The following is a 144,179-nucleotide window of genomic DNA, read 5'->3' as shown; positions in this document are numbered from 1 at the left end:
TAATGTGTGTTAACCTTGCAATATGCTTAGCATGTTTGTTTAATATACGCTTCTGTTAAAAGTCTTATAAAAATAAAAAATGAGGCACTCATATTCCGGAAATGTAAATAGCACTGTTACCACTGTATTAACCCTTATCTCTTGTGGAATACCCTTTCTTTATTCTGTACCCTTCATATATGCCTCAATAAAATACAGATTGACAAAAAAAAGTTTAACAAAGGGAGGCGGGGCCTGATCCTCAAGCTAGCCAGACGTGCTTTCTATCAGCTCCGGACAGCACAAGGCCTAAACGGGCTAAAACTAAACAAAAAGGGACAAAACCAGCAAGAAAACAAGTACAGACGATACCTTCGACAAGCACAACCAAACCTGAAAGTTTTACCCTCCTGAAAACTGGCCTTCTGGGACCGCAAGTCCATCGGCTGGGAGAGGCAGCCGATCTCCCGCCGAGGGCTGCATACCCCGCAGTGAACCTTCTGAAGTCCCGTTAGCCAGCCCCCCCCCCCCCCCCCCCACTGGGAACACCGACCACGCTACTGCGACCACATCGATCCCTCATGATCCTGAGACCGCATAGCGGCATATAGACTCAAATTGGCACCATTAGCACCAGAACCACAACAAGCCCTGCAGCCTCAACAATGTCTTGCATTTTCTGTGAAATTGCTCCCTAAATACATCTCCTGTGGCTGTCACTAAGCATTAGACTCTGAATACACACCTCTACAAAGATATGCTGATTGGCATAGTGCGACTGGGTCTACTGTGCATGTGTTGCAATGCTTCTCTATGGTTAAGTATTATATTTATCTCAGCTATGGGCGTGGGACTAAAAGATATATATAAAAAAAATAATAAAATTTAAAGAAATAAATAAATATATTCTATGAGTTCTATCTTAAAGGAATAGTGTAATCTTGTTAACTTGTGTAGCTTTAGAGATATTAAAGAGAAAAAAAATGACTTGGGTAAACTGGGGATTACAGGCAGGTATCAATTCATTAAAAAAGTTGGCTGTAGTATTTATGGTGCTTATGAGTGCCAGTTTAACCAACATATCACAACAAGCAATTAGTTGAAGAAACAGTTTCCTATTTATAGAAATATTAAATTTGAAATACCTGGTAATGTGCGAGCTTCTGAGACTCAGAAATCAGAGCGGCACAGCATACTTTACATTGCGTGTCAGAGAATATATCGCTATTTTCCTGGATGAGGCGATCAACTACAAGAAAGAAAAAAAGTACAATAAATTACATGACGTTCACTAATTACAAAGTGAATTTTAAGTTTATGGCCAGAGCAGCCAAACGGAAAGCATAGCTGATTTTGTGATTTGTTCCAGTTCGGCTGTTTGAATACTCTATATTGTGAATAATTGTTATTTTAACACCAAAATGCAAATATAATGTATACTAGATCCAAAAACAACTAAAAGAAATGTCTATATATAATGTATTATAATATATGTACACACATTTATTTTGAAGTAACTATGTAGAATATCAATATATGCACAGCACCACTTTGCAAAGGAAATGTTTCTAGCCAGTATTCTCAGAATAACATTCGCTTTTTACAGTTAACATCAGCCATTCACAGAACAGCACAAGGTTATTTACCAATCATAAATCTGTATGAGCAGCTACAAGTTGCACAGTTCAGTAATTGACAGATAACCTCTCCATCTTTCATAGAAGATTGGATATGAGCAAATAAAGGTAACACTTCACTGCCCAAATGGTAAAAAAAAAAATCCCTATTTACTATATACCCCTAACGATTGCACAAATGCATTTTTTATTTATTTTTTTAAATACATGTATTCATCGGGGATGCATCTTAAAAGAGCTTGCACAAGCTACAGTGGCCTTTGCCAACCCCCCACCCCTTTCCTCAGAAGAGACCAACACCAGGAAATTGCCTAAATAAAGCACAAATAAAGAAAATAAAAGGCACATCCCTACATTTAGTATATAACAGGATCACTCAGCCATATACATGCACCTTGGGTCAGACAAAGTTTGAATTTCACAGTTAGTGGGTATGATGATGTCCCTGCATTGTGCAGGGAGTGGAGCAGGGAAGACCATAGAGCAGGGGTCCCCAATTATTTTTTCTTGTGGAACCATCTGACATAGTTATCCAATATCGTGGACTTGATGAAAGGATAATTATATTAAAAAGTAAGTGTTGAGGTGACAGTTGTCCTTTAAATGGACACACATCACTTGGCAATATGAAAAAAAACAAAAAAACAAAAACAGTAAACACCTTTAAACTAATATACTAACCAAAATAAAGCAAGAAAGAAAAATGTTAAAAAGTATGTAATAGAAACATTTATAAACTTGATCAGATTGAATTGTTGTGCATTCCTCTCAGCTAGAAGAGAAAGTGAGGACTTGTATGATGTCTAAACACCACACATGTACCGAGTGGCTGCAGATGAGACAGGATAATGGTGTCGGTAGAATCTAGGTATTTGTCAAAGTGTTTGACAAAACTTGAGAGCTTTTGTTTACTTTTAGAGTGCCCATTAAACCCTTAAGACCGCAGCCAAACGTACAAGTTGTGATCAAAACAAAACATAAACAAAACCTGGCATTTGCGCTATATGTCTGTCCAACCGTAATTCACCTCTTTCATATTAAATGCACCCACACTTACTATATATCATTTTATTCAGGGGAAACGGGGCTTTCGTTTAACATCAAATATATAGGTATGGAACATAATTTAATATGAAAAAAATATTTAAAAAAAATGGGAGAAAATAAGAATTTTTAAAAAATTTTTAGTTCTACGTGACATTTTAACTGTGAATGTCAAAATACTGTTTGCTTTTACTGCAGTAACATACACATTTGTATTCAGCGATGTCTCACGTGTAAAACAGTACCCCCAATGTACAGGTTTTATGGTGTTTTGGGAAGTTACAGGGTCAAATATAGCGTGTTACATATTTCAGTTTTTTCACATTGAAATTTGCCAGATTGGTTACGTTGCCTATGAGACCATATGGTAGCCCAGGAATAAGAATTACCACAATGATGGCATACCATTTGCAAAAGTAGACAACCCAAGGTATTGCAAATGGGGTATGTCCAGTCTTTTTTAGTAGCCACTTAGTCACAAACACTAGCCAAAATTAGTGTTAATATTAGAAAATGCAAAAAACTAATTTGAACGCAAATTTTGGCCAGTGTTTGTGACTAAGTGGCTACTAAAAACAACTGAACATACTCTATTTGCAATACCCTGGGTTGTCTACTATTGCAAATGGTATGCCATCATGGGGGTAATTTTCATTCCTACCGTACGGTCTCAAAGGCAACCTGGCGAATTTTTATGTGAAAAAATGGAAACGCAACCCTTATATTTGACTCTGTAACTTTTGAAAACACCATAAAACCTGTACATGAGGGGTACTGTTATACTCGGGATACTTCACTGAACACAAATATTAGTGTTTCAAAACAGTAAAACGTATCACAAAAATATCGTCAATGTAAGTGCAATTGGTGTGTGAAAAATGCAAAAAATGTCACTGACGATATCGCCGTTGTAATACATTTTACTGTTTTGAAACACTAATATTTGTGTTCAGTGAAGTCTTCAGAGTAGAACAGTACCCTCCATGTACAGGTTTTATGGTGTCTTGTAAAGTTACAGGGTTAAATATTGTGCGAGAAAATTAAATTCCCTGAACTTTCGGCCTGGGTTGTCAGGCAGGACATGCAAATTGTAATTAATAAAATGACCCAATTATGTAAAATTATTACATATATATATAAATATATAATTTTTTTTATTATATATATATATATATATATATATATATATATATATATATATTTATGTATATAGATATATATTATTTTGTTCTACATGTATTTTATATATCAATATATATTAATTTTAAAATACAGTTAGAACAAAATTATGCATGTATATGTATTTTTTATCTATTTATTTTTTATTTGATTTTTAACGTATTTATATATTTATTTTTATTATATATAAATATATATAATGCAAATTATATATATATATTTAATCAATATCACTGTACGTGTATTTTTTACAATATATATATATATATATATAATTATGTATTTATTAATATTAAAATACACGTAGACAGTGTGTGTGTGTGTATATATATATATATATATATATATATATATATATATATATATATATATATATATATATACACACACTTAGATCATATATATAATATATATATAGATGATCTAAGTATATATAATTTAATTTTACACTGTTTTAACAGGTTTTCTTTTTCAGACAGCAGGGGGAGTACCTGTCATTCCAGGCACTCCCCCTGCTGGTAATGCCTTGGACGGCTATGCTGTCCATGTGATCGCGGGGTCCTCGCGATCACATGGCCCAGGGGGGCCGAAGAGGACGGAGGGGGACTCCCTGGGCTACCAGGTAAGTCCCCATACCACGATCGCCGGCGTGGGATCGCCAGCGACCGGGTAAGTAGAAAAGATTGCAGGGCGTTCTATGCCGCCCTGCGGCGTTTACAGCCACCAAAATAGACTGATTCTGCCGAATGTTCCAAAAAAAAAATAAAAAATGACTGGAGTAAGAAAATCTCAGTTAACGAAGATATATCCAAGTTTCTGTCTCAGGACATGAACAGGGTAATACCCATGTTGGTCCTTGGGGGCTAAGCAACCCAGTTCATTCCAGTAGTCTTTAATACCATATGTATCAAAGCACATATAAGCATAGATTAAAAGAACCCATGATTGTGTTGAAAGTAACAAGCTATGGGCGGAATGTTCCCTGAACAGAAAAGGTTTCAACACCTGTATGTAACATAACTTATTATTAGAACCCCTCAAGTTAGCTTTGCCAGTTGATGTAAATATTCTCAGCAAATGGGTCCAAATGTTTAATATTTCTTCCAGGCAATGCAGACCCTGCCTACTCAACAAAGAGCTAGTCATTACCTGATGGATGATGCTGAAGCTAGCTTCTTATTCAAATGCTGAAGATTGCTTCCTATTCACCCAGCTTCTTATTCAGATTGGCTTCATGTTTATCCAGCTCTTTGTTTTCATTAAAGTAATTACTTACTTAAACAGATTCAGTAAACTTCCAAAAAGTTAAATCTTGTTTGAGTTAACTAATATTGATTTTAAAAATATTGTCACCAAAGCTGGCACATTAACATCCATGCACGTCAATAGGAAATTCTGAATATGTAACAAAGCTTTTCACTTATGGGCTGATGTTCCCTTTTTGGAAATACGGTTAGTAAAGATTTGGGCATATGTCACCATTTTCCCCACTTCACAAAGCCCACAAGGCATTCAAATTATACAATCCCAAACTTGCTAGGAAGGCCAGGTAGCAAAGGGTCTTCTATATGTAGGTTTACTAAAGGGAGATCATGCCAAACTAAATCGTATTGATTTTTTGATTGGGTAACTAAAATAATAGATCAGGGTGGAGCAGTAGACATTGCTTACCTAGATTTCAGTAAGGCTTTTGACACTTGCACATAGAAGGCTTATCACTAAACTGCAATCTTTGGATTCCAATATTGTTGAATGGGTAAGGCAGTGGTTGAGTGCCAGGCAACAGAGGGTTGTAGGCAATGGAGTATATTCGAAGCTTGGGCTTGTCACCAGTGGGGTACCTCAGGGATATGAACTTGGCCCTTATTCTCTTATTTTTATTAGTGATATTGCAGAAGGTCTTGATGGTAACCTATGTCTTTTTGCAGATGATACTAAAATATGTAACTGGGTTGATGTACCAGGAGGGATAAGCCAAATGGCAAATTATTTAGGTAAACTAGAAAAATGGTCAGAGTTGTGGCAACTGACATTTAATGTGGATAAGTGCAAGATAATGCATCTTGGATGTAAAAACTCAAGGGCAGAGTACAGAATATTTTATAGAGCCCTAACCTCAACATCTAAGGAAAAGGATTTAGGGGTGATTATTTCTGAGGACTTAAAGGTAGGCCGACAATGTAATAGAGCAGCAGGAAATGCCATTGTACAGAACATTGGTGAGACCTCACTTGGAGTATTGTACGCAGTACTGGAGACGGTATCTCCAGAAGGATATTGATACCTTAGAGAGAATTCAGAGAAGGGCTACTGAACTGGTTCATGGATTGCAGGATAAAAACTTACAAGGAAAGGTTAACCCCTTAAGGACCAAACTTCTGGAATAAAAGGGAATCATGACATGTCACACATGTCATGTGTCCTTAAGGGGTTAAAGGATCTTAACATGTATAGCTTGGAGGAAAGACGAGACGGGGTGATATGATAGAAACATTTAAATACATAAAAAGAATCAACACCGGAAAGGACGAGACTATATTTAAAAGAAGAAAAACTACGACAACAAGAGGACAGTCTTAAATTAGAGGGGCAAAGGTTTAAAAAAAAAAATATCAGAAAGTATTACTTTACAGAGAGGGTAGTGGATGCATGGAATAGCCTTCCAGCTGAAGTGGTAGAGGTTAACACAGTGAAGGGGTTTTAGCATGCGTGGGATAGGCATAAGGCTATCCTAACTATAAGATAATGCCAGGGACTAGATGGGCAGAATGTGAAAAAAATGAAACACAAGCCTTATATTTGACACTGTAATTTTTGAAAACCCCATAAAACCTGTACATGAGGGGTACTGTTGTACTCGGTAGACTTCGCTGAACACAAATATTTGTGTTTCAAAACAGTAAAAAGTATTGCAGCAATAATATCGTCCGTGTAAGTGCTGTTTGTGCGTGAAAAATGCAAAAAACTTACATACTGTTTTGAAACACTAATATTTGTGTTCAGTGAAGTCTCCCGAGTAAAACAGTACCCCCCATGTACAGGTTTTATGGTGTCTTGGAAAGTTATAGGGTTAAATATAGTGCTAGCAAATTAAATTCCCTATACTTTCGGCATGGGTTGCCAGGCAGGTCCCGCTAATTGTAATTAATTAGGATACCTAATTATGTAAAATTATTACATAAATATATGTGTAGAATTAATATATATATATATATATATATATATATATATATATATATATATATATATATATATATACACACACACACACACACACACATACACATGTGTGTGTATATATATTTATATATATATTTTTATTTATATATAGGTATATACAGTGATATATACGTATATAGATATATATATTTCGTTCTACGTGTATTTTGATATAAATACATATATATTAACATTACAATACAGTTAGAACTAAATAAAACACATCTATATATTTTTTTATATTTTATTTTTAATAATTTTTACGTATTTACATATTTTTTTTATATTATATATAAATATATAACAATAATTATATATATATTTAATCAGCATCAGTCTACATGTAATTTGATAATATATATATAATTATATATATGAATATTAAAATACACCTAGACAGTGTATGTGTGTGTATATGTATATATATATATATATATATATATATATATATATATATATATATATATATATATATATATATATATTTTACACTTATTTTAAGTTATTTTAATTAGATTTTCAGCCAGCAGGGGGACTAACTGATTACAGTTAGTCCCCCTGCTGGCAATGCACCAGGCAGCTATCCCGGCCATGTGATTGTGAGATCCTCGCAAGGACCTCACTCTCACATGGCCCGGGGGGGGGCTGAAGAGGACGGAGGTGCCGCGGGGTAAGTAAAAAAACCCAGAGGGTGTACTATTACGTCCTGCGGAGTTTAGAGCCGCTTTAAAAAGGACGTAATAGTACGCCCTGCGGTCTTAAGGGGTTAACAGCTAAGGAGTGGCCAGTGAAGTTATCACTAGGCTGTAAGGTAAACACTGCATTTTCTCTAAAAAGACCGTGTTTACAGCAAAAAGCCTGAAGGTAATGATTCTACTCACAAGAACAAATTAAATAAGCTGTAGTTGTTCTGGTGACTATAGTGTCCCTTTAACCCCTTTTTCAGACAATAAGAAACAGCAATGTTTTCATGTGTCTGAATCCATAACTCTAGTGGCATTTAGACTGAGCCACTAAATGTGTTTTCTCACTGAAGACTTTCAATTTTCAGAAGGTCTTCACTTTGGCGTCATCATGACACCAAACACCACTAATGTTTCTTAAAGAGAAGCATTTGATTCAGTGTTTCTATATTACACATATAGAACTGGTGGAAAGTGGTGACTGTTGCATGTGCACGATTCTGATAACCATATGTGTATACTTGGTTGCTTTTTTTTGGGTGGTTGTTGCCCTAAATCGCCATCCATTAACGGCAGTCAATGTACTGCATTTCAAACACTTCCTGTTGAGGAGCCATTTTCTTTAACCCCTTAAGGACCAAACTTCTGAATAAAAGGGAATAATGACATGTCACACATGTCATGTGTCCTTAAGGGGTTAAGCAAGCCTGCAGATAAGAAATAAGCTCTGTGTTTTCTTGAAAGAATAAGTTTATAAGGAGACCATTCCTGTTTTGAATGTAATAGTATATGTTTTAAATCATTTCAAGAACTGTTACACGTTAGTTTGGTAGTATTTGTATGCCTTAGTATTATATTTGCTAGTCTCCATTCTTTGTTAACGTTTTATTGTGTGTACATTTTCATTTTCTTAAAGTAACAGTTTAGGCACCATAATGAATCATCTTAATGAAGCTATGGTGCTAGGAGGCAGCCTTGTACTACGGATACATTGTGAGGGAGAACAAGCACTGTATGAGAAGCATTGGATAGAACTGAGATCACTAGTATGATCTCGCAGAAAGAAAAGTGGATGTTGCAAAGGGACTGTACTAGCGGTCAGTTTATACAACCTGCAGTTCAGTTTTGTAAATTGGGCTGTCAGCACAGATCAGCATCAAGCACAAATGCTCGGAGTTCAGCTTTATCTTCACGAAGGAGACAAAGATATATCATACTTGAGTGTGGGTCATGCACAAGTAGTTTAAAATTGATACAAGCAGTGTGGAAGGCAGGATCTTGGCTGCCTGACTTCCATCTTAGGTGTAAGCTACTCTCACCAATGAGAAAGGATGAATGGCAAGCTCTGCACCATAACCACTTCATTGTGAATAGAGTGACCCTTTATGCACACAGCTACATTTGTATTTTCTACTATAAAACATTCCAATGGATCGTTAAGACGTTAAGATCTTTTATTAAATTGTAGATATAAAAGACTCCTCTTTGTGTTCTGTATTTCTGCCACCATCTACCGACCTAGGTCAAGCTGTGATTGTAATCCGTAGCAAAGCCAAACACATTTTAATAACATTATGCTATTTTACCATTTATTTGGATCACACCCTTTAACATGACGATCGCCTTAGTGGCAAGCTGCTTAATATGCACCTTCATGTACCATCTCCATTCATAGAAATAGCATTGCTTCCTTATAATGGGGGCCAAGGTAGAATCGATAATAGGAAAAAGCATGTCAAACACAGCTGTACATAGGCCGCATTTCCATTCAAACCACCGATGGCCTCTCTGGCGCACTCACTCCCCCCCCCCCCTCCAGGAAGCAGTGTGCCACTCGGATGAATGGGGGATAGTTACAGGATCCGTGAATTACCGGGTACATTTACACGATGACCTTGGGGCAGTGACTGGTCTAATAAGCTGCATGCAGGGCCACTCAGCAGGCTTCCCGCGGTTTATATCAATGCAGCACAGTATTACTCACTGTATATCACCGCACAACACAGCCCCAGGCCTCCATACACAGCATGCACACCGACACAGCCCCGGGCCTCCATACACAGCATGCACACCGACACAGCCCCGGGCCTCCATACACAGCATGCACACCGACACAGCCCCGGGCCTCCATACACAGCATGCACACCGACACAGCCCCGGGCCTCCATACACAGCATGCACACCGACACAGCCCCGGGCCTCCATACACAGCATGCACACCGACACAGCCCCGGGCCTCCATACACAGCATGCACACCGACACAGCCCCGGGCCTCCATACACAGCATGCACACCGACACAGCCCCGGGCCTCCATACACAGCATGCACACCGACACAGCCCCGGGCCTCCATACACCGACACAGCCCCGGGCCTCCATACACCGACACAGCCCCGGGCCTCCATACACCGACACAGCCCCGGGCCTCCATACACCGACACAGCCCCGGGCCTCCATACACCGACACAGCCCCGGGCCTCCATACACCGACACAGCCCCGGGCCTCCATACACCGACACAGCCCCGGGCCTCCATACACCGACACAGCCCCGGGCCTCCATACACCGACACAGCCCCGGGCCTCCATACACCGACACAGCCCCGGGCCTCCATACACCGACACAGCCCCGGGCCTCCATACACCGACACAGCCCCGGGCCTCCATACACCGACACAGCCCCGGGCCTCCATACACCGACACAGCCCCGGGCCTCCATACACCGACACAGCCCCGGGCCTCCATACACCGACACAGCCCCGGGCCTCCATACACCGACACAGCCCCGGGCCTCCATACACCGACACAGCCCCGGGCCTCCATACACCGACACAGCCCCGGGCCTCCATACACCGACACAGCCCCGGGCCTCCATACACCGACACAGCCCCGGGCCTCCATACACCGACACAGCCCCGGGCCTCCATACACCGACACAGCCCGGGCCTCCATACACAGCATGCACACCGACACAGCCCGGGCCTCCATACACAGCATGCACACCGACACAGCCCCGGGCCTCCATGCACAGCATGCACACCGACACAGCCCGGGCCTCCATACACAGCATGCACACCGACACAGCCCCGGGCCTCCATACACCGACACAGCCCCAGGCCTCCATACACAGCATGCACACCGACACAGCCCCGGGCCTCCATACACAGCATGCACACCGACACAGCCCGGGCCTGGGAGACCGTGTTACAGCGGCCATGCCCCCACAGCCAGCACTCCATTATTATAAATATAACGAGGAACCGAACTCACCGGCTTCCTTGCCGACCGGGAGCACGAGCTCTTCACCGTTTCCAACCTCGTCCGCCATTTTCCTTCACAGCCACAGAGAAAGCGCGGTTCGAGCGAGACGCAGAGCTTCTCACCCACACACAGAGAGAGCGAGACAGACAGGCCGCGCGGGGATCGCGAGAGCAGGGCTTTCAACACAAATCTCGCGATAACCAGAAGGGAGGAGAGGGAGGAGCGCTTCTGGGTGCTAACGTCGCGAAAAATCCGCCGAGAGGGGGCGCGAACTCGAAGGGCTCGCGAGACCTAACTCGAGATCGCTCCGAACGGCTTGAGACCGAACGTAAACTCGAGAGGGGCTCCGAACGGAAATCTCGCGAGACCGAACGCGAACTAGAGATTCTCCGAACGCAAAGCTGGCGAGACGGGAGGCGAGTCCGGGGAGCTGGGATGAGAGGCGAACTGTAAGCACCGAACACAAACTGTGATATGACTGTACGTATCTGGGGGGTCAGGGTGAGCTAATAGCTATTAACTAACAGCGGTATTCACTGTGAGAATTCAGAGGGACTTTTAAAGGGACATTGTAGGCACCAAAACAACTTTAGCTTAATGAAGCAGTTTTGGTGTATAGATCGTGTCCCTTCAGCCTCGCTGCTAAATTCACTGTCATTTAGGAGTTAAATCACTTTGTTTATACAGCCCTAGCCACACCTCCCCTGGCTGTGACGGACACAGCCGGCTTTAAAAAAAAAGGTTTGATTTTTCAATCAGATGTTAACTTGCTTTATAAGTTTTCTTTCTCCTGCTCTGTACATTGAACTTTAAAGGGACACTATAGTTAACCAGACTACTTCAGCTCATTGAAATGGTCTGGGTGCAGTGTCTCCACTGGAGTCGCTTCCTGGCTATTAATGGGCGTCTGGTTCGGTAACTGACACTGGATGTCTTCGTGCTCTGCATGAGGACATCCAGCACCCACTATTTCCCCATAGGAAAGCATTGATTTAATGTGTTCCTATGGGGAGGGCCTAATGTGTGCGCGGGACACTTAGCGCCCTCTTGTCAGTAACGTTGGAGAAGGCAGAGCTACGATCCAGCGCGAAGGGACATTGGAGCTAGGATACATGTCTGTTAGTCTACCCATTGTGCAGCGCTACAGAGCTTGTTGGCACTTTATAAATAATAATAAATAAAGTTTTTTAACCCTTTATTTACCAATGCGGTGGTGGTGGACAGAGGGAGCTATAGTGCCAGGAATACAGCTTTGTATTCTACTATATACTTTATACCAGCGGTTCCCAAAGTGTGGGTCACGACCCACTGGTGGGTCGCAGGGCGATTCCCAGTGGGCCGTGCTGACCCACACATCCAGGGCCGCCAGGTACTCAGTCTGACCAGCAGCTCCAGTCTGTAGCTCAGCCGGGTGCAGAGCTGCAGGCCGTGTGATAAAAGTCTCACAAGCACCCAGAGCGTTACCATGGCAACACTCTGGGAGCTTGCGAGACTTCTATCACACGGTCTGCAGCTCTGCACCCGGCAGAACTGCAGACCGGAGCGGTAACCCACCGGACCACCAGGGAGACACTGGACCACCAGGAAATTTAATAAAGGTAGGACACAGCCACCAGACCCTGCTCCCTCAATGTAACCCCTTCACTCCCTGCCCCCACACTGTGACCCCTTCTCTCCCTGCCCCCCAATGTGACCCCTTCTCTTCCCTCTCCCTGCCCCCCCACACTGTAACCCCTTCTCTCCCTGCCCCCCCCCCCACACTGTAACCCCTTCACTCCCTGTCTCCCTCCCCACGCTGTAACCCCTTTTCTCACTGTAACCATTTTTCTCCCTGCTCTCCACTGTAACATTTTTTTCCCTGCCCCCCCCCCCCACTGTAGACCTCTCTCTCTCTGCCCCACCCCCACACTGTAACCCTTTCTCCACCTGCCCGCCCACTGTAACCCTTTCTCACCTTGCCCTCACACTGCCCCCCCACACTATTATCAGCACACACACTCCCTCTCACACTGTCACTCTCACCTCTCCCACACACTGTCACCCTCACCTCCTGTCTCTGCGTGTATGTGTATCTGTGTGATCTTTTGTGTCCATGTGTGTATTGTGTGTCAGCGTGTATCTGTGTACATGAGTGTCTGTGTGTATCGCTGTATCGCTGTGTCAGTGTGTGTGTCTCTGTATGTGTGTGTGTATGTGTATACTCCATACAAAAAAACATGCTTACATTTAAACACACATTGTGTTTATTTTATATACACAATATACACACACTGCATCCACTACACATGCACTGCAATCAAACGCAAACATTACATACAAACACACCCCTGCATTAAAACACTAAATTTATATACAAACACCCCTTCATTCAAACAACAACACTACACACAAAAAGCACACCTGCATTTAAAGTCCTACACTACATACAAACACCTCTGCATTCAGACGCAAACATTACAAACAAGAGTACACAACTGCATTCCAATGGCAACAGTACATACAAATACACCAAATACACACATACACTGAATAAAAAAACATGCTAACGCTCAAACACTGCTCACAAATATAACCCTGCAATGATGCACAAATGGTAGTTTCCCAGCTGGCATAGTATTGCTGAAGTTCTCCTACAGATGGAGATTTACCTTTTGGCCACACTTGCACTAGAGGGGGGCCCAGAAAACATACTTGCACCAAGGCCCTCTCTACATTAGTTCCACCACTGGGATAATAAACGTGAGGTGTCTGGATGAAAGAGCAGGACACAGCACTTCTGATTCTGACTGAGTCTGTGAGTAAGCAGTTGTATGCCTCTAAAACTGATTGCCATAATGTGCAAAGTTCCTACCTTTAAAACTCCATGATATGTCAAAATAATGCTTCTAAAACTGCCATGACATGCCAATTGTATGCATTTAAAGCTGATTGCCATTTTGTGCCAATTGTATGCATCTAAAGCTGATTGCCATGGTGTGCCAATTGTATGCCTCTGAAGCTGATTGCCATGATGTGCCAAGTTTATGCATCTAAAAGTGCCATTATATGCCAAGTATATGCATCTAAAGCTGACTGCCATGGTGTGCCAAGTTTATGTATTTAAAGCTGCCACGATGTTCCAATTGTATTCCTCTAAAAACTGATTGCCATGGTGTGCCAATGTTATGCATCTAAAGCTGATTGCCATGGTTTGCCAATTGTATGCCTCTAACGCTGATTGCCATTGTAGGTCAATTGTATGCCTCTAAAACTGATTGCCGTGGTGTGCCAATTGTATGCATCTAAAGTGGATTGCACTGGTGGTGTCCCATCAGTAATGCATCACTTCTTAATTTGTATATATGTTAAATTTTTGTAAATACTTTTGTTCTAATTATATATTTCTTTGATTAATAGGGATGTTATATGTCTGTCCCCTTAATAGATGTGAGTCTTGGATGCCGTCACCCTTAAGACTGACAAATTAATACTATTATTATACCCATATCAATACTTTGTCCAAACTTGAATAATGACTTTTTTATTATGGATTCAGACCTATATAACCATACTGCTCTGTGGTAAGATTAGGATGTGTTACATTTACGCTTTATCCGTATGATCAAAAAGGATTTGTTTACTTTATTTAAGTTTTTGCCTTACTTGATATATTTTGCATGTACAAGTGGTTCTTTATTGATATTTCCAATTGAGCGTTTAGGTGATGGGGCACTAGAGACTCATTAGCATGTCCTGCCAATCATCCAGAGACTCACACAGAGAGGCGGTACTGATTTGAACGCCGGTTTTTCGGCGCGAACAGGTCCGCCACTCCTTCTTCACGTTGCCAGCTCGATACGTATAAAAGAGTCGGCAGGGGGACAGAACGTCGCTTTACCTCTGACGAAGGCGCATTTAGAAGCGCTGAAACGCGCGTTAGGTAGTTTAGTCAGGAGTGGCTCCAGACTTCGAGATTTTAGTCTATTTAGATTTAGTTCACTTACCTTGGGATTTTGGTGGTTTATTAGGAGGGAGCATTTGAGTTATGAGTTTAGGTTGGCGTTCTATTTAGCCTAGTTTAGGCTTCAGTAGACATTTTTATCCTGCTCCATGTGGGTGGTCTCCTGTATTCATACTAGTTTTCCTGGCACTAGAGTGCCCTGAGGGTGCCCCCACCCTCAGGGACCCACTCCCACCGGGCTCTGGGGGGAGGAAGGGGTTAAACTTACCTCTTTCTCCAGCGCCGGGCGGGGAGCTTTCCTCCTCTTCTTCCTCGCGACATCATCGGCTGAATGCGCATGCGCGGCAGGAGCCGCGCTCGCATTCAGCCGGTCGCATAGGAAAGCATTCATAATGCTTTCCTATGGACGCTTGCGTGCTCTCACTGTGATTTTCACAGTGAGAAGCACGGAAGCGCCTCTAGCGGCTGTCAATGAGACAGCCACTAGAGGCTCTGGAGGCTGGCTTAACCCTCAGTATAAACATAGCAGTTTCTCTGAAAAAAAAGGGTAAAAGCTAGCTGGACCTAGCACCCAGATCACCTCATTAAGCTGAAGTGGTCTGGGTGCCTAGAGTGGTCTTTTAAGGACGACAATTTTATTATTCTATTATTGTTATTGTCCACAACCACAGTTATTAGGGTGCCACTCCTTATTTTCATTTATGTTTTCATTATTATTTTTTTCTATAGTGTTTACATTGTTTTATTTTATTTCCAATAAAGGTTAAGTTTTAGCATTACAGCTGGGACGGGGTTTCCTATTTTGGTCGATCTGGGGTAGGGATGAGGAGGTTCCCCATCTCTCTGTAGATCTTCCTTTTTTGTTATTTTTTCTGTGCCAACTGTATGCCTCTAAAACTGCCATGGTGTGCCAATTGTATTCATCTAAAGTGGATTGCTATAGTGTGCCAATTGTTTGCCTATAAAGCGGTTTGCCATGGTGTGCCAATTTTATGCCTCTAAAAGTAATTGTCATGGTGTGCCAATTGCGTGCACCTGAAGCTGATTGCCATGGTGTTCACGTTTTTAAAATATGCATTAAAAGCAAATGGGTCTTTAAAAATACAGTTTTGAAAAGAGTGTCTCAGCCCATAAAAGTTTGGGAAGCCCTGCTTTATACTATATATCCCTTTAATTACGCACAAGAGGCTCCTACAGGATGTAGAAGGCTATGAAAAGAGCAGGAGATAAGAAATGGTATATTAAACAGAATTTGCAATAAAGAAAGTGTAAACATTAGATGACTCTTTACAGAAAATGTGTAGGAAGTCTGTGTAAGTCTCACGCAGGAAGGTGTGCCTAGGGCTGCATAAGCAAAAGAGATTTAACTAAATGGCAGAGAATTGAGCAGCGAGACTGCAGGGGCATGATCTATACACCAAAACCATTTAATTAAGTTAGTTGTTTTGATGCGTATAGTGGGAATGTGAATTTTAAATGTAAGGTCAAAATGGCAAACGGAAACACATTGTTTAGGTCAGCTATGTGTTTCAGGCTTACAAATGACGCCACAATGACACTGCTTGGAGATGGAGAGATGGCTCTGGCCGCAAAGGGGTTTAACTCGGTATATGCTGTGTTACAGAGCAAAATGCTGCACATGCAAACTCCAGTTACCATGACCACTTCAAATCACTTGAGTGGGCATGGTGCTTGGAGTAAACCTTTAAGTTTGACATTAATTTTCAATTCCTGACAGTCCTCACTTTATTGAATAGCCTCGACTGATGTGGTAGAGATTTTGTTCTTTCACTTGAAATTCACTTTTTGGGTTATTTTTTTCAGATAAACTATTTTAACTTACATTTTGCCTTTTTGGATTGTCATTTTTAAATCTAGATGTGTATGTGGCCATATTCGGCTTGTGTTATTTATGGGTGCCGCAGTTGATTTGCAGCGTTGTATCTGTGCGTATGTGGGCTGTTGTATTGTATATGTTCATGAGTAATTTGTAGTATTGTATATGGTACCTAATGAATGGGGGATTCTTGTGGAATTGTGTATCGGGCTGATATGTCACATTGTGTGTTTGGTGATGTGTGTGTGTGTTTGGTGATGTGTGATATGTCACATTGTGTGTTTGGTGATGTGTGTGGGGCTGTGTGAGTATATGTGAATTATCAGTGGTGTTGTGTTTGTGTGTGGGCTGTTTGTATGAGGTGAAGGCGTATACTGTAGTGTTGGTGGCTTCCATGGAGTGCAGTTTCTGAGAGAAAAGGCAGTGTTTACATTGCTGCCTAGTGACACCTCCAGTGCCAGTCATTCAGACTGCCACTAAAGTGTGCAGCACCTACATTCAACGTCTCCACGCTCTGCATCGTGGCCCTGAATGTTCCCCATAGATATGTATTGATTCAATACATCTCTATGACGAGATATTGGTTGGCGCATTGCAGCGCATGCGCAATAGGTTTCCAATTCTTTCCTATGGGAAAACATTGGATTGTCTAAGATCATCAAGCTGGCCAGCCTGTGAGACAGTGGCACGGCAAGGGGAAAAAAGGTGAGAAAAAAAAAAAAACATTCCCACGCAATCAAAGGGGGCTGTCACTGACCAACGGACACATAGATTTTACATACACACTGACAGAGTCACACACATTGAGAGACACAGACACAGATAAACTATTATATGGTTTAATTCAGTTTTATTCCACCCTGCCTCCTTACCTTTAGCAGAGCTGTAGTGGATTGGCTTCCCCAGTGGGCTGACGGCTGGGGAAGAAATGAGGTGGGCGGCCGGCTGCGCATACTCTAGGCAGGCAGTGAGGGAGCTGTGATCTTCCTGCTCTGCTTCATTGGGTGCCACATGGTGATGCTGGGGCCGGAGTAACATCATATTTCGGCACCAGCATCACTGAGTGGCGCGCAAGGGAACTATTATAATAGCAGAACTATTTCTTCTGATCACCCAGTACAAACCTCATTGTTTGTGCTGGGCAGTGGCCAGTCAGAAACCGTATAGACACAGGGAGAGTAATATAACATATTATGAACAGGTATCAAATAACTAAATAAATATTTATTTTGTCTTGTGTCTAATTAGAAGTCAATGTACAGAGCTGTGAAGCAAGGAGATAAAAAAAAAAATTTAAAAAAAAATCTTAATGTAATAAATGCCCCTGGTCTAGATTTTCAAAGAGAAATTTACTGTATTTGTTCAGGTGAATTCAGACTGCAAAATCTAGATAACGTTCATATCTGTTTCCTTATTCCAGCTTGTACACATGGTTGACGTTCACAACAGAATGCTCAGACAATATGCAAACCGAATGATGGAATCTGGTTGTTCTGAATTTGTTTGGTCGGTTACCAATCATAACTTTTAAGAACTCCTTAAAAATGCAATAATGATTGACAAATTAAACAATACATCACAATGAGAAAAAAAAACTATTGAGGTGCAGCAAAAGACTGCTAAATTAGCCAATTAATGCCCTTTAAATTGCAACAGCCCGCAGGAGAGGGCAGAAGGCCAGACAGTTCAAGCAAGACAACCAGCTTGACATCTAGCCTGCCACGGTATCAAGCCCAAATTCTTCTGATATGGAACCCATGGAGGGTAGCAGCCAGAATGCATCAAGTTGGACACGCACAAAGAGGCAGAGGCAGCCCAGGACTTTTAAGTCAACAAGGAGTCTGCATACAGGCTCTGAGAGGAAATATGCCCAAAGTTTCTGCCCAGAGGAGAATGCAGCACTAGTCACAAAACTCTGCCAGTACTACAATTATATTTTGGGGGAAGCAGCCAAGAAAACAACATCATCTAAAAGAAATCATCTGTGGATGGAAATAGTTGATGCAGTCAATGCCGCTGGTGGGAATAATCGGACTTTAGATGTGGTAAAGAAACGGTAAGTCCTTGCAAATGCATGCCTACACCTTTGTTGTCTTGCCACGTGTGCAGCTAGGACTTTGTATGCATGTGCAGTCTTGCCATATGTATAGCCCTTGCCATATGTATAGCCCTTATGTATACCACTGTAAGTGGTATCTGAAATTGACTTTGGAATGTTAATGTCAGTTATCAGCTATCAAATTCATTGTCATTCAATTTGATAGCATGTCCGTTTTCAATATTTTTTCAATGTTGACCTACAGTGAAATATAACCATGTTCATGTATATTTACCCACTACCTATGCCACTGCAGATATTCTGATATAAGGCGCATGGTAAAGAAGAAGATGTGTAGAGCTGCAGCTGCCTCCAGGAATACAGGAAGTATTAATGCACAAAAACCTAGCTTGTTTCCATACGAGGAGGAGTTTCTACAATTCATGGGGAGAAATTCCCTGCTTGGCATCGAAGGGATGTTTGAAAATGATAATCAAGATGGTACGTTAGTAAACTGGAAGTGTGTTGTCAATGTACACATGAATATCCATAGTAACACACTCCTTATTGTGTGACAGCCAATCACTCACTAGAAGAAGAAGGTGAAAGAGAAATTATGAGCTCTGCAGAAGATGATCCGCTTGGTCCATATTTTACTGCTAAGGAGACGGCAACTGGTCAAGCTCCCGTCTCCCGGGAGGGAGCTTCTGGCTTCATTCACTTCTCGTAAGTATTTACATAGCATTGTTGTCATATATGAATGTGACAGCAGTGTACAGTAGGTTAAGGTGTTGTGTACAAATTTCATTAGACCATCCATCTTTATAATAATCTCTCCCCCCCCCTCTCCTCTTTGAAAAAAAAAATGCTTCTGTATGAGAAGAAAATCAGGGCATGTGTTGTTTGCTATGCATGCACTCTGCAGAAGCATTGGATTAGTCAATCTCTCAGTGAGTCGAGCTTCAGTGAGAGGCTATCTCATTTGGATTTGAGGCAAGTTCATCTTTCCTCCCACCCCCTAGCTTTTGTGGGGCAAGGTGCTCATCAAACTGCCCAACACTCTAGAGCTATAAATAATAATATTATATATAATTTTATAACAATGGAGTTTTTGTGGGGGAGGGTGGTCATCAGACTGCCCAACACTCCAGAGTTATAATAATAATGGAGTGTTTTTTTTTATTTGACTCACATCCCACTACAACCCATTAACAGCTGACAACTCATGTTGATGAACAGGCATCTGCTGCTGGGTGTAAGTAAATCAAGTCAGGAATATCTCCTTGTCATCTTATAATAATATACAGTTGTACAATGGAATACAATTATAAACATGCACTGTAACATGAGATTTAAACTAATAATTTCACAGTCTTTGCATGCACTTGTAAACAGAATGCCATTTTATGTAGAATTAGCTTCGCCTATTGTGGGCCAAACAAAAATCCTGCATTCATAATGTGAAATATAACCTTCGTGTTGTGGTACATATGCTGCAGTTAATGCTATTGGCGTATAAGTAGTAAGATAGGATTGGCTTTCTATTGCCCTGTGGTGTAGAGGTTAAAGACTCACAACAGGAGTGATCGGATGCCTTCTAATGTAAGTAGTCAAACAGTTTGCCTGGTGCTGGTCATCCCCTGTCCCTGAAGTGCAGGGCTTAGCTAATAAGTATTAACATAAACTCCTATATGGATGCTAACATTTTTTTTTTTTTGTCTACCTTTAGACACCAATGTTCCCATGAGTGAGGAAAATGACGAGGCACAAACCATTGTTCAGATAGCAGTGGATCCCACTTCCGTGAAGCAGGAGTCGACATTCGTGGCCATAGAGACTCCACAGCTTCCTCAGACGTCACCCAACATGGCTGCGCTTTACAACATTCTCCAGACACAACAGTCAGAATTGGAAAATTCTGTACTACAGGATAGGGACAGACAGAAGAAGTCATTAGAGATGGTAATGACACAGCTAACTACTTTTGCCAGTGCTGTTAATATGGACGTTGGGTCAATCAAGTCAACCTTGTCTTCTATTGACAATAGTCTAAAGCACCTAGTGGAGTTATGGGAGGAAGATTGCATTCTTCGGCGTGTTCAACTTGCTCACAGTTTGAGCATAAGCCTTGCTGGCTTGAATGACCTAGTTGAGGAAGAACGTGCGCGGAGGTTGTACAGAAGGGATGATGATTTGCACGTCTGCAAGTAGAATATAAACTAATTTGATGCATTTCCTAGGCCATTATCATTTTCTCTGTTTCATTTGATTGTTACTATTCTTCCTACCAGTTCTAATTGGGCATTCTCCTCTGACAAATCTCCTCTGACAAATCTCCTCTGACAAATCTCCTCTGGGCTTTGTTCCTCCCTGACCTTCCCCCGACAACATGTGCTGCCTTCAATGTCTTGCCTCTTCCTTATGCATATTTATACTTTTTAGATTAAAAAGTTTAAAATCTACACAAAACTCTTCTTTTTATTGTCTCTTAAACTGTCTCTTGTTTTTATTTATTTTTTAACACTTCGTGGTTTAGTGATTCTATTAATGTACTTTTATTAACATTAACTTTTTTTTTTTTTACATTTAATATTGTATCTGTGTGTCAGGATACTCCCATATCTTCCTTCCGATCGGCATTACCCGTATGACTTCTGGGTTTTGCCGATCCGACTCCGCCCATGCGTCTGACGTCACACGCTTCCCTTTCAAAAGGAAGCTGTGGCCGCATCGAAATTGCTCAATCGTTTTGTGCCTCTCACATACATTTTTACTTTGTTGCTGATTGCCGACAGAGATCTTCTTTTTGATTACATGTGTACTGAACCTCTCTTGCTTGATCCTGACTACGTTGACTGCTCCACTCTCAGATTAGGAACAGACTTCACCACAATTTCCTCCATATACTACAGGGAACCATAATCCACACTATTCTGGAAAGCACTTCCATGCTCATCATCCAAAGAAAGCAAGAGAAGTTCTCCAGTTACTGGGACTAATAATTGGCTCAAGCCTTATGTTTATTTGGAAGGATAAAAAGTATAAATACCAAAATTCTATAAATTATAACTTCTTAAAGTGACGGTATCAGATTTATTCTTTCATCTACAGTTGTGTTCCAAATTAAGTTTTTCTAAAAGTATTAAATATTGATTGAGCCTACAAAATGGAACCAGCAGAAATTAATGCTCAAATATTGTCACTGACTCAAAGAGTTGAATTCCTAACACAAGGAATGCAAGATCTACAAACTGCTAATGAAATGCTCCTTAATTATATTAGGGAGATCCAAAATCAAATCGTTACAACCCCACCTTATATCTTTGCTCATCAAGACTCATTTGAAGCTGTAGCTTGCTACCCTGAAATTTTTTGGGGTGATGATTGTTCTAAATACAGAGAATTTTATAATTCATGCAATTTACTATTTGCTCTAAAACCAAGGTCCTATCCTGATGACAAAATAAAGGTTTATGCAGTCATTTCCTTTCTTAGGGCTGAACCAATGGCTTGGACACTTTCCTGGAAAACAACGACCCTATATTTAATTCCATCACTGAATTTTTTTAAGCCATGGCCCTTTTATATGAGGATCCTAATAAGCAAGCCACTGCGGATATGAAAATTAGGAGTCTTACACAAGGTAAACGTCCAGTGGAAGATTATATTGCAGAGTTTAAAAGATGGGCATTAGAAACTCAATGGAACAATATTCCTTTAAAAAGTAAATTCCGTTTAGGTCTCTCAGATACTGCCATGGATGAACTCTCACGTACTGAACTTCCACCATCATTGGACGGATGACCTTTTATTATTATTATTATTGCCATTTATATAGCGCCAACAGATTCCGTAGCGCTTTACAATATTATGAGAGAGGGGACCTCATAAAACTCAATTGACAGGAGAATTGGAGAAAGACTTGCAGAAAAAGCTACCAAGCATTCTATTATGAAAAAACCTACAAGTCCTTCAAGAACCACTGGCAAAACACCCTACTCATCTGAACCTATGGAGTTGGGTGTATTTAGAAATCCTCTCACCCCTGAAGAAAAAGCACAAAGAAGAAACCTTAATCTTTGTATGTACTGTGCTTCAAAGGAACATCTCCTGGAGACCTGTGCTCTCCTAAAAAATGCAAAGAGGGGTAAGAAACATATTCAACATATTGAATGCAACTCCTAAACCAACTCCTCATTGTGTTGTCTTTATCATTTTACAATGGGATCTAGACAGGATTCAAACTGAAGCTATTATTGATTCCGGTGCTGCTGGAACATTTATTGATTCAACTCTAGTTTAAAAAAATAAAATTCCTTACATTTGAAAAACCATTATCTCTATTAGAGAGGTTGATGGTTCAACCATTTAATCTGGTCCTATTAAAGATGAAACCATCCCTCTAAAAATGACTACTGAAATTAATCACAATGAATATTTAAAATCTGACATCGTGAAATTACCTTTATTGCCTGTCATACTTGGCATGGACTGGTTACAACTTCACAACAGTCATATCAGTAGTCTCCTATCTCTGTACTTCATATCCAAATTTTGTAATGAAAATTGTTATCCTCATCTTCCCTTTACTTCAAATTACTGATGAAGTAAAGATACCTGAACACTATAATGAATTTAAGGATGTCTTCAATAAAATTGAAGCTGAATCTTTACCTCCCCATAGGATATATGACTGTCCTATTGATCTTTTTCCTGGAGCTGCTATACCTTTTGGGCCTATATATCCACTTTCTGAACCTGAACTAAAGACTCTTAAATAATACCTAGAAGAAAATCTGCGCAAAGGATTCATTAGACCATCTACTTCTCCCGCTGCATCTGCTATATTCTTTGTCAAAAAAAAGGATAAAACTATTCGTCCCATCATTGATTACCGTACGCTAAATAAAATAACTATAAAAAATAGATATCCTCTTCCATTAATTTCTGAATTGATTGAACGACTGAAAACAGCCACCATTTATACAAAACTTGACCTCTGTGGAGCATACAACTTAATCAGAATAAAAGATGGAGATGAATTGAAAACTGCTTTTTGTACAAGGTATGGCTTATATGAATATCTAGTAATGCCATTTGGACTTTGCAATGCTCCTGACACTTTTCAATACTTTATTAATGATGTATTTTGTGACCTCTTGGACATAGCTACATAGCTGAAGAGAGACTTGCATCCATCAAGTTCAGCCTTCATCACATTTGTTTTTTGCTGTTGATCTAAAAGAAGGCAAAAAAAACAGTTTGAAGCACAATTTTGCAACAAGCTAGGAAAAAAATTCCTTCTTGACCCCAGAATGGCAGTCAGATTTATCCTTGGATCAAGCAGTTATTACCCTACATTGAAAGAGTATATCCTTGAATATTCTGTTTTTGCAAGTATGCATCTAGTAGCTGTTTGAACATCTGTATGGACTCTGATACAAAACCACCTCTTCAGGCAGATCATTCCACATCCTTATTGTTCTTACAGTAAAAAAAACTTTTCTTTGCCTTAGACAAAATCTTCTGTCTTCTAGTCTAAACGCATGACCTCGTGTCCTACCGTGTTTCTCCGAAAATAAGACCGGGTCTTACATTAATTTTAGTCACACAAAACACACTAGGGCTTATTTTCAGGGTAGGGCTTATTTATTTACGGTACCGGTATGTACATTGAACCCCCCCTTTAATCCACACCCCCTTTAATTAATCCACCCCCTCTAATTAATCCACCCCCTCTAATTAATCCACCCCCCTTTAATAAATCCACCCCCTCTAATTAATCCACCCCCCTTTAATTAATCCACCCCCCTCTTTAATAAATCCACCCCTCTAATTAATCCACCCCCTTTAATTAATCCACCCCCTTTAATTAATTCAACCTCCCTCTAATTAATCCACCCCCTCTAATTAATCCACCACCCCTTTAATTAATCCACCCTCCCTTTAATTAATCCACCCTCCCTTTAATCCACCCCCCTTTAATTAATCCACCCCCTCTTTAATTAATCCACCCCATCTAATTAATCCACACCCCCCCTCTAATTAATCCACCCCCCCCTCTAATTAATCCACACACCCCCTCTAATTAATCCACCCCCCTTTAATTAATCCACCCTCCCTTTAATTAATTCACCCCCCTTTAATTAATTCACCCCCCCTTTAATTAATTCACCCCCCCTTTAATTAATTCACCCCCCCCCCTTTAATTAATTAAGTCCCAGACATAAAATACCGGTATCTACTCACAGTTCAAAGAGTCCGACCACTGGGTGCCTCACCGCCCGGAATGGATCCTTCCGCTGAAGATCCGTGAAGGCAGACTGACGGCGCTGCGCACGTCGTCATCACGCTGCGCACGTCGTCATCACGCTGCGCGATGCTGCGGCCCGCAATGCTCCTCCCCCTCCTCATAGAAGAAGGAAGTCCCGCCAAAGGTAAAATGCCTAGGTCTTATTTTCGGGGTAGGGCTTATATTGCAGCCCACCCCGAAAATTCGGCTAGGGCTTATTTTCGGGGTAGGTCCTATTTTCGGGGAAAAACGGTATGTAAAGTCCGGTTTGTGAATAGATTTCCACACAATGGTTTGTATTGGCCCCGAATATATTTGTATAATGTTATCATATCCCCTCTCAGGCGACCTTTTTCTAAACTAAATAGGTTTAAATTTGTTAACCTTTCTTCATAGCTGATATGTTCCATTCCTTTTATTAATTTTGTAGCCCGCCTCTGCACTTTTTCTAGTGCCATAATATCCTTCTTTAGAACAGGTGCCCAAAATTGCACAGCATATTCAATATGCGGTCTTACCAGTGATTTATAAAGAGGCAAAATTATATTCTCGTCCCTAGAATGAATGCCCTTTTTCATGCATTACAATACCTTACTGGCCTTGGCCACTGCTGATTGACATTGCACATTGTTGCATAGTTTGTTGTCTATAACAATTCCAAAGTCCTTTTCGTGTGTTGTTATCCCCAATTCACTTCCATTAAGGGTATATTTTGCTTGTGAGTTCTTCCTGCCGAAGTGCATAACTTTGCATTTTTCAACATTACATTTCATCTGCCATTTGAGTGCCTAGTCCCCAAGTCTATCTAAATCCCTCTGCAGCAAAGTAATATCTTGCTCACATTGTATTATTTTACAGAGTTTTGTGTCATCTGCAAACACTGAAACATGACTTGCAATGCTGTCTTCAGGATCATTTATAAACATGTTAAAGGGACTCTATAGTCAACATATAAAAGCAAGAAAGACAGGTCCCCCAGCCTTCCTTCTTGCTTTTATATGAACTTACATTTAATAAAAAAAAAAATTCGAGGTGTTTTTATATTAAAAACTTACCTCCGTTCCAGCGCCGAGCTCCCAGCCATGCCGCGCCCCCTTTTTCGTCAAAATGCCGAAATCGCGGGGCCCAATAGGACGCTTCTCTGAGAGAAGCGTCAGGGCGATGTGGTGCGCATGCGCGGCTTCGCGCTGCACCAATCGCGTTCTTCATAGAGCGGCATTGACAGCCGCCCAATGAAGAACCTGAGCGCTTTACCGCACATGACTGACAGCTCAGCTCGCTTTCTAAAACTATCAATAAGGGGGGGGACCTACTGTCCCCCCCCGGCCCCCACCCCTGAGCGGCGGGTGGGGGCCCTAAAATTATCAATAAGGGGGGGGGACCTACTGTCCCCCCCCGGCCCCCACACCTGAACGGCGGGTTGGGGCCCTAAAATTATCAATAAGGGGGGGACCTACTGTCCCCCCCCGGCCCCCACCCCTGAGCGGTGGGTGGGGGCCCTAAAATTCACAATAGGGGGGGACCTACTGTCCCCCCCCGGCCCCCACCCCTGAGCGGCGGGTGGGGGCCCTAAAATTCACAATAGGGGGGGACCTACTGTCCCCCCCCTCGGCCCCCACCCCTGTGCGGCGGGTGGGGGCCCTAAAATAAAAAATAAGGGGGGGACCTACTGTCCCCCCCCGCCCCCACCCCTGAGCGGTGGGTGGGGGCCCTAAAATTCACAATAGGGGGGGACCTACTGTCCCCCCCCGGCCCCCACCCCTGAGCGGCGGGTGGGGGCCCTAAAATGATCAATAAGGGGGGGGGACCTACTGTCCCCCCCCCGGCCCCCACACCTGAACGGCGGGTGGGGGCCCTAAAATTATCAATAAGGGGGTGGACCTACTGTCCCCCCCCCGGCCCCCACCCCTGAGCGGCGGGTGGGGGCCCTAAAATTATCAATAAGGGGGGGGACCTACTGTCCCCCCCCGGCCCCCACCCCTGAGCGGTGGGTGGGGGCCCTAAAATTCACAATAGGGGGGGACCTACTGTCCCCCCCCGGCCCCCACCCCTGAGCGGCGGGTGGGGGCCCTAAAATTCACAATAGGGGGGGACCTACTGTCCCCCCCCGGCCCCCACCCCTGTGCGGCGGGTGGGGGCCCTAAAATAAAAAATAAGGGGGGACCTACTGTCCCCCCCCCGGCCCCCACCCCTGTGCGGCGGGTGGGGGCCCTAAAATTCACAATAAGGGGGGGGACCTACTGCCCCCCCCGGCCCCCACCCCTGAGCGGTGGGTGGGGGCCCTAAAATTCACAATAGGGGGGGACCTACTGTCCCCCCCCCTCGGCCCCCACCCCTGTGCGGCGGGTGGGGGCCCTAAAATAAAAAATAAGGGGGGGACCTACTGTCCCCCCCCGGCCCCCACCCCTGAGTGGTGGCCCTAAAATTCATAATAGGGGGGGACCTACTGACCCCCCGGCCCCCACCCCTGAGCGGTGGGTGGGGGCCCTAAATACAAAGGGGGGGGGACCCTAGTCCCCCCCCGGCCCCCACCCCTGAGCGGCGGGTGGGGGCCCTAAAATTATCAATAAGGCGGGGGGACCTACTGTCCCCCCCCCGGCCCCCACACCTGAACGGCGGGTGGGGGCCCTAAAATTATCAATAAGGGGGTGGACCTACTGTCCCCCCCCCGGCCCCCACCCCTGAGCGGCGGGTGGGGGCCCTAAAATTATCAATAAGGGGGGGGACCTACTGTCCCCCCCCGGCCCCCACCCCTGAGCGGTGGGTGGGGGCCCTAAAATTCACAATAGGGGGGGACCTACTGTCCCCCCCCGGCCCCCACCCCTGAGCGGCGGGTGGGGGCCCTAAAATTCACAATAGGGGGGGACCTACTGTCCCCCCCCGGCCCCCACCCCTGTGCGGCGGGTGGGGGCCCTAAAATAAAAAATAAGGGGGGACCTACTGTCCCCCCCCCGGCCCCCACCCCTGTGCGGCGGGTGGGGGCCCTAAAATTCACAATAAGGGGGGGGACCTACTGCCCCCCCCGGCCCCCACCCCTGAGCGGTGGGTGGGGGCCCTAAAATTCACAATAGGGGGGGACCTACTGTCCCCCCCCCTCGGCCCCCACCCCTGTGCGGCGGGTGGGGGCCCTAAAATAAAAAATAAGGGGGGGACCTACTGTCCCCCCCCGGCCCCCACCCCTGAGTGGTGGGTGGGGGCCCTAAAATTCACAATAGGGGGGGACCTACTGACCCCCCGGCCCCCACCCCTGAGCGGTGGGTGGGGGCCCTAAATACAAAGGGGGGGGGACCCTAGTTAACCCTCCCCCCCAAAAAAAAAAATTATCTCCCTACCTACCCCCCTCATCCTAAAAATAATGAGGGGGGACCCTTTAACTAAAAAAAATAAGATAAAAACAACTTACCATTCGATGTTTTCTTTCTTCTAAAATCATCTTTCTTCAGCCCCAAAAAAGGCAAAATAAAAAGCCATAATAACCGACGCAATAAAAAAAAAAAAACCAGAGCGCAAAAAAAATAATCCATCTTCACCCATGGAGGGCTCCGCGCAGACTGAGCTCCGCAGGGCGGGGGAAGGCTTATAAAGCCTTGCCCCGCCCTGCAATTAGGCTAAGAACACTCTGATTGGTGAGGGGGGTAGGTAGGGAGATAAGTTTTTTTTTTGGGGGGGGGAGGGTTAACTAGGGTCCCCCCCCTTTGTATTTAGGGCCCCCACCCAACGCTCAGGGGTGGGGGCCGGGGGGGACAATAGGTCCCCCCTTATTGATAATTTTAGGGCCCCCACCCGTCGCTCAGGGGTGGGGGCCGGGGGGGACAGTAGGTCCCCCCCCCTTATTGATAATTTTAGGGCCCCCACCCGCCGCTCAGGGGTGGGGGCCGGGGGGGACAATAGGTCCCCCCTTATTGATAATTTTAGAGCCCCCACCCGCCGCACAGGGGTGGGGGCCGGGGGGGGCAGTATGTCCCCCCCCCCCATATTTATTATTTTAGGGCCCCCACCCGCCACACAGGGGTGGGGGCCGGGGGGGACAATAGGTCCCCCCCTTATTTTTAAATTTAGGGCCCCCACCCACCGCCCAGGGGTGGGGGCCGGGGGGGCAGTATGTCCCCCCCTTATTTATTATTTTAGGGCCCCCACCTGCCGCACAGGGGTGGAGGCCGGGGGGGACAATAGGTCCCCCCTTATTGATAATTTTAGGGCCCCCACCCGCCGCACAGGGGTGGGGGCCGGGGGGGCAGTATGTGCCCCCCTTATTTTTAATTTTAGGGCCCCCACCCGCCGCACAGGGGTGGGGGCCGGGGTGGACAGTAGGTCCCCCCCTTATTTTTAAATTTAGGGCCCCCACCCACCGCCCAGGGGTGGGGGCTGGGGGGGGGGGAGGAGAGTAGGTCCCCCCCCCCTTCAACCACTATTGTGGCCAGACAGCATTCCTGTGGGTTCGGGCTTCAGCTGTCAGCTGAAGCCACGCCCACAGCAGTGCTGACAGGCTATCAGCACACAAAGCGCGTTCACAGTGCTTTGTGTGCTGATAGCCCGTCTGATGCATTCACCCAGAATGCATCGGACGAGAGGCCTTTTTAGGGCCTCTGAACTCGGAAGTCCCTCTGGTGGCCGTCTGATTGACTGCAACAAGAGGTGTTCCAAGCTTCCAATGTAAACACTGCATTTTCTCAGAAAATACAGTGCTTACAAGAAAAAGGCTCCGGGTAGCTGTAGCACTCACCTAAACAACCTCATTAAGCTGAAGTTGTTCAGGTGACTATAGTGTCCCTTTAAGTAGAAGGGGTCCCAGAACAGACCCCTGAGGGACACCACTTGCCACCTCTGTGTAGCTTGAAAATTTACCATTAATGACAACTCTTTGTACTCTGTTTTTGTTTTTTTTTTCAATTCTTTATTTTTGTGGTGCGAGTAGAATCAGATTGTTACAACGACACGTTATAAACATCAAAATAGTTCAAATGAAAAATCGGTTAACATGGTATAAGAGGCTGCACCGTTTTTTTTTTTTGTAAGGCAAATGAAAAGGAAATTGTGAGCTGACATTGCAGTTATAATATGTGAGACATTAATGCGCTGTTAACATATGAATTATAAAGAGTACATAAGGCCTATGTGAGTTAAAGATGGTCGACTGTTCAGACATGTAAGCAGTGCGGTGCCGATGTTACATGAGTTAAAAAATGAGAGAAGAAACATGGGAATAAAACAGCCTACCAACATAGACAATAATGAAGACAGTTGCTGTTACAGATAAAACGTGAAATATATCATTGGAGGCAGTTATGCGCTGGTATCCTAGGAATTATGAAGACTACAGAAGACCTAAGTGTGTTGAGGATAGTCGACCGTGTAAAGTTGTAAGTAACACGGTGTTGATGTTATCTGAGCGAGAAAATAAATCACAAATAAATAGATATAAGGAGAGACATGGAAATAAATCGGCCTACGAACATAAGCAGTAATAAAAACAGTTGTTGTGTCAGATAATACGTGAGTGATATCATCCGAGACAGTTTGGTGGAGCTATACGCTGTTAACATATGTGTTTCTAGTAATACATATGGCATATGTATAATGAGGGTGGTCGACTGTACGGATATGTAAGTAGCACAGTGCTAATTATACTTGGGCTAAGAAATAAAAGGTGATACGGGGAGTTAAAACAACCTACAAACATAAGCAGTGATGAAAACAGTTGCCGTTTCAGAAAATACATGCCTTATAAGCTTTTAAGGATTATATCTTTGGTAATGTGCCGCTTTAAGAGCGAGTAAGGAATACCTTTGCTGGTGTGGCTTGTCTTTAGTAGCGTATGGAAAGGGTGTTAGTAACGTCTGTTGATAGTGTATAATTATTTGGGCATTATTTGGGTATACTACTTGTATTGTGAAGTATCGCTCATTAACCCCTGAGCGCAGGGGGGGGGATTGGAGCCGGGTGAGATGTTACAGATATCGGCCTGGTACTGTCAGGAGCAAACAAATAAACTTATAAACTAAACGGTTCAACGTCCATTTTAACAAAGCATTTGTGCAACATTACGCTGCGGTTGTCGGCCTGCGACTCTCGTGCCATCAAGTGTCCAATGCTGTTTTAGCCGGTGTCAGTCCCTGCTCGGGGGGTAAACGGGACTATCTTGGAGACGTCCCAAGTGTCTGTGTGTTTCACGATGCTTGTCTCAGGCTGTGCTATGTCCAACTTTTGCAGGAAGGCTGTAGCCTCGTCCGCTGAGGAGATAGTGTAGTTGCGGCCTTCCTTCGTGGCGACCAGGGTTCGTGAGGGTCCCCACTTGTAGGCGATTCCGGTTGATCTCAGCGCTTGCGTGATCCGTTGGAGGGACCTTCTCCAGGTAAGAGTGGAGCGGCATAGGTCCTGTAGGAAGTGAAGCTGCATTTCTTCGAAGGGGTAGGGAGCTTTGTTTCTCGTCTCTCGTTGGACCGCCATTTTGTCTCTGAGCATGAGGAAACGTACCATCACATCTCGAGGTACCCCTGCAGGGGCTCTGGCTGAGGTGGCCAGTCTGTAGCAGCCATCCAATTGTATGTTTTTGGCAGTTCGTTGCTGTAACAATGCTGTGAGTAGGCGGCGTATAAAATGCGGCAGCTCCAGGTCGTCTACCGTTTCTGCAATGCCTCTGATCTTGAGGTTTGTGCGCCTTCTCGCGTCTTCCATCGCCTCTAGTTGGATTTGGGTGGAATGTTGCACGGCCTGAAGCTGCAGCAGTTGCTCTGCTTCGCTTGTTTGGCGTTGGGCTATAGCAGAGATGGACTCCTCTGCACCTTTCACTCTCGCCGTGACCGCGGAGATGTCTTCCCTTATGATGTCTAGGTCTGATGTCTAGGTCTGCGTTAAAGAAAGATCTGATATTGTTCAGCAGGGCTTGAATGTCGCCCTTGGAGGCTGGGGCTTGAGGGTCACCCTGCAGTAAGGATATCTTTGGGCCCACCGATATCGGGATGTCATCGGGAGCATCGAGGATTCCTTCATCGGAGGAGGGGCAGGTCGAGTCCGCCGGCGACGCCATTTTGGGCCTAGGCCGCGGTTGCTGTAGTAGGTCGCTGATACTTCTGGAGCCCTCCCCCGCGAGGGTTCTGAGCTTTTTCGCTTTTTTGCCCATCTTGGGTGTTATGGAGCCCGGTCTGCGGCAGTGTGAGGGTGAGAAAATGCAGTTTATCATGCGTATGCTGTATGTGCCTCGGGAGCTAGTCCGACATGCGTCCGCTCCCTTCAGTGTCCAGGCCACGCCCCTGTACTCTGTTTTTAAACCAATGTTCTACCCAAGAACAAGCATTTTCATCTAGACCGATTTCCTTGAGTTTGAACACTAATCTATTGTGTGGAACTGTATCGAATGCCTTGGCAAAATCCAAATAGATCACATCCACTGCAACACCCTGATCTATACTTCTACTTACTTCTTCATAGAACGCAATCAAGTTAGTTTGACATGACCTTTGCTTCATAAAACCGTGCTGATTTTTGCTGACAACCATGTTCTTCTCAAGGAATTCTTGAATATTATCCCTTAATAACCTTTCAAATATTTTCCCAGCCACAGAAGTTAAGCTCACATGTCTTTAATTTCCAGGGAAAGATTTTGAACCCTTTTTGAATATAGGAACCACATCTGCCTTCCTCCAATCCTCCAGGACACTTCCTGAAAGAAAAGAATCTTGAAAGATTAAAAATAGAGGTTCACTTATTTCTACACTTAGTTCCTTAAGTACACGTGGATGGATACCGTCAGGCCCTGGAGCTTTGTTTATATTAACTTTCTTTAGTTGCTGCTGCACCTTGTCTTGAATTAATCAATTACAATTATTCTGCAAGTTTTTAGTAGCAATCATTTGCACATCTATTGCCATGGATTCTTCCTTAATATAATCAGAGGAGAAATAGTTATTTAAAATTCCTGCCTTTTCCTGGTCTTCATTAACTAACACCCCCGTTTCAGTTTTTAGCGTACCTACACTTTTATATGTGTCATAATCTCGAGGACATACTCATTTATTCCAATAACCTTCATGACCACAAAAAACATGTAAAATGTTTTTTTTGAAGATTACGTGCACACAGTTTATATTCTTAACAAGACAAATGTATTTTTGAAGTATCCAAAATCTAATTTCTTGGATATGTTATTACACCCCAAGGCATAAAGATGGATGATTCCAAAATACAGTGTATCCTCAATCGGCCTATCCCCACTTCAGTAAAAAAAAAAAAAAAGTCTATAGTAACTTCCTTCTGATCGGCATTACCCATATGACTTCCTGGTTTCGCCAATACGCTGCCGCCCATGCGTCTGACGTCACGTGCTTACCTTTCAAAAGGAAGCCGCGGCCGCATCCAAATTGCTCAATCAATTTGTGCCTCTCGCATATCTTGTTACTTTGTTGCTGATCCTGACTACAAAGCCAAACCTTTCTTGCTTGATCCCGACTACGCTGACTTCTCCATTTCCAGACTCAGAACAGCCTTCATCACAAATTCCTGCATTCCTCCATATTCCACAGAGAACCATAATCCATACTATTCTGGAAAGGACTTCCATGCTCATCATCCAAAGAAAGCAAGATAGGTTCTCCAGTTACTGGGATTAATAATTGGTTCAAGCTTTATGTTTATTTGGAAGGATAAAAAGGGAATACACGTATCTGCCCTTTGGGTTCCAAAATTGCACTATTGTTAGTAACCATTCAGCTGATTACTAATTCATTGAATTCAATTTAATTCATTTATTGCCTGAGTCTAAAGGACTATGATATATTTTCAAAAACAGGATCTATTTTATTTTGTCTTGCTATTGAAGTCTAACGGACATTGCTATTTAATCCAAATCAGGATCTACTTTTTTTGAACTGAAGTCTAATTATCTCTGTGAAGCAATCCCAAGTGGGATCTATCTCTACTTTTGCATTATTATTTTCAATTCATATTGCTACAGAGGATTATTAAAGCGGAAATACCAAAATTCAATAAATTATAACTTATTAAAGTGACAGTATCACATTTATTCTTTCATCTGTAGCTGTGTTCGAAATAAAGTTTTTCTAAAAGTATCACACTGTGTGGTTCTATTCTCATGATGATTCCCAAATTTATTGTAGAAAATAATTCTAAAAATAATTAGGGTTAGAGTACAACAAAAGATATACAGGTGATACTCGAAAACTTTGAATATCGTTCAAAAGTAAATATATTTCAGTAATGCAACGTAAAAGGGGAAACTAATATATGAGATAGACACATTACATGCAAAGCAAGATAGTTCAAGCTGTGATTTGTCAAGTGTGACGATTATGGCTTACAGCTCATGAAAACCCCAAATCCCCAATCTTCAGTAAATTAGAACATGCAATCAGTAAAACAAGGAGTGTACATGGAACAATATCGGACCTCCATGCATTTGGACTCGGTACTTGGTTTGGGCCCCTTTTGCAGCAATTACTGCCTCAATGCGGCGTGGCATGGAAGCTATCAGCCTGTGGCACTGCTGAGGTGTTATGGAAGACCAGGATGCTTTAATAGCGGCCTTCAGCTCTTCTGCATTGTTCGGTCTTATGTCTCCCATCTTTCTTTTGGCAATGCCCCATAAATTCTCTATGGGGTTCAGGTCAGGGGAGTTTGCTAGCCAATCAAGCACAGTAATCCCACGGTCATTGAACCAGGCTTTGCTGCTTTTGGCAGTGTGGGCAGGTACCAAGTCCTGCTGGAAAATGAATCCCCATAAAGCTTGTCTGCGGAAGGAAGCATGAAGTGCTCCAAAATCTCCTGGTAGGGGGGGCGGGGCCGGCCGCCGAGCTGCCTGGAAGCAAACTACAGGAGCTCCAGGCCTCAACAAACAAAAAAAGGCTTTATAATGCCCACAGAAGGCACAAAGATCTGATTACCCGCTGAAACAGGGTGGAGGAAACCACCAGCTTTAAGATGCTACCAAACGGAACCCAAAAGCAGGCTGGAAGCACCGCAAACGATCTTCAAGGCCTACCCACGGCCGCAAGCCCAGACTCGGACGACCACGAGTCGGTCAGTACGCATGCCGATCCCCCGCGTCAAGAGATAGACACAAAGCTGAACCCTACCCTGGTGGCAGATGCTGCTGGCTCGGGGCACGGCCCCGCTCCCCCCCCCCGGCCGGTGGGGGTCATCCCGGCCTCATGGAGGGGACACGGGCCGAGACAGAAGTTCCATGCTGGGCCCAGATCAACCTCCTGGACTGGCAAAGGCTGCCGACAAGGAGCCCGCCAGCAAACGGGGCGGAAGAGGTATGAGGAAGCCCCTGGACAGAGACTATGGTGACAGGAGATAAGAACTTAGGTGCAGCTGCACTCTACCGACATCGACCTCACCACAACCGCACAGTTACTCCCGGGTAAAGATGGGGTGCTAACCTGGACAGCGCGGGTGGCCAAAGATGCTGCTGGCACCCAGATGGACTCCCCCGACTGACGGCCCACTGGAGGAGTGGGAGCCCTGACCGGCCGAGTCTGTGGTGGTCCTTGGCTGGACCTGCCCCGGGTGCTGCGAGCCCGGTGGACCGGGGGCGTGTGGGCCTTTCCGGCAGACCGGTGGCCTGGGGAGGCGCGCACCCCCCCCCAAGTATGTGGCCGGCGCCAGAAGGGATGGGGGGGCACACACTCTGCCTCTGAGTGCCCACAGGGCCACGGAAAGCCTTGCCGGTGGGCTGAGTCCGGAACGGGAAGGACGGAAGGAGACCCGGCACACTGGGGTCACACGGTAGCTGTGTCATGGCGGCCCTAATCTGATCACCACAGAGTCCTAGGCTATTGCCATCTTGGTTGTTTAGTTTTTATTTCTTTTCTCTTTTCTTTTCTCTTTCTTGCCACTTATTTTTATTGCTCCATATGTTTTAGCTATAAATACGCAAGAATGGTATGGGAGCGTTATCTGCATCAAAGTACACAGTATTGCATAAGCTCCGCTAGATGGCTGCCACCTATCTCGCAGGCCAACTACAATTACTTTTTATACACAGGCTGCATAAGTGTTGGTTTAATTTCTATGCTACATGTTAACTATGTATAAGACTAGAGATTACTTACAGTTTCTCTACGCTATTAGATTTCTTTAAATAATTATTAAGGCATATATATGTTTAAGCCCACAAAGCGTGGCTACAAGCTACATAACCAGGAAGCCTACTTTTGCATACTAGTTCACCAGATAGCTGCATAATGTATTTCTGCACAGCAGTTTCATTTACAGCATATTAAGCCTGACAAGCAGCATTGCCCTTAGAGGCCAAAGAAAGTGATCAATTACATGTTTAAATGATGGTTCAGCATACTCTGTTGTATAGTACTAGAGAAATATAAAGCATACACTATGCCCTAGAAGGGAAGTATACGAAACACATACTTAGATATATTAAGTCAGGTCGCAGTACATTAATTGACATGATAGACGTGCCTATGCACAGGTAACAACTGGCCTAGGCCGAGTGTCTACGCCGCGCCCATGTTGACATGCTACTAGACATAAAAAGAGCCTTTAAGTCAGGCGCAATGCTATCAGGCGCAATACAGACACGATTTGGGCTTTATCTGTAAAAATAACTGTTATGAAGATTATATACACTTAATTCAATTAATTGCATGTTTAATAGATTACATACATGGCTACCCACGCTGAAAGCGCCATATCACGCACAGTTAGACATGGGTATTGCTAAGAAGACTAATAAGCCTGTAAAATGCGTTACTATATCTGTCAAATGCCTTAGATAAACCAAATGTTGCGAAGTCGATGTACATCTTAATTACTCTATTGCTTGTTTATTCTGATTTATCAGCCTCTGCGCAGGCAACCATATGTTATTCTCAGATTCGTAAAATGTCTGCACACGCTCTTATGTTTGCGACATCAATAAACATATTTAAAACAAAATCTCCTGGTAGACGGCTGCATTGACCCTGGACTTAATGAAGCACAGTGGACCAACACCAGCAGATGACATGGCTCCCCAAATCAACACAGACTGTGGATACTTCACACTGGACTTCAAGCATCTTGCAGTGTGTGCCTCTCCATTCTTCCTCCAGACTCTGGATCCGTGGTTTCAAAATGAGATGTAAAAGTTGCTCTCATCAGAAAAGAGGACTTTGGACCACTGAGCAACAGACCAGGTCTGTTTTTCTTTAGCCCAGGTAAGACGCTTCTGACGTTGTTTGTTGTTCAGGAGCGGCTTGACAAAATGAATATGACATCTGAAGCCCATGTCCAGGATCCGTCTGTGTGTGGTGGCTCTTGATGCACTGACTCCAGCCTCAGTCCACTCCTTGTAAAAGTCCCCAACATTTGAATGGCCTTTTCCTGACAATCTTCTCCAGGCTGCGGTCATCCCTGCTCCTTGTGCACCATTTTCATCCACACTTTTCCCTTCCTCATAACTTTCTATTAATGTGCTTTGATACAGCACTTTGGGAACATCCAACTTCCTTCACAATTGCCTTTTGAGGCTTTCCCTCCTTATGGAGGGTGTCAATGATGGTTTTCTGCACAACTGTCAGGTCAGCAGTCTTCCCCATGATTGTGATTCCTACTGAACCAGACTGAGAGACCATTTAAAGGCTCAGAAACCCTTTGCATGTGTTATGGCTTACTTAGCTGATTAGAGTGGGACACTGTAAGCCTAGAATATTGCACCTTTTCACAATATTCTAATTTACTGAGATTGTAGATTTGGGGTTTTCATGAGCTGTAAGCCATAATCATCGCACATATGACAAATCACGGCTTTAACTATCTTGCTTTGCATGTAATGCGTCTATCTCATATATTAGTTTCCCCTTTTACGTTGCATTACTGAAATAAATGAACTTTTGCACGATATTCTAATTTTTCGAATATCACCAGTAAACCTGGTCATTGCTCTGGTAAAAAAACAAAATAACATCAGGACCAAAAATGATCCTTTCCTACTCTTGGCTGCTTCCCGATGCCTGCTCCTAACACGCCTCTTGGCACACTCAATTAGTTACAGATACACAGACAAGGACGAAATCTTACAGTAAAGTGCATCTCAACAGCAATAAACCAGAGTAAATGTGTGAATTTTCCATGTCAGTATCACAGAATTCCACAGTAATCAATATCACAATTGCTGGCGGTGACTTGTCTTTGGTGTCTTCATAATTGGGATACTACAGGACAAAGTAGGACCGGGACAGTAAATGGTATTGTGAATGCTTACGAAGGCTGCATGTGGGATTGCCAGTGGGTCAAGGTGGTTGTGTGTGGTGTAGTATGTGTGTCATGGTGCTGTACACTGAGAGGGTGGGTGTACATGGGGGATCTAGTGCCGTGTTCCCCAACCCAGTCCTCGTGGACCACCAACAGTCCAGGATTTATGTATTTCACTGTTTTCTGCTGGTGTGTCTACTGGGATGTGTAGGGCGATTTATTATTGGATAAGGCCTGAGCTTGTGTGGATAGGAGGTGAAATCAGTTTTACGTTTAACTATATTTTAAATTTAAAAAAATTAAATACCATGGTGTCAGGAATACAAATGTGTATTTCTGATTCTATAGATTTAAAATAGCTGTTTAGGCTCCCTTCCTCCCTCATCAAATTTGATGATCTCAGTCAATCTAATGCTTTTCCATAGGAAAACATTGGGAGACTATTGTGCATGCTCAGCAAAACACTACAACAATAAGCACCAATTCATCTCTATGTTGAGCGTTCAGAGACACTAAATGTCAGTGCTGCACACCAAGGAAGCACCTCTAGTGGCTGTCTGAGTGAATGCCACTAGAGGTATTCCTAGGCAGTAATGTAAACACTGCCTTTTCTCTTAAAGGCAGTGTTTACATTAAAATGCCTGCAGGGACTGGCAGTAGACAGCAGAACAACTACATTAAGCTGTAGTTGTTCTAGTGACTATAGTGTCCGTTTAAGGACGGAGGCAATTGTACCTAGAATTTGATCAGAACTACCATAATGTACCTCTTTCATAATGAGTGTATCCACATTTATTGTACACAACAAAATGCAGATAATGTCAGCCCCAAAGGGTAAACCACCACTGACCTTTAAAGGTTCCCAGCTCATATTCTTCCAAGAACTTACCAGAGCCACCTTACTCCGTCGCAAGTCCTTTGGACCAGTGACAACCACACTAAGAAAAGCCGCAAACACATAAAGATGGGGGAACACTGGCTCCCTACTTGACCAACGTAACGGGACTGCTCACAACCTCACTACTATTACTGGAGCCTCAGCTTTCATACACGCAATAGGACTACCTCCTTCACAAGCTGACTCAAACTGTTAGGTAAGGGGAAAAAACAAACGCAAAAAATGCCGAACAGGGTATAAAATCCCCAAAGACTTCCCTGAGCCAAATTGAGTACTGGGCCAAGAAGGTCAGAAGGTAACAAGAATATATGTATAAAATATACAAACATATATTAAAACTATATAGCAATGATATATATGTGTCAGGGTACCTGTTGTCTCTACCTCTGTGGAGGTGAGACACTTGGACGTTCTTCCTCGCAAAAGGGTTGAATCACTCGTTCCTCGCGGTTCCCTCGGTCGTTTACACGCCGGCCGCGAGGGATCCACTTCCTTTTATGACGCGGCGTTCAGTAGCCGACGTCATGACGACAACCCAACCCGATCTGTCAATCAAGCCCCAAGCACGAATGAGCATTCGTCGGGGGCGTGATTACCTGTTTGGAACCAGGGTATAAAATAGGGCTTTCTACATTTGTTCATTGCCCTGTCGTGGTTCTAGCTTGTCTAGTCACTCTGTGCTCTTGTATTCTGTTAGTTTCTTTGGTTTTGACCCGGCTTGTCTGTTCTATCTCGTTTACCTCTATTACCCTTTGACTCGGCTTGTCTCTCGCTTACCTGCTCTCTCGTTCCCTCGACCTCGGCTTGTCTCTAGACCATTCTTTACTTACTCTTACGTTAGTCCGGCCATTCTAAGGTCCGGTATACGTACCCTGTACCTGTTTGTACTCTGCGTGTTGGATCCCTGTCCCGATCCTGACATTACGACAGGGCCAATGGATCCTGCAGGTACAAACACTCAGGTTGGTCCTTCCGATTCTAGATTTGATGCCATGGATCACAGAATGGACCAGATGGCTCTAGCGCTGCAAGCTTTATTATCTCGATCTAGTAATCCACCGGAAGAGATGCAAGCCACGTCCATCTCCTCTGTAAGTTCAGGTCTAGAAGTAGCCACTGTAGGTGCTTCTTCCCGTATTACACCTCCTGTACGTTATGGTGGTTCTCCGGAGAAGTGCCGTGGTTTCTTAAACCAAATTGGTATTCATTTTGAATTACAACCTCGCTCTTACCCTACAGATAGGGCAAAGGTTGGATTCATTATCACACTCCTCATTGATAAGGCTCTGAGATGGGCCAATCCTCTGTGGGAGAATGATAACCCGTTAGTCTATAATTATAATGCCTTTGTCGCTGCTTTTAGAAGAACTTTTGACCCTCCAGGTAGAAAGGTCAATGCAGCTAGATTACTATTGCGCCTTAGACAAGATAACCAAACCCTTGTGGATTATGCACTAGAGTTCAGGTCTTTGGCGGCAGAAGTTAAGTGGAATGAACAGGCCTATATAGACGTATTTGTAAACGGATTATCTGATGTAATTCTAGACGAGGTGGCTACTAGAGAGCTCCCTGAAAATTTGGAGGATTTAATTTCTTTTATTTCTCGTATTGACGAACGTTTAAGAGAGAGACAGAACACTCGAGATAATATTCGTAGACCTTCCTTTAAACTAGCTGCTTTATTTCAAAGTCCTCAAACCACTATCCCAGTTTTTTCTGAACCTATGCAGATAGGCAATACTCGCCTCTCAGAAGAAGAGAGACAGTACAGGAGAAAGGAGGGGTTGTGTATGTATTGTGGAGTAAGAGGGCACCTTCGCCTAAATTGTCCTAATTGTCCGGGAAACGCTCGCACCTAAGTTTCTCTAGAGGACAGGCCTTGGGTGTTTCTATTTTGTCCTCTATACACAATTATAAAGATCACAGGCTTCTGCTACCTGTTTCTTTAGCATGGGAGAAGGGAGTAATAAAGACTATGGCATTGATAGACTCCGGAGCTGCTGAGAGCTTTATTGACCAAGTTTTTGTTTCTAAACACTCTATCCCATCTCAGCTAAGAGACACCCCCTTGGCCGTTGAGGCCATAGATGGTAGACCATTATCTGAACCTGTGATTTCTCATGAGACTATACCTGTTATTTTGACTGTTGGTATCTTACACGAGGAGGGTATATCCCTTATGCTTATCTCTTCCCCTTCTGTTCCTATAGTTCTGGGGTATCCATGGTTAAAGAAACATAACCCTATTATTGATTGGGAGCTAGGGGAGATAACTTCATGGGGTCAGGGTTGCCAGGATAGGTGTTTACAGAAAGCCTCACCACTTTGCGTAGGTAATACACCGGTTAACTCCACCCAGTCTACAGACTTACAAATACCGTCTCGGTACATAGATTTAAAGGCAGTCTTTGACAAGAAGAATGCTGATACTTTACCTCCACACAGGTCCTTTGATTGCAAGATTAATCTCCTACCTGGTACTATGCCTCCGAGGGGCAATGTATATCCTTTATCCACTAAGGAGAACTTAGTCTTAGAGGAGTATATCCGTGAGAATCTAGACAAGGGATTCATTAGGAGATCATCCTCGCCTGCCGGGGCCGGTTTTTTTTTTGTGAATAAGAAGGATGGCACGTTAAGGCCTTGCATTGATTACCGAGGTTTGAATAAAATAACTATCAGAAATGCATACCCAATCCCTTTGATTACTGAGCTCTTTGATCGTTTAAAGGGTTCCAAGATTTTCACCAAGTTAGATCTCAGAGGGGCGTATAACTTGGTGAGAATTCAGCAGGGAGACGAGTGGAAAACAGCGTTCAATACTCGATATGGGCACTATGAGTACACGGTAATGCCTTTTGGGCTCTGTAATGAACCGGCAGTATTTCAGGATCTGATCAATGAAGTTCTTAGGGAATTTCAACAGGATTGTGTTATTGTATATTTGGATGATATACTAATATACTCTAGAGAAATTGAGACCCACCACAGACAAGTCAGAAGGGTATTGCGCAAACTCCTACAACATGGGTTGTACTGCAAATTGGAGAAATGTAGTTTTGACCAATCTCAGATAAACTTTCTTGGTTACGTGATTTCTGGGGAAGGCTTTAAAATGGATCCGGATAAACTCCAGTCTATTTTAGATTGGCCATTACCCAGGGGTCTCAAGGCCATTCAGAGGTTTATTGGATTCTCCAATTATTATAGGCGCTTCATTAAAGGATACTCTTCCATTATTGCTCCTATTACCAATATGACCAGACAGGGGGCTGACACTAAGACTTGGTCTACTGAAGCTCTCGTTGCCTTCAAGACACTTAAGGAACTTTTTGCTTCTGCACCAATTTTAGTTCACCCCGATACAACTTTACCTTTCCTACTCGAGGTAGACGCCTCAGAGACAGGTATAGGTGCCATCTTGTCTCAAAGGTTAGGCGTGGATAAACCATTACATCCATGTGTTTTTTTTTCCAAGAAACTATCTGGGACTGAAAGCAGATATGATATTGGTGACAGGGAACTACTAGCTGTTATCATGGCTTTAAAGGAGTGGAGACATTTATTGGAGGGGACCTTGCATCCTGTTACTATTCTGACGGATCACAAGAACTTGTCTTATATTGGGGAGGCCAAGCGCTTATCCGCCAGACAAGCTCGTTGGTCCTTGTTCCTCACCCATTTCAATTACGTGCTCACTTATAGACCTGGTTCTAAGAACTCTAAGGCCGATGCTTTGTCTCGCCAACATGAACCTTCTACTATATCTGAGACGGTTTTGTCTTCTATAGTCCCCAAGTGCAATATTATCGCCAACACTAGCCTCAGGATTCATTCTCCATTGCTTGCCGAGATTATGAAGCTCACGGTATTTTGTTCCTGCTGAACTCCAACTAGAACTGCTACAATGCTTTCACAATAGTAAGGTGGCTGGGCATCCTGGCATTCGTAAGACATGCTCCTTAATAGCCAAAGATTTCTGGTGGCCCTCCTTACGTAAAGATATTAGGGATTTCGTCGAAGCATGTGAGGTCTGTATGAAGACTAAACGACCTCAGACGCTTCCATGTGGGCTTTTGCATCCCTTGGAAATTCCCGAGAAACCATGGACCTGTTTGGCTATGGACTTCATTGTCGATTTACCTGTTTCTAAAAAACAGACTGTGATTCTCACGGTGGTTGACAGGTTTACTAAGATGGCTCATTTCGTGCCCTTACCTAAACTTCCATCTTCTCCTGAATTGGCTGAGATATTCGCTAAAGAGATATTTCGTTTACATGGGATACCTTCCGAAATTGTTTCTGATAGAGGTTCCCAATTTGTTTCCCGTTTTTGGAAGTCATTCTGCTCTCAAATGGGTATCAAATTGAATTTCTCTTCTGCCTATCATCCCTAGTCTAACGGAGCTGCTGAACGCACTAATCAAAAGATCGAACAATATTTGCGTTGTTTCGTTTCCGAACACCAGGACGATTGGGTTGGTCTGATTCCTTGGGCAGAGTTCGCACACAACAATCTCGTTTGTGATTCTACTCGTTCTAGCCCCTTTTTCATGAATTATGGCTTTCATCCCTCCATTCTTCCCTCAGTTTCTCCTTCCCAAGGAGTACCGTCGGTTGATGTTCATGTTGCCAATTTGAGGAAGTTGTGGGATCAGACTCGACAAATTCTTCTGCATAATTCCATGTTGTTCAAGAAACACGCTGATAAACATAGAAGGGCGGCTCCAGTCTTTGTTCCAGGGGACAGGGTATGGTTGAGTACCAAAAACATTCGCTTGAAGGTTCCTTCTATGAAATTCGCTCCTCGTTACATTGGACCTTACAAGGTCCTGACTCGAATTAACCCAGTTGCGTATCGTCTGGCTCTTCCATCTGCCTTACGCATTCCTAACTCCTTTCATGTTTCCTTGTTAAAACCCCTAATATGTAACAAGTTTTCCTCCACTGCATCCTCTCCTCGCTCTGTTCAGGTTGAGGGACAAGAGGAGTATGAAATCAATTCCATCATCGATTCTCGTATCTCCCGGGGGAAGTTACAATATCTGGTTGATTGGAAGGGATATGGTCCTGAGGAGAGGTCTTGGATACCTCAGGAGGATGTGCAAGCGCCTCGCCTCCGCAGGGCTTTTCACTCCCGTTTTCCATCTCGTCCCGGTTCTTTCCGCCCGGTGGGCGTTTCTGAGGGGGGGGGGTACTGTCAGGGTACCTGTTGTCTCTACCTCTGTGGAGGTGAGACACTTGGACGTTCTTCCTCGCAAAAGGGTTGAATCACTCATTCCTCGCGGTTCCCTCGGTCGTTTACACGCCGGCCGCGAGGGATCCACTTCCTTTTATGACGCGGCGTTCAGTAGCCGACGTCATGACGACAACCCAACCCGATCTGTCAATCAAGCCCCAAGCACGAATGAGGATTCGTCGGGGGCGTGATTACCTGTTTGGAACCAGGGTATAAAATAGGGCTTTCTACATTTGTTCATTGCCCTGTCGTGGTTCTAGCTTGTCTAGTCACTCTGTGCTCTTGTATTCTGTTAGTTTCTTTGGTTTTGACCCGGCTTGTCTGTTCTATCTCGTTTACCTCTATTACCCTTTGACTCGGCTTGTCTCTCGCTTACCTGCTCTCTCGTTCCCTCGATCTCGGCTTGTCTCTAGACCATTCTTTACTTACTCTTACGTTAGTCCGGCCATTCTAAGGTCCGGTATACGTACCCTGTACCTGTTTGTACTCTGCGTGTTGGATCCCTGTCCCGATCCTGACAATATGACAGATAAAATTACTAAAGCATGACTGTAAGTACAGTAAAAGAACCTACAGTTAAGAACCGTGGAGACCCAGTGTCACTTAACTGAGAGAGCAGCAAAGAACGAGGAAGTAGGTTACTGGACACCGCCTATTGTGCTGTGGAGAGGATGCTGATTGAGTGTTCCTGTTACTAGAATGATATGCTTCTCATGTTATTCACTGTTTCTTATACTGACTTTAATGTTATTTTCTCTTTGCTGCTGAGGGAAAGAAAGAAAGAGTGCCTCCGAGTTTTAAAGGACCACTATAGGCACCCAGACCACTTCAGCTCAAGTGGCCTGGGTGCCAGGTCCATCTAGGGTTAACCCTGGAGCTGTAAACATAGCAGTTTCAGAGAAACTGCTATGCTTACATTATGGTTAATCCAGCCTCTAGTGGCTGTCTCATTGACTGTGATTTTCACAGTGAAAAGACGCCAACGTCCATTCGTCGGAAGAGGGAGGAGAGTCCACAGCGCCAAGGGAGCATATACATATACACACACTGACAAACAGATACACACTCTGACACACATGCAGATGCACATCAATACATACACTGACATACATGCAGATACACAGACACATATATACATACTCTGACATACTTAAGGACCAAATAAACTGCAAATACTATCCAATCAAGGAGCACAACCGTAAATATAAACAAAACTTTATTAGATAGGTCCACAGAAAGTAGGTATCTCAAAATGCATATCAAAAAATCAAAACATAAATCACATAATAATGGTACAGAAAAATTGCAAGAAGTACTATAATAACATCCAAGCAAAATATATAGTAAACAGATTCCTGGATACCAATGTTATAAATAAGTCATAGAGATACCAAACAACTACAACAAACCAATAAATATTTTTTTTTTGTGTGTTTTGTAATTCTTTATTTTTGAAGTGCACATAGATAAAGCAGTTACAAATGCGTTCGTCATGCCCCAAGAGCATAGATTCACGCTTTAACATTGAACAACAAATTAACAGGACATGGCGTGGCAGTTTAATGCACATTTTTTTTTTTTGATTGCTATATAAACCAATTTTGATTACACGGTGTTGTAACTAATGTGATGAACATGCAAGAAACTTCGTAGTATGTCAGTTAGTGAAGTAGCATTACTGAAAATTTGGTAGTACTGCACAATTTTGAACTATAATCAGACAATAAGGTTTCATATACAGTATGTATGCATTTCAGTAGAGGATTGTTTAGCAGGCTTTAAGTATCGGTCCAGATTATGCAGATCGTATCTATTTACACACGGGTGCGCTCTCTGGACATACAGTAGATAGTGACATATTAAAAAGAAAGGTGAGGCGAGGTATAGCGTGGTTGGGTGGGAGTACTACAACGCTTAGGCGTAAGGCGCGTGTAGGTTTAGTTACGCAGGATTCTACCACCCGTCGTTGTGAATACCCAAGATAGTGTTATTATTGCCTAAGGGCGGTTCAAGTGCGATTGCTGGGTTCTACATAGGCAACACAGAAAGGGACATCAAAGCAAATAATAATAAACAGAATAAGGAACGTTATATCATAGATGTATAGGATATCACGTTATACCATTTTAGCTAACGCTTATATTAAGTAGAGTTCGCATTGAGGCCCGTGATCCCATATGCTGCACAACATGGGGCTCACGGTTCCCACTGCCGAGTCCAGGTCATTCACCCTATGCCAGATGCGTGGAAGGTATTGCTGACGTGCTGGTCGTCATGTAGGTCGCCGGTGATATTGTGTGCGTGGGGGCCTTCGCTTATGCCTGAGTGGCGTGGATTTCCGGGCCCCGACCTAGCTCTGTCCCAGTTCTGTGGAAACAGTGCCTGGGTATCGACGTGGCTTGTCGTTGCGTCCCTGGAGTGGTACTCGGGTTCTTGCTGGTGCGAAGATATGTGCTGGGTCCTAGGACGATCCGCCTGGTTGTCTTGTACCGTCGCGGGCGGAGGAGGGGGAGGTCGCCTAGGACGAGTGGTCTCTTGGCTTGCCGTGCTGGTAGTCGATGTCCGCGAGGCCGCCTGAAAGGCCAGAGATGGGTGTCCGTAGTGGCGTCGGCGGGTGAGAGGCCTAATCCACGAGGCCACTATTTGTGCTGCTCTCTGGTAGGTCACCCCCCTGTCCTGTAGTGTTGTGCAGAAGGTCAGGCCCAGCAGGTCTAGGGCTTGCAGAGGATGGGATGGGGTATGACTGACCTCTTTCTTGTCTCTTGGGCCTCAGGTGCGCGGGGTTGCGCGCTGTGTAGTTGGTACAGCTCGCTCACAGTGTCAGTGTGCTTGGTAGGTAGGTATCGCTTGTATCAGATGCTTGGTTATGCCGGGATATCCCTCTCCGGCCAGGGGGGGTAAACGGGGTCTTGGGGGTTGCAGCTTTTTCCCGCCGAGCCGCTGGTGGGGAGGTCGGCCGCCTCTCCCGCGCCTGCCCTCGTTGGTAGGCCGCAGCCCTATCTCCGCTTCTGATCGCCTCTCCGAGTCCGGCAATCCGGCTAACTGTGCCGCGAGGATCACACCGCTTCTCTGCTGTGACTTTTTGGTAGGTTTGGTGTGAGAATTTTGGGTCTGTAACGTTTGTTTGCCGGTTCTCGCACGGAGCTCTGGTTTGGTGCGACCAGTCTGCTCTGCGGTCAGGCCCCGCCCCCCAAACCAATAAATATATATAAGAAAAGCAAATGCATACCAGAACTAGTGAGAAGAGGGAAGAAAAATCAATCAGCAAGCCCCCAATGTTTCGGCAAAAAGGATGCCTTTATCAAGGGAGCAGATACACCGACACATATATACATACTCTGACACACATACAGATACATACCCTGACACACATGCAGATACAAAGAAATATATGTGTCTATGTATCCTTAAGTGTGTCAGTGTATGTATCTATGTGTCTTTGTATCTGCATGTATGTCAGGGTATGTATCTGTATGTGTGTCAGAGTATGTATCTGACACACAGACGCACACCCTGACACATATGCAGATACACAGACATACATGCAGATACCTATACTGACAAACATGCAGATACACAGACACATATATACATACATATACATATATACATACACTGATACACTTAAGGATACATACCCTGACACAGATACACAGATACAGACACTGACACATATCCTCACACACAAATACTTATCCCGACACACTTATACACACATTGACACACATGCAGATACAAAGACACATAGATACACACCCTGACACACAGATGCACATCCTGACACACATGCAGATACACAGAGACAGACACAGAGACAGACACATATAAACGCACACTGACACTTAAGGATACATACCCTGACACACATACAGATACACAAATACAGACACTGACACACATCCTCACACACAGATACACATGCAAATACACAGAGTTACACACCCTGACACACACGTACACACATGCAGATACACAAACACATATATACATACAATGACACACTTAAGGATACACACCCTGGCATACAGATATACACATTAACACACACATGCAGATAAACAGAGATACACACACTGGCACAGACAGTATGAGGGGTGCTCTGTATAATTGTGAGGGGTGCTCTGTATGTGAGGGATGCTGTGTTTGTGTGTGAGGGGTGCTGTATTTCTGAGGGGTGCTGTGTTTGTGTGTGTGAGGGGTACTCTGTCTGTGAGGGTTGCTCTTTGTGTGTATATGTGTGTGTGAGGGGTGTTGTGTGTGAGGGGTGCTGTGTTTGTGAGAGGTGCTGTGTGTGTGATGGGTGCTCTGTATGTGTGTAAGGGGTGCTGTGTTTGTGTATGATGGGTGCTGTGTGTGTGAGGGGTGCTGTGTGTGTGGAGTGCTGTGTGTGTGTGAGGAGTGCTGTGTGTGAGGGATGCTGTGTGTGTGAGGGGTGCTCTGTATGTGTGTGAGGGGTGCTCTGTGTGTGTATAGGGGTGCTGTGTGTGTGGAGTGCTGTGTATGTGAGAGGGGTGCTGTGTGTGTGAGGAGTGCCGTGTGTGATGGGTGCTCTGTGTGTGTGAGGGATGATGTGTTTGTTTGTGTGAGGGGTACTCTGTCTGTGTGTGAGAGTTGCTGTGTGTTTGTCTGAGGGGTACTCTCTGTGTGGTAGGGGTGTTCTGTGTGTGTGAGGGGTGCTGTATTTATGCTCTGTGTGTGGGGTGTTGTATTTGTGAAGGGAGCTGTATATTTGAGGGGTGCTGTGTTTGTGTGTGTGTGAGGGGTGCTGTGTTTGCCTGTAATAACCTGCCAACTGAGTTTCCAACTCCCGATGCCAGACAACTACTCCCCCCAAGCGTCTAACATAAGTTGCCATTAGTTTATTCAACTTCCCCCACTGCCTGGTGATCCCTAGTGTGGCGCCATTGCAAATGCGATTCCATCTCCGACCATATGACAACCACGTCAGGGACCACCTGCTTAAACCTACTCAAATCCTTTTTCATCCGAGTTAGCAAAGCCCTTTGCAAAACCAGACCTAAATCATTCCCCCCGGCATGAAACAAAACAATGTTAGGCACTGTACCCTCACTAATCCTAGAAAAACACGTTACCAACAGAGAACAAACATAACCATTTCAACCAAACTTATACCAAATGGTTGGGCCTCACATATGACCTGAATCTCACCGATTCCCACCTTCCGATCTTCTTGACCAGTTCATCCCCCAAACCCAACCGAGATGCCTCCGTTGCAGCCCCAATCCTGAACGAGTATGTACCGAACTGTAACAGACCCAAACCCAAACGCCCCAAGGCCAACCGAAAAACCCTAAGGAACTGAAATTCAGACAACGAAGAACCATTGGCATGCAACAAAAATGAACCCTCTATCCCTGAATGAACCGCATGAAAAGTCACTGTACAGGCAACTGGACATACTGCCATACCTGGCACCAAAAAAAGCATTACCGTTTTGGAACGGTAGAGATATAGCACCACCCAATTATGCCACGGTTCCACTTCTGAACACTGTAACCCATCCCCGACCAACTCACTTATCCTAAACGCCTGAAAAAAGCCCAACTAAACGCTACTAAAAATAGCACAACCTTATACTCCGAAAAACAAACCTCTGGAAGCACACAGAGTAAGCCCTGTAAAATTTCGAAGGATAACGGCCAGCGCCAAGCCCGCGATGACCTGCCTTTCTGAAACCCCTTAATAGCCTGATGCAGTAGGAAATGTTTGATTATATGCTCCCACCCATTAAGCGTATATAAAAACGCCAAAGCTGCCATATTGTGCCTTATAGCAGACAGAGATGCCACTGACGCAAATAATGTACAAATGAACCATAACAAAGTGTCAAACCAAGCCGCAGCTGAATCTTGGCCTCTCACACACCACTGCAGCTTCCCATTCTTGCCAAGCCTTGACGTAGTCAGCCCAGGTGGACAGAGTCCGCCAAGCAAGAGGTCCCGGGCTGCCACACTTTCGCCACGCCCGGAGCCACTGCCCGAAACCGCTCCCAGTAAAAACGAGAGAGTGAGTCAGCCACCACATTCAACAACCCAGGCACGTAACGTGCGCTGAACACAACATTAAATTGCATGCAAAAAAAAAAAAAGTGGCGAAGGACCCAGATATAACAGGGATAGAAGAAGTAGATAAACCATTAACAGCCTCAACCACCGACATGTTGTCAGTAAAAAAGATAACCTTCCTCAGCTGTCACCCCCACAACGCCAGCGCCACCACTAGAGGAAAGAATTCCAAGAATACCAAGTTGCAAATGAGCGAGCTGGCCTTCCACTCGTCCGGCCATGGTTCAGCACAACAGTGCCCCGGGAAATAAGCCCCAAACCCGATTCTCCCTGATGAATTCGTAAATATTGACAAATCTGGCAAAGAAACTGCTGGCTCCCAGAAATCTACATGCCCATTAAAGTCCCGTAGAAAGACCTGCCACACATCCAGATCGTCTTTCATGGATCCCAACACCCGAACGAAAGGATGCGGTGATGCTACCCCACTGGTCGCCCTGGAGTGGAACCATGTTGAACACCCGCCCCACAGGGATCACCCGGCAAAGTTGAGCCGGCCCACCACTGACTGAAGCGCCCACAAAGTAACCTAACTAGCTGCCCGGACCTCTGCCACTGCCTGTTGGAGTTCCCGCAACTTGTCCTCAGGCAACCGACATTCACCCCTGATCTAATCTATCTCCAAGCCCAGGAAGACAAGCAAGTAGTCGGTACAACTGGCTTGTCACCCGCCAGCGGTATTCCGAAGACATTCGTGACCCATTCCAAAGTTCTCAACCCTATGCGGTACACCTCCAAACCCGCCGGCCTGACACAATTTAAATCATCTAGCTAATGGACCACGAATCTAGTGCCCGCCTCAAATTTAACCACCCACTCCAGAAAGGTACTGAACTTTTCAAAGTAAGCACACGAGATGGAACAATCCATCGGCAAATACAGATCAACGAAATACTGTCCATTGAAAAAACAGCCCAGTAAATAATGACAGTCGGGGTGAATGGGCAATAATCGAAAAGCCGCTTCCACATCCACCTTGGCCATTAACGCCCCCTTGCCCGCACGCCGAACCAACTCAACCACTTGGTCAAATGATACATTCGACACCGAGCAAACAGCCTTGTCAATATCATCATTCACCGAAGATCCATGTGGATACGATAAATGATGCATAAGCCGGTACTTACCAGGGTTCGTTTTTCGGCACGACCCCCAATGGTGAAACTTGCAAGTCGCTCAACGGGGGCTCCGAGAACGGCCCCACCATCCTCCCCAACTGTATTTCTTTAAATAGCTTCGCCCACACCACATCCGGAAAGTCCCCCACTGACTTCAGATTCTGCAGTTTACGAACCACCTCCCGATGCTGAAACAGAATCACAAACCCCATTGTAAACCCATCCCGTGACAACGCAGCATCCTCCTTGTTACCGTAACTGCTTAGCCACGGCAACATCGTGCCAACCTTCACCAGCGTTTGCCACAGCGGCAGCGGGAGCCCCCGATGCACCTGGTGTTCCTCCCAAGGAGGAGGAAATGCCCTTCTTGAAGCAGCGATTGTAACCATGCGCACCTGCACAACCGGAAAACACTTGCGTTTGAAACGGTATGCTGCGCAACTCTTACACTGCCCCTCATTATAGGCCCCGCGCCGGCCCCAGGATGAAAGAGGGGTGCCTTCTGTGCCATCATGAGCTTCATCCACAGCTCAGGTCCATCTGATCCCACCTCATGCCCGGGTTGACCAAAAGTCGCTGCTGAAACTGTTCGGCGTACCGCCACCAAGCCAAGCCTCCGTACGTGCAAAAAGCCCTCAACCAATTCCCAAAAGTTTTGTAAATCTTCATGTCCAAGTCTTCGTCCAGAGGAAGAAGAGAAAAGATCTCCAGAAATTCCCCCTTCCATATCTTCTCCTTCACCTCCGGTTTAAGGTGACACCCCAATGGCCCGGCGAATGAGATGGGAACATTCTACCTAGCCGCATCTGGAATGCCCCCAACTAGCTCTGCCTTATCGGTCTCTAAATCGCCTGCAGCCGCCACCGGAACCACTGTATCCCCAGCAGAACTGCTACTAGCCACCGGAAACGCACCTGCCACCCTCCGGCTTAGGTGCCCCAACCTGCCCAAAGCTAACGCTTCTACCCGAACACACGCTCAATGATTCCAGAAAAGACTTGACACCCTCTAAAAGATCCTCAGAAGGCTTAACAGAAGACAACTCACCATCAGAACCTCTTGCCGCTGAAAGCCGTGAGGCCATATTCTGCCCGATGTCATCCAAGCCCTGGCGCGACGGCGCCTCCAGCCGTAAATCCACATCATGAGGTCTCACTCAGACCGTGGGCAACCGTCTTGGTGACCTGGAATGAGAAAAGGCTCTGGGTAGGCCATCTGACTCTCTCGCTGGGACCTGGGAAGAGACTTATGCCCGCTGCACCTGGCCTCCTAAACCCTATGTCCCTGACCACTTCCCACCATCGATTCCTCATAGCCACCCCGAGAACTCCCTCTAGATGAGCTTGATCTGCTGCACCTGCGTTCAGCAATCCTAACGGGGGATCCCAAGTTATGCGCCCGGGTAGCCACCCTGGGGGACCCCCCGCCGTGGCAGCCCACATGGTCCCTATGGCCACTCCGGGGTCTATAGTATTACCCGTGTTGCCCAGCACTCCCGGCATGACGTGATAGTCCTGAGTGCGGCACTCCTTGCCCACCCGTGATGGGGATCTGTCCCGCCACTCCATCACGTCCAACAACGCTCCCAGCGCCTTTATTGCCTGCAGCACAACCTGCCGTGGCTGTTACTGCCTTTCTCCCTCTAGCAGTTTGCCTAGATTCGTGCTCATTCCCGCAAATGCGGCCTACATGTAACATCCTGGAGTCCTGTTCGCGGGACAAACTGTCCTCCAGCTCGTGGCCCGAACGTGCGGCAGACACTCCTTGCACCTGTTTACTGCCCAAACGTTTGCCAGATCCAACCTTCTGTTCGCGGCCCAAAAGTTTGTCCACTCCCATACGCTCCTGTTTGCGGCCCGAAAGTACGCCTGCCTCCACGCTCGCCTGTTTGTGGCCCCAGCCACAACCTCCTGAACTCCCCCCGCCCACCACAGTCTCCGAGCTTGGGTTCAGGGATGGGCTTACCCTCCTGCTCCTGCTGGAGCCCGTGCTGGGGCTCAGACGTTGCGACGCCCAGGGCAAACTATATTTATAGAGATGTGCATTGCTCTGTCTATCCCGAGAAATGAGAGGAACTGGACGTGTATATGCACAAGCTGGTGGATCTGGGGCACAAATACGGTGGTGCGGCCTTCTATGATTACCACCGTTCATTTTCAGCAAAAGTGGCTGCAGTTCTGACTCAGTTTAACTTCAATATGGATTGGAGTAGACTAGATACTGAGTTATTCTACAGACATTTTGCAGGCCTCATGACAACGGCTTGTGCAGTTTGTGCGTCCACGTCACACTCGACGAACCTATGCCCTAACACGGCAGAAGTTTCTCAGGGCCTTTTAGTTCCATACACATCTACAAAATCAGAGAAGGTAATGAAGGATAAGCTGGGTCGGGACATTGTCTTTCTGGGCAAGTCTCAAATTTGCAATAATTTTAATGCTGGTACTTGTGGTTTTAGTTCTCTGCAGGTTATTGCACGGTTGCTGTTTCGGACTCATGCCAAGTCCATGTGTGCTACTAAATGTTCCCTAAACCCTACCTCACATGTATTAATGTTATGTATTTTGCTGAACTATTACAGTACCACCACTCACAACACCTGGTTAACTTTCTCATTGATGGGTTATCACAGGGGTTTCACACGGGTATCATACAGTTGCCACATGATACGCTGGAATGCAATAATTTGCAGACTGCGCTAGCAGATCCTGAATTGGTTGATAAACTAATCAAGACTGAGTGGGAACAGGGATTTGTTTTCGGGCCTTTTAGGTCCCCTTCTTTTACTTCTTCGAGGATAAATTCTTGGAGGACAAAGTAACTGGTAAATCTTCACATAAACACAGGTTGATCATTGACCTATCAGCACCACATTCCTCCACGGTCCCTAGTCTTAAATCCATCATACCCTCAGAAGAGTTCTCCTTGTAGTACTCCACCATTGACAATGCCATCTGTGACAAACGCTCCTTCCCAGGTACGTTTGCCACAGACTCCTGAAAGAGCCTGCTGGCTAGCCTCCTGCCCAAGGACTATGGACCATGTAAAAGACATGTTAAATGGCTTGGTTCGTGTAATTTCCCTATACCGTTCGGGAACCGAACAACCGCACGAACCAGGGACCACCCTAGTGCTTGTTAAACCCAATTGACACCTTGTAGTGATTTTCACCTCAGTGTTCTAATTGTTCATCTGGGTGGCCGTCGTTCGTATGAACGACCACGAGGTGGCGGACATTTTGTTCCCGCAAACGCAGGCAGTGGTGTTTGACCGTCGAGCTCCTGGAACTAAAATCGGACGCTGAAACTCCCGAACACCACTGGACTTCCATAATCGCCTGTGTTTGCTTCTGTACAACCTGGAAGGACACTGTTTGGTAGAATCGTTCGCATGGATGATCTCCACCAAACTGTGCGTGGCAGAGTCTCAATTTCAGAAGCCAAATGTGCTGTGTGAAGTATAAAACCAGTGCAATGGATTTTATAAATATAACAGCCAAAGCACCTCACTTTCCTGACACTTGTGGCTGCCGCTCCATGGACAAAATCACCCTCTATGAGTCCACGACAAATGAAAAAATGTTGGAGTCAGAAACGAACCAGACCAGTACCCATAAACTAAACAATAAATATAGGTATATAATGACACTGCGGAAGTCAAAAGAAGAAAAGAAAATCTCAGCATTAACAGTTCAGTGTGTTTATGTGAATTTTATTTCAAACCAATGACATGAATGTGGGTGTTGTATCTAATCTCAGTGCCATATATCCTCCCTCACCTTGCGTGGGTCTATATACTGCCCACTTCAATTTCTCCATTGCCAGCAATTGCATCCCTTTACTTTCAAATTGACCTGCACCCACATAAGCACTGTCCCCCACTTTCCACACTGCTACAGCTTTACGAAGTTGGGAGCAACTCAGTCTCCCTACCGGCCCGCAGCATCCAGTTATCGTGAGCCGCAAGGGCTGTAGCAGGTCTTTGCGTGTAACAAACTCAGATCTCAGTACGTGCTGTCTTGTGCTCCACATAAGTTAAAATCATTCCCTCTAGCTGAGAAGTTTGCAATCAATAAATGTTCATTAGCAGTATAAAAACTAGGAATTCTTATCCTTGTAAAGTATCACTATTAGCTTAAGGTTTACAGTCTATTAGCAGTATAAAAACTATGTAAGGGACCTGTGTGAGCTGGAGCTATAAAGGTCCTTCTGCCGGATAGGAACTAGATTTCTCACTGTGAGCTGTCTAGTTCCTATTCCTGTAAGGGACCTGTGTGAGCTGGAGCTATAAAGGTCCTTTTGCTGGACACATACAGTTAAAACATACTTTTTACCCAACTTTCATAACTCTAAAACCATACATCACATTCACATAAAAATTACATATTCACAATCAATCCATTCAGGGGAACAACATATTAAAAAAATGGCATGAATCAGACCAGGGGTTCAAAAGTTAGTAAAGTATCTTTTAAAACCCCCTGCCAGCATGGCTTTCCGACCCAAAACAGTTTCAGAATCTTCTAGCCTGGAGATAATTGAGAAGTAATTCAATTATCTCCCAGGACAGAGACAAGACTCCATTATGCACATGGTGAGCACAAAGCATTAAAATACTATAAAATACACAAAGTCACATTTTATACATAAAACACAGACATGTCACATATCCCCAGATAGCTGGGATCTGAGCACACAAAACTATCAAATAGCGCTCAGATCCTATTCACACAGTTCAATTGCCATGGAGCCGAAGTCTTTAACTACACGAATGGGCTCCATGGCATAGCTATCTGGGTTAACACATTCACATAAAGTCGGGTCCATAGTCCAAAGGCAAGAGGCGGGCAAGCAGCCCCCTCCAAGGACACGTGGCGAGGTCGGTTTCGCCACATAGGTATTACTATCCATGTAAGGGACCTGTGTGAGCTGGAACTGTAAAGGTCCATTTTTCTGGATAGGAACTAGATTTCTCACTGTGAACAATCTAGTTCCTATCCCTGTAAGAGACATGTGTGAGCTGGAGCTATAAAGGTCCTTCTGCTGGATAGGAACTAGATTTCTCACTGTGAGCTGTCTAGTTCCTATCCGTTAAGAGGACCCGAACACTATGGAGCAATAGGTCCTTTAGCAGGATAGGAACTAGCTCTCTCAGTGTGAGCAGGATAGTTCCTATCCCTACACAGGACTTGACCACTAGAGGCAAAAAGGTCCTTTAGCAGGACAGGAACTAGCTAACTCACTGTGAACTGTCTAGTTCCTATCCCTGTAAGGGACCATTGTTAGCTGAAGGTATAGAGGTCCCTTAGCAGTATAGGAACTAGGTATTACTGTCCCTGTAAGGGACCTGTGTGAGCTGGAGTTATAAAGGTCCTTTTGCCGGATAGGAACTAGATTTCTCACTGTGAACCGTCTAGTTCCTATCCCTATAAGAGACCTGTGTGAGCTGGAGCTATAAAGGTCCTTTTTCAGGATAGGAACTAGATTTCTCACTGTGAGCCGTCTAGTTCCTATCCTTTAAGAGGACCCGAACACTATGGAGCAATAGGTCCTTTAGCAGGATAAGAACTAGCTCTCAGTGTGAGCAGGATAGTTCCTATCCCTATACAGGACTTGACCACTAGGGGCAAAAAGGTCCTTTAGAGGGATAGGAACTAGCTCTCTCACACTGAGCAAGCTATTTCCTAGCCTCAGAAAGGACAGGGTCCTTCTACTGGATAGGAACTAGTCGCAACCTTTTTACAAGCTGTGGATCACATGACTTATTATTATTTTTTTGGTACAGTACAGTCTCCCCCTCCCTTATTACTTGGTACGCTCTTTCTTGCAGAGCGCGCCTCGCCCCCTTGAACGCTTGGTACGCTCTCCTCCTCGCTGCGCGCTCCCTGACTCCCTCGCTATGCTCCTCTCCGCCGCGCGCGCTCCCTAACCCCCCTGCTATGCTCCTCCCCGCTGCGCACTCCCGTGCAGCCTCTGAGCGGGTTTCCCTTGTCGGGGTCGCGCTCGTAACTTCTCGCGCGGAAAAAATCTGAGGAGGCCAGCGGTGAGGCGAAGCTGCGCGTATCGTTATGATATAGTGTTATGTTTTTTTTTTTATTTCTTCTTATGACTTTCCGTCCAGTTCGGACCAGCAGCTGTCATGGCAGTCCCTGCATGAGGAGTGACTAGTTAGCGGCAGGCAGGTTTCCTGAAGGCAGCCCCCCCCCCCCCCAGCTGGTGGAAGTGGAGGACATCCCCCCCCTATATCGGGTGAGTGTCAGGTAATGGCAGCCTGGAGTCACCCTGTCACTGCCATAACTGGCCAGGATACTGTGTAACTACATCTCCCATGATGCTCAGCCTGCTGCAAGGATGGCTGAGCATCATGGGAAATGTAGTTCAGCCAAGTGTAGCCTTCCCTGCCTCAATCTACTAAGCCTTCACTCAGTCCAAACTGTGAGTAATATCCTGCCTTCTAAAACACGTTAACAATACACAACTTCCCCAACATAGGGCCACTTGCTCACCTATAGAGGACTGGCTGGCTCTGGGACTACTCTGTACCATTATTATTGATATTTATATAGTGTTACAATATTCCTCAGCACTATACTTCGTTGTTATTATTATTGCCATTTATATTGCGCCAACCGATTCCGTAGCGCTCTACAATATTATAAAAGGGGGAATTAACTATAAATAGGACAGTTACAAAAAACTTACGGGAGCAATAGGTTGAAGAGGACTGCTCAATCGAGCTTACATTCTATAGGAGGTGGGGTGTAAAACACATTAGGACATATTAGTGACATGGAAATTAGTAGTAATATATGCTGGAAAAAAAATATCTGTATTTTGTATCTGTTTCTGCTGTTAATCCAAAGAATGTGGAAAAACAGTTTGTGTTTCATCAGGAAGGAAAGCTAAACAAATCCAAAAGCGTGATTTAAAGGGTTACTCCAAGCTCCATGGCCACTTCACTGATTGGAAGTGGTCATGGTCACGGTGTATGTGCAGTGTTTCACCTCGAAATGCTGCATATACTTACGTAGTTTAACCTCTTGGGTAACTCCACTTCCGACAGCGTCATATGGGTGTTATTAGCTAGCCCAGCAGCAAGAGTTCCAGGCTGGCTAATGTAAAATTGATCTAATTTATTTTGCACAGTGTGCCATACTTTTTCTTAGTGACCAGCTGATTCTCTCTTTCCACATTCCCCAACAGTTATTTTTCCAGTTCTGCTCTTTTGTCAAAAAATTATATTCCAATTCCCTTTTTACATCTCCACAATATCCTGTTTAGTGAGTAAACCCCTACACAATGTACATGTGCTGTCTATTTAAAGCAGTTGTAAACAAACTCTTGTTTGGTGCAAAATGAGGGTTAGATTAGGATGTTTCAATTGCATGAAAAATAAGTATTTTTGCCTACCTCTTCTCTCTCTTCACACCTGTATCATCCCAGCTAATAAAACACATTGCACCTCTTTACAGTGGATTATTTGTGTAGAATAGATAAGCTGATATGGTATTAAAAATACTTACTTTTCACTTAGTTAAAATGCCTCCCCGAAAAAGGAGAAGAAATGTCTCTGAAGAATCTGATTGGCAGTGCTCATCAAAAGAGGATGCCGGGACCGAGGGCAGTTCGGACGATTTTCCAGGGAGGAAGATTGGTGTAGAAAACCCGCTTATCGTAATTTCTGACAGTGAAGGAGAGGTATGTAATTTGAAAGTGACATCAAATACTTAGCTGTGTATTTAAAACAAAAAAAAAAATATCCATATTGTAAAATGTAGGGGAAATAGCCATACTGTGTCTATAGTAAAGTTATTTTGACATGCATTTAGCTTTTTGTTTTTTAGTTAATTATATTCATTGTTTGATACATGAACCTTGTAATTCTAAAATGGTTTCCAACTTGAAAGTCAATCTTCTAAATCAGTGGTTCCCAACCCAGTCCTTAAGCAACCCCTAACAGTCCAGGATTTTGAGATTACCCAGTTGTGTCTAAGGCATTTCGGCTTCCCTGGGCCGCATTGAGCAACGAGGTATTGTCATGGGCCACACATCAAATATATAATATAGTTAATGTATATACATAATAAAACTTTAAAAGCCCTCTTCTTTATTTTCAATTGTTTACTAGATAACTCACTTATGTGTGATTACCATGTGTAAGGATACCAAATTAGAGAACTATCTACTAAACACATACACATGTATGTACATATGCACACATAACCACATATATACACACTGTAATTGTGTATGTATGTGACTGTGCGTCTACATCTGGGATTATGTATGTGATTGGGTCTATGATTGTGTGCGTGTGTATAGGTCTGTGATTGTGTGTGCGTGTGTATTTAATCACACACATACATTCACAGACCTATACACACAATCACATATATACACATGCACACAATCATAGACCCACAGACACCTATACACACAGTCACAGACCCCCACACACATACATCCACAGGCCTATACACACAATCACATACAACCACAGACCCCCCCACACACACATGACCACAGATACAGACCCCCATACAATATACACATACACTACACACACACATAATCACAGATCTATACACTAGACGCATACATACATAAAAATCACATTCACACACATTTAGTAATTAAGTCGTCCACCCAGCCTCCCTACCTTGTTCTGGGAGGGCTGGGATGGATCCTCAGTCCCTAGTTGCCAGTGGCTGCTGCTGGGCTGGGATCTCTGTGGTCCTCCTGCACAGATCCCTTTCGCACCCAGTAGTGATGCCGAAGCCGGGATGACGTCCTATCCCGGCTGCTGGCTCACTACAGGGCGTGCGAGGAGGAAGAGCACAGTAAGTCAACTGCTCCCTGCTTCCCTCGCCGTGTGGCAACCCGGCCGGCAGATGGTCCGCATTACTAGCGTTTCCAGGCCGCCGGTTCGGCATGCCTGGTCTAAGGTATTTTTATAAAGGAAAAAAAAAACACTTTAGATACAACAGGGTAATCCCTAAATCCTGGACTGTTAGGGGGTACTTGAGGAATGGGTTGGGAACCACTGTTCTAAATGCATTAATTCAATGCATCTCTATAAGGAGATGGTGGTTGGCAAGGTGCAGCGTTTTGCCGTACATGTGCAATAGCCTCCCAATGATTTTCTATTGGGTTGATGATCTCAGCCATGGAAGTGGGGCCAGCCTTGGCAAGACCGGCACAGTGTGGGAGAAAAGGTGAGTGAAATCTTTTTACTGAGATCGAAGGGGGTCAGTAACCAAAACTGCGCAATAAGGACTTTAGTTTCTGGAATATACTTTGTATTCTTGACACTTTAGTGTTCCTTTAAATTTAAAATTAATTTTGAGTTTTTACTTTAGCGAATAACTTTGTTTGAGTTGAATAGAAAGGGAGAACCATACCAGCTATTTGTAGGTGTAAATTGTGCACATATCATAAGAGTGAAGTTACACAACCTTGTTTTATTTACGTTAATTTTGAGAGCACTATGCGTGATATCATGAGTTTTGTCAATCATTTTACATTAATGTATAGGTCAGGGGTTCCCAATTAATTTTTCCTATGGAACCCTTTGACATAGTGTATGAACATCTGACGCACCGATACACGGATACACACACCTTGACACAGTGTGTATCTGTGTGTCAAGGTGTGTATCTGTGTTTGTATGTGCTGATGTGTGTCAAGATGTGTATATCCGTGTTTGTATGTGCCAGTGTGTGTATCTCTGTGTCAGTGTATATATGTATCTTACACACACACACTGGCACATAGTGACACACAGATACACACACCTTGACACTCAGATACACACTGACACACACATCTTGACTCAAAAATACACACACACACACTCAGATACACACACTGACACACTCAGATTCACACACACTGACAAGCACACTGATGCACACTGGCACATACACACACTGACATACACACTTAGGTACACACAGTGACACATACACATACTCTTTGACAGACACACATACACTCTCACTGACTAACACAAACACTTTTACAGACACATACAAACACATATACATTCTCACAGACACGCACTCATACACTCTCACTGACAAACACACATATAATCTTTGACAGAAACAAACTCCCTTACAGACACACATACAATTTTTAGTTTTTTAAAAACAAATTACTCCACCCAGCCCCCCTACCTTTGGGAGTGCTTTCATGGAGTCTTTGTCTCATTGGCCCAGTGGGGCTGCTGGGCTGAGCGTGCGGTCCCTGGAGTTCAGTGGAGCGGCTGGCGTGCGGGCGGCGAGGGAGCAGTGATCTCCCTGTTCAGCTTCCTTGTGCGCCTCTCAGTTATGCCGGAGTGATGTAATATTCTGGCTCCAGCATCACGGCTGTGCGCGCGCACAAGGGAGCTGTGCGGGGAGATCTCTGCCCACTGCTCCCTCGCCGCCCGCGGCCTTTTAGTTGTGCAAATTTTGGCGGAGCCCTAATTGTGTTCTTGCGGAAAACACAATAGGGAAACGCTGATATAGGTGAACATTAATGTTTAACAATTTTCTTTTATATTAACTAAATGCAAATAACCAACTCATATCCACATTTCACAGAGAATATGCAATGATATTTGAAATCTAGAGATATATTTAATTAGCAGTTTAGTGAATTTAAAATATAATTGCAAAATTTAGGATGTTGTAATTGGGATGAAATAGAAAACAGTCACAATTTTTGAGTTATTTTTACAATCTGTGACTTGAGCTGAGTTGGACAAAGATGCACACCAGAGGGCACCAGACACAAGTTAAAATTAACATTAAAATGAGTGTAAACATACCACCATGGCATACACTGATCATCCAGACCATCAACACACCCGTCTGATATCCTGTAGGTTCCTTTCGTGCTGCCAAAAATGCTCTGATGCGTCGAGACATGGACTCCACAAGACCTCTGAATGTGTCCTGTGGTATCTGGCACCAACACATCAGCAGCATACCCTTTAACTCTTTAAAGTTGCAAGGTGGGGCCTTCATGTAAAGAATTTGTTGTTCCAGCCTATTCCACAGATGCTCAATTTGATTGAGGTCTGGGGAATTTGGAGGTCAAGGCAACATCTTGAACTCATTGTTATGTTCGTCAAACCATTCTGGAATTTTTTTTTACGGGTGCATTATCCTTCTGAAAGAGGCCACAGCCACCTGGGTACACCATTGCCATGCAGGGGTGTACGTGGTCTGCAACAGTCTCTAGGTGGTACTTGTCAATGTAACATCCACATGAATGCCAGGACTCAAGGTTTCCCAGCAGTACATTGCCCAGAGCATAATACTGCCTTATCCCATAGTCCATCCTGCGTCCATCTCTTCCCCAGGTAAGTGACAAACAATCTTGGCGATCCATCTGATTAAGAAAAACGTGATTCATCAGACCAGGCAACCTTCCAATGTCACACTTTTTTTCTTCTACATAGCAAGTGACCTTGAGGTACACTCCACGCACCCTAAGCATTTCAGCTTGCTTCACTAGTTAGTGCAAATAATCATGTTCCTCTCAAATTCTGCTGTCCTTATCTGTAACTATGTATAATCACTTCGATTGAGGATGCTATGTCACAGCATTTAAATATGTTGATGGAGAGATATTACTCAAATTTTGGGTGTTGAATCCCTCACGTAAACAAAAGTTAGGCTAATGTTTTAGGAAGCCTTTCTGTTTAGTTGTGCTTCAGCAGCTCTGCATTCCCGTGTTGCTATCCTCTCTTCTACATTGCACATAAATTGAGTAGCATAGGACAAGTTGGGAAGAAGTTATGCTTTGTTAGGTATTCTGTCTCTCTGAATAAGACGAATGCATTCCCTTAGGTAAGGACTTAAATGTATCTTTCAAAGCAAATTGTCATCTTTATAATTTTCTGAACTTTCCACTTCAATAGTTACAGCTCAGTTTAAATCGTAATATCATAAAAATTGTACTAAAAATTGTATTTAATTATAATATTGCAGCACTTCTAAATATTGTTGTTGCATGTAGACTAAGTTGTAATGGGCATCTGATTCTTAACTCTAAAAGTTAAAACATGGAAAAAAAAAAAGATCAATTTATGGCACACTTTCTGACTAATCATTTGACTATTTTGCTTGTGACTGACATTAAAAGTCTTGGTTGTCATGAGGCCATTATTTACGTATGGATAAGTGAATAACGTTGCCGTGGTCAGTGTAATAACTTTAAAGGTTTAGTAGCCCTGCAAGGACTTGACAAACACTGGAATCTCGGAAACAACTTACAGATAACACATAAACTGTTTGGGTCTTCAAAAGAAACTCTTAGGCTGTACCTCTGGGAGGGGTCTAGTTGCACCCTCAACACACGTGACATAGCAGGCCAGAACTCGATTCTGCACTGCCAAGTGTAAGTCGTGTGCACAAATGATGTCTGTTATCAGCACGCACTGCATTAGCTTTTTAACTTGCAGGCAGTGCTGTGAGCATACCTGCAAGTAGATACCTTTTGGACTGTGTGTGTTTCTCGCGCTCACACTGTTTAGGGACATTGTAGGCACCCAGACCTCTTGAGCTAATTGAAGTAGTCTGGGTGCTGTGACCCTTTTGCACTTAGTGCTGCAATGTAAAACATGTTTACATTGCAGCTGTGGAGGTCTCTAACAGACAGCCACTAGAGGGCTTCCCGGAATCCAAATGGACTTTTGGTCTGTTATCTGAAGCTGGATGTCCTCATGGACCTCCAGCGTCAGATTTTCCCCATAGGAAAGCATTGTATAATGCTTTCCCATGGGGAGGTCTAATGCGCGCACGGCTATTGCTGCGCATGCGCATTAGGTCTTCCCTGCCGGATGCCGTAGTCAGGGGAGGATCGTGGATGGAGCCTGACCCAGTGCCGAGGGACATCGGTGCTGGATTCAGGTAAGTGACTGAAGGGGTTTTAACCCCTTCAGCCCCACACGAGGGGGGCACTCCAGGTGCCTATAGTGCCAGGAAAATAGGCTTGTTTTCCTGGCACTATAATGTCTGTTTACTACCTTTCACCTACCTCACTCTATAATTCCTCTTCTCTCCATCCCTAATTCCACCCTGTGATTGTCTTTATATAATATAATATGTGACACGACATCTTCTCCTTGTCAATTCTGGCCTACCCTTTTGGTAGCCCACACTCTTTCCCCCTACCCCCTTGGCTTTGATTGGTACAGTTGCAGCACTCGCCGTCTATGGCCCAAGGTCCATCAATGCATGTAATTGAATTGTGACCTTTTATAATACGCTGTGTGATGATGATTGAGGAGTGGACATGATAGGGGAGAACTTGGCCCTGTACTGTATTTTAGGGAAGATTTTATAGTATTGTTCAAGGTTATTTTGGTTAAGGTCGAATGTGATGGTTTAGAACAAACATAAGACTCCATGTGCTTAACCCCTTAAGGACCAAACTTCTGGAATAAAAGGGAATCATGACATGTCACACACGTCATGTGTCCTTAAGGGGTTAAAGTGGATATGTCCCCAAAAGTAAAGTTCATCAAATTTGCTTATATAAAGCTCCCTATGCCTGAATTTTGTTTTTCTCCTGAGCGTACACGTTTTGCATAAAATACATAAAGAAAAGTAGTGATGACTTTTGTGCAATGTATAGCAGCCAAGTTTACAATAGGTGCAGCTTAACCCCTTAAGGAATAAACTTCTGGAATAAAAGGGAATCATGACATGTCACACATGTCATGTGTCCTTAAGGGGTTAAAGTAACATTCCACTGCCTAATACAACTTTTTTAAAATCGCTTTTAAAGGGAAACTATAGTGCAAGGAAAACACTTGTTTTCCTGGCACTATAGCGTCACCCTCCATCAAGGCCAAGGGATGTAACAAGGTTAATATACAAAAGTGCCAATTTCTATTGAAATCTGCAGTTTTTGAAAAATGAAGAGAACAGACTCTTTACACATAAAGCACGTGTGTGTGTGTGTGTGTGTGTGTATGTATGTATATGTAGCGGATACCAGTCTGGCTCCAAATTAGCACTAAGCAAGCACCATCCTGCTTTTATGGTAAACTCTAGTTTAATGTGATAACTGGTAAATGGCAACACATTTTTATTATAACTCAATTTATTTGCTATCATATTTCTTAAATGTGTTTACTGTGCATGCAGTGGTTCTAAATGCACACGTACAGAGATGTGCTATGTTCAAGGAAAACTGTCGTCCTTTTTAGTTATTACTAAAAATTTATATGTATTAAAGCATATAATATACGTGTATATTATAGGGCCACTGTAGTCCCCTAAACAACTTTAGCTTAAAGAAGCAGTATTGGTGTATAGATCATGTCCCTACAGTTTCACTGTGCAGTTCTCTGCCATTTAGGCATTAAATCTTAAAAACTTTGTTTATGCAGCCCTAGGCACACCTCCCTGCATGTGTCTTGCTCAGCTTTCCTAAAAATATCCTTCCTGTTTGTAAAGAGTCATCTAATGTTTATACTTCCTTTATTGCAAATTATGTTTAATTTATAATGTATTATCTACTGCTCTGTTAATAGCTTGCTAGACCTTGCAGGAGCCTCCTGTGTGTAATTAAAGTTCAATCTACAGAGCAGAAGAGAAAAAAACTTTTAAAGTTACATCTGATTGAAAGTAAAACCAACTTATTTTCATGCCAGCTGTGTCAGTCACTGCCAGGGGAGGTGTGGCTAGGGCTGCATAAACTGCAAAAAATGCTTTTATCAAGGGAGCTTCAGGCTCCCTTGATAAAGGCATTTTTGCCGAAACATTGGGGGTATTTTGGTGATTGACTCTGTCCCTGCTTCTCACTGATTCTGGTATGCTTAATTTTTTTTTTCTATATGTATTTATATTTGTGGGGTTTGAGTGTGTTGGTATCTCATTCAATTACCTATGTTATTGACTTTGCTGTTCATACATTACGCGTTTGGCGTTTGCATACACATCCAGAATTGTTCTGGCTGTTGCTTTATAACATGAAATGACTTTATATTTTGGTTTCTCATGTAATGAGATACTCTATTAGTGTGTTCCCACTGAATAAAGATACTTTTTTGTATATAAACATTTATGGTTGTGCTCCTTACTTAATTTGTTTTTGCATGTATTTGGGCTTTTGGGAATTTAGAGCCTTATGTAAGTGAGCACCCTATATCTCATTTCTTTAGAGAGCTCCATTTGGAGCTAGTCTGTATTTAATATTGGAGTGTGCCTACCTTGGTTCATTTTTTACTCGCAATTATATTTGACCTGGAAAGATCATTGTAAAAGGTCAAGTTGGATCCTTCAAATTTGTAGGTGGCTAAGTCGCAGCTTGCATCAGAGATATTGAAAGCATTACCAGTAAGTTCGGGGCTTTGGGTGGCTTGAGAGCTCAGAAAAAAATACTCCAGTAGAATGTTTTTTGCCGTTGCAGGTGGAACCACAGAGGCCAGCAATCTCCTGATGTAGTGTGGTAGCTCAGGATTCATCACCTCTTCAGGGACATCTCTAATTCTGAGGTGTCTCTGACGAGTAGAATCCTCTAAGGCTAATATCTTGCTTTCCATCGCTGCGTCACAAGATCTTCTCTGACTAATGCAATGTCAGCTGCACAAAGGACTTTTAACTGTTTAATAAGGTTGGCAATATCTGCTTTGATCGCTGGAGCTGCTCTTGGTTGCCCGGCACCTGTAGGCACAGTAAGTTGCCACTCAGTCGCTGTCCTCAGACGCTGTAAGAGGCTTCCCACGCAGGCATTCTTGGATGAGGGTTCCGATTTGCTGCTGAAAGGGTTAAATTTGCATCCCATCTTACTTTAAAAAAAAAAAAAAGTTTGAGGGTAAATATACTCTCCAAACTCGTTGATTTATATAGGAGTTTAGCAGTGTCTCTCATTAGGCTCAATGTCCGCATGGCTAGCTCCCGTTAAACCCTTTTTAATATTCTAATGCTAAACAAGAATCCCCAGGAGTCTTTCCCCTCTGCTGCTTTGACTAATAAAGATGCACTAGCCTGAGCAGCAATGGATGGCTGTGATTGGCTAAGAATGTTAGCTGATCGCTTTCATCATATCACAGCACTCATTGCTGGTATGTATTGGTATGGCTAGGAGGGAGTGTGGAATACATGTTTGTGACCCTGACCCTGAGGCAGGGAGAGAAATATGTTTGGCTTTGTGCGTAGCCTTTCTATGTGCCTGGTCACCAGGCTGTCCCATAGGGCGCGTGACCCATGGGATCTGCGTCCATAGGCCGTGCCAAAAGGGCTTGGGCAATGGACTAAGAGAGGGCTGATGACATAGATCCCATTGCTGTCATAATGGCGTCGGACATAGAGCGCTGAAGCGCCGTGAATTGGGGTCCCTCTGAAATAAGGGGGTTATCGCCCGAAGAGAGCGGGTTTGACATCGTGGCCGAGGTCTCCCCTAATGGGGTGGTGTTGTCCCCATCCGTATGGGCGGGGGAGACAGGCATATTGGGTTTAGGCATAGTAATAACAATGCTAGGGATAAAGTCAGTGAGAGTAATTCACCCAAACTGACTGTAAAGTAATAGTAGAATTGCAATATTCAAAACCAGATAGGAGAAAGGTATTTAAAAAATGCTGACAGACAGAAGACAGAGACTCTCACCAGGGCCCAGACCGTTGGTATGAGGAAGGCAGGTCCCAAAAGGGGGGAGGAGAAACAGGAGGGTCACTGAGCTGACCAGAAAAGAGCGGGAAAAGAAAAAAACGAATTAATGCAGTGAATAGATAGAAGGGTTTAAGTAAAGTGAATAAAAATGTGAACAGTCGTTCGTCTAAAAAATTTGAATGAAAAATTCATCTAAAATGAGGGAAAACAACCGAATTACTAATGGAGACAGAAGTACCCAGGGAGAAAATGGTGCTAAAGCGCTAAACAGAGACCAGAAAACAGGTATAAAGTCTAGTGAGAGAAGGTGGTCAGGATTTCTCACATGGAATAATGGTGGGGTGCCCCTAGTGAGTATGAGGGCACCCCACACGGTCTGGGAACCTGGGAGTACAACGAAGAACTAATATTCAGTCACATAAAATACATACAGCAGGATGTAAGGAAAAGATTAATAAAATTATAAATGTATAGTAATGCGAAAATTAAGTATTATCAGAGTATAATAAAAAGGTACTTATCTGACGTGGTAGCAGCAAAGAAAGAGGGAAATGGGAAGGCGGACTAGGGTATTATACTGGACATAAGGGGGCGTGGCCTGTGTGTGACATGTACTACCTTTTCTTTTCAATTCTGTTAATGTTCTTTGCTGCTATTGTGGACAGTAAAGAAAGGGATATGCAAATACTCGCCTCCGTGTCTTTATTAAAATCATGACTTTTCGTCATGCAATAGCAAAATAATGTAATTTACCTTAAATAATTGTATCTCAATCTCTAAATTGAACTTTAATCACATACAGGAGGCTCTTGCAGGGTCTAGCAAGCTATTAACATAGCAGGGGATAAGAAAATCTTAATTAAACAGAACTTGCAATAAAGAAAGCATAAATAGGGCTCTCTTTACAGGAAGTCTTTATGGAAGGCTGTGCTAAAGTAATTTAGGTGACTATACTGTTCCTTTAATTGTAATTGGCACATGAAGATCACTGCCACTTCAATGATTTTGCAGAATAGGCCTAGCAAATAGGCCTTACCTTCTGAAAGAGGTAAATGTCGCAAGGAAAAAAAATTATATAAAGGATAGCTAGCTTTTTAAATTTTTTTTACCTCACAGTTTTTATTAAAAAACAAACACTGCTGAATATATAACATTTTATATAGTGCTACATAGACTATTTTTGAATATAGTGACACTGTTGTTGAATATTAACTTGTTGCAAACTGCAAATACTCTGATCTCTTATTAGTTTTATTTACGTATACAAGCTAAAGGACTGGTTGAATATTTTGGGATTTCTCAATTTTAAGTGTATTGTTCAGACTTCATTGGAACACCTAACAGGACTTTTTCAGCTCCATCCACGTTCACTTTTATACTGGAGCAGAACACTGAATCCTGCTGTGTGTGCTCAGTGATGTGTATCACTTTAAACAGTTACTGCATCTCCTGCAGGACTAAAGTTGAGATATGAAAGCAGGGAAACTGCTAAGCATATGCAATGTGCTAAAAGAGCACTTGGGAGTTTCTAGGCAGAAAATGCATATATTCTTCAAGCAGTGCTTGCATTTTAATGGTCTGCAAGAGCAATTATTAAATTACTTATTCATTAAATGATAAACACAGGAAGGCAGCTGTGTGAGAAGTACGCGGAGTGGAAAGAAGCTTGCATAAATTAAAAGTAAAATGTAGTAGGTGGAAATACTTATTTTCCCCCTCAAGGTGGAGCTATTGTGCTATCTTAGCTTGCTTTGTATGTGTGCTTTTATTTGTATAGCACTCACGGGTGTACTTATCATTTTACAGGTTATATTGTTGTCATTTATGTGGTGCCAACAAACTCTGCAGCTCTGGATATGCCAAATAAATGATGCAATAACAAAACATAGTTTGACAGATGAAAGCAAAATGTCAGAATAGGTTGACTGTCCTGGACACATGCTTATATTCTCCAGTGTTGGGTAGGCAGAGTAAGTGAAGTAGTTATTTTGGGATAAAATGCTTTATGCTCCTTAGAGCTGATTTAAGTTTTTTTTTTTTTTTTTATTTGAATACCTATTACCAATCATTAGTTGTGGAAATTAAACCACATGCTGAATATCTTTACCCAGTTATGGCAGATGGTGTACCGGACCTTTATTCTTAAATGGCACTTTAACTTCCCATTTATGAAATGGTGCCCTTTTATATCTGTCTTACATGCATTAATCTTTTGTACCCGGTGCTGAGGAATTATGGAGAAAGAAGCAAATATTGGGTTAATGAATTTGTAGTCCTTTAAAAAAAAAAAAATGTACTGACCAAATGCAGTATATATGTAGGTGTATAAGTCGACAACTAAAAATTGAGAGGTGAAATCGAACTGTAGGCCAATATTTGCTGTATAACTCGACCCCCCAAATAATGTGCAGCTTTTGGGCTTAGGCTGGCATTGTAAGTCAACAAATAGTCCAATTTCTTATTTAAAATATTTAGTTTTTCTTACTATATCCTGTTATTTTATTATTATTATTATTATAGATGAATAAATTGGTCAGTTTAAACGTAAACAAGCAAAAGAATGTGCAGTTTAATTTCTTTGCACATATGCGTGTATCTCTCCAATTGATCAGCTGTGTACATATTGGTGATACGATACTGTTGTGGTAATTTCATCTGGCACTTCTGAAATTCGTTTTTGAAAAGTAAATAATGTCTCGTAAGCGTAGTCAGTCATGTGATACAACAGTGACAAGCACTCCTATTTCTCTAGAAGAGAAGTTGGAAGTGATACAGAAGTATGAGAAGAGTGAGAGCATTGTGTATCAATAAAATATTAAACCAAGGCCTTATTTTCCTCTATGCTTTGTATTAACAGCTTTATGTTCGTCAAATTAGTTGACTTTCGGAGAGATTTTTATATACCTAAAATGACAACTTATATGATCCTATATAAGGTAAATTGTAACCTAATAATTGTAATATACTGTGGCGTACACACAACCCATGCGGAGGGGCACCCACGCGGACAGGCACGCACGCGCCCACGCATATATGGAGTGAAGGGCCTGGTCGCAGCTACGACCGCTATATGTATGCCAGTGGTAATATAATATAAAGAGACTGAGTCGAGGTTATAGACAAAGTACACAGTTTAAGAAATACAACATTTCATTCTAAAACGTGTCATGTTTGCATTTGCCCACAACAGTGGTACCAAATTAAGATGTCAGTCAAAGATTTTCTGTATCAACTCCACAGCCCTGTTACTACCTAGCTGTTTTCTGCCAGCCATTGCTCACAAAAACTTGTGGACAAAGAGCCTTCCCACATGATGTTATGTAGATGTCTGATCATCATCTCATGCATGTGTAAGAATATCTGATGGGGGGGAACATTCTTGTTGAGAATGTTTTGTTGTATTATTCTTTCATCTGTCAGGAAATGAGCAGAGGAAAATGAAGGTGCGAAGAAGGTGGTGCTTAAACCAAAACTATCGTCACAAGAACAACTGCAGCTCAATGTAGTTGTTCTTGTGAGTATAGTCAGGGTTCTTTGTTAGCGCTCACGTCTTTACACATGGTGGCCCTAGGTCTTTGATTCACTTTTTTATTTTACTTCAGCTCTACCCCACTTTTGATGCCAGTAACTTATTAAGTCTTTTTTTATTTCCCCTACTGACATTTGGTATATTTATCCATATCAATCTTGAGTTCTAAGTTTGATTGTTCCATATGTAGTGCCTTTCTTTGTATAACTACAATAAAGTGTTTTTTTTTATTTTTTGGCACCTTTTGGAACTAGTATGCTATTTATTATATGAATATTTTTTACTACCAGTACTCGGTGCAGAATGTCTGAGTCATAATATATATTAAGAATTTCCAGTACTCTGTTTAAAACCAGTTTTGAGTCTCATTTTTTTGAGACTTTAGTATTTTTTATTTTCTAATAGTCAGTCTTTCACTGCATTTCTATGTAGGCAGTGTGTACATTGCTGCCTAGGGACTCCTCCTGTGGCAGTCACTCAGACAGCCACTACAGGTGCTTCCTGGGTCAGTGCTGCACAGCGTTTCCGCTGAACTTTCCCCAAAGAGATGGATTGATTGTCCAGCACACTATTTAGCTCGCCCTGCCTCCTTTGTTGAGTTAACCAGAATTGAGAATCTCAGCAAATCCAATGCTTTACCATAGGAAAGCATTAGATTGGCTGAAGTTATCAAGTTTGATGTCAACCAAGGTGGAGGATCGGGGGCGGGGCCAGAGCCAGCGACCCACACAGTTCTGGAATGAAGGTAAGCTTTTAACATATTTAAGGGGGGGCATACATATAGTGTTATTAACACTATAGGTGTTTGCATTCTTGACCCTATAGTGTTCCTTTAATGTTAAAAATAAACTTTGCTTAAAAAATAAAAATAAGAATGGTACAGACCCCATAAGTGACAGTTCTATTTTAAGATTGTAGACGTATTGCTGCCATTGTGTGTGGTCAGAATATTTTTTTTAGAATGAACTTGAATTTGTTTGAAGGTAAAGTATTAGACTAAAATATTACGAAACAATGATAATGACAATGATAATTTTAGATCCAAATTTCTTCCTCCTTTTGCAGCATTTAATTTAGAAATGGTGCTCCTTTACGTTTTTCCGGTTTCTTTTGTACACCAACTATCTACAGCGCTGTCTAGGATTATTTAGACAGCCATACATTTTTTTTAGCTCTTTGCCTTAGCATATTTGCTTTAAAACACTTTTAATCTCTTTAGTCATAGTTTCAGGATGTCCACTTTGAAGTGCACATGTGATTGCTAAATATATTTTCACATTATAGTAAATAACATTTCATTCTCTTCATTATCATTGTTGCTTATTTTAAATTAGCTATTGAGTTAAAACATTTAATAAAGGAATTGTTCAAATGTTATTTCCTATAATGAGTGTGGCTGTTTTTTTTTTTTTTTTTTTTTTTTTTTTTTTTTTAAATTCTTTATTTTGGTTGTGCACGGAGTGAACAAATAGCCGGCGTGCGCCACAACAGCGACATCCGGTAGAATAGGTAAACAATTGATATGGCATGTTATGGCATTAGATTTACAGGCACATTTTTATAATATTCAAAAACAGTAGCTCAGGTTCACGCTTGGTTTGAAATATGGTTGCATATTGCCCATGTCATGGAGAAACAGGTAGATAAGAAACCTATGAAGGGAGCATGGCATGTGCGTGAGAGTGTACATAGAATGTTAAGAAATAGAGTGTTTGATAAGTACATAGGCTGATAACAGAAAAGCAGTGTCAACAGTAGATATTTTGCTTCAGCGCTGAATATGCTTAAAATTGCTTAGACTATGCTTAAAGTATGCTTAAGATACGCTTATATTAACCACCCCATGTTTACCCAGGAACAGTCAGGCAAGAGTCCATGTCGATATACAGGATACAGTATGACCCTTCAGTGAGCAGTGCAGTATGTTGTATTGTGGTAAAATGCTTAATGGCTGCCTCTGTGCTGATAGTCCCATTGGGTGACCTGAAAGGGGGGTCGCAGTTCCATTCCTGGGTCACTTGTGTTCCAGCTGAGCACTAGACTTGGGCCTGTGGTGAGTCCCGGTTGTAGTGGCTGTGGGTGGGTCATTCCTCCACTTCAGGCTCCCAACGGGGTACTGGGCTGTGTGCCAGGGTGGTCCGAGGCCTTGTATTGTGTTCCTCCCTCGGGTTCAAAGACCACTGGTGGGTTGAGCTGCCACGCTGCTCCTCCTCAGCTTGTGCGAGGTAAGTGTTTGTTCACCGGTGCCCTCGTTGGTGCGGTCCTCGTTCTGCCTGTATGGGAGCAGGAGAGGAGGGTGCGTCCGGCGGCCCTCTCTTCGTGGGTGCCGCGTGGTCTCCGCCATTTTGGGAGCGGACTCTCGCTGGCGTTGCGGCACTTCTCTGGGTCACAGGGTGGGGACCGGGATCACCCCCGCCGGTCCATAGGGGGGGGAACAGGGCCAGACCCGCCTAGCCTTGCGTTTCAGCTATACCGCTGGTGGGCAGGATAGCTGGGCGGCGGCCGTCCACCCCACTCACCGCCCGGGCGGTCTCCATCACGGTCGGCTGGGATCGCCCCACCGAGGGACTAGAACCGCGTGGCAAGTCTCTCCTCGGGACCAGGGTTGCCTCACGAACTGGGGTACAAGTTTCTGGCTGTTAACCAGCGTTTTGCCGAGCTATAGAGCCTAAAAACCTCGAGTTTTCTGCAGGAGCTCTGTCTCCGTGCTTCCAGTCAGCATGGCGGACCGGCCCCGCCCCCCCTGTTTTTTGTTTTACAAAGTTTAACCCTTTCTTTTTATCGAGAAAGAGGATCTTCTTATTTCTGCTATTCTTCATGCAATTGAAGGTTTGATTCTGTGGCACTTCTGCTGTTAGCAGACACACATTAATAAACAGGGAATAAGAAAAGGTCTAAAGTGTAAAACAAAATCAGTTTGGTTCCTATTTATCTTAACCAAATGCCTTGTCAAATGATAAATGCAGTGTTTGTGTTAGTCTTACTATAAGTTCAGAAATGTCCAGCAGAGTTATTGCCGTACAAGAAAATTGATCTTGTTAACTTTTTGATTAGTCTATGTAATCAGAATTCCAAGATTCCATAATTTGTAGTCTGGTTCGTTTCGTTGCAAGTTTCCAGGTGTATTTCTAAATGCTTATTAAATGTCTGGCTTGTAAATTCAGCAAAAAAACAACCTTCTTATCTTTACTAAGAATCGTGCAGTGCTTTCTAAGATTCTCTGACTTAGGAAAAGTACAATTCACTACTTTTCATCAACATTTTTCTTACAACAAAATACTGGAGGACTTTGTGTTAACTCGATAACATACAGACCATGTATATTTTCTCTTTCACTGTAGGAAGCCAAAGAAGAAAATACTGTGTCAAAAAAGAGAGGCAGGCTTCAACTAGATCGACGGAGAACTGGCTGCAAGAGGAGAATAGCACGTAAGTTAGTTCCCGATGAAAGTTGGGCATTCATGTGTGACAAGCCACACATGATTGTGGCATGATTTGGAACAAACCTAATAAATGATGAAACTTCTGCTGGAAAACATTATTTTTGTTGGTATTGCTAAAATATTTACTTTACTATTCACGCTTGTTCCATATTCTGGGCAGTGTGAAAATACAACAGTCACACAGTAGTAGCACACCCATCAACCGTATCAAAAAATAAAATAAAAAGTTAATTTAATCATTGTGCATATTGTGAGCAGAAAACTGTATTACCACTAAAAATGAAAACACAAAACACTCAAACACCTCACTTAGGTGTAAAAAATGAATGGGGGGCCAGTTACAGTATATAATCATACATTGCATAAGCCTGCCTCAACGTCAATGTACCCCATTCTTGGAAGGTCCTTCATTCACAGCCTAATGTCTGCTCTTATGACTTTGATCCACTTACTTAGGAAATGCTATCTGCTGGGGCTCTCTGCAGGTCAAGGTTAAATAGGGCCCTGGAATGAGGCACAAGTGACAGGGAGAGATGCGAAACCTGGCTGTTGGCTTAGGCTCCCAAATAGGTTTTTGTTTTACACTCATTCACTAGATGGCAATCTCAGTGCTAGTAGAATGCATTAGTCTTATATGATCATATATTGCATAAGCCTACCACGTGTACTCATGTAAACATGCATGAATTATAAGGGTGCTGATGGGGGCAAATAATACAACATACAACATCCAGCACACTAATTCACTAAACGGCAATCTCAAAGCAAACCGAATGCAATAGATGGCGTATATTACTTTTCTTGAATTTTTAATTTTTTGTAAAGAATACTAATTTCCAGCACTGAGACTTATGTGCTGCAGCCACCTGCTATGCATTTGAAGACTTGAGCATGTCTCATAAAGAAGCAATGGATTGGACATAGGCATGCATGTCCAAGTGACGCTCTCCTCTAATTAAATGCTATCCACTTTTCACTCTGTTATGGAAGGGAAACTCCTCTAGTAGCTGCAAACATAAACTGCTGTAAACATTGCAGTTTAAAATGACAAGACCACTGCACCAAGTCCATCCCCACGCTCTGCTTTGAGACGCTGAATTTTCCTCATAGAGATGCATTGATTCAATGCATCTCCATGAGGAGGTCCTGATTGGCCAAAACGGCATTGGATTGGCAAAAAATCTGCCATTTCGATTATGCCACAAAGGGGGCGGAGCCAGCGCGGCACTGGAAATAAGGTGAGTTTTATACTTTTATGGAGGGCTAAGGGGGGTGGGGGGGGGGGGGGGGGCGGAAGACACCTAAATGGTGGGTAAACACTATAGGGTCAGGAATCATGTTTGTGTTCCTGACCTTATAGGTATCCTTTAAATGTTAATACCAGTATTTTTGTTTTTTAGCCTACATCAAATCATACTATTTATGGTCAGTATTTGCTGCTATACATGCTTCAGAAAATCACAAAAAGTCGCTAGTTATTACCAGATCCAGAGCAACCTCTAATCTAATTGATGAGTTTGATTGCTGATACATTAAACTGACATTTAGCAGGATCAAAATGTTGCTTCCCTTAGCTCAACTACTTGTCCCAGTGATCTAATCAGTGTCTGGATAACTGAAACTTCCCATGATTAAAGCTTGACCCAGATGTGCTGCTTTGTCAGTTAATAATAAAATAAATGTATGCATGTCTTCCATCCAGAAATGACTGAGGAGGAACAGTTTGCCCTGGCTGTGAAGATCAGTGAGCAAGAGGCTAACCATGGCAACTATAGCGCAGAAGAGGAGAGCGAATTCCTGAGAAAAGCCATTGAGGAGAGTCTTTATGTAATTATGCCTCCTTACGTTATACGAAAACTGAATTAATAATAAAACTAGAGACTTTAGATAAGATTTTTCAAAGTTTGCCTTCCAGCTTGATTTTGCCTTTATTCTCGTTTGCTGGTAAAGACCTGTGCAAATGTAGTCCTGTTTAAAAAAACAAAAAAAAAAAACAAATGTACATGTTATATAGGACCAGGTATAGTTTGTGGTCCTTTTTTTTTTTTTTTTTTATTAATCTCCTAAACAATTGAGCTTAGGAGAAAAGAAGAAAGGGGGTAAGGGAGTGGAAAACCACTACCCCAGAAAAGGTTACAGGAGGTATAGGGGGCTTAACCCCAGAAAATTACAGCAATGAGAACAGAAAAAAATTAATAAAACTACCTAAAAGGTGGTAAACCTATCCTTGTGGAGTAAAGTATCTCTAAAAGGTTAAGAGAGATCCTAGTACGCCCTAGACTGTCTGTTTTATTCTATACTTTGGCCATTTTTGTCTGATAGGGGTTACTTCACCCTTTGCCTCTGTTTGCAATAAAGGTGCACATTCTACCTTGGTACAGTTATATTCTCTAATTTATCTCCCCTTTTCCCACTTTCTAGGGAGGTACTAGTAACTCCTAGACACCTTAGGACTCATTCCGGACGCCCCTATCTGCAACTTTAGTTCTGCCCGTTTTTTGCTGTCAGCACTATAACCACTGCTAGATATCTACTATCCCATTAATGCAATTTTTTTTTGAACTGTATGACTAGACTAGACCGTGTTGTCACTTATATATTAGTTTATTTAGGATATTTTACTATGACCGTTTAGAGGCAAATATTACCCACTCACCTTTATCCTATATTCAGTAATGTGACTTTATGGGTTCAGCTTGCCCAGGCTTTTATTGGTGTTGGTATTTACTTTATTACTATTTACACACACTGTTCTGGTGTATATAGCATTTCTTCTAATAAAGGTTTATTTACCCTATTTATGTGACGTTCTACATTAGGAGGTATATTTTAATGGGTTGGACTTTCCACCTACTCTGTGTGAGTGGATTCTCTACCCCATTTTTTTCTGTTCTCATTGCTGCAATTGAGTTTAGGAGATTATGTAATTATTCATTTCGAAGCCATACAAATGATTCCACTTATTATCTTTTCCATTTACTATTTAAACTTCCAGTGAGTGTGTGAGTGTGTGTATGTGTGAGTGTGTGTATGTGTGAGTGTGTGTATGTGTGAGTGTGTGTATGTGTGAGTGTGTGTATGTGTGTGTGTGTGTGTGTGTGTGTGTGCGTGTGTATATATATATATATATATATATATATATATATATATATATATATATATATATATATATATATATATACTTTTTTTTTTTTTTTTTTAAATCAAATCCTATTCATTGGAATAAAGGAAACGGACATCCAAAACTTATTGCTTGTCAAGAAGGAAGAGTAGTATAGCTCATAGGATTATAATATATTATGTAATTGCCAGATATTTTTTATGTATTCCCCCTTTCTTTCAGAGCTGCAAGGTTTCTGACATTCCAGAAAAAGTATCTGAACAAGAACTAAAGAAGGAGAATTCTTCCATTAACGAGGATATATGTTCAACAGAACTTGATAAAGCGCTGCCATTATCACAGTCCTCTGATCAAGGCATTCTCAAAAGTCCTGTGGTGAGCTTGATTCGTTTAAGCCAAGATATTGTGGAAAGTTCCAGTGTAATTTTGTCACCAAACTGTAAGCACCTGTTTTCAGAGATTGGAAGTGAGCCTCATACCCCATGCTTAAGCGATCCAAGTGCATTTTCAAGCAAGTGTGCAACCCAACAACTTGCATTAAGTCCTATTTTTCCCAAACAGTCTCCATTTTCACTGAAGCGGTTTCCTCGAAAACTCTTTCCGGGCAAAAGCCCAGGCTCCACCGGGTTTCAGGAGGATATTGATGATCAGTTCTCGCATTGCTCAGAAAGCTCTGAACATGACTCGGTCTCCCTGCTACCCATCTCTCCACCCAAATCCCTGAAAATGGAAAACTCTCCTCAGAAAATGATTGATGAAAAGTCTGCACTGTTTAATGGGGACTCTGCAATACTATACGCTAAAAAGTCTGCTTCTACATTCAGCACTGACATTTCTGAGCACGAGGGCATCATGGTACAGCAAACTGAGGGTTCTTTACACTATTACTGTGGGGTTCCTTTCTGCCCAAAGGGCTCAGGTTATCCTCGGTCAGTTGGAGGTTTATTAGAAGAGCTTGAAGTGAGCTCAGAGACAGCTTACATAAAATGGACTTTAGTGAACCAATCGACTTGGTAGTTTCGTCTTCTCATCAGAATGAAAAAGGAGATAGCCAAGGGAGTGTCAGTCAAGCGGATCAGAGACAATTGAGTTTAGGAGAAAAGAAGAAAGGGGGTTAGGGAGTGGAAAACCACCACCACTACCCCAGAAAAGGTTACAGGAGGTATAGGGGGCTTAACCCCAGAAAATTACAGCAATGAGAACAGAAAAAAAATGAATAAAACTACCTAAAAGGTGGTAAACCTATCCTTGTGGAGTAAAGTATCTCTAAAAGGTTAAGAGAGATCCTAGTACGCCCTAGACTGTCTGTTTTATTCTATACTTTGGCCATTTATGTCAACTCGAGTTTGATAGGGGTTACTTCACCCTTTGCCTCTGTTTGCAATAAAGGTGCACATTCTACCTTGGTACAGTTATATTCTCCAATTTATCTCCCCTTTTCCCACTTTCTAGGGAGGTACTAGTAACTCCTAGACACCTTAGGACTCAGTCCGGACGCCCCTTTCTGCAACTTTAGTTCTGCCCGTTTTTTGCTGTCGGCACTATAACCACTGCTAGATATCTACTATCCCATTAATGCTGTTTTTTTTTTTTCAACTGTATGACTAGACTAGACCGTGTTGTCACTTGTATATTAGTTTATTTAGGATATTTTACTATGACCGTTTAGAGGCAAATATTACCTACTCACCTTTATCCTATATTCAGTAATGTGACTTTATGGGTTCAGCTTGCCCAGGCTTTTATTGGTGTTGGTATTTACTTTTACTATTTACACACACTGTTCTGGTGTATATAGCATTTATTCTAATAAAGGTTTATTTACCCTATTTATGTGACGTTCTACATTAGGAGGTATATTTTAATGGGATGGACTTTCCACCTACTCTGTGTGAGTGGATTCTCTACCCCATTTTTTTCTGTTCTCATTGCTGCAATTGAGTTTAGGAGATTATGTAATTATTCATTTCGGAGCCATACAAATGATTCCACTTATTATCTTTTCCATTTACTATTTAAACCTCCACTGTCGTGCGTGAGTGTGAGTGTGAGTGTGAGTGTGAGTGTGAGTGTGAGTGTGTGTGTGTATATACTTTTATTTATTTATTTATTTATTTTTGAAAAAATCAAATCCTATTCATTGGAATAAAGGAAACGGACATCCAAAACTTATTGCGTGTCAAGAAGGAAGAGTAGTATAGCTCATAGAATTATAATATATTATGTAATTGCCATATGTTTTTTATGTATTCCCCCTTTCTTTCAGAGCTGCAAGGTTTCTGACATTCCAGAAAAAGTAGCTGAACAAGAACTAAAGAAGGAGAATTCTTCCATTAACGAGGATATATGTTCAACAGAACTTGACAAAGCGCTGCCATTATCACAGTCCTCTGATCAAGGCATTCTCAAAAGTCCTGTGGTGAGCTTGATTCGTTTAAGCCAAGATATTGTGGAAAGTTCCAGTGTAATTTTGTCACCAAACTGTAAGGACCTGTTTTCAGAGATTGGAAGTGAGCCTCATACCCCATGCTTAAGCAATACAAGTGCATTTTCAAGCAAGTGTGCAACCCAACAACTTGCATTAAGTCCTATTTTTCCCAAACAGTCTCCATTTTCACTGAAGCGGTTTCCTCGAAAACTCTTTCCGGGCAAAAGCCCAGGCTCCACCGGGTTTCAGGAGGATATTGATGATCAGTTCTCGCATTGCTCAGAAAGCTCTGAACATGACTCGGTCTCCCTGCTACCCATCTCTCCACCCAAATCCATGAAAATGGAAAACTCTCCTCAGAAAATGATTGATGAAAAGTCTGCACTGTTTAATGGGGACTCTGCAATACTAGACGCTAAAAAGTCTGCTTGTACATTCTGCACTGACATTTCTGAGCACGAGGGCATCAGGGTACAGCAAACTGAGGCTTCTGTACACTATTACTGGGGGGTTCCTTTCTGCCCAAAGGGGGTGGATCCTAATGTATACACTCAGGTTATCCTCTGTCAGTTGGAGGTTTATCAGAAGAGCTTGAAGAGAGCTCAGAGACAGCTCTTACATAAAATGGACTTTGGTGAACCAATCGACTTGGTAGTTTCTTCTTCTCATCAGAATGAAAAAGGAGATAGCCAAGGGAGTGTCAGTCAAGCGGATCAGAGAGATGAGTGTGTGTCTAAACTTAGACCAGAGAGCGATTGTGAGGAGTCAGAGAACTCTGATAAGTCAGTAACACGACGAGTGTCAAGTAGAAGAAGACAGTTTGACAATAAAATGCACAGTCCTCATGATGAAGAGAGCTCTGTTGCACCACAGGAGGAGCCTGCCTGTAGTACTTCACAGGTAAGGGAATATTACATTTTCAATATGCAAAGCAGCAATGCCTGTAGATTTTAAGTGGCCTCTACAACCTCCGTAGACCGGTAACCTACTAAAGACAGACATCATTTTTTAAAGTTTGCACTCACCAATGACTCTGCCTTACTTCATAGTATATCTGGCAACTATCCTCCCAAACTCCATCATCTGCTTGTTAATTGGACAGATAGGTCAGGCAATTTTTTTTTCTTCTCAATGTTCATTTAGGTGTTAAATTACTTTGTACAGCCCTAGCCACACCTCCCTGCATGTAATGTTTATATTTCCTTTATTGCACAAGCTGTTTCATTCATAATGTCTTATCTCCTGCTTGGTTAATGCAGGGCTCGACAAATCCCAGGCGCCAGGTCGCCATGGCGACTCAGAAATTTGTCCTGGCACCTGGGATTTGTGGGCCTGTTCAGCCCCCAAGGTGACCGGCTGCCTGAGTGCAGAGGCGGGTAGTCGGATCACGGAGGGCTGAGGCAGGCTGCTGACTAATGGAGGCGGCTGGCTCATTGACAAGTAAGGGCGGGAGACCGGAACACGGAGAGCTGTGAGAGGGAGTGGGGCGGCCGGCTGATTTATTGCTGAGGGAGGGGGGCGGCCAGCCTATGGAGAGCTGACGGCTGATGGAGGGGGTGGCCGGGTAATGGAGTGCAGAGGGAGGGGGGGCGTACAGATGACTTAATGCCGCGGCGAGGGAGCTGTAATCTCCCTACTCACCTCCCTTGCGCAGCTTGCAGTGATGCCAGGAGCCGGGTTATGACATCACTCCGGCCCCCGGCTCACTAACAGTGCGCGAGAGGGAGCTGAGTAGGGAGATGACAGCAGCCCCACTGGACCCCAGGAAAAGCCTATCCACTCCAGCTCTCCAGAAGTAAGGAGACTGGGTGGATTTAAATAAGTAACTACTAAGTGTGTGTGTGTCCGTATGTCTGTAAATGTTTGTGTGTGTGTGTCTGTATGTCAGTAAATGTGAGTGTGTGTGTGTGTGTGTCTGTATGTCAGTAAATGTGTGTGAGTGTGTGAGTGTGTGTCTGTATGTTAGTAAATGTTTGTGAGTGTGTGTGTGTCTGTATGTCAGTAAATGTTTGTGAGTGTGTGTGTGTCTGTATGTCAGTAAATGTTTGTGAGTGTGTGTGTGTCTGTATGTCAGTAAATGTTTGTGAGTGTGTGTGTGTCTGTATGTCAGTAAATGTTTGTGTGTGTGTGTGTGTGTCTGTATGTCAGTATATGTTTGTTTGTGTGTGTGTGTGTGTGTCTGTATGTCTGTATGTCTGTGAGTGTTTTTACTCACCTTTCCCCCCCCACGCCGTGCTGATGATGCGGCTGGCCCCACCTCCATGGCTGAGATTATCAATCCAATGCTTCCCCATAGGAACGCATTGGAAGACTATTGCGCATGCACGGCAAAATGCCTCTGCGCCAATTTAACTTCTCATAGAGGTGCGTTGAATCAATCCCTATAGGGAACATTAATGTAGGCGCTGCACATTGTGAAGCACTGACCCATGAAGCACCCCAAAGGCCATCTGAGTGACTGTGGCTAGAGGTATTTTGACTGAAAAGTCAATGTTTACATTGAAAAGAGTTCAGGGACAGGATATAGACTTCAGAACAACTGCATTTCCACTGTATTGGTTCTGGTGACCTTTTAGAATTGTATTTTTGGCGTTAATTTATCTGGCTCCTTACTTTTCTAGCTGGCTCCTAGATTCCAAGCAAATTTGTCAAGCCCTGGGTTAATGGCCCTCTCTGTCCTGCAGGAGCCTCCTGTGTGTAATTACAGTTTGATTTACAGAGAAGGAGATTAAAACTTCTAAAGTAAGTTAACATCTGATTTGAAATCTAAACCTTTTTTTTTTTTTTCATCCATGCTGTCAGTCACAGCCAGTGGAGATGTGGCTAGGGCTGCATGGACATAAAAAAGTGATTTAACTCCTACATTGAGAGAATTGAGCAGGGAGACTACAGGGGCATGCTCTATACACTAAAACGGTCATAAAGCTAAAGTTGTTTTGATGCCTATAGTGTCCCTTTAATTAGAATGTGGTCATGTTTGTACGCGTATCTTGTGCTCGTTAGGTTTCTGTATTCAGGGGCCATGAATATTTGTTTTTTTTCATATGTTACATAGTTGTCTAGGTTGCAAAAAAAGCCTAAAGTCCATCAAGTTCAACCCTGAATCCCATTATTTTATACTGTTGATCCAAAAGAAGACAAAAAAAACACAAATTGTAGCCATTTCCAATTATGCCACAGAAAGGGACATCAATCCCTTTTGATTCCATAACGGCAATCAGGTTTCTCTTTGGATCAACAACCTGTTTATATTCATATCTATTTTATACTTAACTATTCTGCTTTTATATCCTTAATTATTCTGCTTTTATATCCTTTAATATTCTGCTTTTTTTTTTTTATCTATAGAATCTGATAAAATAACTTCTATTTAAGTAGATTATTCCACATTTTTATTGTTCTTACTGTAAAAAAACGCTTTCCTCTGTTGTAAGCATTTCTTCCTCTTTCAATAGGTGACCTTGTGTCTGTTGTATATTCCAGATAATGAGCCGGTTAGCATATAGCGGTTTGTACTTACCCTATATATATTTGTATAATGCTATCAAATCCCCTCTGACGCTACTTTTTTCTAAAGAATACAAATCAAGTTTTTTTCTAGCCTTTCTTTATAACTGTTTTCTATCCCCCTTGTTTTGTAGCTCTCCTCTACACTTTTTCTTGTTCTGCAATATAATTCATTACAACAGGTACCCAGAATTGCACTGCATAATCAAGGTTATGTATTATCATTCATTTGTAAAGAGACACATTTATTATTCGGATCACGTGATCAAACCCCATTTTTATACAGAAAGCACATTGCATATCAACACAGTAAAGGGGGAGACTATATTTTAAAGTGGAGAACTATCACAACAAGAGAACATAGTCTTAAATTAGAGTGTTTAAACCTTAAATTAAAGGTTTAAAAATATCAGGGAGTATTACTTAACTGAGAGGGTAGTGTATGCATGGAATAGCCTTTCAGCTGAAGTGGTAGAGGGTAACACAGTGAGGGAGTTTAAGCATGCGTGGGATAGGCATAAGGCTAGGGACTAATGAAAGTATTTTGAAATATTGGGCAGACTAGATGGGCGAATGGTTCTTATCTGCCGTCACATTCTATGTTTCTATATTGTTGACTAATTTGTGATCTATAAGTGTTCCCAACTCCTTTTCATTTAATGTTATACCTAACCCATCCCTATTTAATGTATTAGTGGCTTGTGGGTTATTTATTCCGAAATGCATGACTGTGCATTTATTTGTATGGAATCTCATTTGTCACTTGATTGCCCAGTTTCCCCTAATTTATCCATATCCCTCTTTAGAGAAGTTGTCATGTTTGGACTGTATATTCTAACCTAGTTTTGTGTCATCTGCAAACACTAACAAATGACTTTAAATGCCCACTTCGTGATTATTTAGAGACGGGACAGAACCATAACGCACTCCACACTTGTCCAATTATAAAATGTTCTATTTACAACTACTCTCTGCTCACTATCTTTAAGTTAGTGTTTCATAAAAAAAACATGATTTCGTTGTATAAATAAACTGATTTCAGTTTTACTAGTAACCTTTTAAGTGGAACTGTATCAAATGCCTTGACAAAATCCAATTAGAACACATTTCCACCCATTGTACAACGCTCCGGAATTTGCTGGCGCTATATAAATAATAAAATAATAATAATAATTGGATCATCTTGATTTATAGTTCCTCTAACTTCTTCATAGAGCGCTGTAACGGAGCTCCGTGTACTCCGACTGAGTACCCTCCGTTGATGGATGCTCCTAGCGCTTACAGAGGACTCCAAGCACTGCAGACTACACCACAACCACCGCACGCTCCACAACCGCCGTAGCTTAACTGGAGCCGCGCCGTCTTCCTTCCACCCTGGAATGAACCTCCAGCATTCAGGACCGTGTGGGGAAGACCTCTCCTCCTGGAGAGTGTATCCGGAACAAGCTCTTAAAAGAGCTAAGTGATTAAGCTCAGGGGAATATGCAGAGCATAGCAATCCCCAGTGTGATACAGCAATTCCCTCCAATAACGAGACAAGGCTACGTTTTGAAGGGTCAAGAAGAACTGAGGACTGGAACACCCAGCCTGCTTTTTATTACAAAAAGGTACACACAGGACACTCCCAGGGGGAGGTTGAAAGTAACCAATCACCTACATGGTACCACCCCCACGTCTCCTCCTCTCAGATAAACACATGACATAATTATAGCATACAGTAAAAATATGGTTTTCACACATACACTGTAACTTTAAAACTATACATTCAATCTCCATAAAAATTACATATTCAGACTCGGCATACATCAAACATAAACACTTCCAAAAATCAGCCAAATCCCCCCAGTGGATCAAAAGTTAGCTGGAGGTCCCTTTATGACCGACCGCAAGCACAATTTCCTGCCCAAAACAGTTCCATAGATTTGGGCTGTGCGGTCGGTCAATTTCATGCGAAAAAACGACTAAGTCCCATTTCGAACGGGACTTAGTCTCTGGAGCTGAAAAACGAAGTGTAGGAGAAGGTAAGGGTCAGCGGTGTTCGGTAAAATGTGTAGCCGATTTCAGTTCCACAGAATCTTTAGCATACACCGCTGACCGCATTCGACTGAACAAAGATGGCCGCCGCCACGTGCAATTAACCTGCAGTAACCTCACAGCCTGGGAGGTAAATTGCCTGCACACTTTAACTTCTGGGTGGTCCGCCTGTGTGGTACTTGGTTCAGTAAGCCCTATTTACTGAACCAAGAGGGAGAAAGCCAGGAACAAGTTATTTTACAGGTCTGGGGACATAGTCTTAAAGGGGTATTGTTCAGCAAAGTCACAATATGTCCCCAGACGGTTCTTAAAGGGCCATACACACCCAATAAAAGTTAATAAGTTTTCAGGGGCACAATCTTCCAGGGGCCATAGTCATGAGGAAGGAGGCTGGCAAATAGGCTTCTCCACAATCCAGGGAAGCAGGGCAATTTTCCATTTAAAGGGCCAGTTACAAATAGCGATTTATAACAAGCGCACTTAAGTTAGTTTGGCTGACGGTACCCGCACCTTGCTAAGGTACCTACGGCATTGCGATACTACGCTATAGCCTGAAAAGGGGCCATGGATCTTTACCAACAGAAGAGACACCGATAGTTCGAGCAATCTCAGTAGAAAATCGAGACAAAATCCACTTTATATAATATTAATCTCAGTACTGACCCTACTATACAGTTAATGTATAAAAAGTGCTGAAAATCAGAATACCATGTTTGTATATCATGTTTGTTTCTCGTTTATATGCCTGATACTACTGTCGTGGTGTGTCTGGCTTGATTATCATATTGTTGCACCAGCACAAAAAAAATTAAAATTGACAACAACAAAAAAATATAGCCAAATCAAATGTTTCATCCCTCCAAGTCTCAATAATCCCAATTATGTAATAGTATTCCTTAAATGCTAATATCTAAAGCTCCCCCATTTTTCTACACAACCACCTCCCCCCCTGCCCCCCCCCCCCTTTTTTATACTATCTATCACATTTACTCTTCTTTGACCATTGGTTAAGTCCTTAAATCTTTGCAGGACCTATGTTCAGTGTCTTCACACTCTGCATGGAGACACTGAACGTTCCCCAAAGAGATACATTGATTGAATGCATCTCTATGAGGAGATGTTGGTTGGCACTTCTCTGCACTTTGCCTCCTAATGCTTTCCTGTAGGAAAGTATTTTTTTTTTTTTTTTTTTAATTCTGTATTTTATTTGTGCATAAAGATATACATATAGCACACCTTGCCACAATAGCTAGAGTATGCAGAATGAAACAAAGGTGTACATCGATAAGACAGAGGAAAAACTTTGCACATTTTTGAAATTTTAAACGTTTAACAATGAGTTATGTCTAGGCTGATTTTTGATAAAAATACGCATCTGGGTTAGCTTAAGACAGGTTATAACTGTGATAGTTAACATAGCATGTTAGTTGTTTAAGCATACGTTACTATGCAATAGATATGTTATTGATTAGCTGCGTCTGGCTAAACATGCTGTTTAGAGCAATAGAAGCTTCACACGTTAGTATCTATGTTACGCAGGCTGGGAAGTCCAGCAGAGAGTAGCTTAGGCAAGATAAGTAGCCTTATACTGCTAGAGAGGTGAACCACAATAAGCAGATTAGTATATGGAGCAAAAGAGTGAAACAAAAGTAAAACAAAAAGTCACAGGCAATACATCAATACACAAAACAAATGCCATGATAAAAAATAATGTGGCTGCAGGAGCGTGGCTTGTATGAGGCATGAGTCCTTAATCTGTGGCATTGTCTCACGAATTATGAGTGCAGGCCTGTGTTTAGAGTCCCGATCAGCTCACGCCTGTTCTGGTCGGAACAGAATAAACAAAGTATAAGGAGCTTTACTGGCTAGAGTTATCAGAGTCAGAGGAGGTAGTCCATGAATGCATCAGTCATTTCCTAGAGGCAAGCAGTATCTGTGTAGTTCTTTTAGCCGATGCCCATGAGTGGGGGGTCAGTAACCCAGGAGTGTAAAAGTCTCGGGTGTCGTGGCCCTAACTGGGGCCAGTGGGGCTTGCTGGGGCAATTCAGGAGCGGGACAAGCGTTGGCATACCTCGCTCCCTTGGACATGTGCGGCCATCTCCACTCGTACAGCGATTGGCAGGTGTTGTCAGTCCTGTAACGCTCCGGTTTTTTATTGCGCCGTCTGGCTGTATGTGCCATCGCTGGGTCCCGGTATTTCGGTGCGGACGGCTCGGATCTGTTCCCAGAGGTGTGGCGTATCGGTAGCAGTGAAGATTTCTGCCTTATAGCTCTGGGTGCTCCTCCGCTGTGTCGACTGTGCTGTTGGGTCCGTATGCACGGGGGTTTTGGTGCCCCAAACCGCCTTAGAGCCCGGCGGTATCTGTTGTGCCGGACGGCCATCTTGGAGGCCCGGGGTGTCTGTATATAGTAGCTGCGCCTCGCTGCAGGACGTATCCATGAGGCCACCTTTACTTCAGCTTGGCGGTGAGTTACTCCCCGGCTGTGTAAAGCCTTCCTGAGGCCTGTGCAGATCCAGTCAAAGGTTTCCAGTGAGGACTTGTGGGTCCCGAGGCTGGCACTCCGCATTTCAGACACTGGTTGGGTGGCCCTTATGGGCAGGTTGTGTGGGTTTGTTGCCCCGCTTTGCTTCACCTCTCTCTTTCTCGCTTTAGAGCTGTGAATGGGTGATGCAGGCTGCTGCTGCGTGCCTCGAGTTCTGTGATCGCTTGCGTCTGCCATTTTGGAGGCCCTCACCTCCGGTCCGTTTGTTCCGGCTGTCGGTCCCGATTGCTGGCTTGCAGCCGAGCCAGCTCCATGCGGCGGGGACCGGGATATCCCCCCCGGTCCATAGGGGGGGGAGGGATGCTTGGTGTCCGCTCGTGGCCCGGTATGGTAAGCAGGAAGCGGCCGCCTTCCCAGCCCGTCCAACCCTGTAGGCCTTACTCCGCCGTTTCGGTTCCCGGGCATTCTGCGTGGCAAGTCGGGTGTCCACAGGTGTGTGCCGGTTTCCCCAAGCTTTGTACACGCAGAATGTGGTTACTTCTGCGGTTCACCCCCAGTTCTTAGGCTGTAAGTGTTCCGATCGGCGGGAGCTCGAGCAGAGCACGTCTAGCTCGCTTGCTTGTCAGGCTCCGCCCCCCTGTAGGAAAGTATTTTGCGGAGATCAACAAGATTGATCTCAGCCATGAAGAAAGGGTCAGTCATGGCAAGACCAGCGCGGTGATGGAGAAATAGTATGTAAAATATATTTTTCCTGCATTTGGGGGAGAAGGAGGGCACGCCTAAATAGGTAGTCAAGCACTACAGTGTTGGGAATACAAACACTATAGTGTTCCTTTAATATCTGATTTATGCTAGTAGTCTATATTCTCATTGGTGATGTTATTACAGCCAGAGCACTTTTTTTGCTCTAGAATGTATTTTTTTTCCCCACTCTTCTCCTGGAATAGGTGAATATGTTTTCTTGGTTCATTGTTTTTCCTCCAAGAGCTGTGAACAGATTATTACAAGATGGATTTTTTTTCCCCCTATAAAACATTTTACGTAGGGATACACAGAGATTTGGCTAACCAGCGACAAAGTGTCCATGGTAGTGGTATTGTTTGCCTTTACCAGGACTATCGTGTTTCCTAATATATGCCATACCCCGAAAATAAGCCCTAGTTGTACGCTAATCTATGTTCGGGGAATTTTCCCTGAACATAGATTTGCGGTATTCTATTAGCTAGTGAGCTAATCTATGTTTGGGAACGTTTACCAGAACATAATTTGCTGGATTCCATTCCCTACTGAACTGGTCTATGTTCGGGGGTGTTCCCCCGAACATAGACCTTCATTCTAGCACACGTTTTTTCCAAAAATAAGACCTCCCCCGAAAATAAGCCCTAATGCGTTTTTCAGGGGACAGATTAATATAAGACCCAGTCTTATTTTCGGAGAAAGACTATGTTCATTTTGCACGTGACTCTAGTTCGTGATTAAAGGACCACTCTAGTGCCAGGAAAGCATACTCGTTTTCCTGGCACTAGAGTGCCCTGAGGGTGCACCCACCCTCAGGGACCCCCTCCCGCCCGGCTCTGGAAAGGGGAAAGGGGTTAAATCTTACCTTTTTCCAGCGCTGGGCGGAGAGCTCTCCTCCTCCGATCCGCCTCTTCTCCTCCCCGTCGGCTGAATGCGCACGCGCGGCAAGAGCTGCGCGCGCATTCAGCCGGTCACATAGGAAAGCATTCATAATGCTTTCCTATGGACGCTTGCGTGCTCTCACTGTGATTTTCACAGTGAGAATCACGCAAGCGCCTCTAGCGGCTGTCAGTGAGACAGCCACTAGAGGAAAAAGGGGAAGGCTTAACTAATTGATAAACATAGCAGTTTCTCTGAAACTGCTATGTTTATAAAACAATTAGTTAACCCTAGCTGGACCTGGCACCCAGACCACTTCATTAAGCTGAAGTGGTCTGTGTGCCTAGAGTGGTCCTTTAATGTATTCTTAGGAGGTAACTGGTTTATGCATGCAGTATTTATAATGTAATGAGCTATGAGCAAGTGATGTTGAGGAAGACAGTATGTGGAAAATTAATTGTAAGATACATAACCCCTACAGCCTGTGTCATCAGTGTTTTAATTTACCGGAATTCCGTAGGTGCACATGGCTCAGGCACTCTTTACAGATATTGCTGGACTATAAGTGACTCTTCCACTACAAGTGTATCATTTCCATCTGTCTTTGGATGGAATTATGTGGAAGATAGTGACAGCTGATACTCCTCAGTCAATCCATTTTGGCCAGAGTTGAAGCAAATTGATATGCTTAACTTAGAAACTGGATCTTTTGCTTTAGCCATAACTGTGAGCAGGGGTTGGCTCACATGGTGCAGGCTCTTTTGACAGAGCATATATTTTTGTATCTGTTTGGAGGGGTGCAGGTTTATTGATGCACAGAAGATGGCGTTGTTGCACTATAGTATTTTCCTTACTGGGTTTTTGTTTTGTAGTTGGCCACAGGCCAGAATCTGCACCTGTTAAACCTGTTAGGGGTTGAAATAGAATTTTTACAATAATTTTATTCATTTGGCTGAAAATAATAGCACATTTTGTTTTCTTAAAGATAAATCTATATATTTGTACAGACATAGAATAAGTAAAAAGAGATTTTTGTTTGTTTTATATATATATATATATATATATGTATATATATATAACAAAGATAAATATATTTTTTTAATGCTGAAATGGTGAGCTAACTCCAGCCTTTAAAACGTGCTTAAAATAATGAAATGCCATTGTATAACACTATAAAACTCCACCACTTTGATGGTGGAGGTTTATAGTGCTATATTGTGGCATTTCATTACAAAATCTAAATGCTAAATCTACGCCACTGCTTTTCTGTGTATGTCAAGTGTGGGTATAAACAAAGATTGATAGCATCGAGTATTGCTTTTTCCAAGTGTACTTGTCATGAAATAAATGACACAGTCTCACTGTAGAAAGCACATAATTCAATGTATGAGCTACTCAAATTGCTTTATATCTTTTTCATCTCTACAATTTCTGGTGATCCTGTCAATACAATGTACAGATCAAATAAATACCTAGGTCAATGATTTTTTTTTTCTTCACTCATCTGAGAAGACAATATAACAGAAAATCATTGCACCATGTTATTTTATTTTCACAAACATTCACAGAGTCTGCATTATTCAGTAAAGAGCAAATTGTTGGAAATTCATAGTGAATTTCAAATTTAAAAAGAAAATAGCCAGACTGGAAAAATCTTCCAGGTCAATTATGCTTACATCCTGGCTATTTTGGCCTTAAATTTAAAATGTTATCGAAAATTTACTTTGAATTCCTGACAATTCTCACTTTAGTAAATAACTACATGAGAGTTCAACAATTGCTCATTATTTTATCTTTTTGAAGTTAGCTGACATATTGCACAGGTATGCAGCGATAGAAGGTACAAATGGGGAATATGAAAACGTATGTCAACTGCTTAAAAATGGCATAGTAATAAATGCATTTTGTGTTTGCTTTTTCTATTATCCCAGCTGCCTATGTATGTTTTCTCCCAGAAAGACTCTATAATGGCTGTCAGGCAATATTGCAATATGATTCATGCAGCTGTGGGAAGGGTTTATTTTCATTATTCTACCTACACTACATTTCACCTCAATAAACATTTTAGTATAATAATAAGCAAACTAGCACCCACAAATATGGTAACTGCTCCTTTTAAAAACACTATCCTAAAGGGCTAGTGGGCCCTAATATTTTCATATTGTTTTAAAGAAACATTCTAGTATTAAAAAGAGAGAAACTGTTTTTTAAAGTTGGCATTCCATAGTACATTTAGACACACTGCTTCCCCATTAAAACAAAAGACCAGCATTATACTGACCGTAATCCAACACCATGCAGTTTCTGGTAGCTGATATTCCAGTCTTTTGCTACTCATAGAGAAGTATCGGGGACCTAAACTACATGTGCAGCAATTGCCACGCTCCCCCATTTGAATACTTCATTAACTGCATTTAATGCTGTTTCATTTCTGTGCATGAATTCTATAACTGAAAATCTTCAATGAGGGAGTGCCTGTAGTGGCTGTCCATCTTTTTTGGCCAAATGTGACAATTTTCCTGAAACAATAAAAAGTGAAGTTGATATGGTACCTGGAAGCTTAAGGGGTTAAACCATTCACTAACTTTCCATTCATAAAACTGAGAAAAGCACCTCTATGCCCCCAGTCTGAATTTTCCTCTTAGAAGAGCAAAGGGACAAGACTACACAAATTTGTGGTCAAACTGTAAGCATTTTAACCCGTTAATGGACAACTGTCACCTCTATTGTCACCAACTATTTTTTAATGTAATGTTTCTTTTGTCAAGTTTGGAAAGGAAATAGATTTTTTTCTAAAGTTAATATCTGAAAAAAATTAGAAACACTCATCCCTGCCTTTAGTAAATTACAGGATCCTTTAGCCATATACATGCACCTTGGGGTCGGACAGTGTTTAAAAACCAACAGTTAGTTTCTATGGTCTTCCCTGCTTCTATGCATGGAGTTGAGCAGGGATGACCAGAGAGACTAACTGAAGTATCAATCACCATGAAATGGATGGGAGGGTGGACACTATTATCTAAGAAAATATGCTGTAGTCCATTGTTGTGTCAATAGATGCCCAAACACTCCATACTCTGGTACTGTAAAAAAGTAGAACAGATATTCAGCATGTGAGACGCGTTGCCACTCTGGTTCATGATTATGCTACAGAAGATAACTAATAACTCTTGAAGCTGTGGCAATAGGTGTTTTATTTTATTGTGGTTGTCTTAAATCTTGTCCCCACAGTTGTAAGTAAGTAAACTGATCTGAATGAAATGGCTGCACATTTCGTAAAACGTAAAAATTTTAATCATATTCAGGGGGAATATAGCAATATAGCAGAGAGGGCTGTATGCCAGAGTATAGTGATGATGAGAATTAGACTCAGATGGTTAATGGCCCCCAGTACCATTATAGGCAATGGTCAGGCAGTGATATGCCGAGTGTCAGCTGACACTCTCAGCCTACCACGGACGCCAAAGGCAACAAATCTTGTGCTGTATGGCGTCTAAGGAGAGGGAAAGCAGTCCGGATGGGAGCTTGTGGACCCAGTTTTGGGTAGAATGGCCCCCAGACACTCAAGCACCCAAAAACCTTCACTGAGAGGTAGTTGTTTTGAGGGTGGTGTGTTTTTAACTTTATCCTAAAGGGTTGCCCGCCAACCTTCATGAATCTTTTTTTTTTTGTTTTGTTTTGTTATGAGTAATACCATTTTGGGAATTATTCTGTAGGTCCGGCTCTCTCCCAATTACTTAGTTTAAATGAAATAGTTTTTAAATAAGTTTAATTTACCTTTATCCTGCGCCTGCTAAAGCTCCTGGTGCTTTTTTCAATGCCCCTTCTTGACATCATGGCAGCCGCAAGCAGTTTAATCAGAGGCTTCTTATAGAAGCCTTTTTGGACCATTTAGCCGGCACAGAGCACATGCATGCGATTTGTTGGCGTTGGCAAGGGGAGGGAGGTGGGAGGGGACTCGTTATGTCTTTTGCCAGCGTGCAGTGCGTAATGACAGATGTAAATTATGCACATAATTTACTTTCTGGGATGACAATGTCACGTACTGCGGGTGCAACTTGCCCCTGGCAAAAAAATGCTAATTACTCTGGATGTGCAGTGTTTCAAGCGGAGACTAGACTCCTCCTGTCATAGTGGTTGGCTTCACCCTTTAAAGTCTTAACTTTAAATCACCAACAACTTTGATGTACTGTAAACATGAGACAATCACCCACCTCTCTGTCTCATTTACATTGTTTAAACTGCAAAATCTCATTAAATTGAAAAGGCTTACTTATGTTTTAAGCATATTAATGAAAAAATCTAAATGCAGGTGGATGGCAATAAAGCATTCAAAACTAAACTTATTTGCAAACTTTACTGCTGTAAAACGATCATTAAACTTTCATTCAATATAACCTAGTAAACTGTCTAAGTCATGGATTTGTAAGAACCAAATTATGCCATTCGCTTCTAAATGCAAAATATGTATTTATTTAAATCCTGTATGCGAGTCTTAAAACTGTAGCCCTTAGATAACTTTCTGGGTATGCGCTGCGAGGACACCTATTTCTGCTAATTGGACCACATACTGCAAAGCCTATACAACCTAACATGTTCTGGCAGGCCTATCTCATAATGTAAAAACATTTGTTTCACTTGATATAACTTGCACCTGAGGCCACAATCCTTGCAGTGTTTTTTTGGCACTTTCAAATCTGATTGCTTTTTTTTTTTTTTTTAATGTTTGGTAGTATTTCAGATTTGAGCAAAGACGCATGTAAGAAGGACATATTAATTGTATAGTGTTATTGGTATGCACAGTGCAGTCAATGGTCTTCATGTCCATTTACAGAAATACTTTAAGTGTGCTTTTCATTTACTTCTCTGTATTACTCTGCTAATGGTGCCAACTGCTTTTTTTTGTTTGTTTTTAACACAGCTGTAAAGATACTGACTAGATAAATAAGATGAGCAGCTGCAATAATGTATTTTATTAGCTCTTTAGATAGTTGCATTAAATGTCTCATGGACTCCCATGCAAGGAATACTAGAATTAGGGGTTTGTATGTTGGCAATATTACTGTGATTTCTCCAACACAATGAAAGTTTAATCTTCCTATTATGCTTAAAGAAACAAAATGAAACACTGCACTTTTCATTCATAGTTAATGGGAGCAATCACTACTCTGGAATTTATACCACCGAATGAAACAATGGCAATCAACTCTAACTCTTGATAACTTTTTATGTGGTGCTATTTCTTTTTAATGTATTTTAAAACTTTAACAATTAATACCACAATCAAGTTGCACCCGCAGCACGTGACATCCAACCACCATGACCACTTCTGCTTTTTGAAGTGATCATGATGGTAGGAGTCTGGGTGTGCAGTGTTTTTCTGCTTAAAGCATTGCACGTCCAGAGTTATTTGCACTTGAGTGCTAGGGGCAAGTGACCCCATCCGTTCCTCCAACACACGTGATTGTTTGAAAAGCCTTTGATTGGACCTCTGTGCAGCACCATTCATGTCAGTCAGGGATGTGTCTAGAAGCACCGCAAGCTTCTCCTGGCACTGGGTTAAGGTGAGTAAAGCTTATTTTAAAAATGCTCTGAGTGTTTATGTAAGGGGTGGCCAATAGAATTATGCCAATAGGACATTATTCTATCATAAGTAAAAAAGGGTTGGAGAAACATGTTTCTATTTCTCCTCCCTTCTTTAGTGACTTTCTATGATGACAGTTAGTTAAAAAGGGCATAGCTTATAACAATGATTAGTAGGGAGCCAAGATGGAGCTGCCCAGTCTAAGGGTAGATGTAAATACCGTGAGCTGGATATCTGCATTTCATAAAGTTCATACCACACAAATATGTGTTTGTTAAATACAGATAATAAGTAAGAAAACTTACATCATTTCCATGTACCGGCGCTGGACCCGCTCCTGATGCACCTCCTTGGCTGACATAATCAGAATTGATTTCCGACAATTCAATGCTTTCCAAAGGAAAGTATTGGATTGGCTCAGATTGCCACGGGGGCGGGGCCAAATGCTGGCTTGGCCAATCAGCATCTCGGGCAACAGTTTTTCGGTCATAAGCACTACCACTGCTGCTTTCAATAATGTTTTACACTTAGTGCAAGCTTTGAGAACAGGCTGAAACTGGATCTTGTATGCATAGCAGGGAGCTGTTGGTAGATCAGATCAATTAAATAGCCTTCAATTCATTTATATATTGAATTGTATATTATACAAAGAGCAAATACAATTAATAGAAGATAATTGGTTACATTCATATAATGTCAAACTGAATGAAATAAGGGGGAAGTAATCATCACTTAGCAGGATTTTCCCATCACCCTATAAACCGTGTGTACTTCTTAGTTTTTTTTTCTTCACATTTTTAAATTCTTTATTTTATTTGTGCATAAAATAACAATAAGCGTGCAGAGCCATGACAGCTGCTGCAAGCGTTTTCATAGCATTTCACGGTGTGGCAGGTTAAACAGCACTTTTTTTTTTTTTCTTTTAACATGAAAATAACAGGCTAGGAAAGCATTTCCAAAGACAGTATATTGCTGTATGTGATCAGATCTGCACTTTTAAAACATTAAACAGGCTAAAGTAAGTTGTCAGGGGCTGAGTGTACAAGAGGATAACTTAATCCATGCTATGTAGACTGACATTAAGGTAATCAGAGGAGTAATAGAAGATAAGTCATATCAGTGCTAGACTTTAAAATGAGATACAAGTAGCTAAATAGCTTGGTTACATGCTTGGAATTTTATCACCAGGGGAGATCCCCCACACCAAAGTAAGCTTTAAAAGAAGCCCAGATCCCGAATAATGGGTATATTTAGTAGTAATCTATGGTCTGCTCAGAAATAAAGGCTTTAACAAGCATGAATATCGCTTAGTGTGTAAACTCTGGTCGTGGGTGATTGGAAGTCAGCATGAGTCAGCCATTGCCCTCAGGTGGCACTGCAAAGTCCTGCTTGGGTGTTCCAGATGGTGTCTTCCAGATGGTGTGTTGGAGAGGGCTTAATGAAAGCAACGATTTCCAGTACAGTGTTCCAGCTTTCCGAGTAGAAGCATAGTGAGGGCTCTTAATTGTGCCATGCTCCTCCACAGCGCCACCGGGGTATTCCCGGAATCTCCCTCCAGCTCAGGCTTGCCTCTGGACCGGGACTGCGGCTGTTTGTTGGGATCTGTCTGGGAAGTCCCGTGGTAAGTGGTCCCTCCACTCGGCACCAGAGTGCATTTTGCGGTGTTGCTTAGTTTATCCAGAGGAACCCTGGTGCCCGAGAAGGGAAAGTCCGCTTTCTCCCGCCTATTCGCTAGACATGTGGCGGCCGCCATCTTAGGTAGGGTCTCTGTCACGTGGAGTCTCCTGCCGCTCAGCGTTGCGGTTTATCGGCTGGGCCCCCCAAGGTGAGGAATTTGCTTTAACCCCTTAAGGACACATGACATGTGTGACATGTCATGATTCCCTTTTATTCCAGAAGTTTGGTCCTTAAGGGGTTAAAATCCCAACAGTAAATTGTTTAAAGGGGATGACCTAATGGACTTGTTTACCAGTAAAACGTTACAACTGGTTTACCACTCAGTGGAAGGATGGCACCAGGAGGCTGCAGACAATATAACCACTTCAATGAGTTGATGCAGTTAGTGTCCCTTTAAGGATGGACATCTGACAGCCACTAAAGCAGGCATCTCAGACTCTGGCTCCCCAAGATGATGCTGAACTACAAGTTCCTTGATTCCTTGAAACTTGGAACCAGACAAATTTCTGATAAAAAGCAATGTTTTAAATTGTCTGAAAAAGACTGTATCTTTGCACAAAAAAACACTTTATTAAGATGTCCCTTAAGTATCCCTTTACATAAATTTAAAAAAGCAGAGCAGTCAGGATTTAAAGCATACTCGTTTTCCTGGCACTAGAGTGCCCTGAGGGTGCCCCCACCCTCAGGGACCCCCTCCCGCCCGGCTCTGGAAAGGGGAAAAGGGGTAAAACTTACCTTTTTCCAGCGCTGGGCGGGGAGCTCTCCTCCTCCTCCTCTCCGCCTCCGTTCCTCCCCGTCGGCTGAATGCGCACGCGCGGCAAGAGCTGCGCGCGCATTCAGCCGGTCACATAGGAAAGCATTCATAATGCTTTCGTATGGACGCTTGTGTGCTCTCACTGTGATTTTCACAGTGAGAATCACGCAAGCGCCTCTAGCGGCTGTCAGTGAGACAGCCACTAGAGGAAATAGGGGAAGGCTTAACTAATTGATAAACATAGCAGTTTCTCTGAAACTGCTATGTTTATAAAACAATTAGTTAACCCTAGCTGGACCTGGCACCCAGACCACTTCATTAAGCTGAAGTGGTCTGGGTGCCTAGAGTGGTCCTTTAACATGTTTTAAGTCAGTGTGTTAAAATGTGTTCCCATTGTCAGATTACTGAGGGAATTCTTTTGGGTCCACCTTTGCCAATTGATTACATTTCCACTATTTTGTTCTCTTCACATTTTTTTTTTCAGTTTAGCTTGAACATATTTTTACATTTCACTATGACATGTGAGTGCTCACCTTGAGGTGCTTGAAATTTTTACCCAGTGTTGTTTTTATCTCCTTTGCCCTCATCTTTCAATCTGACCGCACGCTCCTTGAGATTGTTAGTGTTCTTACAGTCACTATGCGCCCATCTCTTGCCTGAGTCACTGTGCATGTTTGGCATCATTTATGTCTACATCCAGGGCTGGTGTTTCTGCAATGGGAGCACAGGAAATATTGATGTTCTATCTTATTGTCTAAGGCAAAGAAAATATGCTCTTATTCTCTCAGTAATAGCCTCTGTGAAATACAGCTCTTGCACAGCCTGGCAATGATGTTACTGTGAAAGAAAGGAAGCGGGTGCTGTGCACAGGATTTATTGAGCTTTGTGTGGGAGCCGGGAAATTCGTGTCACTGCTTACAGCAGCTTGTTCCGTGCCAGGTTTTGATAGAAGCCTAGTAAACTACTTGCTTGATTGCTTTGAGTACTGTCTTAAATGAACAATTTGCACTGTTAATGAAAAGCTACAGATAAATATCAGGTAAACTAGATGCTTCAAGTGCTCACTACATTCTGGAAGCCACAGGTTATCGTAAAAGCAATGAATTGGATTAGCAAATATTAAAGAATAAAACACTTTACATTTTTTTTTATTAATTCACGGTTATGTGGCCTTACAAACCAAACATAATTGTGATACAAGTGGAAAAAAAGTGAAGCGCTAAAAACATGCATTTACAATGTTCTTACCGTTATTGCAAGGCTAAAACAGGGATATAGCCAAATACATGAAATAGAATAAAAACATAAAGTGTAGATGGTAATGTACATATGATCTTAAAATATGATTATGTCCACTCACATGGGACTGAGTTTGAAGATACTGGCTCAGTAAACAGCACTTCTATTCCTTTTAAGGTAGCATACCACCTCCCAATGAATAGAGTTCACAATTCAAGGGGCATAGAATATGAAGAAGATATGTGCTGCGTGCCAAAATGCGTTTTGCTTTGGTTGAGCTTCCTCAGTCTGCTGTGTTCGTTGCAGAGGTTCTTCAAGTTCAAATGCAGGCGCTGGCGCTGGGCTTCATTAAAAATTCACTGCATATCTTACCTGCCTAGATTTTTTTATTTTTTTATTATCATCATGTCAGCCCCTCGCCAGTTTCCTAGTACTCTATGAATGCACATGAATTGTATCCCTTTTGGGCCTCCATTGTGTACATGTTTAAAATGATGTGAGGCACTATGGCCTTCAAATTTCTTTCTAATGTTCCAAACGTTTTCTTCTACACGTACATGTAGGCAATCCTTTGTTCGTCACCTCATATTTAAAACCACATGGACATATTAATAAATAACTTACATTTGAGAAGTGGCATGTAAATACGTTTTTAATATAATATTGTCATCCGCATTACTAAACTTTGTGTTTTTCTTTTTAATTTGCGTATTTCTGCAGGCTAGGCATGACCCACAACCATAAAAATCTTTTTCATTATTTAGAAATGTTTTTTTTGTTCCTTAAATATGTGATTTTGAACCTGTATACTTCTTAAACTAGGGTCACCCCTCAATATGACAAGAGTTTTTACCGATAAAAACGAATAAAGCACTGGGTCTTGTCTTAAAATATGCCATTGTTTGTTTATAATTTTGCTTATTTGTTAATCATTTTGATTATACTTGCAGATTATGGGTACGTCATCCCCCATATCCTGTACCTGTGTTTCTTATTAAGTGCCTATTGATAACGGACTTCAAATCCACTATATCATCTTTGCTACAAAATTTTTTTTTGTTCTTTAAATGAACTCTCATCAGTACAATTTCTCTTTATCCTTAAAACATTGGGATTTTGGCATTCCTTTCAACCAAGAGGGGAAATGGCAACTAGAAACCTGAATAAAACTGTTCACATCCAGTGCTTTAAAGTGCATACTTGATTTAATTTAGAAACCAAACAACTTAATAAGTGCACTTGTTTTGTCAAATGGATGAGCACTATTGCTGCTCTTTGTAGCAGTGGTTTGCAGCTTGACTTCCTGTCACTCTTCTGGTACTGGCGCTTCAGCAAACCGAAGTCGACGTTACTCTCGCTCATGCCACTTTAACATTTTGGTCCTTAGTGTCCCTTTTAGCATGTTGCTTGATCAGGTTATACATAATTTGTATTATGCAACAACTGTATTGCCTTTTATATTTTGTTTTGTATAAATAATTTGCAAATCAAGTTGTAATAATCCTTTTAGATATATCTGCTATACAAGCAAAATGGCTTCCTCTATTTTGGCAAGCTTAACCGTTACCAATACAAATGGAAAACCAACATACCATGCTAAGAATGCATTCCTGTTATGTTGACAAAGCATCTAATCATGATGTGAAAAAAATGTTTTTCTTGTTTTGTTTTTTTACTTCTTCCAGACGCTGTTTATGGAGGTGAATCTGGTTGAATGTGCAGGTGATGACCCAGAGGAGGCCAGTGAGAGGTGAGATTTAGCAATGCCTCAGTTTCCCAACAAGATATCTCACAGCAAAGCAGAGGAGTTTTGTTGTGCTCCATTGATAAAGCTTGGAAGACCTGATCAGCAGACTGTCTGCTGACTTGTCTCCCTGGGAAAGTCCTGCCTTTATCAAACTGGGGTTTTTCCCACGCTGTATATTGCAGGCACCTGGCATCCAGCCATGCTTCATCTCTATGGAGCACTATGTTTTCAGTGCGATAATTTTTCATGTTACAGGTGCACATTTTTCCTGTACTTAAACAGCATGCAATATTCTTGTCACTAGGGAGGCATCTTGCTAGTTTAGAGAGGGCCTGGTGAATTTAATGTAATTGTTCCCTTTTAAAATTCATACAATTAAAGGCACAAAAGTAACTTTATTTGTTATTTAACATTGCAGTTAAATTATAAAATCACTATCTAGTAACATCAACTGTATCTTCCTGGGACCTCATTCCAGAAATTATATTTTCAACGCCTCCTCTTATTGAGCAAACTAAATGGCTTAAGCTGTGTCACTGGAATACGGTATTGTTCTCCCATAAAGGGAGTACTGTGAATAACTGTTTCATTGTATTTCTTATTGGCAAACAGGCATACAACTGTGATATTTAACACGTGATTTGTGCGTCTTTCTTTATTAAAAGATTGAATAATAGCTCGGCATACATAAACATTTTGGTGCTGTGAAAGCACAGTAAAATTGCTAAAACATGTCAGTTGCCATTTTCCTCACAAGCTATACACTGAACACAGCGGTTTACTTAATTGCTAAATTTTTACTTTGTTCGTTTGGCATACCAGTAAAAGACAGGACAATTTGGCTACAGCCACTACAACCAAAACAATGTATGTGGCATCCCACAATGCATCCTGAAGTGGATGCTATTTGTTTCATTTGTGTAAGAACTGCCTAAAAAAAACCAGGGCCACAACATAAGGTTGCAAATTTGACGCTCAGGCCAGATATACCTCCTGACACCTCCATTTACAATAAGGAATAATGCTTGGCAGGATTGCCCCCATTATTATTCACATTGACTTTTTTTTTACTCCATAAGGTGCCATCCTAACATTAGGCGAATGGCGAAAGGGAGGAGAGTACAAATGTAGCATATTTGCCGATAATGTGCTTTCCTTCCTCTCCTTTCAATATTCTTCCAAATTCAAACAGTCTATTTGCACGTTTGAATTTTTTTCTTTTTAAAACTCTACATATGTAAAACATTGAACAATTAATCTTAAAATGACTCTCATGGAGAAGGCGGGGCTTGAGCATTATGGCAGCCGGTCGCATTCCGAGTGAGTTCCTCTTTTAGCTCATACAAAACTCACATTTCTCGGCTCCCTGCACCCCTATTTCAAACCTACCAGAGACTTACCTTCCTCTAGAGCTTACTGGAACACGTTGTAGCAAGGGGGCACTGTGCCTGCTGTTGCTCATCTCAGAAGGTACAGTGCGAACAGCGGGCGGGAGAGGCGGCCGCTGTCCTAGTCCACGAAGGCTCGTGTCCTTGCTGGCGCTCTCTGCTGCCCCGTTCCCACCCCCCTCCCATTTGGGCCGGGGTGTGAGTTATCCCGGTGCCTGCTGGGCCGCATATCACAGTCTTGTGTGTCGTGGACATCAAGCCTGAAGCAATTTAGTAAGGGGCTAGTGCTGACAAACAAGATCCTGATGACACAAGGCCTGGCCATACACCAATCTGGCCCAACGTACCACTATCAAGGTATCGTGGACCGTCTAGATGTGGTTTTAGACCACTTCCTGGCTGCCCTAGAGAAATGGTGGAACCGTGCGGAAACATATACCACTAGGCTGGCTGGTAAAAGGAGGGATTATAGAGTGAGGCCTAAAGTGCACCCTGCTAGCAACTCGACTATCAAGCGGATTACTGACAAGCTACCTTCAAGCCCACCTGGGCCTAGAGCCAACTGGGGATCAACCCTAATGCTCCAGCCATACAAGCAGATGCGCTCAATCCATACTCAACAACACTTCAAGCCTGACAGGGCCTTCTGTCTTCTTAAGGTGAATTAAACTCAAAACTAGAAGAAATAAAGGGACAAAAAAAAGGATTAATTTAAAAGCAAAGCCTGCAAATGGACAGCTGCTTTAAACCTGCACTGATAGCCCCATTGTCTGGGACCTTAACTCTTCAGTTCTATTATAAACTCTGAATTATGAGGTACACCTGTAAACTAGTGTGCATTTTCGAAGAAAAACATTAGTTTACCACACTTTCATTTCCTTTACCCTCTCTTTTCATTTCCATATTCTACTCCCCTTTTTTTGTATGTACAATTCACACCATCCCCCGAATGCCATTTTGTTAATAATCTATTGTTATATTCCATTAGTGTTCCATCCCTAATTGATGAAGCAAATGGGAAAAGCCCAGGTGAGCAACACGAGGACTTGCAAGCAGGAGAGCAGGAGATTACAGTTTGTCCAGGTAAAGTAGTATGTTCAGTTATACTTACTATTCCAAAAAGTGTGTGTTTGGCTGTTCTTGGGTTATTTTAATGAAATAGGCAATACAATTATGTTGTTATTATGTTGTTATTTATATAGCGCCAACAAATTCCGTGGCATTTTACAGTGGGTGGATGAACAAACATGTAGTTGTAACCAGACAAGTTGGACACACAGGAACAGAGGGGTGGAGGGCCCTGCTCAATGAGCTTACATGCTAGAGGGAGTGGGGTAAAGTGACACAAAAGACTATTTTTAGACTAATGACAGTTGCAAGAGAGGAATCAGTTTAAACAATTAAAACATTAAATGGACACTGCAGGCTGAAAGCATCTATTTCTGACCATATCTTATTAAAGGGACACTCCACTGCCAAATAAATACGCTATTTAGTAAACATACTCAAATGAAAACATGCATGCATTAACCGCTTAACGCCGTTACGGCGTTCTAGGCTGTCCCCATTATCATGGGCTTTAAAGCCGTTGCCGCGGCATAGAACGACGTAACTGCTTTCTACCCCAGGAGCCTCCAGATACTCACCTCCCCGGCGATCCGGTTCAGGAGGACTGCCGGACAGCCCAGGCAGCCCTCCCCTTGCAAATCAGGCCCCGTAAAAGCTGGCTGTGGATCATAAAAAATCATTAAAGGACCACTCTAGGCACCCAGACCACTTCAGCTTAATGAAGTGGTCTGGGTGCCAGGTCCTTCTAGGGTTAACCCATTTTTTCATAAACATAGCAGTTTCAGAGAAACTGCTATGTTTGTGAATGGGTTAAGCCTTCCCCTATTTCCTCTAGTGGCTGTCTCATTGACAGCCGCTAGAGGTGCTTGCGTGATTCTCACTGTGAAAATCACAGTGAGAGCACGCAAGCGTCCATAGGAAAGCATTATGAATGCTTTCCTATGTGACCGGCTGAATGCGCGCGCAGCTCTTGCCGCGCGTGCGCATTCAGCCGACGGGGAGGAGAAGAGGAGGATGAGAGGAGGAGAGCTCTCCGCCCACCGCTGGAAAAAGGTAAGTTTTAAACACTTTCCCCTTTCCAGAGCCGGACGGGAGGGGGTCCCTGAGGGTGGGGGCACCCTCAGGGCACTCTAGTGCCAGGAAAACGAGTATGTTTTCCTGGCACTAGTGGTCCTTTAAACATGTAAAAATAAATGGTGTGTGTGTGTGTGTGTGTGTGTGTGTATGTATGTGTATGTGTATGTATGTGTATATATATATATATATATATATATATATATATATATATGTGTGTGTATATATATATATATATATATATATGTGTGTGTATATATATATATGTGTGTATATATATTTAAGAAGACCTTTCGAGTGCACTCTTTTCATCTGTATATATTGAAGGCTGAGGCAGCACCGAGGCAAGCACAAGACCGGTACATTGAGTGCGGGACATTTGCAGTTTGTATTGATTACGGAGAGCTCGTCAAGCCAGGGCTCAATCCACGCACCAGACCCAGGAGAGTCATATCGTTTTCAAGGATTTGATTTATGGAGGAATTCCTGACTAGAGCCGGAGCGTATGCAGACCACGCAGAGGTGCTGCAATACACAGAAGCAGAAGCTGCGGCGATTTTGTGGCCGCAAACGGACTCGGACCTACCAGTATCTACTGAACCTCGGGACGTCATCAGAAATTTGCTTAAACTTAAACAAAGACAAATTGATCTCGAACTACATGCCACCTACTTATCCGACTATTACCGCATGAAAAAAATCCCCAGAGGTTTTCGGATTAAAAACGTCCCAACTATTGGAAGAAACAACCCTGAAGTGTGTCGGAAGTGGATTGGTATACTAAACAAGTGTTCCCTGGACCTGATGCTGGTGGTGATCGAGGAGGTAGGTCGTGAACTAAAAATCACTAAATTTAAAATCTCAAATTATGAAGTATTGCATACAACTACTATTACAGCACCCAATTGTGACACATTGATTCAGAAACTAACAGAAGACCTGAAACAATATAAAAACGATTTGGTCAGGTTTAAAAGAGAAAAACTTACCAAAGTACAAGCAGATTACTCAGAGCATAGAGTATACAGGTGGCTATCAGGAGATAACACCAGACCCGCATATAGAACCTACAAGCCTAGAATTAGAAAACCCATTGCATCTACTGTCGACTTTACCTCTGGAGAGTCGGCATCTGACTCTGATTACAAGGATTCGCAAAGAGAGGGGGCTTACTCTAATACCACAGCATCATATAATACGTCTTTTTTAGAACCGGGACTTGGCCTGGTGAGAGAAACAACAAGTGGGAACCACCAAGGCACAGAGCGCCCCCCAAACATCAAAACTACACCAGGAGGGGACAGAAAGGGAAAAGGCACTGGACACAGGGGACGACCGCCAAGGAGACGCTAGTTAACCCTATCATTAATCTATCCACCAGAAACCTCACCACTACAGAAATTAAGCTTCTAAATAAAGGACTTTCATTTGTTCCGACTGCTAATATTAACAAATTCCAATGGGAAATTGAGCAATTTCAATTTAACAGAAAACTCCGTTTAGCAGATTTCTTTAAAAATTCTAATCAACAACATCAAATTGAGGAGAACAGCGAAAAGTTTAAAATGAGAAGTACCTTTGACCCCTCCAACTTAAACCCTACATTAAAAACATTTTCACAAATGTTAAAATTTGATACAATGAAGGTTACAACTACCCGGAACCAAAGACGCCCGAATTTATCTAAAGATGAAAGAGAAGCCTTAAACAGCCTGGCTAAAGATATGTCCATTACCATACGTCCAGCGGACAAGGGGGGCGCTATAGTCGTCCAACAATACGACGACTATAAGGAGGAAATCCTTAAACAACTAAAGGATACCAGAGTCTATGAATACACGCTAATAGATCCCACCTATGAATTCAGTAAAGTTGTTCAACAGACACTGCAAAGGGGCTTAGAAGCAGGTTTCCTCACCACTACGGAATATGAGTACTTATTTGAAACCCACCCTCGGTGCCCGATCATATACACAGTGCCTAAGGTTCACAAAAACCTGGAGCGCCCACCAGGACGACCGATAGTATCGGCGATCGGGGGATTGTTAGAACCCATAGGGAAATGGTTAGACACAAAATTTAAAAAAACGGTAATGTCACTACCTACCTATGTCAAAGACTCGGCGCAAGTCATAGCAGCCTTAAAATCTATAGAGCTCCCCCCACAAGGAGTTTTCTTAGCGGCCATTGACGTAAGCAGTTTATACACCATAATTCCCCACGAGGAGGGAATCCAGGCGATGCGCCAAGTACTAACACAGTACCAAGAACGTATAGAGCCCCCGATTGACTATATACTTGAATTATTGGAATTATGTCTTACACTCAATTATTTTCGATTTGAAAAAGCATTCTACATACAAATATCCGGGACATCGATGGGTGCCCCTATGGCACCCATGTATGCTAATGCATACATGCATGCATATGAACAGGTACACATTCTCCAAAAATATGTTCATCATATTCTGAAATACCTGAGGTATATCGATGACGTGTTCATCATATGGACGGGTGAGGAACAAAGTCTACATGACATGATAGGGTCACTGAATCAATTGGATTCACCAGTAAGACTTACCCATCAAATTAACAACAAACAAATCGACTTCCTGGATCTTCGTATCTTTATAGAAAATAACAAGCTGGGGTATACTTTATTTGCAAAGGAAACTGACCGCAATACGTTACTACACGCCAGCAGTCACCATCCACCCAACCTCATAAAATCTTTACCGGTATCTCAATTTATGAGAATACTGAGGAACAACTCTGATTCTATAAAAGCAGCAAACCAGGTACAAGAAATGTTTGAAAAATTTTCACAACGTGGATATCCAAGACAGATGCTGGAGGGTGCATATTCAAAAGCACTCAAAAACTACACTGATGGCCCTAAAATTAAAAGCAACCAAAATAGAATGATCTTCCCCCAAACGTTCCACTCACTATCGGGCGAGATGTCCCAGAAAATAAGACACAACTGGGAGGTTCTAAAAAAGACAAGACACTACCGACGATATTCCAGAATACCCCTATGATTAGTTATAGGAGAAACAGGAACCTGAGAGATTATCTGGTTCATACAGATACATCTATGGCGCATCAGTCTGTTCAAAGTCCAGGCTGTTATCGTTGTTTGAAGTGCATGGCTTGCAATAGTATGACCCCGGGCAAAGCGTTTTACCACCCTCGCTCAGGTAAAGAATACAGGATACGGCAAAGGATCACGTGCACCACTACACACGTAGTCTATCGCATCACCTGCCCATGTGGACTCATGTACATCGGCAAAACGTCTAATGACCTCAGGGAGCGCATGAGGGGACACAGATCTACCATCAGGACTGCGTTATCCAGCGGCATAGCAACCACCCCCATAGCCAAACATTTTCTGGAAATAGGGCATACACTGCCCACATTGAAATTTATGGGCATTGAACATGTTCCGGCCCCGAACAGGGGGGGTGACAGAGATGTCCTACTTCTTCAAAGAGAAGCCTTTTGGATCTTCACATTAGGAACTTTGTCCCCGGGGGGACTTAATGTAATCAACCCACTCAGTTGCTTCATCCCGAAAAGATAAAGAAGCCACAGTTTCGTAAATAATAGTAATTGATATATATCTGTACTAAAGGTCACAGAAAAACCATTATTGGTGATTAACTCATGAGACTTTTTGTTAAATCAATCATATATTAATCATATATTAATTTTTATTTAGCTAGGTATGTTAGCTTATGGATGCTCCTGTTATACTCCATAGACTGTATGGCCGTTAATTTGTAATACAATTAAGTATATACATAGTATCCCTAGGGTTATTCAAATATACTTTGAAGTTTTTTCTACAATGTATCTATAATTAGGTCTGCAACCACTTGGCACTTGGAATTCCAATTTAAAAACGTAGCCACCTTATGTTATTGTTTAAAAATGTAGCAATCGTAAGGTATTGTTTAACTATGTTTAACAAATTTGTTTAAATATTCAAATAGATTCTTAAACACTTAGTCAATCTAAGGTGGCTTCGATATTTCTTATCCTTGAATTTTAATATGTCTGCGAGAGCAGATTATTAGATATTTGGCCGTAACCACACTCACTTTCAGGCCTTTCTATTAGGCACTCAAGGGGTTAATCCCTATTTCAAAGTTGAGTAATCACTTTCACGTTTGCACAGCCTCTCTTTCATATAACCTACTCTCCAATCAAATCACCTGTAAGGTATATTTAAATCACTTTTTTTCCGCCTTTCATTGTCTTGAAAAAAGTCCCACGAGGACTGAAACGTCGACTTGTATGTCTTTGAAGTTTGGCACAATAAATTGTTTATATCTTTAAGAAGACCTTTCGAGTGCACTCTTTTCATCTGTATATATATGTATGTATATATGTATGTATATATATGTGTGTATATATGTATGTATATATATGTGTGTATATATGTATGTATATATATGTGTGTATATATGTATGTATATATATGTGTGTATATATGTATGTATATATATGTGTGTATATATGTATGTATATATATGTGTATATATATGTGTGTATGTATGTATATATATGTGTGTATATATGTATGTATATATATGTGTGTATATATGTATGTATATATATGTGTGTATATATGTATGTATATATATGTGTGTATATATGTATGTATATATGTGTGTATATATGTATGTATATATATGTGTGTATATATGTATGTATATATATGTGTGTATATATGTATGTATATATATGTGTGTGTATGTATATATATGTGTGTGTATGTATATATATGTGTGTATATATGTATGTATATATATGTGTGTATATATGTATGTATATATATGTGTGTGTATGTATGTATATATATGTGTGTATATATATGTGTGTATATATATGTGTGTGTGTGTGTGTACGTCATACGTAGTGTATTTTAATGTTAATATAAATACATATATTGGTATTAAAATACACGTGAATGAATAGGATATATTTTATATATATAATACATATATTTCATATTTTTATATATATATATATATATATATACACACACACGTATAATTACAATAATAAATTAAATAATAATAAATAAAATTTATATTTATATACCGTATATACTCGAGTATAAGCCGAGTTTTTCAGCACATTTTTTGTGCTGAAAAACCCCAACTCGGCTTATACTCGAGTCAATAGTCTGTATTATGGCAATTTGCATTGCCATAATACAGACAGGGGCTGTGAGAGATGTTACTTACCTCTCCTGCAGCTCCTGTCAGCTCTCTCCTCCTCCGCGCCGTCCGTTCAGCACCTCGGTCAGCTCCCAGTGTAAATCTCGCGAGAGCCGCGGCTCTCGCGAGATTTACAGTGTGAGCTGACCGGACGGCGCGGAGGAGGAGAGAGCTGACAGGAGCTGCAGGAGAGGTAAGTAACATCTCTCACAGCCCCCCTCTCCCCCCCCACTGAACTACCAATCCCACTGGACCACCAGGGAAGGAGCCCCCCTCCCTGGCACGCTAGCAAGCAGGGAGGGGGGACAAAAAAAATTGGTAATAAAAATAAATAAATAAATAAATAATATACCAAAAAAATGAAAATAATAATAATAAAAATAGTCATAAAAAAAATAATATAACAAAAAAAATTAAAAATAATAACAATAAAAAATATATTAAAATGCCCACCCCCCACCAAGGCTCTGTATCACACTCTGCATCACACACACACTGCACTCATATACACACTGCACTCACACTGCATTGATACACACACACTGCATTTATACACACACACTGCATTTATACACACACACTGCATTTATACACACACACTGCATTTATACACACACACTGCACTCATACACACACTGCACTCATACATACACTGCACTCATACATACACTGCACACACTGCACTCATACACACACTGCATTCACACACACACACACTGCACTCACACTGCATTCATATACACACTCATATACACACTGCATTCACACACACACTGCACTCATACACACACTGCACTCATACACACACTCTGCACTCATACACACACTCTGCACTCATACACACACTCTGCACTCATACACACACTCTGCACTCATACACACACTCTGCAAATAAAAATTAAATTAATATAATTTTTTTAGGATCTAATTTTATTTAGAAATTTACCAGTAGCTGCTGCATTTCCCACCCTAGTCTTATACTCGAGTCAATAAGTTTTCCCAGTTTTGGGGGGTAAAATTAGGGGCCTCGGCTTATATTCGGGTCGGCTTATACTCGAGTATATACGGTACGTATCATTACAATAATAAATAAAATATATATATATATTTTTTTTTAAATAAATTAATGTACATATGTAATTTCATTCTAACTGTATTTTGTTATATATCTGTGTGTGTGTGTGTGTGTGTAAGAAAATACACTTAGAATGACATTCTATATATATATATATATATATATATATATATATATATATATATATATATATATATATATTCATATATATATATATTCATATATAAAAATACAAATAACCGCAAATATTTATATAGATACATAAATGGTTACATAAGTATACACGTAGAATTTAAATATATATATTAAAATTCTACGTGCATATTTAAGTTATCTTTTAACATAATTATGTGACTTAATTAGAATTTGATTGATGTGCCTGACAACCCAGGCAGAAAGAGCAGAGAATTTAATTCGCAAGCACTATATTTAACCCTGTAAATTTCCAAGACACCATAAAACCTGTACATGGGGGGGTACTGTTTTACTCGGTAGACTTTGCTGAACACAAATAAGTGGCTACTAAAAAGACTGGACATACACCACTTGCAATGTCTTGGATTGTGTACTTTTGCAAATGGTATGCCATCATGGGGGTAATTCTCATTCCTGGGCGACCACACGGTCTCAAAGGTAACATTACTAATCTGACAAATTTAAATGTGAAAAAAATGTAATGTGGTATATTTTGTTCTGGATCAAACCAAGTGTTTGTTTATTTGAGTATCTGCCCCTGTCCAGATTGTTTAAGATCAGATGTGTGCACGCGGAAGTAAATCACACTGAGACACAAGTTTCAGGTTAATGAAAAACTTTGGAAATCAGGAATTAAAAAACTTTACTTAGAGGGGCGGCAGACCCCTTATAAAGCAGAAAATACATCATATGCAAAACATGAGATAACCGAGAGTATACATCTTTAATTGGTCAAGTGTTAAGTGTCTTATCTAATGCACTTCCTCCAAAGTGTGATTTCACCATCATCTCGGGATTTTACTCCGGATGGAGACGCCATCTTGTTACACTAGGTGTTCGGTCGATCGGAGGGGGTGCTCTAGCAGCCATTTTGAGTAAATACTAAATACAGGTATACATGGAAAATAGACCTTTTACCTACATTAATTTCTATCCATAACAATTTGACCCTGTAACTTTCCAAAACACTGTAAAATCTGTTAATGGGGGACACTGTACAAACCTTTGCATTTTATTGCAGTAAAATCGAACAGTATTATGACATTTACAGCTAAAATGTCAGGCAGAACTACACTTTTTTTTTTTTTTTTTTTTTTAAGTCTTAATTTCTCAGTTTAAAAAAAAAATAATTTTATTCATAATAAGTTATGTTTCATATATGAGTAGTTCATGAGAAATGAAAGCCCTGTTTCTCGTGAACAAAATTCTATATAATTAGTGTGGGTGCACTTAATATGAAAGAGGTGAATTAGTTTTTGTTTACATTTTGTTTTGATCCGAATGTGTACTATTGATTTCGTCCTGAAGGGGTTAAATATACCCACAATTTTTAATTGGGGGTATATTTAAAAACAATGTGCAAAACCTGTAGATCTCTTATCTGCAGCCTTTACAAGCCCTCCCATTCTAACCCCGCCCAGACTTTCTGTGGCTGTCCAATCACTGACCTCTCGGCAATTGCTAATTCTTAAGTTTAGCTCCACTGAGCTAAACAAACCAGGAAGTAACAAGACCGGTTATCTGCTTGAAAGCCAAGAGGGTGTGACCAGGCTACTTTATAAAAGTGACATTTTCTATTGAAATTTGCACATTTTTCAAAATGGGGAAAAAAAGGGGACACTCTTCACAAAGAAAGCTAAAGAGCTTAAGGTGTCTGGAGTATCCTATTAACCCCTGTTCAGTAGGGGGTTAACAGGATGTGTCCAGCACCAGCAGCAGTGCGTTTATCAGCTTAGGTTCTCTTTCAAAGATTTTAAAGTATTCTATAGTTTGTAGTTTCAGACAGATTAGAAAAATGTGGTGTCATTTTTATTTATTTTTTCTTTCAATTTTTTTGTTTGCGTTTAAAATTTCTCATAATCTTGCATCTCTTTAAATTATGTAAAAAACATTCTACGTTACCTGTAGGTTCTTTTTGATTATGGAAGCTGGTAACAACAATTCTGAATATGAAAAGTGCATAATTTCTGTCCTTTTCAAGAATGATGCTATCGCCTGTTTGTTTACCTGCTTTTCTGCACACGTTATACTTGCTACTGTGAGCTTGCATAACATAACAAAGGTTAAATAATATTGTAAATCACGAGGTACGATGAATCATCCTGAATGAACATTTATACAAACTATGCCTTTTGTTCATGCTCTTTAAATACATGAATGCTCTTTTCATACGCAGATGAGCTTTAAAGAAATACAATCGATAAACCTATTTCTATGCGTATATACAACACTCAAAGTATACATTTTTTTTTTTATTTCTTTTAAAGCTATCCATAAACATTTACTTCCATGGATACTCTTGCAGTTTTTACATAATACTTTTACATCCAAGATCAAGGCTGCTGTAGTCTAACAAAGGGGTGGTGGAGCTTGAAGGGACACTATAGTCACCAAAACAACTTTAGCTTTGTGAAGCAGTATTGGTGTATAGGTCATGCCTCTGCAGTTTCACTGCTCAAATTTAGTTACAATTACATTGTAACTAAAAGCTGTAAATTGAGCACAGTTTATTTCAGAGGATACTTTGTACTATATGGAACACATTTTGTAAGATTACTTGTTTATTATTTCTCATTATGTTGCTTACTCAATGACTACAGTATATATGTGGGAGAAGATGGCCAGAAAAAAGATCCTAAAGGACAGAACGGTACCTTCGCTGCCCATTACTATTTGCTTCTTTATTAACCAGAGTGTTATTGTATAGATTTATTCACTTTGGAATTAATTGTGGCAACTGAATTTACTGTAGCTCCTGTCACTACAGGTACACTCACTAAGGGGATCGCCCTTACAGTCCCCTATCATCATTTGTTTCTCTCTCGGAGATAGCAACATATCAGGGATTGCACCAATCAGAGCCTAGATGACATCTGTATCCAGTGCGATCTGACATTCCCATCGGTGGGCTTTGTTACCACTGTAGTACCCTGTAGTCAGCGATCTTTTTTCCTAGCCCTCCAGTTAGGAAGTTGTATTTTACTTACCTAGGTGCACTGCACCTTATACCTCTCTCCCCCCCTTCCCCTTTGTATATGGTTAAGTTTTTGTTTTCTACTTAATAAAGTTTAATTTTAACTGTTTATTTAATTACATTTGTGTATATATTTATACGCTTTAGGACAGACTCCGTTCTCTTCTTGTTTTTCAATGACTACAGTAGTTTTGTTGGAGCAGATTTTGGCATCCATGCATAGATAAGTAATACTTTAAAAGTTAAAGGCAACACTTGTTCTGATCTTCATATGCTTAAAGGATCACTATAGGGTTAGGAACACAAGCATCTATTCCTGACCATATAGTGAAAATCCACCATTTAGATGGCTTGCCTCCTCAGAATGGGTTAAAATTCACCTTATTTTCAGCTCCCCACAGGTCTGCTGGCGCTGGCCGTGCCCCCTTGGTGACATCATCAAAATTGCTGTTTTTTAGCCAATCCAATGCTTTCCCATGGTGAAAACATTGGATTGGCTAAAATTGACAAGGGGGCGTGCCAAACACAGTTCTGGCCAATCAGCACCTCCTCATAGAGATGCATTGAATCAATGCATCTCTATGAGGAAAATTCAGTGTCCCATGCAGAGCGTGGGGACGCTGAACGGCAGGGCTGCTTACTGTGCAGCCCTGAGCCAGGAAGCACCTCCAGGGGCCATCTGAGGAGTGGCCACTTGGAGGTGTCCCTAGGGGCAATGTAAACACTGCCTTTTCTCTGAAAATGAAAATGCCTGAAGGGAGCTATTATACTCACTAGAACAACTACTTTAAGCTGTAGTTGTTCTGGTGACTATAGTGTCCCTTTAAGGCATATGTATGCCTATTGGAAGAAAGTTCTTCATGTGGATAACCATCAATGAGTCTAATTTTTTTTCTTTTTTTTTTTTCTTTTTTTATCTTGTTTGGACATTATGGGTCATATCTGTAAGAAGTAATTATGAGCCAAAGTTCAAAATGTCTTCAAATACAATACCTTGTTTGTTATCCTTCCACATTTAACATGTTGCCATGAAATTGGTCTTTAGACGTATATTTAATTGTATTTGACCGACCAGATTTTAGAATTCACCATTTATCTCTGTATTAAAGAGACCCAGCCCACTCTCGCAGAAGTGGAAGAGGATGTACCAGAGATTGAAAAGGTAGAACTGGCAGAGGCAAGCTCTCCAGCGCAGGTAATACAAAACTCAACTCCATATAGAGACTATTTACAAAATGATATCCTATGTTTGTACGCTTGAACAATTTTTCTTACTTCTTCAGGCTTGTGGTTTTTCATTAGGACAGATACTGCAGAGGTTTTACTGCTATTATTACAATATAACAGACAATTTACAGACACAGGATGCACAAAGAAGCTCTCTTTCTCCATATTTCAGTGAACCTGGCATGTCTAGTATAGCTCTGTCACTTTATAGTAAATAGCCTTTTCTACATACATTATGCTTACATATAGCTGCTTAAAGCGTTAGTCACTCCGAACTTACCTTTCTCCTATTGTTTCCTCTTCTCTTCCTCTCTCAGAATCTGTTCTTCTTTTCTTTATGTATGGTAGGCAATATTTTTTATTTAAATAAAATGAGACCACACAATAACCACAGACGGCATTTAATTAGTTCTCAATGGGCTTGGCCATGGTGTTTATTCAAAGCTTAAGGGGCTTACAACCATAATTTCATAACCATAACATATTTTAACCTTTCAAAACTTTTAACTTAATTAACCACCAACTAGCCAGTCAGTCTTAGATGCTGTAACTGCCTTTTATTTACAACTGTTAACGTTTTTAACCACCATGTTGCCAGTCAGTCATAACTAACCTGACCGCCTTTTATTTAAAACCATTTACCACCATATCCTTCCTCAGAACCCGACCCCGATGATGACTTTTCCCCCATTGCTTCATAACATCATAATGCAATACTATTAAATACAATTAAAGAAACAATTATCTGAAACTGCTATGTTTGCATCTGAAGGGTTAAAACTAGAGGGACATTGCACCCAGACCACTTCATTGAGCTGAAGTGGTCTGGGTGACTATAGTGTCCCTTTAAAGGGAGGGAGGGTGTGGTCTCTTCGCTGCTCAGTCCACTCTGACAAGATTAAACTTGTGCTGCTGCTTTTTGTTCTCTCCCAGTTTTTTGTTTTTTTTACTGCTTGCAACCTTCAACTAACCTAGTGGCATGGAGAGGGACTAACTACCCCACAATAGGGGAGTTCAGAAGTGGACACAAACGGCTCCCCCATTCCCATGTTGATGTCTTTCAACCTTCTCTATATTCTCCATTGCTTGTTTTCCCACTGCCCTTTTTGTCCCCTATTCTTTCTTCTCTCACCTTATTTAAAGGGACACTATAGTCATCTGAACAACAACAGCTTATTGTATTTGTTCTGGTCAGTAGAATCAGTTCCTGCAGGTTTTTTTCAGTAAAAGCTGTCTTTTTAGAGAAAAGGCAGTATTTACATTTCTCCCTAGGGACCCCTCCAGTGGCCACTCCTCAGATGGCTACTAGAGGTGCTTCCACCCTCTGCATTTATTCAATGCATCTCCATGAGGAGATGCTGATTTTTCAGGGCAGTGTGGTAGAAAGGTTCTCTTTCTCCTCTACAGAGAAATGCCAAGCCGCTGGCAAGATAGAACGACTGCTCAGCAGATCACTGCAGACAGTAAAGACTGTGTATAAACTTAATGGCAGCTGCACTATTATATCACTGCGATTCGTATATACCGTATATACTCGAGTATAAGCAGAGTTTTTCAGCACATTTTTTGTGCTGAAAAACCCCAACTCGGCTTATACTCGAGTCAATAGTCTGTATTATGGCAATTTGCATTGCCATAATACAGACAGGGGCTGTGGGGGCTGCAGAGAGCGTTACTTACCTCTCCTGCAGCTCCTGTCAGCTCTCTCCTCCTCCGCCGGTCCATTCAGCTCTTCTGTCAGCTCACAGTGTAAATCTCGCGAGAGCCGCGGCTCTCGCGAGATTTACACTGGGAGCTGACCGAGGTGCTGAACGGACCGGCGGAGGAGGAGAGAGCTGACAGGAGCTGCAGGAAAGGTAAGTAACGCTCTCTGCAGCCCCCACAGCCCCCTCCTACACAGTGCCCATCCACTGGACCACCAGGGAAAGAGAGCCCCCCTCCCTGGCCAGCTAGCAAGCAGGGAGGGGGGACGAAAAATTTTTTATATAGCAATAATAATAAAAAAAATAATAAAATTAAAATAATAATTAAATAAAAAATTATAATAAAATAAAAAAATGATAATAATAAAAAAATTTAATGAAACAAAAAAATATTAAAATAATAAAAAATAAAAATGCCCACCCCCCACCAAGGCTCTGCATCACACTCTGCATTACACACACACATACACACACTGCATTCATACACACACACTGCATTCATACACACACACTGCATTCATACACACACACTGCACTCATACACACACACACTGCATTCATACACACACACTGCATTCATACACACACACTGCATTCATACACACACACTGCACTCATACACACAGCATTCTCATACACACACACTGCACTCATACACACAGCATTCATACACACACACTACACTCATACACACACTGCACTCATACACACACTGCACTCATACACAGCATTCTCATACACACACACTGCATTCATATACACACACTGCATTCATATACACACACTGCATTCATATACACACTGCACTCATACACACACTGCATTCTCATACACACTGCATTTTCATACACACACACTGCATTTTCATACACACACACTGCATTTTCATACACACACACTGCATTCTCATACACACACACTGCATTCTCATACACACACACTGCATTCTCATACACACACTCTGCATTCTCATACACACACTCTGCATTCATTATATACACACACTGTAAATAAATATTCAATTAATATAATTTTTTAAGGATCTAATTTTATTTAGAAATTTACCAGCAGCTGCTGCATTTCCCACCCTAGTCTTATACTCGAGTCAATAAGTTTTCCCAGTTTTTTGGGGTAAAATTAGGGGCCTCGGCTTATATTCGGGTCGGCTTATACTCGAGTATATACGGTAGATATATTGTATATCTCCATATACATACATACATACACTTAAAAAAGGGCCTTTTTGCCTATTTGTTCCCCCTTTTGTCTCATTGATGTAATTTTTATATTTCCCCTTGATAGTTGGCAATATGTTATAGATCCTGCTTAATAACATTTAATGTTTCAAAACTTGTTATTAAATCATATGTAATTAAGGGTAACTGTGACAAATGCATCTTTGTTTAAAATGTGCTGTTTTCTGCAATTTCTGTTTTGTAGTCTATCACCACTGAGCCTGCACCAGAAGCTGAAGAATCAGAGATTCCCCAGGACGTGGAGTGTCCAATTTGTGGACAGCAGTTCTCCGTCTCACAGATCGAGATGCATGCTGCGGACTGTGATGGAGAAAAGCAGGAAACAGGTTAGCAGCAATCTAATTCTCCTAATAATGAGTGCAAATAAAAAAATAGCTTGTTTATATTAGTGACGTTAATCCTATGTGTAAGGCACGCCCTGGAAACATTGCAGATGTTTTGATCTTTCATATAATGAATGCTATTATTGTTGTATAGTTAGTTTGATCGTTCATGTAATAATATTGTTCTATAGTCCTAAGGAGCAGGCGCAAATTGACTCAGAGGAATCTTGCTGGTCCAAGTAATCTTCTTCCCAATCCAGACTTTGGCAAGTAAGTAGGTATGCAGATTATTTAATGTTTCTTCTATATTTTGTAAATATGTGTCATGAAGGCAGAATTATGGAAATGTCTGTGTAAAGGGACTATTTTACTTTTAGTATGAGTTAAATCTGCTAGACAGGTCTGTTGTATGGTCAGCTTGTGTAAACCACTGTAAGGCTTTTACAATTTTTGTTTAGCAGTCATGTTAGACCGATATCAAAAAGAAACTCTTCAATTAAATATATCTAATATTGATAAAAACAGACCAGCAGATAAAATAAATAAAAATAACTTCTGGATCAACAAGAAAATAAGAATGATTGCAACTCAACTAGCATGTCTAAAATAATATCCAATTGAAAATATTTAGTTTACAATGCACACCGAAACAGATATATGCAGTACTTGTGTATGTGTATATACTCATGTTAAACTTTATATAGCGAATTTGGAGATCACCTATATGTAATTCCTTTCAGGTTCCAATGCTTTTCAATGGATGAACTTGTGGCATCCTTATATTAATAACTACAGAATGTGTTCCCTCTTCTATATATTTGTCTGAGTCTAACTTGGCCTTCTGTGTATAATAGTTTGATTTATTGTGATTTGTTTGTTGATGGGACATTGGAATGGGTGTCTGCTATTTAGTCGATCATCTTCTTTGATATTGGGTAAAAGTTTAATAACTGTCTAAGGAGCACTCCAAGCACCATAACCACTACCGATAACTATAGAGGCTATGGTACCAGCAGTGCTCTAGCATCCTCCTAGGGAGCTACTTAATGAAACACCTCAGGGTTAGGAATACAAAGCTGTATTCCTAACACTGTGTTCCTCAAACTCTGTGAAACTCCTTAAGTATAGAAACCCTATAAGCAGTCTTAGTACTGTAATGTAAACATTGCAGTTTCTCTAAAACTGCGATGTTTTACATTGCAGGACTAAGAGGGACAGGGACCCAGATGACTTCAGTGATACAAAGTGGTCTAGAGTGCCTATTGTGTCTATTAAAGCGCTCTGTCAGAGCTAAGGCTCCCATACATTGTTCTATCACCAATTGCCAACTGTAAATTCATGTATGCACAGGCAGTGCTTATGGTAATGACAATGCATCATTGCTGTAAATATACACTGAAGAATGTCATGACCTGCGACATTAAGGGATTTAAACCCCAGTTGATACTGATAAGGTTATCCTGTAACCATGCAACTTCATGATGAAAGGATACTTCTTAGTATACCCAGTCTTAGACACTGGACTACCACATAAGTGGTTTTAGTCTACTTTAGTTTTTTTGGTGTACGTGTATGCAGGTCCGTGTGAACTCAAAGTGCATCATATGGAAGTGTGATGATGAAATTGATTACAGTACATAGTTTTTAGTTTCTGTTGAAATTAAACTATTGACATATATCCTTTTCTACATTGTATTATATCGGTTTGTACAATATTCTTGCTACCAACTACGTAAATAAATATTTTTACTAACTATTTAAATAAATATTTTGGTTACCAGCTAAACGCAAAAAGGTTGGTGTAAACAGCTATACTAAATTAATCATAAACATCTATAATACCTAAAGGACTCCAAAAACAAACTTCATTTATTCTTTTCCTTTTTTTTTTTTCTTCCCTGTGCACTCAGTTTTTCTTCGTAAAATACATAAAGAAAGGTAGGGGCTACTTTTCCATATGTATGGCAGTCAAGTTGACAAACCTTGATAATGGGCCCAGCTTAAAGCAATGTACTATTTCAGTTACCAATCAAATTCACCTACAGTTCATCAGTAAAATCAATTCCACAGCAAACATCATGGGCAGAGGAGAACAAAATGGCTGTGCCCACATATTAACATGCGGCATGAGAAAGCAAAGACGTTAAGTATAAATAGAGGCAGGTGGCGAGTGTAATCATTAAGCTACATAAAAGGAAAACTAAAAGAAAATGACTGGGTAGCTTTAAACTGAAATAATTTTGCTTATTTTGAGTACAACTAGAAATGAAGTCAGAAGCAGTTAACTGAAATAACATTTTATTCTATACGGCTATTGAGTTAAATAAAACAAGCAGACAATTTTGCAAAGCAGAAATTCCACTTGAGGGCAGCCAACCCTTACTTGTTGGCAAGATTGGTGTGCACTGATGTGCGTTTACTTGACATTGTGGACCAGTCCGGTATGACATGTAAATACTTTTTCTCTAGTGGAATTTGCAAACTAAAACTTTTTTTTTTTGTGTGTGTATTTTAATACTGTTTTCAGATTTTTGTCCTGTAGCACGACCCTGTTTGAGCCATAAGTTTTAAAAAGCTTTTGAATACTAATTCAAGTATTCACATGCTGCACAGAATTCATTTTGCTTTATTAAACATGTAATTGACATTCTAAGTACTTGACTGCATTGTTGGAAGTCTTTGACATCCAGCATTTTAAGTTAATAGTGTCAATGTGCTTCCGTTGAAGTAGGTAAGAATAGCACTTATGGTATAACATCACTTCAATGTTCTCACAGTAACAGATAAGGATATGAAACTCTATTAAAAGAAGTCTTTACTTTTATGCAAGGTTTCAAAGTTCAGTAACGGTAAGCTTGTTGTAAACTTGTGCAGATTGAGAGGGCCTTAAATCTAAAATAAAAAAAGCAACACTCCAAAGTTGATAATTCTTTTATTTGTAACTCTGGAATGTTCATTTTATCTTCATATGTATTTTGTTTTTGGTTTTTTAATTCTTTAAAGTTTATGAATGAATTCTAAAAAAATAAATAGCTCTATTTTCTATAGCAATGATTTATCATAGTAGATTTGAGACCACAAGTGCTCATGTCTGATATTGGTTCAGTCTTTCTTGTGAAATTTCCTGATTACCGGACTTATAAGGAATGGAAACGACGAAGGAGCAGATGCACCAGGAAGGCCACAAAGGTTGAAACGCGTTGTGCTTGGACTACTTAAATATTCTGAAGGACTCTTTATTGCTGAGAAAGGAGTGGACCAGGAGTGGGGCAGATTGCCTGAGGAGTACATTAACCAACACCTTTTTAGCCAGAGCCTGCTACATGTGGCTCTGGGTATTGTGAGTGCCTATTTTTGCTTGTAATTTGCACCTCCTTTTTCACATATTATGTTTTCTGTTATAGCTGTTGTGTAGTTTCAGTGATAATTTGTTTAAATATTTATTAATAAGCAGTTAGGAACAAAAAAACACAACCTTTTTGATAAGATGTGCCAGTAAAGGATAACTGCTTCCAGTAGACATTTCAGTATTGTTACTCCTGTCACATATGGAGTTTGTTACTTTTGTAATGAGCACAATCCTATGTTCATCCTCCTCTCATATACTGCACTATACGGCATTTCAGAATGTTTGCAAACAATAGGCACCAAGATACTTCCAGGAGGCAGAACGCAAGCGGCTTCCACTGACCTGAATGAACTAAACATATTATTTGAACATTTGTAAAGATATGAGGCACTCGAGATCAGCAAGAATCATGAGATTAAAGAGGAAGCTTTAACTGATCAGAGTTATCGACTTCGCTGGACAACATATACAGGAGTATAAATCAGATTGGGGCATGTTGCTATACTATGCTGTGCATCAGATTAACCGGTAGAAAGCTGAAACAGGGATATGTTAAGACAGACATGGTTACCTAGGAGGTTTTCACAGGCTTGTGTGCTCAGTATGAAAGAGAAGTCTAGGCTAAACAATACTGAAGAGCATTAGGTGTGCCAGAGAGAATTTAACAAATTGCGTTTTTTCCCTATCTCTTGCGCCGTCAAGGAGTTTATTCAGCCAATTCTTGCAGAGGTTGTATAATAGTTTTGCTTCCCAGCGAGGCAGTGCATACATTTGGGCCCGGATGTCGTCATACTGGGTAGGTCAGCTTGCAGGGTCAGGATCATGCTCAGGACGTGGAGTTGCAGACTGCTGGCTTGGAAACCTGGCAGGTGGAGTAAGTAGGCTTGTCTGGTCTGGTAGCGTTGGATCGTGGCAGCCTGATCGGCGGGAGCACAGTGACGCACCACATCGATACATGCTAGTCCAAAGATACCGTGGTGCCTAGGCCCCCACTAGGCGAAGAGGTAGGAGAGACTGCAGGAAGACACACGCGGCACAGAACCAGCTAACCAGACCCAGCAGACATATCCTCGGGCCTATCCAGACAGCTGGCACATGATGCACAACATGGCTCCCTTCTCTCAGATCTGACCCGCAGCACCTCCACGGTGGCACCGCGACATTTACTAGCCGGACCACAGCAGAATAGAACCAAACAGCCAGAGGGTATCGGCTGAGGCGAACTCTTTACTACAGGGGGACTTTACTGCCTTCAGCCTCCACAATGCGGACTCTTAAGTAGGGAATGCCTTAGAGTAGCATCATCAGCCTCACTGTATGTGCAAAATCTGCCTTACAACCCAACCAGGGGCAATGGTACTTAAATGCTTGCCGGGGTGGGTTAGGGGTGTCTGTACACTATATGTTTGTTTTTCTCATGATGCCTAACATATTTTCCTGTGAATACTCAATCTTAAGCTTGTTCCTACATGCTCTACCACTCTTATGTCAGTATGTTAAACCGCCACAGTGCTAAACCTACCTTCTCCTCCAGCTGACATGTAGATTTAACTCAGGCCCCGCCCACTTTTTTTTTTTCTCAAATAATTTTTATTAAAGTTTTACATATTTGTATAACAACAAGAAAATAAACATTGTATTGGGGGTAGGAAGGGAAGGGGAACTTGGAAATGGAAGAGAATAACCATCCAGTATTAAAATAGGCATAACAGTGTATATGGCAAAAAAAAATATGTTTTTACATCAATGCACTTTAATAACAAATATGTCAAAGACCATATGCTGTTTTGATTTTTTTTCTTCCCACTTATCCCAGTTATATTTTAATATTGGGAAACCACGCATATTAGCTCTATGGGATAATTTGTGTGCCTTGTTTTCTAGAATCAAATTAAAAACTTCCCTGAGAGATGGCACATCTTGGGACTTCCAATGTCTAGGTAAACAGGATGTAGCAGCGATCAAAATGTGACCTATGATTATTTTGTCTGATCTATTAATGGACTCCGGGAGTTTTTTTTAAATAAGGCTAGTTCCGAGGTTAAAATGCTAATGGTCCTGTCCACTTTAATAATTAGGTTGTGAATCAATTTCCAATATTTAGTTAATTTAGGACAGAACCACCAAATATGGGCCATATTGCCCACACCCCCACAATCCCTCCAACACCGGTCAGAATACATATTGTTCATGTTGTGCAATCTAGACGGGGCCAGGTACCAACGATATAACATTTGATAATGATTTACAAAATACCTTTTAAAGCTTTAAAAAAACCGAACCATTCTTCTAGATCGTACTGGGCACCCAACTCCGTCTCCCATGACAACATGTGTTTTAATTTAACTAGGGGCTTGGCGTTATAAAACGAGTAGCATAAGGATATCATGCCTTTACTAGTGGGGCTGCATAAAAAAAGCTTTCTCTAATGGAGACATCTCAAGCGTTTTATAGTTTTTATCCGTTTCAGGTACCTTATATAGTTCTTTCAATTAGTCAATGATTACCTTACAATCCAACTCACATACATTCGTTAATCCATACTTAAGTTTCCCACTTTTTTGCCACCCGGAAAAACGTCTGTTATAGTTGTGACATCATGGTGAATTATCTTATAGGTTCTACAAGCAAAAATATTGTGGGGAAAGAAAGCATTCTCTCTGTCATATTTTTGTTATTAAAGGACCACTCTAGTGCCAGGAAAGCATACTCGTTTTCCTGGCACTAGAGTGCCCTGAGGGTGCCCCCACCCTCAGGGACCCCCTCCCGCCCGGCTCTGGAAAGGGGAAAGGGGTTAAATCTTACCTTTTTCCAGCGCTGGGCGGAGAGCTCTCCTCCTGCTCTCCTCCTCCGATCCGCCTCTTCTCCTCCCCGTCGGCTGAATGCGCACGCGCGGCAAGAGCTGCGCGCGCATTCAGCCGGTCACATAGGAAAGCATTCATAATGCTTTCCTATGGACGCTTGCGTGCTCTCACTGTGATTTTCACAGTGAGAATCACGCAAGCGCCTCTAGCGGCTGTCAGTGAGAAAGCCACTAGAGGAAAAAGGGGAAGGCTTAACTAATTGATAAACATAGCAGTTTCTCTGAAACTGCTATGTTTATAAAACAATTAGTTAACCCTAGCTGGACCTGGCACCCAGACCACTTCATTAAGCTGAAGTGGTCTGGGTGCCTAGAGTGGTCCTTTAAGTCAATTTGGTTGGATGATTTTATGGATTGATGTAATTTATGGGAAAAAAATGTTTATGCATCACCTGCATGTCTCTCAAGTTGAACTTGAAAGTGTTCCTCCTTGAGATTAGAAACGCAAGAAATCCTGTTCCTACAGCTATTTAAGAAATCCTGTTTCCACAATTATCCAAGAATTTCCGTCTTGAAATGCAAATGAGCACTGACAACAGGCATCATGTATTAGATGTTCTGCTGCATTTTTGCAGATACTCTTAATTTAAACACAGCAGTTTTTATTTTTATTTATTTTTTTAAACCAAAGCATGGGCTTTGGTGGAATTTGTTTTTTCAAATTAACAAAACATATTCATGGGTTAATTGTTGAATGACATAAAATTGGCTTACTTACTAGTTTTAGACTTAAAATAAAAAAGGGGGAGATTTCTTAAATATCAGAGACCCTGTTGTGTCTAATTTTTGGCACAATTTATTAAAACTGTAAAATGTTTCTTCTGTTCCCTTTTTTGAACACTGTCACTTATTTAATATACAAAAAATTTTCAGCGACGCATAGGAGTTATGCATTTTTCTGCCACTTTTTCAGAAAGAAAAGTAGCGTTATTATCCCACCACTGTAAATTTGGCAGTTCTCTGAAAGGAACTTTCTGTGACAACTGGCTGTCTTAATTTTTGGGGTCTTTTTAATATAGAAAACCATCCCTTTTCAGATTGCAAAAGTAATAAATACAATCAAAATAAAGCTGGAATGTAAACTTCACTTTTCAGAACATTAGTGGACTAAACCTGTCTAAAACAGATTATATTTATCAAAGTAATTTTCAAATTTAATGTTTAAAGTATCTGGACTGGAAAGATTCTTTAAACCCTGAGAGTATAATCATACAACCGTCGTGAAGAAGATTCTAAGGTGTATTGCACATTTGCTTTGAGAATAAGTGTAAGTCACTAAAGGAAGGAGGGAATTTTTAATATTTAATGGACTGTGCATACGCTGGGCCTTGCATGCCACCATACTGTATTTGAACGTATCTCTTTGTAGCTATTGTCATTTCCTCAATTCTTTCTTTATATGGCAAAATTAGTTTTGTTTTTGAATTAGAGCAACACTTTAGTGTTAGGAATAAAAAGATGTATTCTTATCATTAACATGTTCCTCAGCACCCGCACCTTGGCAGCGAGTGTTGCGAGCAAATTAGGCCTTCCCCATAGAAATGATTGACTTTGTTGCTTCCCTATGGGATTTTCTCGGATGCTGGATGTCCAGCGTCATATCACGGTGTCAAACTCCTTAAAATTCAAGGAAACGCCTCTAGTAGCGATCTGGTAGACAGCCACTAGAAGAAGTCTTAGTACAGCAATGTAAATGTTGCAGTTTCTCTAAAACTAAAATGATTTCCATTGCAAGGTTAAGGGGGATAGGGACACTGCACCCAGACCACTTCAATGAGATTAAGTGGTCTGGTTGCCTATAGTGTCCCTTTAAGGGAATATTTGCGTGGACAAGTTTGATATATGCTATTTAATATAGTCCTAAATTGCACTAGTGACCTTGTTTTCCACCTGATGCTATTTGACAGATTTGAAAAATGCTACTTGTGCAAGACTGTGGTTCAACTGGAAGATTATCAGACACATGTGGACAATTGCTTAAAAATGGCCACACTGGAGACCCCAAGAAGCCGTAGGTTGAAGAGCACCAAAGTGAGTGTCTGTTGTAGTCTGTCCCAACTTCAAAACATATCACTAGTCATGAAAACGTTTTCGTTAAGCATATGGCAGAAACCAGCAGAAAGACGACATGCAGAGTTTCATTCCACTGGTAAAGAACTCTGTGGGACTGGACCTCATAATATTAGAATTTTATTATGTATGTACCCAGTTGCGCATGATTATTCTGTCCACCATACATTGTATTCTGACTACCTATTATTTAGTCCCTACTTTTTGTTTTTTGGGTCCTTTTTTGTTTTGTTTTTGGTGTTTTATTCTCCAGTAAAATAAAACATTAATATCCTTGTGGAATAGCACACAAAGGCTACTTCACGATTTGTTAAATAACAAATTGTCTTTAATATATTTTACCTGCTTGTTATCAGTAATGTATTTGTATCTACTGTAAACGTATCTTGTCTACAATTAAGAAAAAACAAAATTCTGTCATCACACACCATTTTGTTGCCCCTGTAATTTTGAATGCTGTTTATAATGACCACCAATTGGACTAGAGCATATGCTTATATTTATTTATCAAATATTTTACCAGGATGGATACATTAAGATTTCTCACGTTTTCAAGTATGTCCTGGGTCCACAAAACATTGCATTGTTAAAACATTTTTTATAATTGAATTAATATCTGGCTGGAAAGTAATCCTTCCATATTTGCAGCAATTGCTTTAGTGTGTGTTTGTATACTAGACCGTTATTATTAAGGTGTTGGCTTTAACTATTTATGAAATATAAAATTCTAACCATTTCTGTCTTCATGCACAAAGTGCTGAATGTAATTCCAACTCCTCACTCAGAGGCTTTACAAGAAGACGACAAACTGGAAGGGCGCACGTACTTCTGTCTGTAGCTCCATTCAGAAAAGTAGGAATGAAGTTGTCTGTTAGCTAATTTGCTTGGGCAGCACTCCCATTCGCTTTTCTGATTAATGGAACCACTGTAAATTGCTAAAGTTCATATCCTGCAGATGTCTCCTGGCAGGTTTTTTTCACATTATTATTATTGTTATTATATAGAACACATTAAATAACGGATTGGTCAAATATAATAATAACTTAAAATAAGTGAGTCAATATAAGATGGACCTGTGTGCATGTTGTGTGTTATTGTTCAGAAATGTCATTGGTTTAGATTATATAATGGTGGATCCCAGCTTACGCTTGACCTTTTTGTTTTTGCGGTCTTGTTATAACAGCAGGAATCAAAAGGGCAAAATGGCAGACTGCTGAGTATGCTGGATAAGTCTGAAGCAATAACATCAGGTATGATACATAATGTGAATGAGTAAACAGGAATGGCTTTTTATGCAAGGATTTGGAACTGACATTTTGTTTTTAACCTGATAAATTCACTAATGAGCTTCCAGTAAAACGGTTATAAATAAGAAAGTGTATTTTGAACAATATATTGTATTCTGATACTGAAAAGAAAGGCACATGGAAATTAGATGAGAAAACAAGTTCAAAGTACCATCTTCATATTGGTTACATTTAATTAACCCCTTAAGACCGCAGGACGTACTATGCCGTCCTTATTTTGGTGGCTCTAAAAGCCGCAGGACGGCATAGTACGTCCTGCGATCTTATGTACTTACCCGGTCGCCGGCGATCCCACGCCGGCGATCGCGGTATGGGGGACTTACCTGGGAGCCCAGGGAGTCCCCCTGCGTCCTCTTCAGCCGCCCAGGGCCATGTGATCGCGAGGTCCTTGCGAGGACCCCGCGATCACATGGACGGCATAGCCGTCCAAGGCATTGCCAGCAGGGGGAGTGCCTGTAATGACAGGTACTCCCCCTGCTGTCTGAAAAAAAAAAAAAATTTTTTAAAACAGTGTAAAAATAAATTATATATACTTAGATCATATATATATTTATTATATATATGATCTAAGTATATATATATACACACATACACATAAATATGCATACACTGTCTACGTGTATTAATATATACATAATTATATATATTAATATCAAAATACACGTACAATGATATTGATTAAATATATATATAATTTTCATTATATATATATTTATATATAATAAAAAATAAATAAATATATAAATACGTTAAAAAAATAAAACAATAATAAAAAAATAATAAAAAAAAAATAGAAAAAAATATATAAACATGCGTAATTTCGTTCTAACTGTATTTTAAAATTAATATATATATATTGATATCAAAATACATGTAGAACGAAATAATATATATATCTATATACATAAGTATATACGTATATATCACTATGTATATACCTATATATAAATAAAAATAATTTAAAAAAATTATATACATATATATACACACATATATATATATAATAATTCTACGCATATATTTATGTAATAATTTTACATAATTAGGTCATTTTATTAATTACAATTTGCAGGACCTGCCTGCCAACCCAGGCCAAAAGTTCAGGGAATTACATTGTCTAGCACTATATTTAACTCTGTAACTTTCCAAGACACCATGAAACCTGTACATGGGGGGTACTGTTTTACTCGGAAGACTTCGCTGAACACAAATATTAGTGTTTCAAAACAGTAAAATATATTACAACGACGATATCGTCAGTGACAGTGACATTTTTTGCATTTTTCACACACAAATGGCACTTACACTGACGATATAATTGTTGTGATACGTTTTACTGTTTTGAAACACTAATATTTGTGTTCAGCGAAGTCTCCTGAGTATAACAGTACCCCTCATGTACAGGTTTTATGGTGTTTTCAAAAGTTACAGAGTCAAATATAAGGTTTGCGTTTCAGTTTTTTCACATTAAAATTCGCCAGGTTGCCTTTGAGACCGTATGGTAGCCCAGGAATGAAAATTATCCCCATGATGGCATACCATTTGCAATAGTAGACAACCCAGGGTATTGCAAATAGGGTATGTTCAGTTTTTTTAGTAGCCACTTAGTCACAAACACTGGCCAAAATTTGCGTTCAGATTAGTTTTTTGCATTTTCAAATATTAACACTAACTTTGGCCAGTGTTTGTGACCAAGTGGCTACTAAAAAAGACTGGACATACTCAATTTGCAATACCTTAGGTTGTCTACTTTTGCAAATGGTATGCCATCATGGGGGTAATTCTTATTTCTGGGCTACCATATGGTCTCAAAGGCAACGTAACCAATCTGGCGAATTTCAATGTAAAAAAACTGAAATATGTAACACGCTATTTTTGACCCTGTAACTTCCCAAAACACCATAAAACCTGTACATAGGGGGTACTGTTTTACACGCGAGACATCGCTGAATACAAATATGTGTATTGTATTGCAGTAAAAGCAAACCGTATTATGACATTCACAGTTAGAATGTCACGTAGAACTAAAAAAATTTAAAAAATTCTTATTTTCTCCCATTTTTTAAATATTTTTTTCATATTAAATTATGTTCCATACCTAAATATTTGATGTTAAACGAAAGCCCCGTTTCCCCTGAATAAAATGATATATAATAATGGGGGGTGCATTTAATATGAAAGAGGTGAATTATGGTTGGACAGACATATAGCGCAAATGCCAGGTTTTGTTTACGTTTTTTTGGATCACAACTTGTACATTTGGCTGCGGTCTTAAGGGGTTAATACATAAATTGAGATTTGCAGATTTAGTTGTAGTCACAGAACATATAAAAAGTGAACATTTTGAAATCAGCACAATAAATACAGTCAGTCGTTCTAAAAGGGTTTCTTGGGGCTGTTTAATGGCGGGAGTTTCAGCGGCTCCAAGAAATGTGAGTATATGTATTTTTCATCCTGTTCTTGGCTGTCACATCTTTCTTTTTGTGTGCTGTGAGATCTGCCATGTGATTTTACTGTACAGTACTGCCTTACACTGTCGAGAGACATTTGCTACATTCCACCAGCAGTGAAAGAGGACACAGGAAGTGACAATGAAGTCGCTCTGATTCGTTGAGTCCAGCTAGAAAAATCGTTTCACATTACAATGTTTACAAATATATTAAACATCCAGCATCCAGGTCTAGTTCTGCCCTGGATGATCTAGTAGTAGGTAATACAAATGAGCAATAAGTGCAGTTCAGCTTAAACTTACTTGAGTTTTCCCAAAGTATTTACCTTACTTCCCAACAGTAGTAAAATTACATTTTGGATTCCGCTTATGTGTTTCCCTTTAAGGCAGCAATGTTCCTAATCCTATTTGTAAGTCTTTGTGCGTACACACGTTTAGTTGCTTTAGGGATAAATGGCTTGAAGGCAGAGTGCAACATTACTCTTTTTGCTGCACATAGAACATAGCGTTGTTATGATCTCTGCCTGTCTACATACTAAATGTGCAGTGAGAAATCACTGGGAGTCATATTGCAAGCAAGGTTAAGACGCATTGCTGCCTTTGTTACATTTTTCAGGGGATTTAGTTTAAAATAAGGTGTGTGTTTTTATATGCATTTATAGGCCACATTTTTCAGGAGATTTAGTTTAAAATAAAGTATGTGTTTTACATGCATTTTGGGAGACAGATCCACATTTTTCTTCTCCTCCCTCCCCCCTATAAATTAAAGGGATTCTATAGTGCCAGGAAAACAAAGCCATCCTAAAGTGCCACCCTCCCGCATCGCTGAAGAGGTTAAAACTACATCAATCTCTTTTATGAATCCAGCACCGATGTCCCTCGGCGCTGGTTCAGGCTCTGCCCACGCTCCTCCCCCACCCATGTCAGCCGGCAGGGTAGACCTCATGCGCTGTAATGGCTGCGCTCGCATTAGGATTTCCCCATAAGAAAGCATTATTCAGTGCATTCCTATGGGGAAAAAATGGATGCTGGAGGTACTCCCCCTAGAGCGTGAGGACGTCCAGCGTCAGATAACGGACCAAAAGTCTGTTTAAAACCAGGAAGCCCTCTTGTGGCTGTCTGGTAGACAGCCACTAGAGGTGGAGTTAACACTGGATAGTAATTATTACAGTTTCTCGATAACTGCAATAATTAATATTGCATGGTTAAGGGACATGGGATATTGCACCTAGACCACTTCAATGAGCTGAAGTGGTCTGGGTGCCTACAGTGTCCTTTTAAAGGGACACTATAGTCCTCTGAACAACTTTAGCTTAATGAAGCAGTTTTGGTGTATAGAACATGCCCCTGCAGCCTCACTGCTCAATCCTCTGCCATTTAGGAGTTAAATCCCTTTGTTTATGAACCCTAGTCACAAACTCCCTGCATGTGACTTGCACAGCCTTCCATAAACACTTCCTGTAAAGAGAGCCCTATATAGGCTTTCTTTATTGCAAGTTCTGTTTTAATTAAGATGTTCTTATCCCCTGCTATGTTAATAGCTTGCTAGACCCTGCAAGAGCCTCCTGTATGTGATTAAAGTTCAATTTACAGATTGAGATACAATTGTAGATTATGCTAACGTAGTGTACCTATAATCTTAATTTTAATAATGACAGGAGGCGAGTATTTTGCATAACTTTCTTTACTTTATGCCTCCAGCAGCACAAGTCAATCAGAAAACTTTAAACCAATCAGTTACAGGCATCACATCCATATATAAAGCCCTGACAGTCACATGATTTCCTCTTTCTTTGATGCGAAAAACAGTCCATTATAACGTCAGGGAATTCAAATAACAGTCCTGAGTAACGTGTAGAACATAACTTGGAACACGACTTGAAACCTTCCAGCTTTATCTTGATCTTTATCTTTATGATGGTTACTCTGAAAAGAACAGAAATACGTGAAAGGTGATGAAACCCAACTGATGTCCACATTAAATCCAGTACTATATGTATCTATATTTATATTACGTTAATATACTGAAACATTAAACACCTTAGTATACTTGATAATCGCCACAGCTGTAACACCTGTCAACCAGATAAGCATCCCATAAATATACTGAAATATCCAAAACCTTATTATACTGTGAAATGACAACCAGAAAATTACAATTTCCCAGAGTATAGGGAGGGAAACAGGGAGGGAAAATACTCGCCTCCTGTCATTATTAAAATTAAGATTATAGGTACACTACGTTAGCATAATCTACAATTTTATCACATGACAGGAGGCTTCATATTTTGCATTTTTAAAGCTGTGGTATGAGCGAGAAGGATGCGTGTGTGGTTTGACGAAAATAAATATCCGGAAATTGTCTCGACGTGTCCAATTCGCCGCCTGTAAAATATAGAGGCCCCCCAGGAAGGCCTGAGAAGCAGCCGCGTCTCGTACTGAATGAGTACCCAAAGCACGTCTCCACCCCCGTTCGCGATAACAACCAATGAACCCATCTAGACGGAGTGTTCATGGTAACTGGCTTGTATGGTTGGTATAAGCCCAGCAGATGTCCTTAATGTGACAATCTAAGTGTTGTCGGGATCTCCATATAACAAAACATCGCTATAACTGCACAAAGACTGGGAAACCGCCGGGAACCGGGTAAAATACGGACGCGAATAGGATTTAGTTCTACGAGACACCGTAGAGATCCTTCCTTCTGGTGATACCGAAAAGACCATCTACGTTGAACTCCAGTATATCTGATGCCCGACGAAAAATCTAAAGTAACGTGACTATGGCTGACGGAGGGATAGGTTCGTGTTATCGGACTAGTTCCAAAAGACCCCAATCAAAGTCCCACAACAGTGATACTTTGATTCATGGTTCTGGACCGTTTGCTACCCCGCAGAAAGCGGCCTATCAAAGGCTCTTGATCGACCGGAGTGTTGTGAATCGTACTATGCGCCGTCGAAATAGCGGAACGTATCCCGTTAATGGAACGGTTGGATCCTTCCAAGCGGTCCGTAGTGAAAATTATGATAAAGATTCAACATCGAGGTAGATAGGGTTAATAAAAGGATCGCAGTCCCTTTCCATACCCCAGCGAACTCCAAGTGTTCCGTGCGGATAAGTTATTTCGGGGAATACCTGTTGTCCATGAGTCCCATAATAGGTCTCTAGTTGGTTGCGATAGTCCCTTGACATACCAGTCTCCCTTGGAAGACACCAATCCACCAACTCTAGCCACTCCTGCATTATCAATAGAGGATGTTCTCCTTTTGGATCTGCCCGAAGGCAAGTTAAAACTGAAGAAGCAGAGGATGATCCCAATTAACAACAATTATTCTAGGTGCCACGCTTGGCTCCTTTACCTCGGTAATGAGTACTATCGGAGTCCTTGCCATTCTGATCCCAATTTCATAGGTGTGCCCGGATCTCAGGCAGTGAGCTTTCAGCCGATGTCTGGACCGGTAGTGAAGTGGTCCTGGGAAATAGTCAAGGGATTATGGAGCCTTTCCGCCGTACCCGTCGGATTTCCTTACGAAAAATCGCTATCGCTGATGTGGGAAGGTGTAATCCGCCCAAGGTGGAATCTATTCCGAAGTAGAGGTACGTAGTTACTCGGAACTGGGATCGAACCAACTCCTCTCTGTTCACTATGAATCCCAACAATTCCCGAAACAGTAACATAAATCTCGTTTGTAGACGTAGTCAGGAATTGGACTTGCAAAAGGTCAGCAAGTCGTCTAGGTATGCTACAGCGGATACCCTTTGCTCTTCAGTGCGCCATGGCCAGCTTCCAAAACTTCTTGAGGCACCATGTGAACCAGTAGGCAAGTGTCCTTCAAATCCAATCTTGCAAACCCCTTTCGAGGAGTAGGTCTCCTAATAGATGTATACCTTCCTTCTTGAGTTGTCGGTATGCCCCAAAACCATTGGGTTGGCCTAGATTGATGACTGGGCGATAGTCTCCTGTCTTCTTCCTTACTACCAAAACAATAGTCCGTCCGCTTCATGTCCTTGTTCTTTCGTCCCTAACTTCAAAGGTGTAAAATCCATCTTTTTTTTTTTTTTATTCTTTATTTTATTTGTGCTTCAAGTTACAACAAGCGTGCAGTGCCACAACAGCAGCTGCAGGCATTTATATAGCATTGCAAAGTGTGGCAGTTTAAGCAGCACATTTTGTATATATATGTATAACATGAAAGTCACAGGTTATGAAACATGCTAGGTTAAACATGCAAATGACATAGTTAGGTAATCTTTAGCTTGCGGTATGATACGTAGATTCCATGTTGGTAAACCATAAAGTGAACAAACTTTTAATGCATGGTAATCAGGCTTGAGTTATATGGCTAGTATTTGCTAAGCAGGCAACAGAATCTTTAAGCGTGGGAATCTCCCAAGCGGGTCAGCCACTGAGCTGTGGTTGCGCACGACGATTAATAATTAAGCTAGGTACCTGGTGTGTCGGTATGTGATATATCATGCCGGGTTAGGCTTAGGCTGATACTTGCTGCGCTCTCTCAGGCTAGCTTCGCGTGTCTGCGTATCAGGTGTGCACATAAATCGCACAACAGAGCGGCAGGCCCTAGGAGCCACGGCCTCCGCCTCCCCTCCCTGCGCTGGTGTGTTGCTTGGGTCTGGCCTGATGTCCCCTGTACAGGCTTGGCAGTGAGTGCGGTGGGTGCGCGTGATCTACTGGGCTGGTAAGGATTTATGCTCGGTGTGTGTCCTATGTGTGCGTCTGCATTGTGTCATGGGTACTCTGGCAACAGACAGATTACTTGTTGGTAAGCCGCTAGTTCAATGCTCATCTTCGGTGAACATACGATACTGGTGTCAAAAGTTCTCATTGAGCATAGCCATTTGGAGCACAGGCAAGCCTGACATTTGTAGGTAGGTAGTCCAGTTTGCGGCCTGTTTCTTTTGCTGTCTGTGCTCGTGTGCCTTAGAGTCCTGGTTCAACCTATACCCTGGCTCGGTATCAGGCTCAGGGGGTGGTGTGAGGACCGGAGGCAGTTTTCAGGCAGTTCCTCCCCATAGCCCCGGGCTGTCTTGAAGACCTGCACCTTTTGGCCTTGTACCCGGACACTCACGTGGGAGGCCGAGGTCTTCCCCCGCAGGGGCCAGCTGTGGCACTTCAGCGGTGGTGGCCGGTGCTCTGGGAGTACATCCCCGGTGGTCTTCGGCCCAGATGGGCCCGTCGTGTGAGGTTGCAGGGTTCTAGTGGGAAGAGTGCCCTGGGGGGTCCCGCTCATCTCTCGCCTCCTTTCCGACCACTTATTTTCGGTGGTTGATGCTTTAATTGCCGCCCGGTGTGCAGGGAGTTTGTTCCAGGAGCTGTTGTTTGCCTCAGCTCTGCAGTGTTGCCCAGCATCCGCACCACTCTGTGCACGAGGCAGTCGGTCGGCAGCCATCTTGGGGTGCATCGTCCGGGCCGCGGTTCTCCGCAGGTTTGGGTGTCAGAGCACAGCTGTGCATCTCAGCAGTCTGCCATGGGGACCGGGATGACCCCCGCCGGTCCTGGGGGGGGGGGGAGCGGAGCAGAGCAGAGCGCTGTTCAGAGAACTGGGGGAGCGGCCGTCTCACCCCAGCTCAAGCCTTCCTAGGCCACAGACCTCGATCGGGTTACTTTGAAGCCGTATTGAAACTTGGGGGGTACCCCCGTGTTCACCGTCAGCTGGTGAGTATTTGTGGGTTAGGGCTGTAGCCGGTAGCTGCTACGGTTCACTGTTAGCACCGATATTCTGGTTCTGGGGCAGGAGCTCAGACGAGACGCGTCTGATCCGAACCGCGGTCAGGCTCCGCCCGTAAAATCCATCTTTAATTGGGCTGTTTTGCGCCGTTCTGCGCCACTGTCTGCCTTGCGTTCCCCCAACCTACATATTGCCATTTGCACCCATTCCTTCACATCGTGAGTTTCTAGAGGTGAGTCTTGGGTGGGGTCAGTTCCGCAAAGTATAGAATTTTTACTCGGGGCTGATCATGTCCAGTAATTCATCCCAACTGGTTTTGAGTCCTTCTCTTACACCTTTACGTGGACCCCGGCCTGATCGGGACATAGATATCCCCGCAGTGACACCGAGCTCCCTGGTAAGGACTATCTTGTTCGTTCATAGAGGGTATGGGCATTCCACCCTGAGCTTGTTTTGGACTTATTTTCCCCGAAGCCGGAAGTTGGCAAAGTGTGCCCGGTGCTCCGGTAAACCCCTCTCGGATGACCCTGGGTGTCGGGTGGTACGTGAGTCAAACCAGATTGTCCAGTGTGCCTAAGGAAACCTTTCTTGCTAGGCGGATTCTGTCACTTTATCTCTTCCGATGGAGACTCTCCGTTCTCTCATGATCTCCAGAGAAGGGGGAGGGATGAAGTCCTCGTCCCCTGATGATGGAGCCTGAGATGTTTAATGGACAGGACGTTCTGAGGGACGGTTCCGCTAAGTCGGGGTGTTCTCTTTCCCCTTTGGGGAAGCCGTGTTGGGCCCTTCCAATGGTGTTTAGGTGGTAAGGTGTCCGACTTGTTAGTCAGTATCTTGGAGAGGACTTCTTCCTCCGGAGCTGCCCTGGCGGCTTTAATCCTCCCCTGAAAATCGGTCAGGGGAATTGAGGGAAGTCCGACCTGTTGGTTCACACCTTTTCGGTCTGTGGAGCCAGGATCGTACAACAGTACGCCTATTGCCACTCAGTGTGCCTCTGTGTACAACTGTGGTCACCCAGAATTTCGATCAATAGGTACCACTTTCTCAGGATCTGGGTAGTGGTCTGAGAATGAGGACACCCTCAGTAGGATCGGGATGAGCGGTCTGCGATGTCGGGGCGTAGCCCGAGTATGGGAGACGTGAAAGCCTCCCTATGTATAATCCAAGGGTTCATCCTTATATGTCCTAGAATTGTGGAGTTTGGCAGTATTGTGAGTTCTCCTTCTCGGTTAAGGGAAGGGTGTGCGGATCCTCCAGTTGAAGCATAGAGGTGTCGGAACACGTGCATCTAGTGTGCCCTAGTCTGTGCATACAATGACAGAGCGTACTCTGAAGGTAGAAGCCCTAGAAAAGGGCGTGGGGGGTCACCCCTTCATACCTATGCCACTAGCACCGTAGTAAGACTAGCCTGGGGGTCATCCAGCGTAGGGGGGTCACCCCTGTATGTATGTCTCTTATGGCATGTTGGGACACTCTTTCGGTTTGTGGGGTACCGAACCAGTGTCAGGTACGGCAGTACACTTATTGCCACTAGTGGGCCTCCACATACAACTGGGGGTCACCCAGAATTGTTTCAATCAGTACCACTTAGAGATTTCCTGGGAGTGGTCTGAGGAGGGGGTCACCCTCAATAAGACCGGGATGAGCGGTCAGTAATGTCGGGACGTAAGCCTGTGTGTGTGGGGAGGTATTGTAGCCTCCAAATTATCCAAGGGGTCACCCTTATTGGATATAGTACTGTGGAGATTTGGCAGCACCGTGAGCTCTCCTTCCTGGTTCTGTCGACATACATGTATCCATTGTGTTCCGGTCTGTGCATACAGTAACAGATCGTACTCTGTGGTTATCACCCCAGTATATATATGTCCCTAGTACTGGAATAGGATTCGCTTGGGATTCGCCCAGTGTAGGTGGTTCACCCCAGTCTATGTATGTCAGTAGGACAGGGACCAGATTCGCTTGGGGGTCACCCAGTGTAGGGGGTTCACCCCGGTATAAGTATGTCAGTAGGACAGGAACCAGATTCGCTTGGGGGTCACCCAGCGTAGGGGTTTCACCCCAGTATAGGTATGTCACTAGGACAGGGACCAGATTCGCTTGGGGGTCACCCAGCGTAGGGGGGTTACCCCAGTATAGGTATGTCACAAGGACAGGGACCAGATTCTCTTGGGGTTCATCCAGTGTAAGGGGGGGTCACCCCTGAACCACAATGTCACTTTGGAGAGGTGTCTGCCATGCTTGGGGTTCACCCAGCATAAGGGGGGTCACCCCTGTTAATCACTCCGTTATGTGCCTCCACTACTGTGTCCTGTATCCCTGTCGGGATGGAGTATATCCTGTGGTTGTGAGGTCCAGTGGGATTAGGGAGCTGAGTAAGTTATCAGCTCTATTTAATTTCCCTGCCAGCAGATAGAGTAAAGCATCCACTATGTGCCCACAGCAGGGAAAAGTCCAGTCTTAATCCTCCAGATTTACAAGAAAACTTTTATTCCACATGACATTTGTATGTAACATTATAGAGCAAACTGCCAGCAGACCTGAGTACTGCATCCAGTATATGCACACAGCAGGGATCAGTCCTACATAAGTGGACACTCCATGCATAATCCTGTCAACTTTATGCCACCTGCCAGTGTTGTGTAACAGGATTGATTTTAGCAGTGAATATTTAATACATAATCTCCCAGAAAAAGACTTGGAGAACTTCATTTCACAGGAACTTTATTTTTGACAATGTAGAGCAGACTGCCAGTTCGTGGGAATCACGAACTGGCTAAAACCGAATGGCCGACGTGAATCTCGCGAGAGCCGCGAGATTCAAGATGGCCGGCGTTCACGCGCAAATGCGCCGTGCGGTCCGCAATCGCCAAAGCGATCGCGGCCCGCCGGTGCAGTACTGAGTCCACCCGGTACCCCCAACCCCCAGAGACCTGCCCTGAAGTCCTGGCACCAGAGCAAACAAAATGCGATCACGGTAAAACGCTGCGATCCGCGCAAGATTAAATCGGAGAAAGTGAAACAACAAAGTGCCAGCAGAGACAAGTCCAATAGAAAAAAAAAAATCAGGATAGAAGGACCAATGTAATCCCCACAAAGCAAAAGGGAGTTAGCAAATTATCATATTAACCCTTTAAGGACACATGACATGTGTGACATGTCATGATTCCCTTTTATTTCAGAAGTTTGGTCCTTAAGGGGTTAAAGAGACAAAGCTAATACCAACTGAAAAGGCAACTAGCAAATTATCAGGGAAGAAAAGCAAGTCTAATACCAAAATGTAAAAGCAATTTAGCAGATAATCAGGGTAGAGAAGGGAGAGGGTAGCAGGGGACAAATACCACACCATGAACATTCAAATATAATAATACATGTAATAGAAATTAAAACTGTTTGGAGCAAAATACTCTGACCTGTGCCTTGGCTGGTAAGCAGCAAAGAAAGAGGAAATCATGTCACTGTCAGGGCTTTATAAATGGATGTGATGCCTGTTACTGATTGGTTTAAAGTTTTCTGATTGACTTGTGCTGCTGGAGGCATAAAGTAAAGAAAGTTATGCAAAATATGAAGCCTCCTGTCATGTGATAAATTATTTAAGGTAAATTACATCTGTTTGAAAGTGAAACCAGTTTTTTTTCATGCAGGCTCTGTCAATCATAGCCAGGGGAGGTGTGGCTAGGGCTGCATAAACAGAAACAAAGTGATTTAACTCCTAAATGACAGTGAATTGAGCAGTGAAATTGCAGGGGAATGATCTATACACTAAAACTGCTTTATTTAGCTAAAGTAATTTAGGTGACTATAGTGTTCCTTTAATGTAAAAAATGAAACTTCCACGTTAGCAAGTTTGCCAAGCAAGGGGAAGTTTTCTCTAACAGTTTGACCAAGAACTGGAGGACAGCGTGGTGTGTAGTTTTTCTGGTTCTTTTTAAGTACCACTTTTTGATATGGGCCATTGTGCTGGGAAGGCATATAATACTGAAGATATTCACTAAGCAGGGAATTTTAGAGAAATTGCAAGACTTGGCCCATTCATCCATGGCGCTAAAATAGTGCAGCACCAACTAACCCCACCACCCCTTCCCCATATCCCGTAAATAAGCTCTTGTGGCCTAAATTTTGCAGTTTAGTTTTCTGTTCAGTGGACTTCACATTTAAGTGAATAAATCATGTAGAACAGGCTGTTTTTGAATGTGCGATATGGTGCAGTTAATATTACTTATGACAGTACTAAATAAGGGATTTATGACACTGTATTGCCTATTTTTCCCTTATACATGATCTTACTGGGGGATTTTCAGATTATTATTTTTTAGGAATGTGCATTAACGAGCCTCTTTAGTGTACATTTGAGTAAAGAGTTTGTGTTTAGATAGGCAATACATTTATGTGTACTTATGCACACCAGACTGATTATTATTTATTTGTTTATTTTTTAAATGCATCCGTTTTACAGGAGCACACAGCAGTCTCCCAGAGCTGGATTGTATGAGGTGAGTGTTGCGGTCCCTTTGCTGGTCCATCATTAAGCGTGACGTCTAACATTTAGTATTGCCTCTTCTGTTGCCTGCATACAATTAATGATGAGTCTACAACCCTAAACCTGTAACTTTGCTGCCATATTTTTCAATTTGTACAATTCTTTGCAGATGTTATGTTTTGTTCCTGTTTTTATCCTAGTTACTTAAAATGTTATCCTGCCTGAATTATACTGAATTGTATCTTGCCTGAAATGATCAAACCATTTTTAACGTGTTTTGTGGTCTCACAAACATGTAATATTTCAACAAACTATTCAGAAAACAGAATTTGCGGTCACTGCAGCTTATAAAGCTAAAGGATTGGTGCTTAAATACATGTAAATTGTTTAAAGGAACACTCTACTGACCAAATAAAAAAAAAATAACATAAATTTTTAGTAGATATACTGCCAATGAAAACATGCATGCTTTTAATTATATATTTTTTCATTGGGGGTAAAACTAAAAACAGTTTGCAAAAGCTGCAGATCTCTTGTCTGGAGCCCTTCCAAGTCCTGCTAGCCTATACCATATTTGTTCGGGCTGTCCAATCACAGACTGCTCAATGAAAAATCTTTGCAAGGCAGGTGCTCTGAGCAATTGCCTGCTTATTTAGTTTAGCTCCACTGAGGTAAACAAAGCAAGAAGTAACAGGATGTCTGGTTGAACGCAAGGGGGGTGTAACAACATTACTTTATAAAGTGACAATTTCTATTGAAAAAACACTTTTCATAAATAAAACACTTTAGAAAGCTGAAGTGCTTTAGGGGTCAGGGGTGTCCTTTTGATCATGTCTTTAAGCTGGCACACTTTTGCCGGTGCATGCACATCTGGGTCCTTTCTAATGCACTTACCAACTTCCTCCTTTAGTGCAGAGATCTCCCTCACCAGCCCGCTAGCAGTGTAATGCTGGCAGCCGGCAGGGGAGGGAGGGAGGGAGGAAGGACTCGGGGGAGATCTAACCTGCAGCTGTTTTCCTCTCGCGAGCTTGGAGTGTTGCTGCAGTTACCATGGCAATACTCTGAATCTCACGTGAGTGAACACTAGCCTCAGGAGCTTCTAGAGTTCACTCTAACCACTGGGACCACCAGGGATTGCCTTGTACTGTCCCCCATTAACAGGCAAAGGTGAGAAGGGAGGGGGGACAAAAAAAAGTTTATTAATCTCCCCTCCTACCACCACAGACCCACAATAATTACCCCCTACACACTGTGCCCCCTTACGCACACTCACATCCTTCACAAACACAATGCACTTTGTACACACTGCACCCCACACATTGCTCCCCTCACACACACATACATTGCACCCCTTTCAAAAACACTACTGCACCTATCCCCTACTATACAGCTGCACAGCTTCTCAACCTACTGTAATTATTTCAAAATTCAGTTCTCATATGTTGTTAAAAAATTTTTTTATTTTTTACCTAGGATTTCACCTCCCAGAGAAGAAAATAATGAAAGTATGAATGATGAGGATTTGACAGTCAGCGATTCTCCAATCAGATCATTTGTTTCCATTTCAGAGGCCACAGATTGCCTTGTCGACTTTAAGAAGCAGTTCAGTCGACAGCCAGGTGGTGGAGGTCCCAGACGCCGTGTAAAAGGTCAGCCAAGTGGTGGAGGTCCAAGACGCGATGCAAAAGGTCGATGGAGGAAGCGGTGATGAAAGGGGGGAAAAAACCCTGTAAACTACAAAAAACACTTTGTGACCAAGCCAAATTTTTTTTTACCCAGGGACCAGTGAACTTTTTCTCTTTTGTGGCTCATAGCTTAGAACTTTGGTTCAAATATATTTATATCTTTTATTTGACATAAAAAACAAAAGAACTGTATATAAAATAGATAATGCAGAACTTTTTATTGTGAATCGTCTTTATGAATTATATTGCATAGAATTTTCACTTAAGTATTTTCTGATGCTGGGTGTTTTCCAAGTAGGGGAGACATAATAATGATTTTCCAGAAAAGTAATTTTTTTCTTCACATTCCCATGCAAAGTCAAAACAAAGCTTTGCATCATAGCAGTGCATTAAAAAGATGTGTAATATTGGGGTACAGTGTGTGAAAACTTTTTTTTTTTTCGTCTTCTAATATAAGTTTTTATTTTTGTTTTCCAATACAACAAGAGAAGATATGCCAAAGTTACATATATGTACATGTCCCTGAAGACACAAAATGAAACCACGCAAATCAATGAACAGAACAGTTTGAAAATATGATGGGGTTGAACTTTCGCCCATGTTAGTAAGGGTGTAAAGAACCCCCCTCCCTCAGGGACCACTAAACCATCCATCATGTCAAGGGAGTATTTAAAAAAAAGTCTCAAACTAAAATAATACACATTGTGTTAAATGACTGCAAAGGTAGAATTATGTGTGTTTTATGTTCATGTATGTCAAATGAGTTTTATATACTTGGCATTAAATTATCTTGTATACACTGAAAATAACCTGGTGTCCTAGATTTGAAATAAGTATCGGTTAGAAAAGAAACGTCAATTTCTATTACCATCAAAGCAGCACAGCTTATTTTTCTTCAGTTATTCACTTCACAATTATTTTGACTATTTGTTAAGGTATATGGTTATTTAAAAACATTTTGTGGTTTAACACTCTATTTCATTTTTGAATATTGTCTGGGGGTTTTCTCCTTTTTTTTTTTTTTTTTTTCCCCCAGTTATTTTCCAGATTAATAATGTCCGCATTTGAAAAATGGAAAATCATCTATTAATCCCCATTACTCCATCAGGACATGGGTTAGATATATCCTGACAATATTGTCCAATCACCTATCAGGAATGGATTAAACAGCCATGTAATAAATGATCACTGCAGTGGCTTAAACCACATACTTTCAGTGAAGGGAGACAACTTTGTTGTCGTTGCTTTGAGAGTGCACCCCACAAAATGTATTATAAATATTTTTTTTTTTATTTTTTTTTCCCCCCTCTTTTGGTTTTTCTTTTTTATTATCCTAATCAGACTCTC

At 42.1% G+C, this 144,179-nt stretch overlaps 3 protein-coding genes across 4 annotated transcripts in view; 2 read left to right on the top strand and 1 right to left on the bottom strand.

Moving 5' to 3' along the window:
• ZNF346 (zinc finger protein 346) overlaps nucleotides 1–11,161 on the bottom strand; it is a 37,738-nt gene extending 26,577 nt beyond the window's left edge. The window contains exons 1-2 of the mRNA XM_063447293.1: nucleotides 11,010–11,161; nucleotides 1,125–1,228 (exon numbers count right to left, since the gene is read on the bottom strand). Of these exons, the coding sequence (XP_063303363.1) occupies nucleotides 1,125–1,228; nucleotides 11,010–11,067 (162 nt within the window). The 5' untranslated portion in view covers nucleotides 11,068–11,161. The remainder of the gene's footprint in view (nucleotides 1–1,124; nucleotides 1,229–11,009) is intronic.
• A 134-nt stretch (nucleotides 11,162–11,295) lies between these two features.
• LOC134602421 (uncharacterized) lies at nucleotides 11,296–21,137 on the top strand. 2 transcript variants are annotated; one of them, XM_063447295.1, is made up of 5 exons: nucleotides 11,296–11,449; nucleotides 18,198–18,833; nucleotides 19,132–19,316; nucleotides 19,394–19,541; nucleotides 20,545–21,137. In XM_063447295.1, exons 2-5 carry the CDS (start codon nucleotides 18,526–18,528, stop codon nucleotides 20,564–20,566), a joined length of 663 nt encoding a protein of 220 aa, XP_063303365.1. In that variant the 5' UTR covers nucleotides 11,296–11,449; nucleotides 18,198–18,525; the 3' UTR covers nucleotides 20,567–21,137. The 2 variants fall into 2 exon arrangements, with proteins under 2 accessions (XP_063303365.1, XP_063303364.1); XM_063447294.1 differs by having other exon boundaries at nucleotides 11,296–11,480.
• Nucleotides 21,138–57,637: 36,500 nt separating this feature from the next.
• Nucleotides 57,638–143,243, top strand: UIMC1 (ubiquitin interaction motif containing 1). The gene is given in 17 exon segments (XM_063446155.1): nucleotides 57,638–57,699; nucleotides 59,191–59,354; nucleotides 75,138–75,225; nucleotides 76,942–77,066; nucleotides 78,583–79,274; nucleotides 79,276–79,335; nucleotides 79,337–79,421; nucleotides 80,627–81,688; nucleotides 101,370–101,434; nucleotides 103,808–103,902; nucleotides 115,546–115,631; nucleotides 118,807–118,948; nucleotides 119,137–119,215; nucleotides 127,065–127,188; nucleotides 128,411–128,477; nucleotides 141,124–141,160; nucleotides 142,621–143,243. Coding segments are annotated over 16 exon segments (3,201 nt in total). The 5' UTR covers nucleotides 57,638–57,699; nucleotides 59,191–59,195; the 3' UTR covers nucleotides 142,856–143,243.
• Nucleotides 143,244–144,179: the final 936 nt, after the last annotated feature.

The sequence above is a fragment of the Pelobates fuscus genome, chromosome 3, assembly GCF_036172605.1.
Source record: "Pelobates fuscus isolate aPelFus1 chromosome 3, aPelFus1.pri, whole genome shotgun sequence".
NCBI lineage: Eukaryota > Metazoa > Chordata > Amphibia > Anura > Pelobatidae > Pelobates > Pelobates fuscus.
The sequence above is the reverse complement of the archived record's forward strand: the minus strand, read 5'-3'. Positions and strand labels throughout refer to the sequence as shown.

Bases quoted from the DNA above. Each gene is read 5' to 3' on its own strand.
- LOC134602421 (XM_063447295.1), top strand. From the start codon at position 18,526: ATGGAACCCATGGAGGGTAGCAGCCAGAATGCATCAAGTTGGACACGC. The intron at 19,317-19,393 runs GTACGTTAGTAA...ATTGTGTGACAG, and splicing joins TGAAAATGATAATCAAGATG to CCAATCACTCACTAGAAGAA. The intron at 19,542-20,544 runs GTAAGTATTTAC...GTCTACCTTTAG, and splicing joins TCTGGCTTCATTCACTTCTC to ACACCAATGTTCCCATGAGT.